The sequence below is a fragment of the Nasonia vitripennis genome, unplaced genomic scaffold, assembly GCF_009193385.2.
Source record: "Nasonia vitripennis strain AsymCx unplaced genomic scaffold, Nvit_psr_1.1 unplaced0248, whole genome shotgun sequence".
In the NCBI taxonomy this organism is placed as follows: Eukaryota; Metazoa; Arthropoda; class Insecta; order Hymenoptera; family Pteromalidae; genus Nasonia; species Nasonia vitripennis.
In genome coordinates, this window is record NW_022280027.1 from 875 (window position 1) to 145,053 (window position 144,179).

The 144,179-nt window shown below is 35.4% G+C and overlaps 8 protein-coding genes, 1 long non-coding RNA gene and 2 pseudogenes across 11 annotated transcripts; 6 read left to right on the forward strand and 5 right to left on the reverse strand.

The window, feature by feature from the left end:
* The first annotated feature begins 33,199 nt into the window (after positions 1 to 33,199).
* On the forward strand, positions 33,200 to 35,470 carry LOC116738705. The gene is made up of 2 exons (XM_032602247.1): positions 33,200 to 33,618; positions 33,682 to 35,470. Exon 2 carries the CDS (start codon positions 34,029 to 34,031, stop codon positions 34,638 to 34,640), a length of 612 nt encoding a protein of 203 aa, XP_032458138.1. The 5' UTR covers positions 33,200 to 33,618; positions 33,682 to 34,028; the 3' UTR covers positions 34,641 to 35,470.
* A 7,669-nt stretch (positions 35,471 to 43,139) lies between these two features.
* LOC100115097 lies at positions 43,140 to 85,007 on the reverse strand. 2 transcript variants are annotated; one of them, XR_004228361.2, is made up of 5 exons: positions 84,796 to 85,007; positions 84,292 to 84,507; positions 83,776 to 83,958; positions 82,881 to 83,120; positions 43,140 to 43,721 (listed from the first exon to the last, which is right to left on the reverse strand). XR_004228361.2 is itself a non-coding variant. In XM_001599077.6 (4 exons), exons 2-4 carry the CDS (start codon positions 84,394 to 84,396, stop codon positions 83,031 to 83,033), a joined length of 378 nt encoding a protein of 125 aa, XP_001599127.1. In that variant the 5' UTR covers positions 84,397 to 84,507; positions 84,796 to 85,005; the 3' UTR covers positions 80,971 to 83,030. The 2 variants fall into 2 exon arrangements, 1 of the variants encoding a protein (XP_001599127.1); XM_001599077.6 differs by lacking the exon at positions 43,140 to 43,721 and having other exon boundaries at positions 80,971 to 83,120; positions 84,796 to 85,005.
* Positions 44,522 to 48,646, forward strand: LOC100115808 (N-alpha-acetyltransferase daf-31). The gene is made up of 3 exons (XM_031933430.2): positions 44,522 to 44,615; positions 44,700 to 44,930; positions 47,980 to 48,646. Exons 2-3 carry the CDS (start codon positions 44,888 to 44,890, stop codon positions 48,552 to 48,554), a joined length of 618 nt encoding a protein of 205 aa, XP_031789290.1. The 5' UTR covers positions 44,522 to 44,615; positions 44,700 to 44,887; the 3' UTR covers positions 48,555 to 48,646.
* Positions 85,008 to 85,050: 43 nt separating the features above from the next.
* On the forward strand, positions 85,051 to 87,849 carry LOC116418346 (annotated as a pseudogene).
* Positions 87,850 to 90,991: 3,142 nt separating this feature from the next.
* Positions 90,992 to 94,461, reverse strand: LOC116418350. The gene is made up of 7 exons (XM_031933435.1): positions 94,277 to 94,461; positions 93,345 to 93,473; positions 92,465 to 92,671; positions 92,123 to 92,395; positions 91,830 to 92,032; positions 91,591 to 91,765; positions 90,992 to 91,505 (listed from the first exon to the last, which is right to left on the reverse strand). The coding sequence occupies exons 1-7, from the start codon at positions 94,446 to 94,448 to the stop codon at positions 91,282 to 91,284; spliced, it is 1,383 nt and encodes a 460-aa protein (XP_031789295.1). The 5' UTR covers positions 94,449 to 94,461; the 3' UTR covers positions 90,992 to 91,281.
* Positions 94,462 to 100,960: 6,499 nt separating this feature from the next.
* Positions 100,961 to 104,431, forward strand: LOC116418351. The gene is made up of 8 exons (XM_031933436.1): positions 100,961 to 101,145; positions 101,949 to 102,090; positions 102,639 to 102,655; positions 102,751 to 102,957; positions 103,027 to 103,299; positions 103,390 to 103,592; positions 103,657 to 103,831; positions 103,917 to 104,431. Exons 1-8 carry the CDS (start codon positions 100,974 to 100,976, stop codon positions 104,138 to 104,140), a joined length of 1,413 nt encoding a protein of 470 aa, XP_031789296.1. The 5' UTR covers positions 100,961 to 100,973; the 3' UTR covers positions 104,141 to 104,431.
* A 6,511-nt stretch (positions 104,432 to 110,942) lies between these two features.
* LOC116418348 lies at positions 110,943 to 113,698 on the reverse strand. Its single transcript, XM_031933433.2, has 2 exons — positions 113,582 to 113,698; positions 110,943 to 113,386 (listed from the first exon to the last, which is right to left on the reverse strand). The coding sequence occupies exon 2, from the start codon at positions 112,878 to 112,880 to the stop codon at positions 111,438 to 111,440; it is 1,443 nt and encodes a 480-aa protein (XP_031789293.1). The 5' UTR covers positions 112,881 to 113,386; positions 113,582 to 113,698; the 3' UTR covers positions 110,943 to 111,437.
* LOC116418349 lies at positions 113,699 to 116,963 on the forward strand. Its single transcript, XR_004228363.2, has 4 exons — positions 113,699 to 114,122; positions 114,871 to 114,967; positions 115,035 to 115,255; positions 116,437 to 116,963. It is a non-coding gene; the product is annotated as an uncharacterized LOC116418349 (long non-coding RNA).
* A 7,142-nt stretch (positions 116,964 to 124,105) lies between these two features.
* On the reverse strand, positions 124,106 to 126,327 carry LOC116418352 (annotated as a pseudogene).
* A 1,260-nt stretch (positions 126,328 to 127,587) lies between these two features.
* Positions 127,588 to 128,669, reverse strand: LOC100678195. Its single transcript, XM_016986482.1, has 4 exons — positions 128,554 to 128,669; positions 128,223 to 128,476; positions 127,831 to 128,036; positions 127,588 to 127,743 (listed from the first exon to the last, which is right to left on the reverse strand). The coding sequence occupies exons 1-4, from the start codon at positions 128,667 to 128,669 to the stop codon at positions 127,588 to 127,590; spliced, it is 732 nt and encodes a 243-aa protein (XP_016841971.1).
* A 2,364-nt stretch (positions 128,670 to 131,033) lies between these two features.
* Positions 131,034 to 134,952, forward strand: LOC100678163. Of its 2 annotated transcripts, XR_004228362.2 has the most exons (7): positions 131,328 to 131,693; positions 131,776 to 131,912; positions 131,988 to 133,135; positions 133,206 to 133,334; positions 133,878 to 133,927; positions 133,998 to 134,210; positions 134,289 to 134,952. XR_004228362.2 is itself a non-coding variant. In XM_031933432.2 (6 exons), exons 3-6 carry the CDS (start codon positions 132,058 to 132,060, stop codon positions 134,492 to 134,494), a joined length of 1,626 nt encoding a protein of 541 aa, XP_031789292.1. In that variant the 5' UTR covers positions 131,034 to 131,693; positions 131,776 to 131,912; positions 131,988 to 132,057; the 3' UTR covers positions 134,495 to 134,952. The 2 variants fall into 2 exon arrangements, 1 of the variants encoding a protein (XP_031789292.1); XM_031933432.2 differs by lacking the exon at positions 133,878 to 133,927 and having other exon boundaries at positions 131,034 to 131,693.
* The last annotated feature ends 9,227 nt before the right edge of the window (positions 134,953 to 144,179 follow it).

The window sequence follows — 144,179 nt, forward strand, 5'->3', positions numbered from 1 at the left end:
AGCTGGCTTATGGTGTGTGGCTTTATTATTTTGAGAAAAATAAAGCGATTTAACTCGCTGTTCCCGGGGTTAGGCTAGTTAGCCTGCTTGTGGTTTGGTAGGGGTGGTTTCTAGGGGTAAGCGGGTTAGGGGTAGGTATTTAGGTGAATTGTTGGCTTCTGGCGTGTGGCTTAATTATTTTGAGAAAAAATAAAGCGATTTAACTCGCTGTTCCGGGTTAGGCTAGTTAGCCTGCTTGTGGTTTGGTAGGGGTGGTTTCTAGGGGTTAAGCGGGTTAGGGGTAGGTATTTAGGTGACTTGTTGGCTTCTGGCGTGTGGCTTAATTATTTTGAGAAAAATAAAGCGATTTAACTCGCTGTTCCCGGGGTTAGGTTAGTTAGCCTGCTTGTGGTTTGGTAGGGGTGGTTTCTAGGGGTAGGGGGTGAGTGGTTAGGTGATTATGGTGTGTGGCTTTATTATTTTGAGAAAAAATAAAGCGATTTAACTCGCTGTTCCCAGAGTTAGGCTAGTTAGCCTGCTTGTGGTTTGGTAGGGGTGGTTTCTAGGGGTTAAGCGGGTTAGGGGTAGGTATTTAGAGGAATTGTTGGCTTCTGGCGTGTGGCTTAATTATTTTGAGAAAATATAAAGCGATTTAACTCGCTGTTCTCAGAGTTAGGCTAGTTAGCATGCTTGTGGTTTGGTAGGGGTGGTTTCTAGGGGTTAAGCGGGTTAGGGGTAGATATTTAGGTGATTAGTTGGCTTCTGGCATGTGGCTTAATTATTTTGAGAAAAAATAAAGCGATTTAACTCGCTGTTCCCAGAGTTAGGCAAGTTAGCCTGCTTGTGGTTGGTAGGGTGGTTTCTAGGGGTTAAGCGGGTTAGGGGTAGGTATTTACTTGATTTGTTGGCTTCTGGCGTATGGATTAATTATTTTGAGAAAAAATAAAGCGATTTAACCGCTGTTCCCGGGGTTAGGTTAGTTAGCCTGCTTGTGATTTGGTAGGGGTGGTTTCTAGGGGTTAAGCGGGTTAGGCGTAGATATTTAGGTGATTTGTTGGCTTCTGGCATGTGGCTTAATTATTTTGAGAAAAAATAAAGCGATTTAACTCGCTGTTCCCGGGTTAGTTTAGTTAGCCTGCTTGTGGTTTGATAGGGGTGGTTTCTAGAGGTAGGGGGGGAGTGTTTAGGTGATTAGCCGGCTTATGGTGTGTGGCTTAATTATTTTGAGAAAAAATAAAGCGATTTAACTCGCTGTTCCCGGGGTTAGGTTAGTTAGCATGCTTGTGGTTTGGTAGGGGTGGTTTCTAGGGGTTAAGCGGGTTAGGGGTAGGTATTCAGGTGACTTGTTGGCTTCTGGGTGTGGCTTAATTATTTTGAGAATAAATAAAGCGATTTAACTAGCTGTTCCCGGGGTTAGGTTAGTTAGCCTGCTTGTGATTTGGTAGGGGTGGTTTCTAGGGGTAGGGGGGTGAGTGGTTAGGTGATTAGCTGGCTTATGGTGTGTGGCTTTATTATTTTAAGAAAAATTAAAGCGATTTAACTCGCTGTTCCCAAAGTTAGGCAAGTTAGCCTGCTTGTGGTTTGGTAGAGGTGGTTTCTAGGGGTTAAGCGGGTTAGGGGTAGATATTTAGGTGATTTGTTGGCTTCTGGCGTGTGGCTTAATTATTCTGAGAAAAAATAAAGCGATTTAACTCGCTGTTCCCGGGGTTAGGTTAGTTAGCCTGCTTGTGGTTTGATAGGGGTGGTTTCTAGGGTAGGGGGTGAGTGGTTAGGTGATTATCTGGCTTATGGTGTGTGGCTTATTATTTTGAGAAAAAATAAAGCGATTTAACTCGCTGTTCCCAAGTTAGGCTAGTTAGCCTGCTTGTGGTTTGGTAGGGGTGGTTTCTAGGGGTTAAGCGGGTTAGGGGTAGGTATTAGGTGAATTGTTGGCTTCTGGCGTGTGGCTTAATTATTTTGAGAAAAAATAAAGCGATTTAACTCGCTGTTCCAGAGTTAGGCTAGTTAGCATGCTTGTGGTTTGGTAGGGGTGGTTTCTAGGGTTAAGCGGGTTAGGGGTAGGTATTTAGGTGAATTGTTGGCTTCTGGCGTGTGGCTTAATTATTTTGAGAAAAAATAAAGCGATTTAACTCGCTGTTCCCGGGTTAGGCTAGTTAGCCTGCTTGTGGTTTGGTAGGGGTGGTTTCTAGGGGTTAAGCGGGTTAGGGGTAGGTATTTAGGTGATTTGTTGGCTTCTGGCGTGTGGCTTAATTATTTTGAGAAAAATAAAGCGATTTAACTCGCTGTTCCCGGGGTTAGGTTAGTTAGCCTGCTTGTGGTTTGGTAGGGGTGGTTTCTAGGGTAGGGGGGTGAGTGGTTAGGTGATTAGCGGCTTATGGTGTGTGGCTTTATTATTTTGAGAAAAAATAAAGCGATTTAACTCGCTGTTCCCGGTTAGGCTAGTTAGCCTGCTTGTGGTTTGGTAGGGGTGGTTTCTAGGGGTTAAGCGGGTTAGGGGTAGGTATTTAGATGAATTGTTGGCTTCTGGCGTGTGGCTTAATTATTTTGAGAAAAAATAAAGCGATTTAACTCGCTGTTCTCAGAGTTAGGCTAGTTAGCATGCTTGTGGTTTGGTAGGGGTGGTTTCTAGGGGTTAAGCGGGTTAGGGGTAGGTATTTAGGTGATTTGTTGGCTTCTGGCGTGTGGCTTAATTATTTTGAGAATAAATAAAGCGATTTAACTAGCTGTTCCCGGGGTTAGTTAGTTAGCCTGCTTGTGATTTGGTAGGGGTGTTTCTAGGGGTAGGGGGGTGAGTGGTTAGGTGATTAGCGGCTTATGGTGTGTGGCTTTATTATTTTGAGAAAAAATAAAGCGATTTAACTCGCTGTTCCCGGGTTAGGCTAGTTAGCCTGCTTGTGGTTTGGTAGGGGTGGTTTCTAGGGGTTAAGCGGGTTAGGGGTAGGTATTTAGGTGATTGTTGGCTTCTGGCGTGTGGCTTAATTATTTTGAGAAAAAATAAAGCGATTTAACTCGCTGTTCCCAGAGTTAGGCTAGTTAGCATGCTTGTGGTTTGGTAGGGGTGGTTTCTAGGGGTTAAGCGGGTTAGGGGTAGGTATTTAGGTGATTGTTGGCTTCTGGCGTGTGGCTTAATTATTTTGAGAAAAAATAAAGCGATTTAACTCGCTGTTCCCGGGTTAGGCTAGTTAGCCTGCTTGTGGTTTGGTAGGGGTGGTTTCTAGGGTTAAGCGGTTAGGGGTAGGTATTTAGGTGATTGTTGGCTTCTGGCGTGTGGCTTAATTATTTTGAGAATAAATAAAGCGATTTAACTAGCTGTTCCCGGGGTTAGGTTAGTTAGCCTGCTTGTGATTTGGTAGGGGTGTTTCTAGGGGTAGGGGGGTGAGTGGTTAGGTGATTAGCGGCTTATGGTGTGTGGCTTTATTATTTTGAGAAAAAATAAAGTGATTTAACTCGCTGTTCCCGGGGTTAGGCTAGTTAGCCTGCTTGTGGTTTGGTAGGGGTGGTTTCTAGGGGTTAAGCGGGTTAGGGGTAGGTATTTAGGTGATTGTTGGCTTCTGGCGTGTGGCTTAATTATTTTGAGAAAAAATAAAGCGATTTAACTCGCTGTTCCCAGAGTTAGGCTAGTTAGCCTGCTTGTGGTTTGGTAGGGGTGGTTTCTAGGGGTTAAGCGGGTTAGGGGTAGGTATTTAGGTGATTGTTGGCTTCTGGCGTGTGGCTTAATTATTTTGAGAAAAATAAAGCGATTTAACTCGCTGTTCCCGGGGTTAGGTTAGTTAGCCTGCTTGTGGTTTGGTAGGGGTGGTTTCTAGGGGTAGGGGGTGAGTGGTTAGGTGATTAGTGGCTTATGGGTGTGGCTTTATTATTTTGAGAAAAAATAAAGCGATTTAACTCGCTGTTCCCAGAGTTAGGCTAGTTAGCCTGCTTGTGGTTTGGTAGGGGTGGTTTCTAGGGGTTAGGGGGGGTAGTATTTAGGTGATTGTGGCTTCTGGCGTGTGGCTTAATTATTTTGAGAAAAAATAAAGCGATTTAACTCGCTGTTCCCGGGTTAGGCTAGTTAGCCTGCTTGTGGTTTGGTAGGGGTGGTTTCTAGGGGTTAAGCGGGTTAGGGGTAGGTATTTAGGTGATTGTTGGCTTCTGGCGTGTGGCTTAATTATTTTGAGAAAAAATAAAGCGATTTAACTCGCTGTTCCCAGAGTTAGGCTAGTTAGCCTGCTTGTGGTTTGGTAGGGGTGGTTTCTAGGGGTTAAGCGGGTTAGGGGTAGGTATTTAGGTGATTGTTGGCTTCTGGCGTGTGGCTTAATTATTTTGAGAAAAAATAAAGCGATTTAACTCGCTGTTCCCGGGTTAGGCTAGTTAGCCTGCTTGTGGTTTGGTAGGGGTGGTTTCTAGGGGTTAGCGGGTTAGGGGTAGTATTTAGGTGATTGTTGGCTTCTGGCGTGTGGCTTAATTATTTTGAGAAAAAATAAAGCGATTTAACTCGCTGTTCCCGGGTTAGGTTAGTTAGCCTGCTTGTGGTTTGTAGGGGTGGTTTCTAGAGGTAGGGGGGTAGTGTTTAGGTGATTAGCTGGCTTATGGTGTGTGGCTTAATTATTTTGAGAAAAAATAAAGCGATTTAACTCGCTGTTCCCGGGGTTAGGTTAGTTAGCCTGCTTGTGGTTTGGTAGGGGTGGTTTCTAGGGGTTAAGCGGGTTAGGGGTAGGTATTAGGTGATTGTTGGCTTCTGGGTGTGGCTTAATTATTTTGAGAAAAATAAAGCGATTTAACTCGCTGTTCCCGGGTTAGGTAGTTAGCCTGCTTGTGGTTTGGTAGGGGTGGTTTCTAGGGGTTAGCGGGTTAGGGGTAGGTATTAGGTGATTGTTGGCTTCTGGCGTGTGGCTTAATTATTTTGAGAAAAAATAAAGCGATTTAACTCGCTGTTCCCAGAGTTAGGCTAGTTAGCCTGCTTGTGGTTTGGTAGGGGTGGTTTCTAGGGGTTAAGCGGTTAGGGGTAGGTATTAGGTGATTGTTGGCTTCTGGCGTGTGGCTTAATTATTTTGAGAAAAAATAAAGCGATTTAACTCGCTGTTCCCGGGTTAGGTTAGTTAGCCTGCTGTGGTTTGGTAGGGGTGGTTTCTAGGGTAGGGGTGAGTGGTTAGGTGATTAGCTGGCTTATGGTGTGTGGCTTTATTATTTTGAGAAAAATAAAGCGATTTAACTCGCTGTTCCCAGGTTAGGCTAGTTAGCCTGCTTGTGGTTTGGTAGGGGTGGTTTCTAGGGGTAAGCGGGTTAGGGGTAGGTATTTAGGTGATTGTTGGCTTCTGGCGTGTGGCTTAATTATTTTGAGAAAAAATAAAGCGATTTAACTCGCTGTTCCCGGGTTAGGCTAGTTAGCCTGCTTGTGGTTTGGTAGGGGTGGTTTCTAGGGGTTAAGCGGGTTAGGGGTAGGTATTCAGGTGATTGTTGGCTTCTGGCGTGTGGCTTAATTATTTTGAGAAAAAATAAAGCGATTTAACTCGCTGTTCCCGGGTTAGGTTAGTTAGCCTGCTTGTGGTTTGGTAGGGGTGGTTTCTAGGGGTAGGGGGTGAGTGGTTAGGTGATTATGGTGTGTGGCTTTATTATTTTGAGAAAAAATAAAGCGATTTAACTCGCTGTTCCCAGAGTTAGGCTAGTTAGCCTGCTTGTGGTTTGGTAGGGGTGGTTTCTAGGGGTTAAGCGGGTTAGGGGTAGGTATTTAGGTGAATTGTTGGCTTCTGGCGTGTGGCTTAATTATTTTGAGAAAAATAAAGCGATTTAACTCGCTGTTCTCAGAGTTAGGCTAGTTAGCATGCTTGTGGTTTGGTAGGGGTGGTTTCTAGGGGTTAAGCGGGTTAGGGGTAGATATTTAGGTGATTAGTTGGCTTCTGGCATGTGGCTTAATTATTTTGAGAAAAAATAAAGCGATTTAACTCGCTGTTCCCAGAGTTAGGCAGTTAGCCTGCTTGTGGTTTGGTAGGGGTGGTTTCTAGGGGTTAAGCGGGTTAGGGGTAGGTATTTACTTGATTTGTTGGCTTCTGGCGTATGGATTAATTATTTTGAGAAAAAATAAAGCGATTTAACCGCTGTTCCCGGGGTTAGGTTAGTTAGCCTGCTTGTGATTTGGTAGGGGTGGTTTCTAGGGGTTAAGCGGGTTAGGCGTAGATATTTAGGTGATTTGTTGGCTTCTGGCATGTGGCTTAATTATTTTGAGAAAAAATAAAGCGATTTAACTCGCTGTTCCCGGGGTTAGTTTAGTTAGCCTGCTTGTGGTTTGATAGGGGTGGTTTCTAGAGGTAGGGGGGTGAGTGTTTAGGTGATTAGCGGCTTATGGTGTGTGGCTTAATTATTTTGAGAAAAAATAAAGCGATTTAACTCGCTGTTCCCGGGTTAGGTTAGTTAGCATGCTTGTGGTTTGGTAGGGGTGGTTTCTAGGGGTTAAGCGGGTTAGGGGTAGGTATTCAGGTGATTGTTGGCTTCTGGCGTGTGGCTTAATTATTTTGAGAATAAATAAAGCGATTTAACTAGCTGTTCCCGGGGTTAGGTTAGTTAGCCTGCTTGTGATTTGGTAGGGGTGGTTTCTAGGGGTAGGGGGGTGAGTGGTTAGGTGATTAGCTGGCTTATGGTGTGTGGCTTTATTATTTTAGAAAAATTAAAGCGATTTAACTCGCTGTTCCCAAGTTAGGCAAGTTAGCCTGCTTGTGGTTTGGTAGGGTGGTTTCTAGGGGTTAAGCGGGTTAGGGGTAGTATTTAGGTGATTTGTTGGCTTCTGGCGTGTGGCTTAATTATTTTGAGAAAAATAAAGCGATTTAACTCGCTGTTCCCGGGGTTAGGTTAGTTAGCCTGCTTGTGGTTTGTAGGGGTGGTTTCTAGGGTAGGGGGGTGAGTGGTTAGGTGATTATCTGGCTTATGGTGTGTGGCTTTATTATTTTGAGAAAAAATAAAGCGATTTAACTCGCTGTTCCCAAGTTAGGCTAGTTAGCCTGCTTGTGGTTTGGTAGGGGTGGTTTCTAGGGTTAAGCGGGTTAGGGGTAGGTATTTAGGTGAATTGTTGGCTTCTGGCGTGTGGCTTAATTATTTTGAGAAAAAATAAAGCGATTTAACTCGCTGTTCTCAGAGTTAGGCTAGTTAGCATGCTTGTGGTTTGGTAGGGGTGGTTTCTAGGGGTTAAGCGGGTTAGGGGTAGGTATTTAGGTGAATTGTTGGCTTCTGGCGTGTGGCTTAATTATTTTGAGAAAAAATAAAGCGATTTAACTCGCTGTTCCCGGGGTTAGGCTAGTTAGCCTGCTTGTGGTTTGGTAGGGGTGGTTTCTACGGGTTAAGCGGATTAGGGGTAGGTATTTAGGTGATTTGTTGGCTTCTGGCGTGTGGCTTAATTATTTTGAGAATAAATAAAGCGATTTAACTGCTGTTCCCGGGGTTAGTTAGTTAGCCTGCTTGTGTTTGGTAGGGGTGTTTCTAGGGGTAGGGGGTGAGTGGTTAGGTGATTAGCGGCTTATGGTGTGTGCTTTATTATTTTGAGAAAAAATAAAGTGATTTAACTCGCTGTTCCCGGGTTAGGCTAGTTAGCCTGCTTGTGGTTTGGTAGGGGTGGTTTCTAGGGGTTAAGCGGGTTAGGGGTAGGTATTTAGTGAATTGTTGGCTTCTGGCGTGTGGCTTAATTATTTTGAGAAAAAATAAAGCGATTTAACTCGCTGTTCCAGAGTTAGGCTAGTTAGCATGCTTGTGGTTTGGTAGGGGTGGTTTCTAGGGGTTAAGCGGGTTAGGGGTAGGTATTTAGGTGATTTGTTGGCTTCTGGCGTGTGGCTTAATTATTTTGAGAAAAAATAAAGCGATTTAACTCGCTGTTCCCGGGGTTAGGTTAGTTAGCCTGCTGTGGTTTGGTAGGGGTGGTTTCTAGGGTAGGGGGGTGAGTGGTTAGGTGATTACTGGCTTATGGTGTGTGGCTTTATTATTTTAAGAAAAAATAAAGCGATTTAACTCGCTGTTCCAGAGTTAGGCTAGTTAGCCTGCTTGTGGTTTGGTAGGGGTGGTTTCTAGGGGTTAAGCGGGTTAGGGGTAGGTATTAGATGATTGTTGGCTTCTGGCGTGTGGCTTAATTATTTTGAGAAAAAATAAAGCGATTTAACTCGCTGTTCTCAGAGTTAGGCTAGTTAGCATGCTTGTGGTTTGGTAGGGGTGGTTTCTAGGGGTTAAGCGGGTTAGGGGTAGGTATTTAGGTGAATTGTTGGCTTCTGGCGTGTGGCTTAATTATTTTGAGAATAAATAAAGCGATTTAACTAGCTGTTCCCGGGGTTAGTTAGTTAGCCTGCTTGTGATTTGGTAGGGGTGTTTCTAGGGGTAGGGGGGTGAGTGGTTAGGTGATTAGCGGCTTATGGTGTGTGGCTTTATTATTTTGAGAAAAAATAAAGTGATTTAACTCGCTGTTCCCGGGGTTAGGCTAGTTAGCCTGCTTGTGGTTTGGTAGGGGTGGTTTCTAGGGGTTAAGCGGGTTAGGGGTAGGTATTTAGATGAATTGTTGGCTTCTGGCGTGTGGCTTAATTATTTTGAGAAAAAATAAAGCGATTTAACTCGCTGTTCTCAGAGTTAGGCTAGTTAGCATGCTTGTGGTTTGGTAGGGGTGGTTTCTAGGGGTTAAGCGGGTTAGGGGTAGGTATTTAGGTGAATTGTTGGCTTCTGGCGTGTGGCTTATTATTTTGAGAAAAAATAAAGCGATTTAACTCGCTGTTCCCGGGGTTAGGCTAGTTAGCCTGCTTGTGGTTTGGTAGGGGTGGTTTCTACGGGTTAAGCGGTTAGGGGTAGGTATTTAGGTGATTTGTTGGCTTCTGGCGTGTGGCTTAATTATTTTGAGAATAAATAAAGCGATTTAACTAGCTGTTCCCGGGGTTAGATTAGTTAGCCTGCTTGTGATTTGGTAGGGGTCGTTTCTAGGGGTAGGGGGGTGAGTGGTTAGGTGATTAGCCGGCTTATGGTGTGTGGCTTTATTATTTTGAGAAAAAATAAAGTGATTTAACTCGCTGTTCCCGGGGTTAGGCTAGTTAGCCTGCTTGTGGTTTGGTAGGGGTGGTTTCTAGGGGTAAGCGGGTTAGGGGTAGGTATTTAGGTGAATTGTTGGTTTCTGGCGTGTGGCTTAATTATTTTGAGAAAAAATAAAGCGATTTAACTCGCTGTTCCCGGGGTTAGGCTAGTTAGCCTGCTTGTGGTTTGGTAGGGGTGGTTTCTAGGGGTTAAGCGGGTTAGGGGTAGGTATTCAGGTGACTTGTTTCTGGCGTGTGGCTTAATTATTTTGAGAAAAAATAAAGCGATTTAACTCGCTGTTCCCGGGGTTAGGTTAGTTAGCCTGCTTGTGGTTTGGTAGGGGTGGTTTCTAGGGGTAGGAGGGTGAGTGGTTAGGTGATTATGGTGTGTGGCTTTATTATTTTGAGAAAAAATAAAGCGATTTAACTCGCTGTTCCCAGAGTTAGGCTAGTTAGCCTGCTTGTGGTTTGGTAGGGGTGGTTTCTAGGGGTTAAGCGGGTTAGGGGTAGGTATTTAGAGGAATTGTTGGCTTCTGGCGTGTGGCTTAATTATTTGAGAAAATATAAAGCGATTTAACTCGCTGTTCTCAGAGTTAGGCTAGTTAGCATGCTTGTGGTTTGGTAGGGGTGGTTTCTAGGGGTTAAGCGGGTTAGGGGTAGATATTTAGGTGATTAGTTGGCTTCTGGCATGTGGCTTAATTATTTTGAGAAAAAATAAAGCGATTTAACTCGCTGTTCCCAGAGTTAGGCAAGTTAGCCTGCTTGTGGTTTGGTAGGGGTGGTTTCTAGGGGTTAAGCGGGTTAGGGGTAGGTATTACTTGATTTGGTGGCTTCTGGCGTATGGATTAATTATTTTGAGAAAAAATAAAGCGATTTAACCGCTGTTCCCGGGGTTAGGTTAGTTAGCCTGCTTGTGATTTGGTAGGGGTGGTTTCTAGGGGTTAAGCGGGTTAGGCGTAGATATTTAGGTGATTTGTTGGCTTCTGGCATGTGGCTTAATTATTTTGAGAAAAAATAAAGCGATTTAACTCGCTGTTCCCGGGGTTAGTTTAGTTAGCCTGCTTGTGGTTTGATAGGGGTGGTTTCTAGAGGTAGGGGGGTGAGTGTTTAGGTGATTAGCCGGCTTATGGTGTGTGGCTTAATTATTTTCAGAAAAAATAAAGCGATTTAACTCGCTGTTCCCGGGGTTAGGTTAGTTAGCATGCTTGTGGTTTGGTAGGGGTGGTTTCTAGGGGTTAAGCGGGTTAGGGGTAGGTATTCAGGTGACTTGTTGGCTTCTGGTGTGTGGCTTAATTATTTTGAGAATAAATAAAGCGATTTAACTAGCTGTTCCCGGGGTTAGGTTAGTTAGCCTGCTTGTGATTTGGTAGGGGTGGTTTCTAGGGGTAGGGGGGTGAGTGGTTAGGTGATTAGCTGGCTTATGGTGTGTGGCTTTATTATTTTAAGAAAAATTAAAGCGATTTAACTTGCTGTTCCCAAAGTTAGGCAAGTTAGCCTGCTTGTGGTTTGGTAGAGGTGGTTTCTAGGGGTTAAGCGGGTTAGGGGTAGATATTTAGGTGATTTGTTGGCTTCTGGCGTGTGGCTTAATTATTCTGAGAAAAAATAAAGCGATTTAACTCGCTGTTCCCGGGGTTAGGTTAGTTAGCCTGCCTGTGGTTTGATAGGGGTGGTTTCTAGAGGTAGGGGGGTGAGTGGTTAGGTGATTATCTGGCTTATGGTGTGTGGCTTTATTATTTTGAGAAAAAATAAAGCGATTTAACTCGCTGTTCCCAAAGTTAGGCTAGTTAGCCTGCTTGTGGTTTGGTAGGGGTGGTTTCTAGGGGTTAAGCGGGTTAGGGGTAGGTATTTAGGTGAATTGTTGGCTTCTGGCGTGTGGCTTAATTATTTTGAGAAAAAATAAAGCGATTTAACTCGCTGTTCTCAGAGTTAGGCTAGTTAGCATGCTTGTGGTTTGGTAGGGGTGGTTTCTAGGGGTTAAGCGGGTTAGGGGTAGGTATTTAGGTGAATTGTTGGCTTCTGGCGTGTGGCTTAATTATTCTGAGAAAAAATAAAGCGATTTAACTCGCTGTTCCCGGGGTTAGGCTAGTTAGCCTGCTTGTGGTTTGGTAGGGGTGGTTTTTACGGGTTAAGCGGATTAGGGGTAGGTATTTAGGTGATTTTTTGGCTTCTGGCGTGTGGCTTAATTATTTTGAGAATAAATAAAGCGATTTAACTAGCTGTTCCCGGGGTTAGATTAGTTAGCCTGCTTGTGATTTGGTAGGGGTCGTTTCTAGGGGTAGGGGGGTGAGTGGTTAGGTGATTAGCCGGCTTATGGTGTGTGCCTTTATTATTTTGAGAAAAAATAAAGTTATTTAACTCGCTGTTCCCGGGGTTAGGCTAGTTAGCCTGCTTGTGGTTTGGTAGGGGTGGTTTCTAGGGGTTAAGCGGGTTAGGGGTAGGTATTTAGATGAATTGTTGGCTTCTGGCGTGTGGCTTAATTATTTTGAGAAAAAATAAAGCGATTTAACTCGCTGTTCTCAGAGTTAGGCTAGTTAGCATGCTTGTGGTTTGGTAGGGGTGGTTTCTAGGGGTTAAGCGGGTTAGGGGTAGGTATTTAGGTGATTTGTTGGCTTCTGGCGTGTGGCTTAATTATTTTGAGAATAAATAAAGCGATTTAACTAGCTGTTCCCGGGGTTAGATTAGTTAGCCTGCTTGTGATTTGGTAGGGGTCGTTTCTAGGGGTAGGGGGGTGAGTGGTTAGGTGATTAGCCGGCTTATGGTGTGTGCCTTTATTATTTTGAGAAAAAATAAAGTTATTTAACTCGCTGTTCCCGGGGTTAGGCTAGTTAGCCTGCTTGTGGTTTGATAGGGGTGGTTTCTAGAGGTAGGGGGGTGAGTGTTTAGGTGATTAGCCGGCTTATGGTGTGTGGCTTAATTATTTTGAGAAAAAATAAAGCGATTTAACTCGCTGTTCCCGGGGTTAGGTTAGTTAGCATGCTTGTGGTTTGGTAGGGGTGGTTTCTAGGGGTTAAGCGGGTTAGGGGTAGGTATTCAGGTGACTTGTTGGCTTCTGGTGTGTGGCTTAATTATTTTGAGAATAAATAAAGCGATTTAACTAGCTGTTCCCGGGGTTAGGTTAGTTAGCCTGCTTGTGATTTGGTAGGGGTGGTTTCTAGGGGTTAAGCGGGTTAGGGGTAGGTATTTAGATGAATTGTTGGCTTCTGGCGTGTGGCTTAATTATTTTGAGAAAAAATAAAGCGATTTAACTCGCTGTTCTCAGAGTTAGGCTAGTTAGCATGCTTGTGGTTTGGTAGGGGTGGTTTCTAGGGGTTAAGCGGGTTAGGGGTAGGTATTTAGGTGAATTCTTGGCTTCTGGCGTGTGGCTTAATTATTTTGAGAAAAAATAAAGCGATTTAATTCGCTGTTCCCGGGGTTAGGTTAGTTAGCCTGCCTGTGGTTTGGTAGGGGTGGTTTCTAGAGTTAGGGGGGAGTGGTTAGGTGATTATCTGGCTTATGGTGTGTGGCTTTATTATTTTAAGAAAAAATAAAGCGATTTAACTCGCTGTTCCCAAAGTTAGGCTAGTTAGCCTGCTTGTGGTTTGGTAGGGGTGGTTTCTAGGGGTTAAGCGGGTTAGGGGTAGGTATTTAGGTGAATTGTTGGCTTCTGGCGTGTGGCTTAATTATTTTGAGAAAAAATAAAGCGATTTAACTCGCTGTTCTCAGAGTTAGGCTAGTTAGGATGCTTGTGGTTTGGTAGGGGTGGTTTCTAGGGGTTAAGCGGGTTAGGGGTAGGTATTTAGGTGAATTGTTGGCTTCTGGCGTGTGGCTTAATTATTTTGAGAAAAAATAAAGCGATTTAACTTGCTGTTCCCGGGGTTAGGCTAGTTAGCCTGCTTGTGGTTTGGTAGGGGTGGTTTTTACGGGTTAAGCGGATTAGGGGTAGGTATTTAGGTGATTTGTTGGCTTCTGGCGTGTGGCTTAATTATTTTGAGAATAAATAAAGCGATTTAACTAGCTGTTCCCGGGGTTAGATTAGTTAGCCTGCTTGTGATTTGGTAGGGGTCGTTTCTAGGGGTAGGGGGGTGAGTGGTTAGGTGATTAGCCGGCTTATGGTGTGTGCCTTTATTATTTTGAGAAAAAATAAAGTGATTTAACTCGCTGTTCCCGGGGTTAGGCTAGTTAGCCTGCTTGTGGTTTGGTAGGGGTGGTTTCTAGGGGTTAAGCGGGTTAGGGGTAGGTATTTAGATGAATTGTTGGCTTCTGGCGTGTGGCTTAATTATTTTGAGAAAAAATAAAGCGATTTAACTCGCTGTTCTCAGAGTTAGGCTAGTTAGCATGCTTGTGGTTTGGTAGGGGTGGTTTCTAGGGGTTAAGCGGGTTAGGGGTAGGTATTTAGGTGAATTCTTGGCTTCTGGCGTGTGGCTTAATTATTTTGAGAAAAAATAAAGCGATTTAACTCGCTGTTCCCGGGGTTAGGTTAGTTAGCCTGCCTGTGGTTTGGTAGGGGTGGTTTCTAGAGTTAGGGGGGAGTGGTTAGGTGATTATCTGGCTTATGGTGTGTGGCTTTATTATTTTAAGAAAAAATAAAGCGATTTAACTCGCTGTTCCCAAAGTTAGGCTAGTTAGCCTTCTTGTGGTTTGGTAGGGGTGGTTTCTAGGGGTTAAGCGGGTTAGGGGTAGGTATTTAGAGGAATTGTTGGCTTCTGGCGTGTGGCTTAATTATTTTGAGAAAATATAAAGCGATTTAACTCGCTGTTCTCAGAGTTAGGCTAGTTAGCATGCTTGTGGTTTGGTAGGGGTGGTTTCTAGGGGTTAAGCGGGTTAGGGGTAGATATTTAGGTGATTTGTTGGCTTCTGGCGTGTGGCTTAATTATTCTGAGAAAAAATAAAGCGATTTAACTCGCTGTTCTCAGAGTTAGGTTAGTTAGCCTGCTTGTGGTTTGGTAGGGGTGGTTTCTACGGGTTAAGCGGATTAGGGGTAGGTATTTAGGTGACTTGCTGACTTCTTGCGTGTGGCTTTATTATTTTAAGAAAAAATAAAGCGATTTAACTCGCTGTTCTCAGAGTTAGGCTAGTAGCATGCTTGTGGTTTGGTAGGGGTGGTTTCTAGGGGTTAAGCGGGTTAGGGGTAGATATTTAGGTGATTTGTTGGCTTCTGGCATGTGGCTTAATTATTTTGAGAAAAAATAAAGCGATTTAACTCGCTGTTCCTGGGGTTAGGTTAGTTAGCCTGCTTGTGATTTGGTAGAGGTGGTTTCTAGGGGTAGGGGGGTGAGTGGTTAGGTGATTAGTCGACATCGTTCGTCGTCGTTTCCGTTTTTCTGTTTTGCTGTTGAGCAACTATATGTTTTTAGAAATTTGCTTTTTAACTATGCTAAAGTCATTTCGGAGCTGAACAGTAAAACACAGAAAAACGGAAACGATGACGAACGATGTCAACAAAACGAATCGGAGCTAGCAACACGAATACAAACATTACATAGATGCGCTTCTCACGTTCACAGTTCGAATTCTCCAATGACCACAGAATCATGTAGATGAAAACTCGATGACAAAGTCGGACGCGGTACGGCTACAGGGTAAGGGGTAGGGAAGTACAATCATGTGGAATCTCCCTGACGCGGCGGAGGAAAAGTGACAAACGGCGACTGTCGAATTTGCGCATCCATACCTCGCGGTAGTTCAACCAACACCAAATAACTATTCGGGCATATTATTGGGCTAAAAATAATGTTTAAACAACAACATAAGTGTACAAAAATTAGAATCTAAAACTTTTGAAAACTTTAATTTTTTAGAGGGATTATGGTTAAACCGACACAAACAAGTTAAGCTTAAGCTTAAAGAAAGCTAAATTAAACTAATAAGCCACCCCATCCTCCCGATAAACATATGCTACTTTCAGTTTTCATATGCCAACGACGATCGTGGCGGCGCGGTCTACGTTGTTGTTTGGTATTCTTATGCACTCGGGTTCGAGTCAAAGTCTCAGCAAATTTTTTTTTTCTACTTGCTGATAAAATATATAGTATACAATAATAACGCAATATGCCATTTGTTAGCTTTTGGATTCAATGAACATGGCGCGACGGCTGATGAACTTCTGGAAATTCTTCATATTCTTTTAATTGAATTAAAGAAAATTACTGCTGACGTTCGATTAATCGTTTGCGATCAAGGTAGCAGCAATCAAAAGTTGTTTAAACTTTTAGATGTCACCCCAGATAGGCCATACTTTTTTTTTGAGGAAAAAAAATATTTTGCAACTTTTTATTGGCCTCACCTTATTAAACGATTACTTTCTCAGTTAAGATCCCATGACAAAATTTTAATCAATGGCAATGTTATTATAAGTTTTAAAGATTTAATCAAGACTTGGGAACTTGACAGGAGTCATGGAACATCAAATTTATTAGGACATCTGAGTGAGAATCACTTCAATCCCAATAATTTTGATGCCATGAAAGTAAAATTAGCTTTTCAATTATTGAGCCAGCGAATGGCAAGTGCAATTAGGTTAGCGGATGAAGATCCAAATGGATTGATGTCATCGGCGACTTGGAAAGCTTCAGCTGATTTTGTTGAAAATCTTAATGCTGTGATAGATGCATGTAATTCTTTGTATTTATATTCAACAAATCCGCTGAAGCGTCCATTGTCAGATAGGAATCCGGAGATTCAGCAGCGTCTTGAAAAATTTGTTGTTTGGTCAAAAGACTGGGTAGTGCCAAGTGGATAAACCGTTTCAAAGCCACCATGCTTTTCTGGAATTCCTTTGACTGTAAATGCTTTGGTTTCTCTTTACACAGATTTAAAATCAGATTTTCCAGACTACGAGTTAGCAACGGGTCTTTGCAATCAAGATTCAGTAGAACATGAGCATGCCAAATTACGTGGTAGAGGTGGATATAATTCAAATTCAACCTGTAGAATGTATCGTTTAGCAGTACGTCATATTGTGTCAACAGATTTTATTCGTAGCAGTAACAGAGGTAACGTCACACGTGAAGATTCGGGATCTTTAATGAACTCAAATAGTGCAGATATATCTATTGCAGAAAATTCAGAAGCTTTAAATAGTGAGAATATTGATTTACTTGAATATGAGTCAAAGGAATTACAGGAAATTAATGAACTTATAGTCGCTGCTGATACTATGGATATGTATATGAACGTATAGATTCTACTGGAATGCCAGAAATGTCTGAAAGAAATACGTTCGAAGCAAATGCGATCACTTTCTTTGCTGGCTATATAGCCAAAAAATGTTTAAATAAATTTTCTTGTGATGAATGCAAAAATGTTTTTATTAAAAGTGTCGATTCTTTAACAACTGATAATGAAAAATATATCCAGTACAGAGAGTATTCGCATAATGAACCAGACACGCCAGATATATTGTACTTGACGAGACCAACCGAATTATTTACGAGTGTAGTAAATTGTCAATTAGAAGCTTTTAACATTTATCATGAAAGTGTGTGGCACCAAAGAAAATTATTGTATCACTTATTAGAAATTGTTGAAACGTACACTCGTGAGAAATTCCCAAATTGGTTCGATCAAGACATTATTTGTTATGAACATGGAATGCACGCTTTAAAGTTTTTGCCTACCGTGAAAATATTTGCTAAAACTCGCGAGCATAATCACATTACAAAACAATCGAATAAGAAAGATATTATTAGTAAAAATCAAAAGTTAAGAAATATAAAAAATGTTTAAATTAATATATTTATATACTGTTGATATTCTTAGTCGATTGTTTCTGTAAATATTTGTGTTAAATATAGATATATTTATTAATTAATTAATTAATTTATTTATTTAACATATTTAACATTTTAAGTAGGAACATATGTCTTTCAGCTTTCAACAATTGGATTGTTTAAATTCTTTAATTATTTTTTGTTGACTCGATTTTCTTATTTCTAACACTTTTAAATTGTTTGTAATTACGATCGCTTTAATATAACTATTCTTATTACTAATTGTCTTTTTTTTTATCGGTACTATAATACTTTTATTTCTGGTAATACTAGTTGAGTTGAGGTATAGGGTTTTAAAATCATTTCAGTATAGCTTTGGCCTTTAGGGTAAACAATTGTTCGAGATTTTGCATGACAAAATACATACATGTATATAATTGTTTAAAAATAATTTAGAGATAATCAATTGAATAAGAAAATATTTGTAGTAGATTAGAAATGTTAATGTTAAAAAAATTTTCTAATTAATTTTTGCATTTGATTAATTGTTTTGTTAAACAATTTTTTACATTGATTTAGATATTTATTTGTAGTCATATTAAATAATAAATGTAAATAGTTTCATATATAGGTAGATAGGAAACTGGAAAATGTTTTATAGGCAAAAATAATCACAATAGTGCATGAGACTATTTCGTATTATTGTATGACATGGTGTAGTAATGCTAAATAGAATCTAAGCATTATTGTGATTATTTTGGTACACTCGTTTGATTAAAATTGAAATGTAATTTTATGAATTTAGATGATGAATTTATCTGAATAAGTATACATGTTTCTAACGGAACATATGCAACTTATATAGATAATTTTTGCAACTAAATGAAAATTAAAGGGATATTTTTTTCAATCGAGTGTACCAGTTGGTGGAGGAAGGAAGTAGGTGGAGTCGATGGAGGTTGGAGGCGACTCCCGTGGTATGTAGGGCTACTGGCGATAGGACCACGGTTATATTTTGAATTAAGTTATGAAAAAATAATGTAATATTATTTAATTCAAACATGTCGTTGAATTATTTGGTATTACTATTTTTTCTCATAAAATAATTCAAAGTATAATAAAAAAAAACCAACGCGCCTGAAACAGTACCTCAACGGTGGTGTGGAAAACTGTACATTTATCGCTAAATTAATAAATATTAGTTTATCCTCCAACCATTTATCATCATAAATGCATTTATGAATGTAAATAATTTTTCACAAATATTCATTTGAAATGTAGAATGCCATTTATAACAAATAATTTATTTGTATAAATATTTATGGAAATGTATTATTATTTATATTTGTTCAAAAATAATCAATGATTTATTGTACACGATATAACATACATATACAATATACTGGTAGATTTGTCGACTTAATAATCGATTGTCGTTTTTATATTCTTTTTATTATATTTTCTTTACTACGTATACATTAGGATATCCGAGATTCCGATAATTACTGAAATTGTACAATGAATCATTATGAAATTTTAAAGAATCGCATATATATGCACTTATATGTATATTATATGAAAATTAAATGACCTTATAAATAAATTATCATAAAAAGGATGCATGCATTTTATTATTTTTCACAGTACCTGAATTTGTAATTAATAATAGTTGAGGGTAAAAATTTTGAATTGATATGTAACGAAAGATAAAATTCTGAGTTCCAAAATATTAGAAAAGTATAATTTTGAAAACTTAAATTTGGGAATTTATAAATATATCCCTTACTTAATATTTTGACCACAAATATCATCTTTCGCAATACTTTCATTCAACATTTTTATTTTATAAATGTTTTCATTTCAGAATCTCAGTTTAAAAATCTTAAATTTATAATCTTCACCGTTTCAAATTTTTATTTTTCAAAATTTGTACCCTCACCCATAAATAAAACACTCATTTGTTGTGAAAAAAATAGAATTTTCTGATATACAGAGAAGAGCACAAGCTGAACATGGACACAGAAGAGGTCGTCTTCATAAATCTAACCCGAAAAAATTAACAAATGTTGTTAAAAATGCGAAATAAATTAAGGTTAAACATAACTGAATTAAACTAACAAGCCATCCTACCCTCTCGATAAACATATGCTATTTTCAATTGAATGACTCCAACAATGTTCGTGATGGTGCGGTCAGTCAGTAAGTCCGATACTTGTCAATTTTTTTTTATCTTTTCTACTTGCTCATAAATTTATATAATATGTAAAAATAAGGAATATATATTATAATGCATTTAATAAAATTCTATAATTAATAATTAATATATATTACTCTGAATTAATAAGTAAAACGATGAAATTTAATAAAACTAGGAATGAAGGCGCGCTTCGCGCGCTCCTTATTCTATCTATGTCTAATAACCCTGGTAGAAAAAACAACATAAGTTTTGGGTACACTAATTTCTGCTAATATTTTTACCATATTACCTACAATATGTTACCATATTCTGTAATACTTTTAATATAAATATATTAACAACGCCCAAAGTCGTTGTCGTTAAGGTCTGAGAAGTGAATTTGAAGAAAAGTTCAGTAAAAGAGTCAGTGAGTATAAGCCTATTATTACAACCCTATTCATTTGCATTGTAAAAAAGCTAGGCAATTGAAATTTTACACAGATACTTGATATGCTACCTATAAAAACATGTAATCCAGATGATTTTAATTTAACTGTTTTCATTCATATTTTCACACCAACGGCAATGTGAATTTTTTAATTTGGCGGGTCACATTTTGCTTATAGGCAATTACGCAGTAAATACTATCTTTAGCACATTGTATTTTTGGTTTTCAGTGTATTTTTACATGAAGAAAGTGATAAATATTTTGCCTTTCTTGTCAAGACATTAATAAGAATTTTAACTCTTAACAGTCGTGAGAGATTTTGAGATCGATGCCTATTTCTCTATTATCAAATTATCTATATAAGTTGCATATGTTCCGTTAGAAACATGTATACTTATTCAGATAAATTCATCATCTAAATTCATAAAATTACATTTCAATTTTAATCAAACGAGTGTACAAAAATAATCACAATAATGCTTAGATTCTATTTAGCATTACTACACCATGTCATACAATAATACGAAATAGTCTCATGCACTATTGTGATTATTTTTGCCTATAAAACATTTTCCAGTTTCCTATCTACCTATATATGAAACTATTTACATTTATTATTTAATATGACTACAAATAAATATCTAAATCAATGTAAAAAATTGTTTAACAAAACAATTAATCAAATGCAAAAATTAATTAGAAAATTTTTTTAACATTAACATTTCTAATCTACTACAAATATTTTCTTATTCAATTGATTATCTCTAAATTATTTTTAAACAATTATATACATGTATGTATTTTGTCATGCAAAATCTCGAACAATTGTTTACCCTAAAGGCCAAAGCTATACTGAAATGATTTTAAAACCCTATACCTCAACTCAACTAGTATTACCAGAAATAAAAGTATTATAGTACCGATAAAAAAAAAGACAATTAGTAATAAGAATAGTTATATTAAAGCGATCGTAATTACAAACAATTTAAAAGTGTTAGAAATAAGAAAATCGAGTCAACAAAAAAAATTAAAGAATTTAAACAATCCAATTGTTGAAAGCTGAAAGACATATGTTCCTACTTAAAATGTTAAATATGTTAAATAAATAAATTAATTAATTAATTAATTAATATATCTATATTTAACACAAATATTTACAGAAACAATCGACTAAGAATATCAACAGTATATAAATATATTAATTTAAACATTTTTTATATTTCTTAACTTTTGATTTTTACTAATAATATCTTTCTTATTCGATTGTTTTGTAATGTGATTATGCTCGCGAGTTTTAGCAAATATTTTCACGGTCAGCAAAAACTTTAAAGCGTGCATTCTATGTTCATAACAAATAATGTCTTGATCGAACCAATTTGGGAATTTCTCACGAGTGTACGTTTCAACAATTTCTAATAAGTGATACAATAATTTTCTTTGGTGCCACACACTTTCATGATAAATGTTAAAAGCTTCTAATTGACAATTTACTACACTCGTAAATAATTCGGTTGGTCTCGTCAAGTACAATATATCTGGCGTGTCTGGTTCATTATGCGAATACTCTCTGTACTGGATATATTTTTCATTATCAGTTGTTAAAGAATCGACACTTTTAATAAAAACATTTTTGCATTCATCACAAGAAAATTTATTTAAACATTTTTTGGCTATATAGCCAGCAAAGAAAGTGATCGCATTTGCTTCGAACGTATTTCTTTCAGACATTTCTGGCATTCCAGTAGAATCTATACGTTCATATACATATCCATAGTATCAGCAGCGACTATAAGTTCATTAATTTCCTGTAATTCCTTTGACTCATATTCAAGTAAATCAATATTCTCACTATTTAAAGCTTCTGAATTTTCTGCAATAGATATATCTGCACTATTTGAGTTCATTAAAGATCCCGAATCTTCACGTGTGACGTTACCTCTGTTACTGCTACGAATAAAATCTGTTGACACAATATGACGTACTGCTAAACGATACATTCTACAGGTTGAATTTGAATTATATCCACCTCTACCACGTAATTTGGCATGCTCATGTTCTACTGAATCTTGATTGCAAAGACCCGTTGCTAACTCGTAGTCTGGAAAATCTGATTTTAAATCTGTGTAAAGAGAAACCAAAGCATTTACAGTCAAAGGAATTCCAGAAAAGCATGGTGGCTTTGAAACGGTTTATCCACTTGGCACTACCCAGTCTTTTGACCAAACAACAAATTTTTCAAGACGCTGCTGAATCTCCGGATTCCTATCTGACAATGGACGCTTCAGCGGATTTGTTGAATATAAATACAAAGAATTACATGCATCTATCACAGCATTAAGATTTTCAACAAAATCAGCTGAAGCTTTCCAAGTCGCCGATGACATCAATCCATTTGGATCTTCATCCGCTAACCTAATTGCACTTGCCATTCGCTGGCTCAATAATTGAAAAGCTAATTTTACTTTCATGGCATCAAAATTATTGGGATTGAAGTGATTCTCACTCAGATGTCCTAATAAATTTGATGTTCCATGACTCCTGTCAAGTTCCCAAGTCTTGATTAAATCTTTAAAACTTATAATAACATTGCCATTGATTAAAATTTTGTCATGGGATCTTAACTGAGAAAGTAATCGTTTAATAAGGTGCGGCCAATAAAAAGTTGCAAAATATTTTTTTTCCTCAAAAAAAAAGTATGGCCTATCTGGGGTGACATCTAAAAGTTTAAACAACTTTTGATTGCTGCTACCTTGATCGCAAACGATTAATCGAACGTCAGCAGTAATTTTCTTTAATTCAATTAAAAGAATATGAAGAATTTCCAGAAGTTCATCAGCCGTCGCGCCATGTTCATTGAATCCAAAAGCTAACATTTGATGCCATGGATTTTTAGCATTGATACTATCTAAACAAAACAATAGTGCATGCCTAGCGACTGCCCTGCTTCTAAAGTTTTTACCCATATCAACTAACCCTTCGATTATGTCGAACTTCTTAGAATATTCTTCATATGCTTTTATAGACATTTCATCAAACTTTAGCGCACATACTCGTTCATCTTCTGGCATGTTTTGCAAATTTTGTCGAAGTTTTTCAAAAATTATTTTATTTACTCCCGGAACAACATCGTATTCGGAAACCCAATTTCTAACCGTAGATTCTGAAGGTAAATGTAATTCCGCCTTTCGCAAACGAGTATAACACGCTGCAGAATAATAATACATCTGTTTCGCTAAATCTTTTTCATCTTTTGCGTAAGGAGTTTTTGCTTTATGCAATTGCAACTTTATCATCGTTTTAGCAGTACTACTAATTTTTTTATTCTCTAGAAAATCATCGACAGTCAAATTTTTATTTCTAATATATTTAACTTTTAATTTCTTACGCAAACGACGATTTTTCATTTTTTCAGCTTTTACAGATTTCTGCAATTGCTTCACTTTCATTGTCAAAGAATCAACTAATTTCTGTTTAGAACGAGCATATAATTTACAACATCTAGAAACTCTTATTTTTCTTTGCAAAGTTTTTGCTTCTGTAAATGCTGTATTTGACGTATATACATCATCAATCTGTAAATAGTCAAGATCAGTATCCTCCTCGTTAAATGTACAAAAAGATTGTTTAGCTGAAGGATAACTGAACTTAGCCATTGACGGATTAAATGAAATCTCATCCTCGCTGGAATTGACACCCATAGCGACATGTTCACCTTCAGCTAGATGCTCCTGCAAAATAATAAATGAATTTACTTGCTGTTCCGGATGATGTATCTCCATTTGCTGGATCCAATCCTGCTGCTGCTGTTGATCGTATGGGTCGAGTGACAGCTGTTGTTGTTGCTATTGGTCCTGGTGCTCGGCATCCTGCTGTTTCTGCTGGTCCTGCTGGTCTACTGACACCCGCTGCTGTTGCTGTTGGTCCTGCAGGTCGACACGCTGTTGTTGCTGTTGGTCCTGCTGGTCGACACGCTGTTGTTGCTGTTGGTCCTGCTGGTCGACATTCTGCTGTTGTTGATGCGCATCCTGCTGCTGATCTTCTTCGAGCACGCCCTGCTGCTGATGTATTTCGTGCACATCCTGATGCTGCTGCTGTTGCATCCTCCAAGGAATCGGATTTCGATTGCGTCGCAACCTGGTTTTACCAACGTCCACGAAATCTTCATCTTGAAAATGTAGATTACAGACACCTGCTGTTCTTATTGACGAGGGAGACCAGTTAGATAGCAGCTGATTCCCTACAAAATTATATTTTAATTGAAAACAAATTATAACATGAAAAAATGTTTTTTTATAATTGATAAATTCAATAAAAATATTTATTCATATGTAATTTGTAAATAAAATTTTTTTTATTGAAATTTAATAAAAAATAATGTAATTTAATATGAATGGATGTAACTACAAAATCATTTTATTATTTTTAAAAAATAATATACAGTAACGTGGGGTGTGTGGTTGCATGGGTTGCGGGATTATAATACAGCATTACCATCATTTTTTTGTTTTTTTGCTATTTTACATAACTTAAAAAAGATAGACGTATTTAAAAAAAATGTTTGATATTAAAATTGATTTCTAATGACATAACGTCGTTTTCAGGAACTAAATATTGATTGAATATAAATATTATATGTGTCTAATGATTATACGTTATATTAAAATATTTATATTATATCATATTTATTCATATATGCATATGATAATATAACTATATAATTCTCTACTTCTTTCAACTATCTGTAAAACCATTTATTTCCAAAAAGACGACAGACATTTTTAGATCAACGTTTTGCTACAAAAATGTTTAAAATAAAACAGAAATGTACATTTTTTAACAGTCGAATGAATGATTATAAACTTTGACGCATTCCTAAATTTTTATTTTAAATTTTAATTTCATTTTTAGCTTTTTTTTTAAATTATCAATTTAAATTTTTTCAAATTCAAATTTAATCATCATAGGCTTTTGAAATATTCGGAATAAACTTAGCCAAAACACCTATAAATTTACCTTTTTCCAAAATTAGATACTTTTATTCTCTTTTAAATGCATGTTAGCTGAATTATTCGTAATAAGACGATACAATAAACGCAAATAATATTTTAGCTAAACAATAAACCACCTTAAAATAAGATTTATCTGGCAGAATCAATAACAACTCTTTTTTTCCTAAATTCACAAACTAGAAAAAAAAAAAAAAAAAAACACGTGATTTGAACTCAAAGGACATCACAATTAATTTCTAACCCGTTTTTTATCAAGTAGAAAATTTTACCATTACAAAGCTTTTTCTAAGAGTATGCAAAAATTAAAATCATTTCATGATATATCATAAAATTAATACCTAATTGGCAAAAATAAATAAAAAAGCGCTGCCAATTCATTGGCACGTAGCTTCCTCCAACTAAATTTATAAGTCCAATAAATCAAATATTGTTTTAATATATCCATATATCTGCTTGCTAATGTATGAGGCGATTTTTGATACACAATTTAATATAAGTTTTAGATAGCCAAAACATAAAATATTAACTTTTTCCCGAAATCTCAAGTGCAATAAGGCCTTTTTGCGTCCGTAATCGAGGCACAAAAAAAATCATTTTTTTCAGTTTTTGATTTATTACTGAAAAAATAAGTAGTCAAATAACTAGAAATTTTAATGGGATATAGTTTGACACGTGATCCATTAACATAATTTTTTTCGCGAGGTTATGATGTTTAGTTTCAGAGATATGAATTTTTGAAAAAAATCACCTTTTTCATCTTAATTTTATTCTCTTTCAAATGCATTATCACACATTATGCATCAATTCACACACACATCCATACGGACATTTTCTAAAAACACTTTATTTGAAATTCTAACACACTAAAAAGTATTTTCTAGAAGTTTTAAAGAAACTCAAAATTTTACTATTACAAAGCTTCCTCTAGGAGGAATCAAAAAATTTCCTAGGCTCGAATATGATTGCAATTAAAAAAAAAACCATTAACCAAAAAAGAAAATTCATTAACAGGTTGAGTGCTAAGCCGCTAATTATGATCTGTAATCGTTTTGAAAATAGCGGTATCGACTTCTTTTGGTCGAAGCAGCATTTAACAATTATACAATAGCAATGTGAAATTAGCATTGATATTTATGAGTCACGTAGCGCTCAACCTCTTAATAAATATGAAATCAACTATACACTTGCCTGAATTTTCAATCCACAATCGCTGTCTTTCTGGGTCCATTGGAAAACGAAATAAGCGACCTGTGAGCTTTCCATTGTTGCAGTGGATGTATTTGCAAAAGTCGTACACTGTTAACTGCTTGGCCATTTTGCACTACTATTGCACTTAATATCACAAAACACACGAATTTGCTAAAAAAACGCAACTACACGTGTTCGATTTCGATGCTCGCGACGGCGATGTAAACACTAACTGACAGATTAAAACAAATGCACATCGTCTCGCGCGCGACGTCGCTAGATTCCGCGAATTAGCTCGCCCCGAGAAGTGTTGTGATTTTCTTAAAATATCGATTGAAAAGTTTTTCCGAAACATTTTACAGAATGTGATTGTTCGCTAATACGCTCGTTACGGTCCGATTATATCATCATATAAAAAGTATTAATCAATAGAACAATCATACATACCTGCATATTTACAAATTTATTAATTAATAAAATCTTAATGATATAAAATAAATTAAATAAATTTTTATTCATAATTTCATACTTGTTTTTAATTTTTTTTATTCATCACGTTTAACAAATATAGAAGTATTTTAGTTTCTAAAATACTTTTACATAAATTGTTCATAAATTTAAACATTGTAAAACATTTTATAAGGAACCTACAAAGAATAATTTTGAACAGTCAATGATCAATATTTTAAACCATATGTAATTGTAATTGTTTCAGAAGTAAAGGACAAAAAGGAGGACTGGATATAAAAGTATTGGTCATATTTACAATTCAATAAATAATTTTATTAATTATAATGCGTCTGCTTCAATACATGAGATCGCGAAAGCTCGAGTTGCCGCCAGCCGCCGGTTCTCATTTCCCCTCCCGCGCGACATGCGTACTACCGCCCCTACCAGAGCCCCTACTACTCTCCTCCGCTCGAGCTAGATGCGTATAGTTCGGGCGAAAATCCGCGAGGCGGCAGTAGCTTACGACTGCATATCGCGCGGCACGCTTTCGCCCATGCTCATCGGCAATCTCTCCTCCTGGTTGCGTACGGCCGCCCCTACTTCTCCTCCGCTGCTTCTAGATGCGTATAGTTCGGAGCGAAAACCGCAGGGCGGCGCTAGCTTACGACTGCATATCGCACGACACGCTTTCGCCCATGCTCATCGGCGATCTCTCCTCTAAACTCTGATACTAGTGTACCATACCTCCATATACTTATGAGGATGCAATGACTAATTTGTTTAAATAAAAAATAAAAATATCAATATCAACATCATTTAGAATAACTAGGTATTAGAAAATGATTTTTTCAAGTAGATTAACTTAATAAATATCTTTAAAAATCTATTTCTACTATAAGAATATATATTTTGATGATATTAAAGTAGATCGTCCAAAAATCGAACCACTATATTTCCAAATAAAACTTTGCAGGCTATTTAAAACATACCTTGTCCAAAAATTTTAGACCTGGTTATTAACTGACATTACGAGAAAAAGTTAGTTGAAAATTCTTATTAAGAAGGCTTATGAGAGTCGTGTGAATAAACAGGTTAATATTTGAATTACTTTACACAAACATTATGAATTAGACTGGAAAATTGGGAAGGGAAAATGTAAAAGAATGAATTTCTGACATCTAATAAACCAAAGATAAGTATGACAAGTCAAACTTATTAAAAAGTTATTTGCTGTGAGAATAAAAAGTGCTACTTTCCCAACCTATAAGTGTGATTCCCAAGTTATGCGATCATTCAAATGTGAATTATATGATGATGAAAATATTAGTTATCATATTATGCCAATATCAAATTACATAAAAGTTAATCAAAAACGTTATAAATGTTATTTAAATACTTTAAACAATATGCTCACAACTCTCTCTCTTTCGCATACTCAGTTGACTAGGAATGTTAACGTTTATAGCATTAATTCTTATTTTGTAATATATTCTCTTAGTTATAGGTGGTTTCCTGCATATAAATCAGTTGCAGTATTTCTACAGGGATATATTTCTTAACATTTAATTTTATGAGATTAATAAGAATAAAAATATCGGTAATAGGAGATAATATAACACAGTATGATAAAATATAAGATGTTGTATAAAAAATTGTTATAAAGTATGACACTTAGTTAAATCTCAGTCTATTTTTACATTTCATTACACTTTTTGTACTTCATTACTTTTTATTATAATTTATTTCAATTTCTTACTTTGATTCTCGTTGATAGTTTGTTGGATTAAGTTTTTTAACATTTTTAACATGTTCTTAAGTTTGATTAGGGGAGATATACCCAGTATGCCCATATGGGCATAACTTTTAATTGATGCGATAAAAATTTTAATCTAAAGTTTGTACTAATTTTTTAATTTATTTTCTACAAGAAAAATAATTACAGCAAGTTAAACCTGTCATTCAAGGTAGACTGCATGCACAAAGTTGTTTTAAATTAATAAATTTAAATTAATAAAATTTATGAAATTCACATAATGAAGGCCAATACGGTTTTACCATCCAGATGATAACACCAAAACACTGGCTGTGAGCTACAAAATTTTTATTTTTTAATATTTAAAAAATTTGTTGTTTAAATCAGATGATAACACCAAAACACTGGCTGTGAGCTACAAAATTTTTATTTTTTAATATTTAAAAAATTTGTTGTTTAAATCAGTTGATTTAAACAACAAATTTTTTAAATATTAAAAAATAAAAATTTTGTAGCTCACAGCCAGTGTTTTGGTGTTATCATCTGGATGGTAAAACCGTATTGGCCTTCATTATGTGAATTTCATAAATTTTATTAATTTAAAACAACTTTGAAAAAATATACTGAAGGTTAAAAAATTGTTGATGATTATCACGTGATAATCAGCTGATTATCATTAGCATTTTATCTCATATAAACGCATATTTGTAACTATCAGCTTAAATAAAAATATTAAGCTGATATCACCTGATAATCAGCTGACGTTTTGACACGATTATCAGCAGATTATTAGCTGATTATCAGCTAATTATCAGCTGATTGTCATCTGCTTTTTTTCAGTAGGGTGCATTGTAAATCTCAATATCATCAGCATAGATAACCATTTTGGAGTGTTTTAATACAAATACAACGTCATTAACAAAAATTGAGAATAATAAGGACCCAGGTGAAAACCCTGCGGAACCCCAGATACAACCTTGATTTCTTTTGAATAAGAGTCTCTAATTTTCACTATTTGCGTTTTATCAGACAAATAAAAATGTATCCACTTTAGTAGGCTGCCCTCAATTCCTAAACATCTAGTCTTGTATAATAAGTAATTCGTGATCCACACAATCAAAGGCTTTCAAAAAATCAAGGTAAATGGAGTCGGCCTGTGCTAGTTCCGTAAAAGCCTGAGTATCAAAATTAGTGTATACGAGTAGGTTAGTCAAAGTAGACCACTTTTTTATAAAACCATGTTGTTCACTAATAATGGTGTTAGGAAGAAAGTTATTTAGCCTACCCGTCACCAATGCGTGAAGTATCTTGGGCATACAACTAATAATCGAAATTGGTCTGTAATTTCTAATATCACATTTATTACCTTCTTTAAAGATAAAGTTGATAAACGATTTTTTTCATATGCTCGGAAACACACCTGAACAAACATAGACATAAGAGAGATAGACTGCGTATGTAGGCTAGCAAAAGTGGCACCCAACGAGAGAAAGACAGAATACCTTCTATCCCATATACCAAGCATTTGATAGAAGGTGTGGTGTCTTAGTCTTACTCACAGGTCAATGGGTGCCACTTTTGCTAACCTTCACACGCAGTCTATCTCTTTTATGTCTATGGGAACAAAGAAAGTGATTGAATAATTTTAGCATTAGTTGCCATAAAACATCAATACATCTTTTTATGAAGTACGCAAGGATACCATCAGGTCCTAGAATAGTAGAATCTTTTAGGTTATGAATAGTAGATAACAACTCGTTTTTAGTAAGAATAATATTGTCTAGAACGTTAATTTTGTTAACTATAGGAGAGAAAAAAGTACGTCAGTCAACGTAGGTTGATCCACAGAAATAAGCGAATTGATTCGCAATGTCTTGATCTGAATTGGCCGTAACATTGTTATAGCTAGTATTGAGATCAAGATCCCGTTTTTCCCTGTTAAAAATAATGACGTCATTTAATGACGTCAGTCAATGATGTTATAAAATAACGTCAGTCAATGATGTTATAAAATAACGTCAGTCAATGATGTTATAAAATAACGTCAGTCAATGATGTTATAAAATAACGTCAGTCAATGATGTTATAAAATAACGTCAGTCAATGATGTTATAAAATAACGTCAGTCAATGATGCCCAAAATGACCTAGGGTTACATTTGATATTGATTTTGACGGACGCAACATATTCGTTGTAGTTAATTCTTGAAAGTTTAATACATTTTGCTCTAAGTTTCTTAAATTTTATGTGATCAGCTATTAGTTTGGTCTGCTTGAAAACAAAGTGGGTCTCTTTTTTCATTTTTATAAGATTAATTCTGCTGTATACCAATGTAGATAGGAAGCAACACGTGTGCTTTTAAGAGGAACATGCTCAGATATGAAATTGTTTACGAAGTCACAAAACTGTGTTGCACATGCATCAGAATTTTTATTTTCAGCCTATCCCAGTCGACTTTGTCTAACTTTGAGTTTATAACATCGTAATTTATTTTGTAATAATTTCTAAAATGTGCTACATTGTTAACCGGTATATTAAAGTTCGTATGAAAGAGACACACTTCATGATGCTGATCGGTGGGAAGTAGTCTCTCTCCGCAAATAACAGATCCAATGAGTATCCTTTTTTTGGTGACGCTGGATAGTGTTGCTCCAGATTAAGGAATGAGAAATCCCGGACCAAACTCCTGGCTCTATTCACTAAGTTGGGGGGTACATATACCATACAGTTGAACTGAAGTAGATCCGCATCCCATTACACGTTGGGCAGGTTGTAATCACCAACAGTGATAATTCGGTGATTATGATACTTTGCACTTAGATCACATACAGTCTTGGAATGGCTTACATAAGATTCAGTGTTTGAGTTGGATTGGATGTATACTGCACATTGTTTAACATTGTTCACTTCTGTTTTTATAATATATGAATTTAACTGTTTCAAGACAGTTATGAGCACACCACCACCTCTACTAGATTTAAGTTCTGACTCATCTGTTAAATCTATATACATTATACTTGGGTAAACCAAGTTCTGCTGTTTGAATGTCTGATCTTAGCCATGTTTCAGTAAAAATAATAATACTTGGTAAAGTAGCAAGCTGATCAATTGAGCACTTTAAGAGACAGTTTGCCAATGACAGATCTAACATTTTGATGGTAAATCGAGATGTCAACCACGAATAGGAAGCTGATACTTCTGTAGATAGTTTTTTGGATCCCTCACTTTATTCTTGGAGTCCAGTAAGTTTGGCACGATGCAAATGAATTTAATATGAAGTGGATCCAGAGGATGTTTGTGATTGTGCTCCATCATAACTTCTCTGAGCTCCTTTAGAGTCCTTTATTGTAGTCTCGACTTGTCACTAGCCACTTTAATGCCATCCGGAAGTAGCTTAGCATTATTTATAATCTTAAAGATGTACATATATCATTACGAGGTGATAAAGTAACACAAATTGGTCTGTTTTTAGTCGGCTCGTACTTTCCAATTCTTCTTACTCGTTCAGGTTTAATGTTAAGATTTTCGAATTTACTGACTGCATGAGCCAATAGTTTGCAGTCATGTTGAAATAGTTGATTAGCATCAGTGGTGTCAGAGTCAACCACACCGTAGAACATTAAATGGTTATTCCTACACTCGATGTTTCTTATTCCATAAGCCAGAGTATTTGTAGTGTTGAGCAGACGAAAGGAGTCAGACAGATAGTTTACGTTGTTGTTTAACTTAAGAGAAGCAATTTCTTCCTTTAGTGACTAGATTTCTTATCTACAATTAATAATATCAGCTTTGTTCTGAACAATTTCGTTACTCATATGCACCATTTCAACTTTTAGGTCATTCTGAATATCCAATCTAAGCATAGACAATTTGGCATCAAGTTTTGAGTCTAGGAGAGTAGAAAGCTGAGAGACCAGTTCTTGTGTAGAGTTATTACAAGCTACACTAGTGTCCATGCTGTTCTCAGCTTGATGTACGGTAGTAGAGAAAAAATTAGACGTTGACTACATACTCAACTGAGTCATATCTGACATGCACTTCCTGCACATGAATGTGATGGTAGGATTCTCAGCATCACCATAGTTTACGAAGCATCCTCTCTGGCAAGAAAATTCACGTGATTTATCACAGGATCTATCACGTGATAGATTACTCGAATTTTCACGTGATTCATCACTTGACTATTTGGCGTGATTTCTCACGTGATGAATCACCTTCAAAATTACGTCAAAAATCACTCATCAAATTAAAGTATTTGTTTTAATTAAAATAAATTAAATTATTTTATTTTTACTAAAAAATTATGAAAAATACATTTGTTGCTAATTCAAATAAATTTACCACAATAAAATCTTATTGCCCAAGCTATTTCTGCTGTTGTAAGCCTTGAAATTCTATGCTACCTTTACCTGAAAATATGTTAGATTTATAACTTTGTACAGTTCATACGTATACTTTAACATAACAATAGAAGAATCGCTACAATTTACAAGGATTAAAACCCAAAAAAACGTATGTTTACTTGATAAATTAATTTTTTTTATTATGTAATAAAATTGTTTTCCTTATTTTATCAAATAACAGCAGATAGTCTATACACGTAAATGATATATTACTATTATTAATTCATATATGATCTGCAAGTTATCATTATTAGGACAAGTAAAAATGACTCAGTGAGTAAGATAATGGATTGTGAAGTTGAGGACCAGGGTTCAAGTCTCAGTTAGGGCAAAGTTTTTGTTCACTATTTTGCGGTCAATTTGTTTGGATTAGCATCAACAAACACGTATTTTTCATAACTGTTTAGTAAAAACAAAATAATTTATTTCAATCAAAACAAATACTTCAATTTTTGAGTGATTTCTGACGTGATTTTTAACGTGATTTATCACTTGAGAAATCACGCCAAATAGTCAAGTGATGGATCACGTGAGAATTTAAGTGATCTATCACGCGATTGATCGTGTGATAAATCACGTAATTTTTCTTGCCAGGGCTGCTTTCGGTGCACAAGTATCATGATACTTGACTCCACACCTCGCGCAACCCGACGATTTCCCAGCCACGTTGGGGCACCTTTTGTAAGCACAATTTATTGTTTGGAGGTTAGGCAGTGTTCGGATGTTATAGCAGCGATGTTCAGGGATAAATTTTGAAGATTAATGTCACAAAAGACGTAGAGTTAGTCAATTAATAGCCTGCTATAGGGTCTTTAAACAATCTTACAATTGATAATTAAGAAAAAGAACAAAATCTCAGTCAGTCAAAGAGCAACCTTGCGTTGCGCCACCCCTACTGAAAAAAATTAGATGACAATCAACTGATAATCAGCCGATAATCATGCCAAAACGTCAGCTGATTATCAGGTTATTTCGGTTCAGTATTTTTAATAAAGCTGATAGTTATAAAAAATCATCATCAACATTTTATCTCACATAAACGCATATTTATAACTATCAGCTTTATTAAAAATACTGAGTTGAAATCACCTGATAATCAGCCGACGTTTTGGCATGATTATCAGCTGATTATCAGTTGATTGTCATCTGATTTTTTTCAGTAGGGACCTGACGACGATAATATGTATGATGATGGTTTAAAGTATTAAAATAATATTCATAACGTTTTTTCATTAACTTTTATGTATTTTGATATTGATATAATATGATAACTAATACTTTTATTATCATATAAATATATGACTTCTGAGTCACACTTATAAGTTAGGAAGAAACACTTTTTTTCATTTTTACAGTATCATTAAACTCCAAAACATAAATAACTGGAGCTTATGGAAATTCCAAGTTAAAGTTATTTTAAATTCAAATAGAGTTTGGGAAATAGTTACAGGTACAAGTACGTGTCCAGGTGCGTCCGCAGTAAGTGCAACTTCCGCTGAAATTGCTGAAAACAACAAAAGTATTGAAAAATGGAAAAGAGGCGATTCTCTTGCACAGAAAATTATCGTTACTACTGTTTCAGAGCAAGCCATGCTACATATACTAAATTGTGATACCGCTAAAAGCATGTGGGATAATTTTATCAACGTATACGAACAAAAATCGTTAGCAACAACACATATGTTGCAGCAAAATAGGTTCACAATTAAAAAGGAACCGTCTGATGACATTGCTACACACATAGCAAAGCTGGAAGATTTAGCTCAGCGTCTAAAACTCATGGGTGAAACCATGAATGACAAGATGATTATGACCAAGATTTTGTTGACCTTACCGCCAAGCTATGACCACTTCATCAGTACATGGAAATCAACACCAGAGACTGAGCGAACCAAAGCAAATTTAATCTCAAGACTAGTTAACTAAGAAATGAGAGATTCCTCACGTGATGAAACTGCACTAGCTTCTCAACAAAATAACAGAAAAGGCAGTTGTGGAAAACAAGCAACTGACAAAGCCAAAAGTAAATGGAAACCTGGTAAATGTCACAATTGGAATAAGCCTAGCCACTGGGCCTATGAATGCCGTAGTAAAAAGTCTAACGATAAAGATGATCATGGAGCAAAATCAACTGAGTCAAAAGGTAAACCGCATGGAGATGCATTAATAATTGATGCTTTTGCGTCAATTCAGAACAGCAATAGCCATACAAATCTATGGTATAAAGATTCAGGAGCCAGTAGTCACATGACACACCACAAGGACTGGTTTTTGAATTATGAACCTTTCAAAAGACTAACTTGGGTACACATTGGAGATGTCAGTTTACTTGAAGCATGTGGATTAGGTGAAATAAATGTACTATCATTCAATGGAAAGAGTTGGAATCTTAGTCATTTATCCAATGTAGTATACGTACCTGACTTAAAGTATAACCTTTTTTCGTTCAATGTCGCTATGGACAAAGGTTTGGAACTCTTTTCAGATAATCGCTCCTGCAAATTTACCAAAGGAGATAAAACCATAGTTATTGGTGAATGAATAGGGAACCTATTTATTATGAAGCTTAAAGTTGAGAACCTATCTGTGATGCCTGTGCCATAGGCAAGACTCATAGATTGTCCTTTCATAATAGTAAATCTGAAACTAGTCAAATTGAAGAAGTAATACATGCTGATTTATGCGGACCTATGTAAGAAGCATCTCTCAAAGGGTCTAAATACTTTTTATTACTTAAAGATGATTTCTCTAAATTTCACACAATATATTTTATAGCAGCAAAGTCAGATAAATACAATTGCATGGAAGAATATGTCAAGAAGGTTGAAAAACATTGTCCTAAAGGAATCAAAATTATTCGAACAGACAATGGATTAGAATTTGTCAACTAAAAGATTTCAAACCTATTGGTCAAGTATGGTATTGAACATCAGAGAACGGTAGCTTACACTCCAGAACAAAATGGATCTGCTGAAAGGGAGAACCATACCCTAATAGAAGCTGTCCGATCCATCCTTGCCGCAAAGAGCTTTGAAAAGAAATTTTGGGCAGAAGACACAAACACTGCTGCTTATGTCTTGAACTGTACAGGTACTAATCGAATACAAAACAAGAGTCCGTATGAGCTTCGGTATAATCAAGAACCAAACATTCAAGATCTACATATATTTGGTGAAAAAGTATACGTACACATTCCTAACGAAAAAAGAAGAAAATTAGATGACAAAGGTAAACCAGGATTATTTATGGGCTATGAACATAATGTAAAAGGATTCAGGATTTTGATTCTGGAAACAAACAAGATTGAAATCGCCAGAGTTGTAGTATTTACTGGTATAGTTGAACCTGTAAATAAAACAAAGAAAAAAGAAGATTTTGAAATAATTTTAAACTTACCAAAGGAATCCGTGGAAACGAATGATGCGAATGATGAACCTGAAAGAGAAGAAGAAGATTTGCACGATGAACCTGCAGGAGAAGAAGAAAATTTCCACGATGAACCTGCAAGAGAAAAAGAAAATTTCCACGTCGAACCAGAAAGAGAAGAAAACTTACCTGATGACCCTGGAAAAAGAAATTTAAGAAAAAGACATGAACGTAGTAAACCTAAAAGATTGGATGACTATGTAGACCCTGATGAGGTAAATATCGAAGACATGTTTATTAATGACATTCAAGATCCACTTACCTATTCAGAAGCCACAAATGGTCCTAATGCTGATGAATGGAAGCGTGCCATGCAGGAAGTAATTAATTCTCTGAACAAAATCAGGTCTGGATTTTAGTCGATACACCTGAAAATAAAACTGTAATGGATAGTCGTTGGATCTTTAAACTAAAAAGAGATGCTTGTGATAATATTTAACGATTCAAGGCTCGTTTAGTAGTTAAAGGTTTTCTACAGAGGAAAGAACTCGACTACAAAGAAACCTTTAGCCCTGTCATCAGATTTGATTCAATCAGATTATTACTTACCGCAGCAGAAAAACAGAAGTTAGTCCTTAAAAAGTTTGACTTTAAAACAGCCTTCCTGTATGGAAATATCGAAGAAACAATATACATGAAGCAGCCACTTGGTTTTTCGGATGGATCCCAAAGAGTATGCAAGTTGCTTCGTAGTTTATATGCTTTAAAACAATCCTCCAGATGTGGGAACCAAAAATTTTCATCTTTTCTAAGTAAGCATGATCTCAAAGCAACAAATGCCGACCATGCCTTTTTGTTTTTACAAATGAGAATATTTAATTTATAAAAGACTTATTCTAGGCATATACATCGATGATGGTCTCATTGCAGCAGAAAGTCAAACCGTAGCAGAGGAACTTCTAGCAGAACTGAAGCTGAAATTTGAAATAACACGTAGTTGTGTAAATATATTTTTAGAGTTGCAAATAGAGTGTCTGAAAGATGGATCGTTCTTTGTCCATCAGTCAAATTACGCTAAGAAAATACTTGAAAAGTTCAATATGAACAATGCAAACAGCGTCACCATACCTGCTGATAATAATAATGAAATTTGAGTCTCTATACACTCTGAAAACCAAACAAAAGTCACCAATGCACCTTATTGTAAAGCTATTGGTAAACTCATGTATCTTTCTACTGGGACCAGACCAGATATCACTTTTGCTGTCAACCGTGCTAGAAGATACATGGAAAACCCAAATATAATACATTGGAATGAAGTTAAAAGGATTTTGAAATATTTAAAAGGAACACAGAACCTAGTGTTATAGTTCATAAATTAGAATACACACACACACATATATATATATATATATATATATATATATATATATATTTAGTTTCACTTAAATCTAAAAGATGGCGCTATAAGAATAGTAGGCATGTTCGTTGCTCTAGGCGTGCTGCTGCGAGAAGAAGAATACGTTTGACTGCCGAGCAGTGTGGACACATGGCGTCGTTAAGTTCGAATCGGGAAAAAGCATAATTCTTGTTTTAGGCAGCTTGCTGCAAACTTATTATTATTATTATATTTAATTTTGGATTATTTTAAAATAAATTTATTATTCTAAAGGTTAATGAAAAGTTGATTAGACTGTGTGTGTGTGTGTGTGTTTATTTATCCTGACAATTATATATATATATATATATATATATATATATATATATATATATATATATATATATATATATATATATATATATATATATATATATATATATATATATATATATATATATATATATATTATATATATATATATATATATATATATATATATATATATATATATATATATATATATATATATATATATATATATATATATATATATATATATATATATATATATATATATATATTAAACATAATTAAAAGTTGAATTATAATACTAGGATGCTGTTTAACACTACTGAAGACGGTCAACTACTTGTATATAGTGATTCTGACTATGCGGGTGAGGTTAAAACTCGAAAGTCCATTTCTAGAAGCCTTATCACTTTAGAAAACAGCCTGATCACATGGAATTCCCGCAAACAACCTACTGTAGCCTTATCTACAAGTGATGCAGAATATTTTGCAGCTTGTGAAACAGCAAGAGACATCATGTGGATCAAGAAACTAGTCAGAGAAGTTTATAGCACAAAGCACGTAAACACAATACTTCACATGCATAACCAAAGTGCTATCAAGTTTCACTATGTAAGAGAAAAATACGAGCAGAAGGAGTTTCAACTGGAATATATCAACACACAAACAACTAGCAGACATCTTTACCAAACCACTGACCAGGATGCAGTTTCAACAACACAGAAGTTTTATGTTATATGATCTAAATACAGTTAAAAATTAGAACAAAAGATATTATAGAAACAGGGGGGATGTTAAAGATAATGTGGGTTTCTATAATATCTGATCTGTCAATGCTATAATTGTTCTCATATACCATATGGTAGTCTGCACTTTGTAGTACTACCAACTTTTGTTATTTTTTTAAAGTTACCGCGCGTGAACTTGAGGTTAGCTTCACGCGCTTCGTTTTTGGTATGTTCGACATCTTTGGTTTTACAAAATATGATGCTCTAGAAAAAGCGAATAAATCTATTCTTTGCTCACACATCCAAGTGTACCGTTTATTTATTTGCCAAATAATTAACAAGAACAAAAACAAAACATCATCCGAGTCTGAAAATTCTGACCCCCCCCCCTTGTTGCTTAATGTACTATTATAGCATGGACTGTTAAAATCCGCAAGTCGCCCCTATTTCTGACTAAAGTAGTCCTTTTTGCGCCGTGAGGTTAGCGCACAAGCGTAGCAAGTGTGATGATAAACACGATTTAAAAAGGACGATTTTAGTCACAGATAGCTGTGACTTAAAAGCAGATTTTAACCACCTGTGCTTTAAAATAACTTTATAGCACTGGATGGCATAAATCCGCATCTATGTCACGTCTATCCTCGCTACGCTCGGGCGCTAACTGCACGGTGCAAAATTGGACTGTTTAAACCACGGATAGGAGTGACAGCGGATTTATGCTAGTCAGTGCTATAAAATAGTATATTAATAAGTTTGACTTGTCATACTCATCTTTGGTTTATTAGATGTCACAAATTGATTCTTGTACATCCTAGTTTTCCAGTTTGATTCCTAATGTTTTTGTAAAGTAGTTTGAATAATAACCTGTTTATTCACACGACTCCCATAAGCCCTCCATTAAATGTGTTTAAATGCAAAAAGTTTTTTTTTAGAAATCTAGTGATTCATTTTTTGTACAATGCACCTTACGAAAGTTAGTTGCACAAATGTAAAACGTTGACTTTACAAATATATAAACAGCTGTGTTCAGTTACCAGTGTATATAATTTTAGGAATGTGTACTGTAAATATATATTTATTTAACCCTGAATGAAAATTTATTTTTTTTTATGTCTAAATTTGTCATATGAAAATGGAAACGTTCTTGTCCAATACATAGATTGGTATTATGGTATATCCTATGGTGTATACTGAATCACACAGAAATATACAAAAATGTACTTGAAAGTAATGCATCAAGTGAAAAACAGGTTTTTCATTAAAAAAAAACTTTAATATTTTAAATATACCAAAAGTTTTAGTAATTTTTTCTAAATTTCTGTATGCTACTCTACATTCTAATACATATAAGGTACATTTTAGTACGTCTTTGTCATTTTTCGTAAAATCTTCCATCTGGGTGAAAAATGGAAAAATGAAATATTTAACATTGATTTGACCCTATAATAATTGTCTAGAATATACAGTCTTACTGAAAAATCTCACATGCGATCTCACCTGATTCAATGTGCTGTGCAATCGTTACTTGTACTTTTATTTATAAAGCAGAAGCAAAGAATAATATTAAAAAATACTTACAAATACTGATAAATACTAACAAGTTATGACAAATAATAAGTGATACTAACGGTTGTTGGAATTGTGACATATTTATTATTCATTATTATTTGTTATTATTTTTTAATATATATCATTTTTATCTGTACTATCAAATATCGATTATTATCGACTATATCGTATGTAGTGCAGCATGCTTATGCGCTTAATAATTTTAAATAAATTGTGCTAAATGTATATTAGACTTTTTAGAAGTAGATCTAAATTATTATCTTCTTAATGATAAAAAATATACAGGATATTTTCATGTAAAAACTTTAAGAATTTTTTTTATCTGAGTTTTGTTTTGTATTCAATTCTTCAAGATTAAGGGTATGTGGGAGCTAAAAACATGTTTATTTCTGGCCCATGAAAACTTTTATATAAAAGCGTATTGAAAAACCCAGACCAGAGTGCAACAGTGTTTAACTCAAAGAATCATTCTACCGAAAGAAATTGTCAATTAAACTCCTAGTTTTTCAATTAGTTTTGAAATATGAAAGAGTGTTTACGCGATTTCAGCACTAACCTTACAATTATGTCGTACCAGTAAACTTTTTATTGTTTGACTTTCCATCAATATAAACAGCATACCGCTATTCTATTTAGTTTATCCCATTAGCACCTGAACGGACCATTTTCGACACCAAAGTTCAGAGATTCACGGTACAATGAATTCGAAAAAAAAATGTTTAAACCACTGTATCCCATGTTTTAAAGGTCGCTCTTTCGAATAGTGATGGTTAGAAATCCTTAAAATGAGTTTTTTTAATGTAAAAATTGCTAATTAAAAAAAAAGTTTTTTTTATTTTTTTTTTAAGAAAATTTGTTCTGCTCATGCATTTTTCTATATACTTAATACCAATAAATAACGCATCCATGGACCCTAAACTAAAAGTTATTGGCTTAAGATTAATAAAAAAAAATTTTATTCGTACAAAATGGCGTTCAAAACAATAAATTTTACTTTTATTCTTCTGCAATTTTTTTCTCAATTTGTATGGACTTTAGAAAAAATTTCCTAAAAATAAAAACGTCCTAAAATTGATCAAAGAACACCCTTACATTTTTTCAGAACCATACAAGAAAATTTTTGATTTTCCGGAAAGTCTATCGAAAAAACACTTCAGCAATTTTATTCTCAATAACTATGGACTTGCGGAAAAATTTTGTAAGAACAAAAAGTCTTAAAGTCAGTGAAAGAATATCATCAAAAATTTTTAGAATGTTTAAATAATTAAAAAAAAATTTATTTTCCAGAAAATCGAAAATTTTCTTTTACGGTTCTGAACAAATTTGAGGGTATTCTTTGATTAATTTTAGGACGTTTTTATTCTTAAGAAATTTTTTCTAAAGTCCATATAAATTGAGAAAAAAATTGCTGCAGATTAAAGATAAAATTTATTGTTTTGAACGCCATTTTGTGTGAATAAGAATTTTTTAATTAATCTTAAGCTAATAACTTTTAATTTAGGGTCCATGGACGCGTTATTTATCGATATTAAGTAGTACTACCCAAAAGTGATTGTCCGTTCAGAATTTGATAAAATTTGGTATGCTGTTAGATATTGATTAGATAAACACTCAGTTAAAATTTGGTAAAGGTTTTGAACCTGTGACAAAAGTTATAAACATTTCTATTTGCGAACATATGCACTTTTCGAGTAATTGCTTGATTTCACAAAACTGACCGTTTAGAATTTACCCAAACTTTACAAATTAGTAGATAAACATGTAACAAATTAGTTGATACCTCAAAAATCTAAACTTGGAACGTGTGAGCGTAGTAATAAACAAATAAAAGTTCAAAAATGTACACTTAACCTCAAAAAAATGAGTCAAATCAGCTTCTGTCTGAAACTTTTTATTGATAATTATGGTAAATAAAATTGTTTGATGAGAATGTTTGATCATTATTTAATGTAACTTAATCTATGCAACTTGTATTATTATGTGTATATCGCAAATAAACAAAATACAAAAAGTGGACTTGTTTTGACTACCACAGTATGGGTACTACCTTAAGGGTGTAGAATAATGCATAAGCAAAAAAAAAATTTCTTAACAAAAATTTAAAAAAAACAGTGTTTTTTTTAATCAGCAATTTTCACATTAAAAAACTAATTTTCGGGATTTCTAAACAGAGTTACCTGTTCGTAGGTCCGGTACGAAACTTAAAATATAGCTTAATACTAAATATAAATTTTGTAGTAGTATAAAATAAAATAAAGTAACAGATCAATTGTGTGAACAGCCTGAATAGATATTCCTATTTCTACTACTAATAATACAATTTGAATTTTAAATTAAAACGCTTATTTACAATAATAATGTCCCCTCATCATAAATATATTAATACTGAATTTGTTAGATTACAATGTACCTTGAGTTTTGGTAGCAGGGTGCTACTAGACCAAGTTTTGTAACCATTTATTGCACTCAATTCTCTCGTTCACCAATATCTAATTAACATTTGTCTCGCTGTAGTGAAGGTTTCGGTAGATGCGTTCATCGTTCTGGCAAAAATTATTCTTTCAGTTTTGCTTAATCTAGCTGGACATGTAAGTCCAGCTGCACATGTCACTCTGTAATGTGGAAACATCTGTCTGTGTTGATATGCTGAGTCGCAATTGCAAGATGAGGTGAAGACTATGTCATCAAGAACTATTAGGTCCTTATGCTAGGGTTGTTTTAGAGGGTACATTGAGATGATAAAAGTCTGCTTACCTTTTACACCTCTATCAAAGTATAGATATGCTTTGTTAGAACCTAAATAGAACCTAGTTTAGATCACCGTATGTCATGCGGTAGTTGTTTTTTTCTGTAGAATCGGTTTGCATGGTGCTTTACTTGCTTCTTTTGAAGCCATCTTGATGTTATTATTTTCAGCGATTTTATCTGTATCATCAAAAACTGTTTTTATAGGTTTATATTTTATACTGTTATTATGTCTTTTCTCAGTTGTATCTGTTATTTTTTTGACGAAGTGCACATGCTTTATTTTTATGCTTTTATTCTTGATTGTAATTTAGTTTGCACTGACCTTTCGCACATATGTATGTGCAAGCATCTATTAGCAATTTTGTAGTAAGTACATCCCCCTGTTGAAAATACTGATTTCATAAATTTTGAAGTATTTGAGAGTATAAGTATTGATAAGTACAACCTCTTGAAAATAATGACGTCATAAAAGGTTTCAATTTGTAGCAACAAATGAGGTCATCTCATGACGCCATTTAACGTAAAAATATTATTTTTTGTTCGGTAAAATTATTAAAAATTATGAATTTCTTGGACATTAGCCCCCATCTTCCGTACTACCATCCGGATGGTAGCACCTATATAGGCAATCGTTTTGTCAATTTTGAAGTATTTAGAAATACAACCTGTTGAAAATAATGGCGTCATAAAAGGTTCCAATTTGTAGCAACAGATGACGACATTATTTTCAACAGAGCCTCATGAACTTGCAGTGTAGGAGGTTCGTTCCTGAAATTGCTGATTTGATGTGTGTGGGAAATTATTTGAGCATTAGCTTTTATTAATAGTGAATAGTATATTTTTTCCAAATTTTGACAATCAAGTTTGTACATATGCCATTCCGCTTTATGGTATATTTGTCGCAATCGAATCTCTTATTATTTTTTTCATATTTTTTGTTTGTATATTATTTATGGTATTTGGTAGTCTATTAAAAAGTTTTATCGCCACGATATAGCTATTCTCATTACTAGTTGTTTTGTAGCATTTTGGAATCTGAATTTTTTTGTCTTGTTCCACTGTCTAAGTTCAAGTATATTAATTTAAGTTTGTGATAAAGGTAGCATAACGCTTCTTTTGCAAATAATTGATTAATATTGAGTGGGTTTTTGTTAGTTATAAAGTGATTTTTATTTAAGTGATTTTCTTTAAAAAACTGATCTAGCGCCGTTCTGGTAAATCGTATCTGATAATTCTGATTTTTTTAAATCATGCGATCTGTATAGTGCAGGCATCTGAAGAGTGCTATTTTTATCAATTTATATGGTATATAAAATTTTTAGCTTTCCAATTTGAATTGTTTCTGTATATTCAGCGATAAGAGTCGAGCAGCTGAGTCATACTGCGATGCATGCACTTCGAATGCATCGTAGACGTTAGCTCAGTGGTTAGAGCACAGGCCTCTGGCTCTCGGGTCCGCGAGTTCGAGTCCCATCGTCTACTTTTTCGCTTTTCCACTCGTCTTCTCTCCGTCTGTAACAACTGCGTTAAATATTTATTTTAATATATATTTATATAAATTTAAATGAAAATGAGTTATATTAATGTGATTTTTAGTATTAGATACAATTAGAACATATTTACGTATATAATTTTAAATATTTTGATATTTCAACACTAAAATATGTATATGTGTGTGTGTGTGTGTGTATATATGTATTCACGTTCAGTGTTTGCTGCTTAAATTCTTGATAATCATTAAATACATGCATGAACTCGCAATCTTCTATGCTTGGTTTATCAGATTTTGTTTTTTGATATGTTACCAGGTACAATTTCATTTCTTCACTACATTCATTATTATGCAGCTTCAAAAAATGTTCAAAATTCAAAATTTGTGAAGCCAATGATACGATTGGATGTTATCTTTTACACCTGTTAAAATGTTTCCCTGCAATGTAACTACTTACTGAACCGTTTGCAAGCATTCGCGAATTGACCATAACATTCGTAAGAGCGGAGTTATCGATTAATTTACCAACAGCTTTAAAGTACGCCATCATGACGTGAAAAGCCCAAAGGTGAATAAATAAATCATCAAAAAGTGGTTTATCGGTGCACTGTATTTGTAGTACAATTTTAGCAATAGCGAGGTCGTATGTAATCTGCATGTATTTTTCACCGCATTCATGGCGATCAGTTGACTCTGCTTCATAGTTTCCAAAACAACTGATTTATCAGTTGGCGAAGCGTTAATTGTTGTTAAATAACTGAGGGTTTGCGTTGGGGCTGTGTCGTCCTATATTAAACTATTAAATCCAATCCACATCGGTGTCTTAGATATTTTAAGGTGATGAGAAACCATGAAAGCGAAATTAAATTCTACCAACAATTCTACAGCCGGATGCAATAAATTTAGTGATACATCTGCTGGCTGTAAGTGTTCATTGATTCTTGGTTTCTTCGTATATGGTATTAAATCATGAGTAACAGCATCAAACGTTCGCCTTCGTTTTGTAGTATTCTGAGAAGGACCTGCTACATTTTCATCGGTACTATGAGTACTATCATCATTATTGTCACTCAGTAGAACTACCCATAGTTTGGAAAATGATTCTGACGGTATCGTGCAAAGTGCCGTGTCCAGATGATGTATCAACGAATCAATCAAAGTTATTGTATGAGGCACCAGTGCATAGGTTTGGCAAATGAGTGATACCTTCAGGACAAATTTTAGAACTCAAACTGGAGGTAAATGGCTTCTGTCTCAATGCCTTCAAGGGTTGTGTAACTGCAGCAATGTCCGTATCTGTTAATAATATTAACTATTTTCTTGCTGTTACTTAAGCTTTTTAAAGTAATGCCAAGACATATATGCTTTGATATTTTCATTTTTCCATTAGACACATCGTATATTACGTCTTCGGAAAAGGATTTCGCTAATCGGGTTTCACTGAGCTTGCGACCACACCTCGGCCCGCCGAGTAAATGTAAATAAAAGAACAGTAAATTATCGGTCAATTCGCATTCTCCTTTCAATAAATCCGCGGATTCAATCTGATCAGGCAACTTATTGTGCTTGAGATTCTGTATCTCCTGCCTCAAAAAGTACGCCGTTCACATTAAGATTTCTTTTTTTTTTCTATTTGTTTAAACTCTTTCTCTACGATTATGCCCTTGTACGGTTTTACAAGTTTTTTATTATTGTGATTGATTATAGCGATTTCTCCTTTGAATTTTGACATGATTTTACTTTCTAAATGATACGGCTTCGTAGTATAAGCATCAGTATCTTCCTTTTGTTTTTCTAAATAATCTTTAAAGATTTCGTTCAAAGATGACAGAGAATACGATTGGTCAGAAGTCAAGCTTACAATTGCATTCTCGCTTTTGACAGAAGCCTCGCCAAAATCTGCATTATCGACTTTAACAGCAACATCATTTTGAATGGCACTGCCGTTTTTTCTGAAAAATAATTACAGTTATTTATACACGATATGAAAATCATCGCGTTCGTCTAGTAGTTACTTTCCAAATTTACGCCTAGTTACTTATGCTTGTTCTGAAGACGAGGATGCTTGCTTTTTCGGATCCTATCCTCTGTATTTAGGCGGCTAAGCAGTGAAACGTGCGTAGCATAAAGAATGATATCCTTGATGATCATTGCTTTCTTTCGGTAGTTCGACATTTGCCCAACTCAAACCATTATCTTTCCTAATTTTCAGCACAGCTGAACACTTGTCAATCATCTTTATATCAAAGCACTTGAGATTTACACTTTTTTGCGACAAAATATACAATAAAATCGAACGTTCGACATTTTTGCAGTAGATCTTGTCTTCTAAAGTATAACGGACACACTGGCTTAGCGTCAGTAGCAATTTCGGAGCACACGATGCGCATGTTCACACAGCTGATCATCTGCAGGTAGTCACCGACGGACCCAGGGACGTTGTGGGGGGTGGATACTTTTCAAACTATTAACCGTTTACAGGTAGATATCGACAGTCCTCTTAGTTAGCTGGGCTACTATTCAATCCCAAAACTTTAATTGTTATGAGCGTGTAGCAGAGACGAGAAGACATACATCTTCGCATATATAAGTGTTTATTATTTATATTATTATCATGTATACATATTCAAAGGTATAATTGAGATAAGCAGTCTAAGAAAGCTAAAACTTCGTAAACTAAGAGTTATCAGTGACAGTTACACGAAAAAAATAGTCAGCTAAAGTTTTCGCAGTGGAAAAGTGCTCAGCTGATGCAGCGAATGATGCCACGCGCCCGCGCGCATAATGATGCGCCGTATCTTTAAGTCGCCAGCTGAGCACTTTTCCACCACGAAAACTTCAGCTGACTATTTTTTTTGTAAAACTAGTATAGTAGACTATCACTTCCTCAAATTTCAACTTTCTTACCATTACTTTACAATGCGCCTATTTTTCGCATGTTTGGGCGCACAGCTGACGTACAACGCATCAGAGCTGGACGTGGAAAGAGCAAATCGCGCTTCACCGCGCTACTTGACAGTTTTCCTTCCATCGATTCGGGGCCCTTCAGATTTCTTCGTGCAAATCCGAATCTTCTGTTTATTTCTCTCCTGTAGCGTCTTCGCTGGTCGCAGCGTCGACTATCATGTCGCGCTGCTTTCTTCTTGCCCCTCTGCGCTTGTGTATGTGCGGGGCATATGCGTATGCCTCGCCACAAGTATTAAAACAGCTATTCCTCCTCAGGACCCAGGTTCCCTACCGCTTAACGCCCCTCACCCACGGCAAGGACACTCAGCTCCCAAAGGGGATAAGAATGTCATACATAAGATACAAAAACGCGACAACAAGACACTTGTTGGTGAGGAAATGGTAAAAATAAAATAGCAATGGAACAAAAATTATAAAAATTATTATGGATCACAATAGCATAATATAAAACAAAAATATAGAATCTTTAAACTTGTGCAATAGTATTTATTTTAATGCTAATTAACAATGCCTCTCTCTCTCTCTCTCTCTCTTTCATTATCACGCATGAGTGCGTGTTAATGTATGTATGTATACCGCCATATTTATGAAACTACACTATCAATGCCAATTAAATTTGAGATATAGTTTTGTTTTAGGATTTCGAATTCGAGAATAAAAGTATTGAATACTGCTTACTACTTTTTGTTTTGTAGCCAGTTTTTGATTTGCTAACATATATTTTGCATTTTTTTAATCATCCTATTATTACGAACAATGCGATAAACGCATTTGACAAAGAATAAAATTATCCATTTTTCTAAGATTGGTTCTCGATATCGACCGCTTAGCTCGCAAGAAAATGCGAAAACGGTGATTTTTCTTCAAATCAATTAAATTTTTATTGGTACATTAGAACCTTTATTCTTCTTTTCATGATCTATTAACAAAAAATATTGTTAATAGATCATGAAAAAATTATTAAATATATACTATCAAAAAGCTACATCCTGTATGAATTTAAAGTAATTTTGACGATTGATTTTTGAGTGATAAATCACAATACAAAATACGATTTGTTTCCTAATCTTACCCATCCAGCCGTCTTCTTAAACTTTTTAGATGACACCCTGCTGTACTTACTAACTAACAGTACTCTTATATTAAGATCGGAAAAAAAGATCTGATGTTGAATGTTCGCGGAGGACATGGCACTTTCTAGCTGCTTGTTTTTGGCATCTCACAAAATACATTAAAAAACCATTCAAATAAATTAGCAGCATTTCTTTTGGATGATACATCTAACTTTATGCTACAATTATTGTTTTTTTTATCTTTCAGATTTTAATACAATACTCATAAAAATGTCAATCAATATCAGATGCGCCAATACTGAGGATTTATTAAATATTCAGCATTGTAATTTGCAGTGCTTGCCAGAAAATTATCAAATGAAATACTATTTATATCATGCTCTGTCATGGCCTCAATTAAGTTATGTAGCTGAAGATGAAAAAAACCGCATAGTTGGATATGTTTTAGCTAAAATGGAAGAAGATTGTGAAGATAATCCGCATGGTCATATTACAAGTTTAGCGGTTAAAAGATCTCATCGAAGATTAGGCATTGCTCAAAAACTAATGAATCAAGCTTCTAGAGCAATGGTTGAATGTTTTGGAGCAAAGTATGTATCCTTGCATGTACGAAGAAGCAATCGTGCTGCCTTAAATTTGTATACAAGTAGTTTACATTTTCAAGTTTCTGAAGTAGAACCAAAGTATTATGCTGATGGTGAAGATGCTTATGCCATGAAAAGAGATTTAACAAACTTTAAGCAAGATTGTCATTCATCAAAGGAAAGCACAAGTGTAGATTTTTATTCATCAAATAAGAAATGTTGCGAGCACAATGAATAAATCAAGTACTTGAGTAATCTGTATTTAAAATGTAATCATCTTATTTTATAATTTTCAGATTTAAATAAACATAATAAAAGTACATAAAACTCGTTCATTGTTTATTTATTTAAATGTTAATCAGAGAAGTATAAAAGTATTTGCGTATTCTTATTAATTGTATGTGCAAGGACCGCACTTAGGACAAGAACGGGCTGCGTGAGATCACAAATATATATTTTATTTATACTGTGTGAAGCAGACTGAGAATACACTTGTACTCGCGGAAGATGATCAGTCCGCTCTTTTGTTTTTATGCTGACGCTAGTATGTCTGCACTTTTATATTTTTGCGGACGTTGGTCTGCCCAATACCTCTGCTGATAATATAGCTGCACTTGCAACTTGTATAATTGCAGTGCTTTGACCTGGTGTTTATTCCAGTTATTTTATTCGGACCGTTTAAACCTACGCGCGCTTGCAAGCAGTCTCGGGCATGATCTCCGAGAGTGACCGCCAGGTTACTCAAAGATCCTGCGCAAAAGGTATCGCGACAATAGTGGTAACCCCACTATCGCCACCAAGGTCAACAAAACCAGAGTGCGCACTGGCGCACAGTGGACGGAAAAGCCGAAAAAGTGATCAAAAGTCTTGATTCACTCAAAATTACGGCTAAAATGCTCTATAAGGGCTCATTTTGTTCATTGTGTAATAGGGTACCAAAAAAAGTGTTTTGCTGAAAAATCTTGGATTTGTGTGTGTGTGTGTGTGTGTGTGTATATATATATATATATATATATATATATATATATATATGCAAATCCGAGCGAACAAATTTTAACTTTGAGGCCACACCTACCAGACCAACTTGTGTCTTAATACGATCAAAGTATCAGAAGAAAGCTTTAATTTGGCGGCTGGTGAGTTAAAAATGGTTGCTCAGGTAAAAAGTTGTCTAGGCTTAAAAGTAGCAAAAAATCATGAAAACTTGGATTTTTTACGAAAATTAGCGTTTTTTCCCATTATTAAAATCTTTATAACTTTTGATCCAAGCCGTTAATTTCAACCATTCAGCCCTCAAATTAAAGCTATTTTCTTTCGCTTTCAAAATTTACTCCCAAACTATATATATATATATATATATATATATATATATATATATGTGTGTGTGTGTGTGTGTGTGTGTGTTGTACATGATTCCCAAAAAGAAATTCAGCGCGATTCCTTCATTTAGCTTCGAGTTCTAGCTGGTCAAAGTTGAGGTTTTAAGCAATTTTTGCATTTTTTGCCTATTTTCAATGATTTGTAGCTCATAAGGGATGCATTTTTAACTAAAACTATCCAGATACTTTTTTTTGGGAAATTTTCTGAATTTTCCAATAAAAATACTTTTAAAGCCCTATATATATATATATATATATATATATATATATATATATATGTTAAGGCTACCTTATTCGCATTTTAAATCTTAAAATATAGAAATCTGAATGTTTGATCCGGACTCCGACAACCACAATACAGTAAAAGATACCTTTTTATAGTAAAAAATTAGCTGTAAAGTTCCACAATGGGCCTGACCTTCTACTAGAAGTTATGTAGAAAACAAACATGATATAATGGCTAATAAGTGGTTTTACATTCAAATTTGACACTTATAACCTAGTAAATTTCATGTCTATCGATACCAACATGTGTTGGTATCGATCGCTCACCCTCTTTATCGAGTTTTCTAAGGGTGATAGGGTGACGCTACCCCGTATCTGACTGCTTGATCCGCAGACTAGACTTCTCTTCGTCGTAGTCATCTCTGTGCAGCTTTTCGCGGACCCACGCCTGAACTCTAAGCGAACCTTGAATCGGTCTCGTTCTTAGTCTTTTGTGACGCGAGCTTGACTTACTTCCCTCTGGTCGTAAGGAGTTTAAACGTCTTGCTTAGGTCTAACGTTGGTATATCTCTCGTTATCTGTAGTTCGCGGAGACGACCGTCCGTGTTGGGTAATGGAGAGGCGTAATAGTCCCAGAAGCACGTTGAATCTCGGACGCTAACGCAGGAATTAACGCTTTTTTCTTCGCGCATTCTTGCGTCCTCATTGTGCTCAAGCGTCATGGTACCACCTTTTTCAGCGCTGGACGCCCGTCCTATACGAACGAAGCTAGCGGATTCAAACTCTTGCACCTCTGACCTTTCTACGGTCTTAATCCGCCTCGCGTCCGAATTGCTCGCGTTGTTCATTGGTAGGTGTAGGGTCTTGTAGGACTATCAGACTGCGGTGCGCCTCCTTCCCTGGACTTGCTTCGCTCAGAGCGCAAGAGCTTCCTCGCGTATGATCTCCCTTGGGGTAAGGAGGTTCCATCCCGCGGTAAACCTGGTAGCTCTACACTAGCTTGCGCCGTCTCAGTGCGTTGAGACAGGCGCGGGAAGGACTTTGAGGTCGAAGCTATCGAGTCTAACTCCTTAGCATTCTCGTAATCATACCTTCTGCACCGTCTAGTGTTCTGCGCCTGTGAAGTTCTCGTTTCACAACCGCTGTCCCCTGCGTTGAGACAGTCGCGCCACCAATGCGTCAATCGTCCACAGGTCCAGCTCTCGAGCCTTTTACGCACTCTTCTGGACATGTGCTTGACTGCATTATCTGGCTCAGAGCAACTTTCCCTTTCATGCGTCCGTGACTTGCATATCCAGTATCTCTTTTCAGTTTCGCATGCATGCTTCGATGCGCCGATGGTCGTCTTGTTCTTCTAATTGACCTTCGCGCTATGCTGGCTTTTCTTCTTATGCGATTGGCCATCTTGCACTCTTTGCGTCTGCTTCTCGTGGGGCAAGTGGCCTTTCTGGACTTCAGGTTTCTGTTCACCCTTGCTCCTTCGCTCGACTCGCTCGACGAAGCGTGGTTCACTAGACGGAGGAACGCTTTCCCTTGCTTTCTCTTTGCTCTGGTCTTTAGGGCGCTTGCGCGGGCTATTGCGTCGTTCGTTCGTTCGTTTCGTTTATTTGCTCTTCTGCGAAGTTCGGGACGCTGACGCTGTCTTCTGCTGTGGCCTCGCCCTTGGCGTGCGTCTTTGCTTCGCGCCGGCAAGTGGACTTCTCGTCTGACAAACCTCTGGCTTCTCGAGACGTTTCACCTTCTCTTCTAACTCTCGCAACTGGTGACGCATTCTCCTCATTTCCTCTAGAAGTCGCGTGTACGTGAGGGTCCTAGACTCTTCCTCGCGTAACTCATTGCATGACGAACAAAGCTCTGACGTTCTCTGTGACTTTGTGTCTGAACTGAGCTTTTCGTTGAGAGTTATTTCGCTGTTCAGCGTTGGTGACGTCTTGCTCGTCATTGAGGTTATGACAGCGTTTTTACTTGGTCTTTTCTTCTCATACGATCATCGGATGATGAGAGTCCTCCCTCCCCCCCAACGCTGTCTATCCTCGACGTAACTGTTGTCACGGAATGGGTGGGTGCTCCCAGAGAGCACTTGGAGGCGCAGAAAAGAAGAAGGCAGAGGTGGAGAACAAGCTCGTGTATTTGTCTCAAAAAGGGAGCTCCGTCCAGTTTGGTGGTCGCCGGTGATCTGCCCGCTCTGTCGTCGATGCGACTCGTCGACTGCGAGCGGTCGCGCGGGTGGAGATGCATACCTTGCATTTCTGCACGCGCGAGTTCTCAGGTGGCGACTCACCTCACTGACGATGCGCCTGCATCGTCGGTGGTACCACCGGATGTGCCGACGGAGAGCCTGGTGCTCGTCCGTGACACGTCCGAGGCCGCGCGGGCTGACGTAGTCGTCGCCCAGAAAAAAAACAGATATCGATTGCCGCACCTGGGAGCGCTTGTGTGAGTTTGTGTTTGTAAGAGTGAGTGTGTGTGATTAAATTTGAAAAAAATTTTTGTCCCGGATGCCAGTGGGGGTGATCCCACATGAGAGAGGTTCACGCATTGCATTCTTCTCCAATTTCCGATTTACTATTGTGCTATTATACATATATATATTTTTTTTAGTGTAAATGTGAATTTCGGTGTGTGTGTACGTATTATGTGTCGCGGATGTTGTGATTAGCAGCCGCTGCTGCTGTACATTTTTCGGGGGGACCAGAGGTCCTACATACAAATATTTCTTAAAATTAGATATACATAATTATTAATTTCATTGACGAAAATTGGTGTAACAATATTTTATATTATGATCATTGTGCTGTAATAAGTATAGCTGAAAAGAAAAATTAATTATATCGCGCTTGGCGTTACTAATGATAATTGATGGGCGCTACTTGCGCTACCTGCGGCTTGGCTGGTATGGCCTAAGCGCAACTTATATCTAAATATTCCCATTTGATTAATATTATGTGTACAAATATATAACAAAGGTTATTCTTCTAATAAGCTTGCTCCTAGAGTTTTGTCCCTCTTTGCATGCAGCTTGGCTTTTGACTCTGATATTTTTGAGCGTGCGAGGGCTTCAATTTTATTGAATCTTTTTATTGAATGTTGATCGCGTTACGACTGCGCGATAGCTAGCGCACTTGGTCCACCATCACTCTCGTTTCTTGCTGCCGGATGAATTTTTCTATGGGGTTACTGGCGCATCTGCTCTTTACGTACCAGCAGGCGCCGCCTAGCGCAATTACTCCTATTAAGATTGCCGACGCGGAGTATCCGAGAATGGTTGTGTTCTCGTGAAGGGCTTGCACCTTACGCGCTGTTGCCTTGCTTTGTGCTTGCTCGCGGGCTTTTGCGGCAATGTCGCGAAGGCCTATCCCCGATTCTAGCGCTTCTAATTTTATACAGTGTAGATTCACGGCCCGCATTTCCGCTTCCGTTTTAATTGCTGATTCGAATTCGGATAAAGTATTGTTTGATTGGTTTAATTCGGCAATGATTGCTGAAAGATCTAAGTGCACGGTATTGAAAGATGAATCTTTCATGCGCGCTTCGAGGGATCGCGACGCTGTTAATTGCGCGTTTGCCGTGTGCGCCGAGTATCCAGGCCGTAGGGATAACATCCCTGCACCCTTTATGGTTGCCGTAATCTGCTCGGCTCTTAGACATTGGATGTATATATTTTCGGCTGAATACGTGGAGAATACCCATGTATTAGCTTTGTGCAGCCGTAGCCAGAATGTGTCCTTGAGCTGACGAATTCTGACGTCGCAGTGCCCAGGGTTGTTCAATGCGCGCCCGGCAGCTATTATAATCTCGCACGCCGCGTTAGCGTGCACCTTCCTTACAGGTTCCGGATTTACGGCTATGAGCAAGTTACCAATTTTCCTGAGTTTTTCTATTTTTTCCTGAGGTAGCTGCATATAGGTACGGTGTGATTCGCTTATTGCGAAGTACTGATGTTCTGACCAAATATATGCTGCTATCTCCAAGCTGTTTAGAATTCGTTGCATCGCCGGTAGTGATGATGCTTTGTATAAATTAAATTTTTGTGTATCGAGAAGAGGGATCGCAATTTGGTAAATTACGTAACCCTCGGCATACAATATTGATAATTTTGAAATTTTCATAATTGGGAGCACCGAAAAGCTGCCCTCTGGTAGTGGGAATCTTGCGTTTGAGATTGCGCTTTCGACTGTTTTCGCTGCGCGATTGATTGTATTAGGAGGTAGGATTCGCGGATGGACTAATCCCTTGGCCGCGAACAGGATTGCGTCAGTGAGGACCTCGGTGTCTAGCTTAAATTGTAGTAGGGTGGTTTTTAGGCTGCTCATCGCGCTGTTCGTTGCTATGTCGTTATTATTTGCCGCAGTTCGATTGGCTAATTCTACAACGTGGTCTTGCAAACGCGCGGTTTTTTGATCTAAGTCGGATAGCGCGCGGTTGACTATTTCGGTCTGATTTGCTAGGAGAGCTGCTGTGAGGCGTGTGTCGCCGTCTATGGCTTGAATTGCGACTTTAATTTCGCGCTCGTCGTTCTCGTTTAAAGTCCCGAATAAGAGTTTATGCACGGTGCCTATAAATGGCAGAAGCGAGCGGTGCTGCCTGTGTAGGTCTTCTCCGCCGCCATGCACTAAAATTAAATCAATCACCCTTTCGGCCTGACGCTTAGCCGCTTTTATTTCTTCGAGGATATTACTTTCTTCACATTTCGGGCCGCACACGTGTATAATTTGTGTCGCGTGCTTCATTAGTATCTCTCCTGCCTTGAAGTATGCGCGCAAGTCCGTTTTCTGGATTATTTTCCAGTCGGTACTGGATGTCGCAAGCGGTGCTATTTTTTCTGTAATTAAGCCTAAGTTTTCTTGAAATCGGTGGATAAATCCGTTGGTACTTTGCTCATTCAACTCGAAGGTGCCCACGGGTTGTGTTCCCACTGCTAATCTGTAAGGGCATGCTCGCGTTAACAAGGATAATTTATTCTTGCGGCGCGCAAGGCTTCTCGGGACCCGAATATTTGCGAAGTATATCTTGAGGTATAGACACTATTTTTGCGCGGCACGTCCGATGCCGCGCAAAAAAAACGACTACCCTCCCGAGTCTACTGTTGACTCTGCCTGTCTGGCTAGTTCGCTAGTTCTTTTTATTTTGTTGACGTGAACAATTTTCGTTGTCTCGTCGTTTTGCAATGTTACATTATTCGTTTTCCTGTTAATTTTAATAATTTCGAACGGCCCCTGGTATTCTACCGCAAATTTGCCCTTTTTTGGTTCTTTCAGTAGGAATACCGGTTCCCCCTCGCGAAAATGCTTGAAGTTAAGTTTTCTATCATAATAATATTTCGACCGATATTTCGATTGTACGAGGTTCATCGCCGCGGTCGATTGTAGCGCTGTTAAATTTGTAGTCATCTCCTCGATATATTGATTATAGGAGATATCGTCGTTTTTTCGCGGAAAGCTCGACGGAGTTCGTGGTTTTATTCTGAACAGCAGCTCGTGCGGCGTGTAACGTGTGCTTTCGTGTTCCGTACAATTATACGCGTGCTGGCATATCGCGGTCCAGTCATCCCAGCGATCGGCTTTTCTCACGTATTTTCGCAAATACTCGGTCAGCGTATAGTTCATGCGTTCGATGGATCCGTTCGCTTGAGGGTGGTAAGATGTTGTGCAAAATTTATGTATGCCGAAAATTTCCGCGAGGTATTCTAAGGTTTTATTCTGGAAATGTGTTCCCTGATCTGTAACTATATCTGTTAGCATAGTTATATACTTTGTTAGCATATCTTGGACTGAAAGAATATATCTGTTGCCACGTTCCGTTGGCTCCAGTGGCCCGTAAAAGTCTAACGCAATTTGCACGAAAGGTAACGATTGTATTGCTAATCAACATAGGTAGTCGCGTTTTTATCCGTATTAGCTTGTTGCTCTGGCACACTGCGCACCGCGCGACAAATTGTTTCACGTCTGGGCGCATGCGTCTCCAATAAAAATCGCTAGATACCTTGTTATAAGTTTTGGATATGCCACTATGAGCTCCCATTGCTGCTTCGTGGTACTCTTTGAGAATTTTAATGCGTTCGCTTACCGGGGGTACCGGTAAGTTATTTTTATATAGGATTGCTGTTACATGCTTGTTCATGAATATGGCGTCGAACAGATCGATGAATTTGGTCCACTCGTCTATCGTCAATATGGCTAGATCTCGAATTATTGCGAAGCTGTTAATTTTGCGCAAGAGTACCACGCTTCTCAATGTTTTTAAACATTTCTGTAAGTCTGCTTTCAATGGGCGGTCGTCGATGTGCCTTTTAACGTAAACCCCTATCAGCTTGATCTCTTTAAATTCCGTAATGTTTATTTCTCCTACATTAAAGCGCCTGCTAACCAGGGCCTCGGCGTCAAGGTAGCCGCGTTCGATCAAGGCTTCCTGAATTTCAGTTGATAAAAAGTTATCCGCTGACATTAAATATACGAGATTTTCTCTGAAGCGAAAAGGGTGTTCTTTGTATGATTGGAGGTGTACGAAGGGAGGGGGCTCCTGGCCTTCTGGGATGGTCCAGGGTGGTTTTTCGCACGGCGGCCTGGCTCCCGCTACCAGGTATCGCTTTAATTTTTCGTCTTTTCGTGCTGCCTCGATCATTGCACCCGTGGTGTCGCCTGTGGGAGCGATGCGCTCGTTATCAGTGCTGACGCCGCTCTCGTCTGTCAGAGCATCGGCCTCGGCTCGCGGTCGAGTTCGCGTTGGCTGATGTGCTGTTGACCCGCTATGAACTTCAGCTGCGGCTATATTTTCTCCCGCTGAGGATGCTACGGTGCTGTTACTTGTATCGGGTGGTATTTATGGACTTATATTAGCGCTTGGAGGGTGGGCGTTGTATGAGCGTTGGAATTTCGTAAATTGCGGGGTTTCGCTTCCTTCAGGGCCCGAGGACTCCGCCGGATTCACGATTATTGAAGGGCTCTTCGAGGTTTCGTGATCGTCGCTTGTCGCTACTTGCATTGGGTGGACGTTTGAACCGCTGCTGGCTGCGATTGGCGCTGGCGCTTCGCTTACGGCGTCTGAATTCTGCGCGATATGACCCTTCGCTTTAAGTCAAATCGTCGTGTGCGCAGTTTTCCGCGTTCTTTTGTTTATCCTGCCGAGGATTGGTGATTTGCGCGCGCTTTGATCGGTGTCGCTTGATGGGGAGCGGTTTCACGGTCTAGCTGCTGCCCTTGCCGCGCAAGTACGGTGTGAAATGCTGGCCGGTTAGATTTAAATGAATATATTTATCGCGGCTATTCACTATTATGTGGCAGAAAATTCGGGTGTCGCCTGGCAAATCATAGTGTATGCAGATGTTTATCCCGTATTCGTGCGCGAATAGAAACGCGCAATCAACCGTGCCGTAGTCCGTATCTGAAACTAGGATTTTCTCTGTTTCGCCTGGCTCGCCACAGTGCTGCAGCATTGACGAAACTCGCAATTGCTGTCGCAGCTCGGTGGTCGAAATATCAAGTTTTGCTATTTTGATTAGTGAGAAAAAGAAGCAGTTTCCTGGCGGAAAACTAGGAATATTGCTTGAACGTCTTAGCTTTGTATACGGTTCGGCACAGCGTTTTTTCGTTATATACGTTTGCACTAATACATTGCCCGTGCTGATTGACGAGTTTCCTTGGGATGCCGCTAAAATCCTCGGCTGGGGGTGGTTTCCATGAGTCTAGTATTACTTTTCCGCTTCTCGAGTCTAATTTCTGTGCGTCTTGCTGAATTCTTTCTGCCTGCGGGCTCGGGTGGCAAATTTGCGCGTTTCTTATGTCTACGTGCGCGTTTTCGGACGGCGCGTGCCGATTCGATTCTGTGGCGATTATTTGCTGCGCGTTTCCTCTTTCCGATCCGTCAGTCGATTTTCTTTCCCATACATTAATTTGTAGCCCCCCTTTACTACCGAATTCTTTTGCTTTTATGTCGACTGCCAGCCTTTTTTTTCAATTTGCTCGGACCACGACCACGATGGATTGGGTCATCGATCGCTCGATTTTCCACGTCTGGTATCATGGACTTGCGGTTTGGCCGTGAATGATTTTCTTTTGGGCTCGTTTCATGCGACAGCGAGGGTACCTTGGGAGCTGGGGATTTGTTTGCGCTCATGCTACTTACGGAGCTAGCGCTATGTGGCAAGAGTATGTTGCGCGGGTTAACTCTTTCTATCGGGAATTTGAACGTTTGCAAGGGCTCCTGGCTCGTTATTTTTCCCGACGGAGGTATTAGGCATTCTGATTCGCTGCTGGACGAGCTGTTCGGGCTGTACACTTTCGGGGTTTTTCGGCTTTTACTGCTTTTTGCGCCACGCGTAGCGCTTGCTGGGCTTACATTTCTAACGTAATTCCACGCTCCGGGCGGCAAAATTACGTCGCAGATGCTATCTGATACTACAGTTTTTACCGTTATCATTGAGTCGTCGGAATCTGACGCCGCGTTCGAGGCCGTTTCGGCTCCCACTTGCGAGATCACTGGCGCTGGGTAGAGTTCAATTGCCTCGTGTAGTATTTTAAATATACGCGCCTTCTCGTTTTTGCTTAGTACGTATCTGTTTCCCATTGTTCTTTTTAGCGTTGTATTAGTTAACACCGTCTCGAATCTTATCGCGTCGCGGTAGTTTAGCGCGTACACGTTCGGTTGATTTTTCGCTTCTGTGAACCAACGTATTTGAATTAGTTCGTACACCCACGTGGTGTACGTCGTGCAGCGTGCGGCACAGGTAAAACTCGTTGAATTCGTTTCTCACTGCGAGCTTTTTCTTTATTTTCCCGGTTTCGCTCAATCGTCGGGGCTCGATGACGATTGTCGTGCTTTCTCTCCTGTCGCCCCTTTGACTGCGCGTGTGCGAAAAATTCTGCCCGGTGGGGCGTTTGCATCTTCGTCCGGATTTTCTTTTATTTGCTTGTCTGCTAGCGCGTATAGTTCGACTCGCGGCAGCTCTGAATTATCCTCGCCTTTGCTTATCACCGGATTTCGTGATAGCGCGTCAGCGTTCGCGTTTTTCTTGCCCGGGTGATATATAATATCGAAATCGTACCCGATCATCGCTGCTTTTAATCGGTTAAATCTTAGGTCCGGTTTCTTGGTTGTATGAAAATGATTAAGCGCCTCGTGGTCTGTACATATTGTGAATTTACGTCCGAATAAGTAGTAGCGGAATTGATCTTTGGCAAATACTATCGCGAGGAGTTCCTTGTCGTACGTCGGATATTTTAATTCGCTGCCTTTCAGGCAGCGCGAAGCGTACGCACAGGGCTGATCCGCTCCCAGCTTGCCTTGACTTAAAATCGCGCGCAGCGCCCAGTCACTCGCATCGGTTGTCACGGTGAATGGTTGGTTTAAATCCGGGGCTTTTAGCACGGGTTCTTTTGACATCATTTCTCCCAACGTATTAAACGCTACTGTTTGCTCCGGGCCCCATATATACTCTGCCTCTTTTTGCAGGAGTTTAAATAGCGGTCGCGCTATCCCCAAGAAATTTTTTATGAATCGCCGATAATAACTGAATAGACCGAGTGCTTGTTTTAGTTTTTTCGGGTCGGTTGGCACTGGATATATTGCCATTGCCCTAGTTTTGGCCGGGTCAGTTTTAATGCTACCGCCTCCGACGATATGTCCGAGAACGTGCGCCTCCTTTTTCAGGAACTGGCATTTCCTCGGTTCAACTGTTAAATTCGCTTCGAGCAGTCTTTTTAACACGCGTCGCAAGGGGACCGTATGTTGGTCTAACGTTTCGCTAAATACCATGAGGTCGTCGAGGTAGATTTCGACTTCCTCCCCCTGCAGACCGGCCATAGCTAGGGACATGGCTCGCGTAAAAGTAATTGTAGCTTCTTTAAGGCCCATCGCCATACGATTAAATTGCAAAGGTTGATTTCCGTAATTACCATCCGTCGCGTAAAATGCTGTGAGATGCGCGGATTCTGGGTGCATCTCGATTTGATGGTACCCTTGTTTAAGGTCCATCACCGTAATGTAATTCGCGGCCGCGAGATTTTCAAGTATGTCGCTAGTAAACGGTAACGGGTGGCAACTTCCTTCCATTTCCTCGTTGAGGGCACGAAAATCTGTCACCAGGCGAAACTTTTTGTTGCCTTCCGCATCGGGTTTTTTCAGGACTATCCAAAGTGATGATGAGTAATTTGAGTTTGACGGTACTACAATGTTCTGCTCGCGGAGCATGTGCTCCTTTAAAGCTGGTGGGAATCTGAATCGCGCGTTTCTTATGACTTAATCAGATTTCAATATTATTTTATGTTGCAGTAAGTGCGTTGCCGGGAGTGGCTCACCTTCGAGGCCGAAAACTCCGGCGTAATCATTGACAACCGCCCAAATTAATTCGATCTCTTCCTCGTTACAGCCTTCCGTGTCTGCTAACTGCAATATTTTTTCGACTCTCTCGCGTCTGGCTTCGTCGTCTGCCATTAGTTTATTATTTAATGCACTTACTTCTTTATATTTTTATTGATGCTTTTCGCAGCTAGACATGCGCCGCAAACTCGCTGTAAAATTCGCGATATTTTCAGCTGAGCCGTCCTCATCGGCTCGGTACAACGTATTATCCGCAATTGTTTCGCAATCAAGTAATTCTATAACGGGGCTAGGTATTGTTATTTCGGACTCGCTTATGTTTATGCATTCCGTGTAGACTCGGCCATTATTATTTTCAGCTACGAAATTGCCGAATAGTAGGTTGGGGTGTAGGTCCGTTAGTGGAACCCACCCGATTTTTGCATTATTATTTCGTACGCGCGCGCTTATAACCATCCTGACTCTAGGGGGAATTGTAGTTTTTTCGTCTGCCTCGAACGGCAAAATTACTTCGCCAAGCCTTAGGCTCTTATTGGCGGCATCTACGCAACCCTTATGTGCGTTTATTATATCCCAGCCGATGATTCTTGATTCGCTTATTGGGAATTCATTCGGCACTACGTGAATGTCACATTGCAGCCCTTGTAGCTGTATGACCGCTTGCCCTTTTATAACTGAAATGTCTGCTCCCGAGTCCGCGTAAAATTAGCCCGTTCTAGCCCTCAACTGGGGGCTCTCTATTTTTACAATCGGCGGTTGCCTACCAGCTGTCAAAAATCTAATCGCGGCTGAGTTTTCGTGCTGTCCGCCCATAGTGTTTTCTTCTCTCTTCTCCCGTGCTTCTTTGCAACGCTCGGCGCTTGAGGAACGCGGCGAGCGTGCTTCTAGTTTAAATTTTGGTTATTAGTTTCGTTATTTGTTTGAACGTTGTCGCGGCTATTATCACGGTTATTATTGTGATTATCATTGTAGTTATCATTGCGATTATAGTTACGGTGATTATAGTGATTGCTATAGCGATTGTTACCGTAATTATTTCGGTTATTTTGGCCGTAATTGCGAGCCGTAATTTTGGTAGTTGTTAAATCGGGAATTACGGTTAAAGTTCGGATTTCTGCCGCGGTATCCGCCGTTGTTGCTATCGCCCCCGTTGTTATAATTCTGGTCGCCGTTTAGTTTACTCGCGGAGCCGTTGCTCGCGTTGCGATTTTCTGGATTTGTGCCATTATTGTTGCCGTTTCCATTATTATCATCATAGCGGAAATTTCTGCCTCTATTTGCAATCGGATTTTGAATTATTTTTTCCGCGGCGTGTCTTATTATTGTGCGGCATTCATCAAGTGGGTGGCCTGACATCTTGCAGTACGTGCAATATGTTTTTTCGGTTTGGCGGTCCGACTGCGCGTTGGATTTTTCCGGTCTTGCGTCTCTACCCGCGGCGGGGCTAGCTTCTTCAGCGGTCACTAGACGTACCTGTGCTGATATCCTTGCAGCGCTGGTTTCGCTGGGTATGGCTGATCTCGCGCTTTGCTTCCCTTCATACCCGATCGCTACCGTGATAGCGGAACCCAGGGATTTTGGCCCTTTACTTCGAACCAAGCACGTCCTCGTCCGCCTGTCGCAGCCGCGCCTCCCTTTCGGCGTTCGATAACTCTGGGGCTGAGTTAAGAATAGTTTTCAACTGGTTATATAATTTGCTGACGCGCAGACCGTAGTCGCCTGCCGTTTCACCTTCGTCTTGCCTTGCCGTGCGTATCTGGGAGTGAATTTGCTCCGCAATGCCTATATTCGTCGAATGTTATGTCTGTTGCGGTTGTGACTAATTCGTATATCGCGCGATCCGGTCGGGTGCCTGGGCTGCTCTCATATTCGCTGTCGTGTGTTTCGCTCGAGTAGTCATCGTATGTGCGCGCTCCGTCTCGTCTTGTCTCCAGCTCGTCGTTTGTTTCTGTCTCTGTATTATGTGCGCGTCTCGGTGTTGCGTGGCCGTTATATCGCATAAATCCCCGGCTAGGCGAGCTGTGCATTTTCTCGGTTCTCTCCGAATTTGCGGCCGCTTCGCGGTACGGTGAGCGTCGGGTGCTATGGGGCTCGTACTTGTTTCTGCAAATTTCTCGCGAGATATTCTGACTACGCGCGTCGTCTCTGATTTTTCTCTGACTGTCGCGTGCAACCTTATCTTTCCCTGTTTCGCGCCTCTCCGATTGCCGCTTTATCGTTTTTCGTTCGCGCGACCTTTCTCGCCTGTCGGGTGTCTTTTCGTCGCGTCTCGGTGTTTTTTTCCGCGTACGTTCTTCCGCGTTGTTTGGTGTTGCCTTCGCGGTCCCGATATCGTCGGCTTGCCTTACCACCGAGTACTGAGCCCTCTTCTTCACTATACTGCCAGATCGACTCTTTAATTATTCTTTGGAGTTGTTCCCTGGACAAGCGAAGCTCTGGCGTGCCCGCCGCGTTTACAATAACTGGTTCCGCGCGTACCATTCCTCCGCCTGTTTCCTTCTGCCCTAAGTTGTCTATCGGTAACACGGGAGGGAGACCTACGAATTGCGTACTATCGGTGGCCGTGGGTAAACCATAGTTCTGAGGCTTGGGACCGTCAGTGATTAGATCGTTATTGCCCCGCACTGTTTTTCATGCCGCACAAATTCGCGATATTTTGCTGACATCTAGCATTTATCGCCAGGCGTTCGGGGGTTTCTAGTGGCTGTCCAATTGGTCCCCACGGGTTATCTACTTGCACGGACTGATCTAAGCGCAATTCCTCCAATCTACTCTCAAGATTTTTCATGTTGATCTGAGTAGATTGAGGGCCCTGCGGTAATCCCGCACATGATAATGCCGAGCTGTTTGCCCTTATATCGATTAATTCACGGCTTTCTTTATCCGTCTGATTGGATTGTACGGTTCTTCGCGGAACCGTGCTGCTATTTTCGAGTAGCTGTTTTTGAGCCGTGTTCCAATTTCGCGTCATTCTTGTGCGGTGTACTTCGTTTTCTGAATCGCTTGACTCTAATACAGCGGAGTTTAACGTACGCGTTACTCCTCTTTGATAATTCGGCGGCATTTTCTGGTGTATTTTAAATATCCGATTTGCCCGGCTTAATTGTTTTCGCGTATTTTGCGGATCGTTCTCTGCACCTGATGTTCTGTCCTTGCTGCGTGCGCCAAGTCGGAGCGCGCTCCTTGCCGCGCTAATTATTTTCGGGGGTGCCATATTATTTTTTTTTTTTTTTTTTGCTTTGATTTATGGTGCGCGGACTTTACACTGTAGCTATTTTGGCGCTCGCGAAAATATGTATGGGTATTTCAATTCGTTCCCGGAAGCCAAGCTGCGTGGATATTTAATAAGAGGGACGTACATTAATCCGGTTGCTTTAACGTGCGGGCTATGCACTAGGCTTCCCCACACGGCCCCCCATGGGGCGCGGGGCCGAGATACGCTCGGTCAACGCGATCAAAGAATGCACGTTTACATTCGATGACCTACCGATGCCTGGTGACATTAAGTGGGAAAGTCAACCTGTCGCTCGGATGAGCGGCGGGATCCATCCAATCCCTCATGACTCTGCAGGTCAATACCCGAGTTGTTCACTGCAACTCACACATCGAAAGTTAAACTTTCTGCCCAGCATGCGGGCTAACCACTGCCACCACGAGTCCTTTACCCTGTCGGGACAGGATTTCTATCCTGCGGCTCCCCGACCCCGTGGTACTGATTTTATCCTCCCCAGTAGAGAGTTCACAAGCGTTTCCACCGGAGTGTACTAAGCAAGCTACCACGTTCTAAACGTCCCACTCGTTTTGGCATTGGCCAACCATACATTACGCCGGAGCGTTCCCAGGGCTAGAGTCCCAAGCAGCTAGTTAGAGCCCGACTAGCTTACAAGGGCCTGGGTATACTAGTTTCGATCTTCGCCAACCGGATTGTCCTTCAATCACTCGACTAGTTACAGCTCGGAACATTACTGATCCTTCCCCCTTCCTCTCGTGGGGGGTATACCGAGGCTACCGAAATCTCAGGGTTCACCCAACTGCCCTGGCAGAAATGCCACCCTCCCGGGGCTCTTCCGTTCGGAAGATAAGAGGGACTTACAGAAAGCTAAACGCGACTGCGATGACCCTGTCCATGCTGGTTGCTGGGGCTGGCTGGTTACTCGCGCGTGTCGGCGGCTGGTCCGCGCCGACAACTATACTGCGTGTGGAGGCTGGTGCTGGCTCCGGTTGTCTGGTTGTAGCGACGGCTGCTGAGCTGCTGGGCTCGTCGGTGGTTTGTCCGCGCCGACGGGTATTGCTGCTTGTGCGTTGGCCCAGATGGACTTTGAGGGCCGAAGATCGACTTTGTGGGCCCAGATGGACTTCTTGAGACAAGATGTGGATTTCTTGAGACTTGCCTTGCAGTCGAGGCCTTCCTTGTTTAATCGGCCGACTGCCTTTTCGATGCTTTGTGTTATTTTTTTAGCTCCGACGGTTGTCGTGAGCCTCGGCGACCTCGTTGATTTTGTCGGCTGAATTCACTATTCTCCTTGACTTTTCGCTGTTGTATTCTGCGGTGGCTATCTTGGTGCCACGTGCTGCTTTCCTCCAATTTCTTTAGAAATTATCTGTGTAATTTTCAGACGGCTGCGGTGGAAAGTTGCCGTAAACTCAGCTGCTGTCTTGGCTGCTGCTGAACTCCACGTAGGGATTCCAGATGTCACGGAATGGGTGGGTGCTCCCAGAGAGCACTTGGAGGCGCAGAAAAGAAAAAGGCAGAGGTGGAGAACAAGCTTGTGTATTAGTCCCAAAAAGGGAGCTCCGTCCAGTTTGGTGGTCGCCCGGGTGGAGATGCATACCTTGCATTTCTGCACGCGCGAGCTCTCAGCTGGCGGCTTACCTCGCTGACGATGCGCCTGCATCGACGGTGGTACCACCGGATGTGCCGACGGAGAGCCTGGTGCTCATCCGTGACACTGTCTCACAGTTCTCGGCTGGTCTTTGCTCTCGGCTGCTTTCCTCAAAGATTTGTGCGCACTCTATGTCGGCACCGTCGAATCCGCTATCTTATGCGATTCGTGCCGCGACTGTTTTGTAGATACTCGGCAACGCGAGTTCTAAAAACGTGAGCAACCTTACGTCTTTCTCGTCTTGAATGACGTACCTGAGGCCTCTTCCGATGTATGCTTGATGAACGCCACGCGCAACCCTTTTCGCTTGGTGCGCGCTTCTCCTGCTGACATACTAAGGGATGGAACAAAATCTGCTGGCACGTACTCGCCTAATAACTATCTATGTAGTAGTCCAGCTTGATCGAAACGTCTGCCGTCCTGACGCAACTCTAACGACTTTAGCGTTATCTTGCGTTCGTCGCTGCTCAGGCTCACGCACCATTGTTCGATGCCTTTCTCTTAATCTGCCGTAATCTTCATTCTTGGCTGTGGAGGATGCTTAACCGTGTTTTTTATCACCGCGTATCTTGTACGCGATATCGCTAACAACGTCGTGGCAGCTTGTGTAACCGTCACACTTCTACACACATACTAGAGATAGCTCCTAGGTTGTATTTTCATTGCTACAACGTAAGATGCGAAATTACAGCCTGTCTACTCGCACACAGCAAGATGTTCTCACGCGAAAGTAACCCAAACTTTCGTTAACACCGAATTAACGTGAGAAAAACGTCAGAGAAGCATGTCTTACTATTGACGCGCGCACACTCTGCACCTTAGTGCTTAAACACTCTGCACTTTAGTGCTACAGGCATATACACACTTACTCTATTTACTTTTACGCCAACCTGAAAAAATAAAATTTTTCGACGTAAAAGTCGCAAAGATCCCGTGAATCGTAGTCGAATCCGTACACGAATACAATTCTTGCGCGTGTCGTCGCGTCTTACTCACACACACGCCCGCCTGTGTAGCTGTGCGCTTTTCTATTTAAATCTTGCTTTTTGAGTCCTTGGACACAAGTTTGAATCCTGGTCGTGCGTTCGATTCTTGGACTCGCGTTCAATTCCTGGTCGTGCGTTCGATTCTTGGACTCGCGTTCAATTCCTGGTCGTGCGTTCGCTTATGGAACGACTTGATCGACCGCGCGTTTACTATTGTGTGCTTAGTTACTTCTCTCGGTTTTTTATGCGTACCGAGTCCCTTCCTGGTACGATGCTGTCATTAAAAAAAAAATTCGCACGACAAAAAAAAATTTCGAACTAATTTGCAGTTTGCTACGTTTATTGTAATTTTACCGAAAAATCAACGCAACTTATCCCAATTAAAGCACATCGAACAAATTCATCCGTCAAAAAAAAAAATCCGAATCGAAGAGCACTTGACAAGCTGGTGTCAGCTCCAACTGCCGCTACTCCGATTCGTTAACTTTAATTTTGTGTGATAGTGTCAGCTAGGGCCTATCTTCCGGCCTGGAGATATGCACTGCTGGCTTTTCACAAAAATTCCAATATTCCTGCGTTATTTAAACTCTCGGTTCGAGTATACACGCATGCGTACTATATACTTTTGGTTCGAGTATAGAATACGCCGTCGAGCTCGCACAGCTCGACTGTGACGTAAATACAGAGTCGTGCTTGTTTACGACGTCAGAGATTAGAGGAGAGATTGCCGATGAGCATGGGCGAAAGCGTGCCGCGCGATATGCAGTCGTAAGCTACTGCCGCCTCGCGGATTTTCGCCCGAACTATACGCATCTAGCTCGAGCGGAGGAGAGTAGTAGGGGCTCTGGTAGGGGCGGTAGTACGCATGTCGCGCGGGAGGGGAAATGAGAACCGGCGGCTGGCGGCAACTCGAGCTTTCGCGATCTCATGCATTGAAGCAGACGCATTATAATTAATAAAATTATTTATTGAATTGTAAATATGACCAATACTTTTATATCCAGTCCTCCTTTTTGTCCTTTACTTCTGAAACAATTACAATTACATATGGTTTAAAATATTGATCATTGACTGTTCAAAATTATTCTTTGTAGTTTCCTTATAAAATGTTTTACAATGTTTAAATTTATGAACAATTTATGTAAAAGTATTTTAGAAACTAAAATACTTCTATATTTGTTAAACGTGATGAATAAAAAAAATTAAAAACAAGTATGAAATTATGAATAAAAATTTATTTAATTTATTTTATATCATTAAGATTTTATTAATTAATAAATTTGTAAATATGCAGGTATGTATGATTGTTCTATTGATTAATACTTTTTATATGGTGATATAATCGGACCGTAACGAGCGTATTAGCGAACAATTACATTCTGTAAAATGTTTCGGAAAAACTTTTCAATCGATATTTTAAGAAAATCACAACACTTCTCGGGGCGAGCTAATTCGCGGAATCTAGCGACGTCGCGCGCGAGACGATGTGCATTTGTTTTAATCTGTCAGTTAGTGTTTACATCGCCGTCGCGAGCATCGAAATCGAACACGTGTAGTTGCGTTTTTTTAGCAAATTCGTGTGTTTTTTTCGTGTGTTTTGTGATATTAAGTGCAATAGTAGTGCAAAATGGCCAAGCAGTTAACAGTGTACGACTTTTGCAAATACATCCACTGCAACAATGGAAAGCTCACAGGTCATCGCTTATTTCGTTTTCCAATGGACCCAGAAAGACAGCGATTGTGGATTGAAAATTCAGGCAAGTGTATAGTTGATTTCATATTTATTAAGAGGTTGAGCGCTACGTAACTCATACATATCAATGCTAATTTCACATTGCTATTGTGTAATTGTTAAATGCTGCTTCGACCAAAAGAAGTCGATACCGCTATTTTCAAAACGATTACAGATCATAATTAGCGGCTTAGCACTCAACCTGTTAATGAATTTTCTGTTTTGATTATTAATGTTGAAGCTCTGACAAAAGTAGATTAAAATAACAAATGGCTTTATGTGTAAGCTATGAAAATATACAACTTTTGATCAGCTGTTGTAGAGTATGTTCGTAGCTCAGTGGTCTAGATGATAGCCTGCTAATCTGCGGATGAGGGTTCGAGTCCACCTAAGGATTTTTTTTTTTTTTAAGTGTTAAAAAAAATATTTATTTTCAGTCAACTTTTTGATCCAAGCAGACTTTTTTAATTGAATTAATTGTATTAATTAATTGAAAATACGTATTATCTAACTGCAGGCTTTAAAAATAGATAGCAGCATATAATTTTTTTTAACAGGTACTGTATGCAGCTGTCAATTCGCTCGCTTTTCAACACCAGCAATCTTATAATAACCAAGTTATGTTTATAGCTTAGACATAGCGCCACTTCTTTGTTTAATCGAACTCGTATATGTGAATTTAGGTTCAACATGGTCAATTAAATAATTTGTTTTGCTATTTTAAAGTTCGATTAAACAAAGAAGTGGCGCTTTGTGTAAGCTATAAACATATGGGACTTTTGGTAATTATCACGCATAACGTGTTTGTAGCTGAATGGACTACAGCATCGCCTATTAACCTGACGGTTCTGGGTTCGAGTCCAACCAACGGTTTTTTTTTTAATTGCAATCATATTCGAGCCTAGGAAATTTTTTGATTCCTCCTAGAGGAAGCTTTGTAATAGTAAAATTTTGAGTTTCTTTAAAACTTCTAGAAAATAGTTTTTAGTGTGTTAGAATTTCAAATAAAGTGTTTTTAGAAAATGTTCGTATGGATGTGTGTGTGTGTGTGTGAGTTGATGCATAATGTGTGATAATGCATTTGAAAGAGAATAAAATTAAGATGAAAAAGGTGATTTTTTTCAAAAATTCATATCTCTGAAACTAAACATCATAACCTCGCGAAAAAAATTATGTTAATGGATCACGTGTCAAACTATATCCCATTAAAATTTCTAGTTATTTGACTACTTATTTTTTCAGTAATAAATCAAAAACTGAAAAAAATGATTTTTTTTGTGCCTCGATTACGGACGCAAAAAGGCCTTATTGCACTTGAGATTTCGGGAAAAAGTTAATATTTTATGTTTTGGCTATCTAAAACTTATATTAAATTGTGTATCAAAAATCGCCTCATACATTAGCAAGCAGATATATGGATATATTAAAACAATATTTGATTTATTGGACTTATAAATTTAGTTGGAGGAAGCTACGTGCCAATGAATTGGCAGCGCTTTTTTATTTATTTTTGCCAATTAGGTATTAATTTTATGATATATCATGAAATGATTTTAATTTTTGCATACTCTTAGAAAAAGCTTTGTAATGGTAAAATTTTCTACTTGATAAAAAACGGGTTAGAAATTAATTGTGATGTCCTTTGAGTTCAAATCACGTGTTTTTTTTTTCTAGTTTGTGAATTTAGGAAAAAAAGAGTTGTTATTGATTCTGCCAAATAAATCTTATTTTAAGGTGGTTTATTGTTTTGCTAAAATATTATTTGCGTTTATTGTATCGTCTTATTACGAATAATTCAGCTAACATGCATTTAAAAGAGAATAAAAGTATCTAATTTTGGAAAAAGGTAAATTTATAGGTGTTTTGGCTAAGTTTATTCCGAATATTTCAAAAGCCTATGATGATTAAATTTGAATTTGAAAAAATTTTGATAATTAAAAAAAAAGCTAAAAATGAAATTAAAATTTAAAATAAAAATTTAGGAATGCGTCAAAGTTTATAATCATTCATTCGACTGTTAAAAAATGTACATTTCTGTTTTATTTTAAACATTTTTGTAGCAAAACGTTGATCTAAAAAATGTCTGTCGTCTTTTTGGAAATAAATGGTTTTACAGATAGTTGAAAGAAGTAGAGAATTATATAGTTATATTATCATATGCATATATGAATAAATATGATATAATATAAATATTTTAATATAACGTATAATCATTAGACACATATAATAATTATATTCAATCAATATTTAGTGAACTACCCTGAAAACGACGTTATGTCATTAGAAATCAATTTTAATATCAAACATTTTTTTTAAATACGTCTATCTTTTTTAAGTTATGTAAAATAGCAAAAAACAAAAAAATGATGGTAATGCTGTATTATAATCCCGCAACCCATGCAACCACACACCCCACGTTACTGTATATTATTTTTTAAAAATAATAAAATGATTTTGTAGTTACATCCATTCATATTAAATTACATTATTTTTTATTAAATTTCAATAAAAAAAATTTTATTTACAAATTACATATGAATAAATATTTTTATTGAATTTATCAATTATAAAAAAACATTTTTTCATGTTATAATTGGTTTTCAATTAAAATATAATTTTGTAGGGAATCAGCTGCTATCTAACTGGTCTCCCTCGTCAATAAGAACAGCAGGTGTCTGTAATCTACATTTTCAAGATGAAGATTTCGTGGACGTTGGTAAAACCAGGTTGCGACGCAATCGAAATCCGATTCCTTGGAGGATGCAACAGCAGCAGCATCAGGATGTGCACGAAATACATCAGCAGCAGGGCGTGCTCGAAGAAGATCAGCAGCAGGATGCGCATCAACAACAGCAGAATGTCGACCAGCAGGACCAACAGCAACAACAGCGTGTCGACCAGCAGGACCAACAGCAACAACAGCGTGTCGACCTGCAGGACCAACAGCAACAGCAGCGGGTGTCAGTAGACCAGCAGGACCAGCAGAAACAGCAGGATGCCGAGCACCAGGACCAACAGCAACAACAGCAGCTGTCACTCGACCCATACGATCAACAGCAGCAGCAGGATTGGATCCAGCAAATGGAGATACATCATCCGGAACAGCAAGTAAATTCATTTATTATTTTGCAGGAGCATCTAGCTGAAGGTGAACATGTCGCTATGGGTGTCAATTCCAGCGAGGATAAGATTTCATTTAATCCGTCAATGGCTAAGTTCAGTTATCCTTCAGCTAAACAATCTTTTTGTACATTTAACGAGGAGGATACTGATCTTGACTATTTACAGATTGATGATGTATATACGTCAAATACAGCATTTACAGAAGCAAAAACTTTGCAAAGAAAAATAAGAGTTTCTAGATGTTGTAAATTATATGCTCGTTCTAAACAGAAATTAGTTGATTCTTTGACAATGAAAGTGAAGCAATTGCAGAAATCTGTAAAAGCTGAAAAAATGAAAAATCGTCGTTTGCGTAAGAAATTAAAAGCTAAATATATTAGAAATAAAAATTTGACTGTCGATGATTTTCTAGAGAATAAAAAAATTAGTAGTACTGCTAAAACGATGATAAAGTTGCAATTGCATAAAGCAAAAACTCCTTACGCAAAAGATGAAAAAGATTTAGCGAAACAGATGTATTATTATTCTGCAGCGTGTTATACTCGTTTGCGAAAGGCGGAATTACATTTACCTTCAGAATCTACGGTTAGAAATTGGGTTTCCGAATACGATGTTGTTCCGGGAGTAAATAAAATAATTTTTGAAAAACTTCGACAAAATTTGCAAAACATGCCAGAAGATGAACGAGTATGTGCGCTAAAGTTTGATGAAATGTCTATAAAAGCATATGAAGAATATTCTAAGAAGTTCGACATAATCGAAGGGTTAGTTGATATGGGTAAAAACTTTAGAAGCAGGGCAGTCGCTAGGCATGCACTATTGTTTTGTTTAGATAGTATCAATGCTAAAAATCCATGGCATCAAATGTTAGCTTTTGGATTCAATGAACATGGCGCGACGGCTGATGAACTTCTGGAAATTCTTCATATTCTTTTAATTGAATTAAAGAAAATTACTGCTGACGTTCGATTAATCGTTTGCGATCAAGGTAGCAGCAATCAAAAGTTGTTTAAACTTTTAGATGTCACCCCAGATAGGCCATACTTTTTTTTTGAGGAAAAAAAATATTTTGCAACTTTTTATTGGCCTCACCTTATTAAACGATTACTTTCTCAGTTAAGATCCCATGACAAAATTGTAATCAATGGCAATGTTATTATAAGTTTTAAAGATTTAATCAAGACTTGGGAACTTGACAGGAGTCATGGAACATCAAATTTATTAGGACATCTGAGTGAGAATCACTTCAATCCCAATAATTTTGATGCCATGAAAGTAAAATTAGCTTTTCAATTATTGAGCCAGCGAATGGCAAGTGCAATTAGGTTAGCGGGTGAAGATCCAAATGGATTGATGTCATCGGCGACTTGGAAAGCTTCAGCTGATTTTGTTGAAAATCTTAATGCTGTGATAGATGCATGTAATTCTTTGTATTTATATTCAACAAATCCGCTGAAGCGTCCATTGTCAGATAGGAATCCGGAGATTCAGCAGCGTCTTGAAAAATTTGTTGTTTGGTCAAAAGACTGGGTAGTGCCAAGTGGAAAAACCGTTTCAAAGCCACCATGCTTTTCTGGAATTCCTTTGACTGTAAATGCTTTGGTTTCTCTTTACACAGATTTAAAATCAGATTTTCCATACTACGAGTTAGCAACGGGTCTTTGCAATCAAGATTCAGTAGAACATGAGCATGCCAAATTACGTGGTAGAGGTGGATATAATTCAAATCCAACCTGTAGAATGTATCGTTTAGCAGTACGTCATATTGTGTCAACAGATTTTATTCGTAGCAGTAACAGAGGTAACGTCACACGTGAAGATTCGGGATCTTTAATGAACTCAAATAGTGCAGATATATCTATTGCAGAAAATTCAGAAGCTTTAAATAGTGAGAATATTGATTTACTTGAATATGAGTCAAAGGAATTACAGGAAATTAATGAACTTATAGTCACTGCTGATACTATGGATATGTATATGAACGTAGATTCTACTGGAATGCCAGAAATGTCTGAAAGAAATACGTTCGAAGCAAATGCGATCACTTTCTTTGCTGGCTATATAGCCAAAAAATGTTTAAATAAATTTTCTTGTGATGAATGCAAAAATGTTTTTATTAAAAGTGTCGATTCTTTTACAACTGATAATGAAAAATATATCCAGTACAGAGAGTATTCGCATAATGAACCAGACACGCCAGATATATTGTACTTGACGAGACCAACCGAATTGTTTACGAGTGTAGTAAATTGTCAATTAGAAGCTTTTAACATTTATCATGAAAGTGTGTGGCACCAAAGAAAATTATTGTATCACTTATTAGAAATTGTTGAAACGTACACTCGTGAGAAATTCCCAAATTGGTTCGATCAAGACATTATTTGTTATGAACATAGAATGCATGCTTTAAAGTTTTTGCTGACCGTGAAAATATTTGCTAAAACTCGCGAGCATAATCACATTACAAAACAATCGAATAAGAAAGATATTATTAGTAAAAATCAAAAGTTAAGAAATATAAAAAATGTTTAAATTAATATATTTATATACTGTTGATATTCTTAGTCGATTGTTTCTGTAAATATTTGTGTTAAATATAGATATATTTATTAATTAATTAATTAATTTATTTATTTAACATATTTAACATTTTAAGTAGGAACATATGTCTTTCAGCTTTCAACAATTGGATTGTTTAAATTCTTTAATTATTTTTTGTTGACTCGATTTTCTTATTTCTAACACTTTTAAATTGTTTGTAATTACGATCGCTTTAATATAACTATTCTTATTACTAATTGTCTTTTTATTTATCGGTACTATAATACTTTTATTTCTGGTAATACTAGTTGAGTTGAGGTATAGGGTTTTAAAATCATTTCAGTATAGCTTTAGCCTTTAGGGTAAACAATTGTTCGAGATTTTGCATGACAAAATACATACATGTATATAATTGTTTAAAAATAATTTAGAGATAATCAATTGAATAAGAAAATATTTGTAGTAGATTAGTAATGTTAATGTTAAAAAAATTTTCTAATTAATTTTTGCATTTGATTAATTGTTTTGTTAAACAATTTTTTACATTGATTTAGATATTTATTTGTAGTCATATTAAATAATAAATGTAAATAGTTTCATATATAGGTAGATAGGAAACTGGAAAATGTTTTATAGGCAAAAATAATCACAATAGTGCATGAGACTATTTCGTATTATTGTATGACATGGTGTAGTAATGCTAAATAGAATCTAAGCATTATTGTGATTATTTTTGTACACTCGTTTGATTAAAATTGAAATGGTATTACTATTTTTTCTCATAAAATAATTCAAAGTATAATAAAAAAAAAACCAACGCGCCTGAAACAGTACCTCAACGGTGGTGTGGAAAACTGTACATTTATCGCTAAATTAATAAATATTAGTTTATCCTCCAAACATTTATCATCATAAATGCATTTATGAATGTAAATAATTTTTCACAAATATTCATTTGAAATGTAGAATGCCATTTATAATAAATAATTTATTTGTATAAATATTTATGGAAATGTATTATTATTTATATTTGTTCAAAAATAATCAATGATTTATTGTACACGATATAACATACATATACAATATACTGGTAGATTTGTCGACTTAATAATCGATTGTCGTTTTTATATTCTTTTTATTATATTTTCTTTACTACGTATACATTAGGATATCCGAGATTCCGATAATTACTGAAATTGTACAATGAATCATTATGAAATTTTAAAGTATCGCATATATATGCACTTATATGTATATTATATGAAAATTAAATGACCTTATAAATAAATTATCATAAAAAGGATGCATGCATTTTATTATTTTTCACAGTACCTGAATTTGTAATTAATAATAGTTGAGGGTAAAAATTTTGAATTGATATGTAACGAAAGATAAAATTCTGAGTTCCAAAATATTAGAAAAGTATAATTTTGAAAACTTAAATTTGGGAATTTATAAATATATCCCTTACTTAATATTTTGACCACAAATATCATCTTTCGCAATACTTTCATTCAACATTTTTATTTTATAAATGTTTTCATTTCAAAATCTCAGTTTAAAAATCTTAAATTTATAATCTTCACCGTTTCAAATTTTTATTTTTCAAAATTTGTACCCTCACCCATAAATAAAACACTCATTTGTTGTGAAAAAAATAGAATTTTCTGATATACAGAGAAGAGCACAAGCTGAACATGGACACAGAAGAGGTCGTCTTCATAAATCTAACCCGAAAAAATTAACAAATGTTGTTAAAAATGCGAAATAAATTAAGGTTAAACATAACTGAATTAAACTAACAAGCCATCCTATCCTCTCGATAAACATATGCTATTTTCAATTGAATGACTCCAACAATGTTCGTGATGGTGCGGTCAGTCAGTAAGTCCGATACTTGTCAATTTTTTTTTATCTTTTCTACTTGCTCATAAATTTATATAATATGTAAAAATAAGGAATATATATTATAATGCATTTAATAAAATTCTATAATTAATAATTAATATATATTACTCTGAATTAATAAGTAAAACGATGAAATTTAATAAAACTAGGAATGAAGGCGCGCTTCGCGCTCTCCTTATTCTATCTATGTCTAATAACCCTGGTAGAAAAAACAACATAAGTTTTGGGTACACTAATTTCTGCTAATATTTTTACCATATTACCTACCATATGTTACCATATTCTGTAATACTTTTAATATAAATATATTAACAACGCCCAAAGTCGTTGTCGTTAAGGTCTGAGAAGTGAATTTGAAGAAAAGTTCAGTAAAAGAGTCAGTGAGTATAAGCCTATTATTACAACCCTATTCATTTGCATTGTAAAAAAGCTAGGCAATTGAAATTTTACACAGATACTTGATATGCTACCTATAAAAACATGTAATCCAGATGATTTTAATTTAACTGTTTTCATTCATATTTTCACACCAACGGCAATGTAAATTTTTTAATTTGGCGGGTCACATTTTGCTTATAGGCAATTACGCAGTAAATACTATCTTTAGCACATTGTATTTTTGGTTTTCAGTGTATTTTTACATGAAGAAAGTGATAAATATTTTGCCTTTCTTGTCAAGACATTAATAAGAATTTTAACTCTTAACAGTCGTGAGAGATTTTGAGATCGATGCCTATTTCTCTATTTTTGCATTTGCTCTCATTCGAAAAATAACGGGTCTAGAGAGCTCATATTTTACATATAGATTTATTTTGTGTCAATGAAACAATATACAAAGTTCAATTAACCTTAACTGAAATACTTTTTATTTCGATTCCGACACTGATGTGAATAACTTATACGACTAAATAATTATCATGGGTGTTGAAGTCGAAATCAAAAGTATTTCAGTTAAGGTCAATTCAACTTTAAATATTTTCACAACCAAAACAGAAATATATATACAAAAAATGAGCTCTCTAGAAATTAGTTTTCAAATGAGAGCAAATGCAATGCAATGGAAAAATCTCAAAATCTCTCACAACTATTAAAAGTAAATATTCTCATTAATGCCTTGACAAAAAAGCCAAAATATTTATCATTTTCTCCAGGTAAAAATACTGGAAACCGGAAATACAATGTGCTAGAGATAGTAGTTACTGCGTGACTGTCTATAAGCAAAATGTGAGCCGCTAAATTAAAAAATTCACATTGCCGTTGGTGTGAAAATATGAATGAAAACAGTTCAATTATCTAGATTACATATTTTAAAATTTAAAGGGCATTGTAGTGATAAACTCAAATTCACTGACTCGGATACTGAACTTTTCTTTAAATTCACTTCTTAAACCTCACCGTTGGCGACTTTGAGCACGGAGACACAATATATCTTTATACTTTTTATTCTTTTAATTGCACTTCTCACTTATATTTACAAAAAACTAAATAACATACACACACATTATTACCTACTTCAAATAGGGTTAGGGTGACACTTTTCAATGCACATGTTTCAATACTACACTTTTGGTAATGATTAATTTATCAAGATTTCTTGTTGGTAATATTGCATATATTTTTTTCTGAATCCGCTATTCAGATTTCATACTATTTAACCTCATTTCATTTTATTTTAAACACCTGAAAAATTTCTACCAGGGTTATGACTGTTATGAGGGTTATGAATTTAAAGCGTGCGGGTTCTCATCTGTTACCTAGGCAACCGACCATAGCAACCAATCAGAATCACGTATTAAAGGCTTCACAACCAAGTCCATCATTTTTTTAAGAGAGGATTACAATGCAATGTCAGAGATTAGTAGAGAGATTGCCGATGCCGTGTTAAAAATGCGTGGCGAATTCGATCATGACGCCACTTGCGGCCTGCGATCGAACTATACGCATCTAGAAAAGGAGCGTAGGGGAAGTATACGCATCCAGCGGCAGTGGAGGAGAAGGGAGAGGTGCTATATATTCTTAGGTCCACCGCACCTGACGCGGCGGAAGAAAAGTGACAAACGGCGACTGTCGAATTTGCGCATCCACACCTCGCGGTAGTTTCAACCAACACCAAATAACTATTCGGGCATATTATTGGACTAAAAAGAATGTTTAAACAACAACATAAGTGTAAAAAAATTAGAATCTAAAACTTTTGAAAACTTTAATTTTTTAAGCTTAAACAAAGCTAAATTAAACTAATAAGCCACCCCAGCCTCCCGATAAACATATGCTACTTTCAGTTTTTCTCCACCAACGATGATTGTGGCGGCGCGGTCTACGTTGTTGCTTGGTATTCTTATGCACTCGGGTTCGAGTCCGAGTCTCAGCAAATCTTTTTTTTTCTACTTGCTGATAAAATATACAGTATACAATAATAACGCAATATGCCATTCTGCTTCTGCAATTATATTTCAATTTAGGTAAGTATACGGTGGCCCTGCAATAAATATAGGTATAATTTACTTCTTAATCGTTTATGAAAAAAAAGTATACAATGAAACTTCTTGAATTTTTGGAATACAAATTAATAATTTTTTTTTTTAATATCAATGTAATTAATAAAACGTTATCGTACTAATAAGATAATTTAAATTTATTTAAAATTGTATTTTTTCTTTACATAAAAAACTATAAATAATGGTAGAATATATAGTATACAATAATAACGCAATATGCCATTCTACTTCTGCAATTATATTTCAATTTAGGTATGTATACGGTACAGAGGGGACCTGCAATGTATAACTACCATTATTTATAGTTTTTTATGTAAAGAAAAAATACAATTTTAAATAAATTTAAATTATCTTATTAGTACGATAACGTTTTATTAATTACATTGATATTAAAAAAAAAATTATTAATTTGTATTCCTAAAATTCAAGAAGTTTCATTGTATACTTTTTTTTCATAAACGATTAAGAAGTAAATTATACCTATATTTATTGCAGGCCCACCGTATACTTACCTAAATTGAAATATAATTGCAGAAGCAGAATGGCATATTGCGTTATTATTGTATACTGTATATTTTATCAGCAAGTAGAAAAAAAAAGATTTGCTGAGACTCGGACTCGAACCCGAGTGCATAAGAATACCAAGCAACAACGTAGACCGCGCCGCCACAATCATCGTTGATGGAGAATAACTGAAAGTAGCATATGTTTATCGGGAGGCTGGGGTGGCTTGTTAGTTTAATTTAGCTTTGTTTAAGCTTAATCTTAACGTGTTTGTGTCGGTTTAATCATAATCCGTCTAAAAAATTAAAGTTTTTAATTATGAGGGTTGATTTCATAAAGACGATCATGGCCACTGGCATTAAGGGCTTAGAGTTTAGTCTGTAATAGAGTTTATCGGTGATTGTTTATAAATATATCATTGTTTATGAATCATATTCACCGCGTAAGCCCGAATCCTTGACAGTTACCGCCGCTTATATTATTTCTCCTCTATGCTCTGCCGCGCCGCGATGTGATTGTGTACTCTCTACTTCCCTCTTCGCCGCTGCTGCTGGTGGGGAAGCTAGTTGCGTACGGCCGCCCCTACTTCTCCTCCGCTGCTTCTAGATGCGTATAGTTCGGAGCGAAAACCGCAGGGCGGCGCTAGCTTACGACTGAATATTGCACGGCACGCTTTCGCCCATGCTCATCGGCAATCTCTCTACTAATCTCTGGCAATGTGACATTTTGCTTCTACAATTATTTTTTGATTTATATAAGTATAGTATGGAAGGGGGGTGAAATAAATATAAGTACGATTGTTAACTTTTTAATTGTTTAGTAGAAAAACAGAAAAAATGAAACTCCTAAATTGTATGAATAAACATTTGATTATTTTTGGTTTTAAATGTATTTATGAAACCGATATCATATGAAAGAGATAATTAAAATGAATAAAATAATAAGATATTCGTTATTATTACACATTGTACATATTTTTTAAGCAAGTAGAAAAAAGAAAAAAAACTTGTCGGGTATCGGACTTGAACCCGGCTGCATAAGAATACGGAGCTACGACGTTGACCGCGCCGCCACGAACGTCGTTGGAGTGAGATTATCGAAAATGGCATATGTTTATCGATAGGGTGGGGTGGCTTGTTAGTTTGATTTATTTTTGTTTAAGCTTAAGCTTAACTTCTTTGTTTAGGTTTAATCATAACTACTTAAAATAATTAAAATTTTGTTTACATTCGTTCATTCTGTTATTTTAACATTCTTATTAGCATAATAATGTGCATGAATAATCAATACTCAGCCTGGTTTATCACCTCATTCTTTTCAACTCATAATAATATTGAAGAGGTCGAAATAAGGATTTATACACACGAAAGTGTAATTTGATAAATTTAATCGTTCGATGAAACCCACAAAAATGTTAAAAAATTATTTTAATCTTTTCCGAACATCGGGCAATTTTTAAAGATTAATATAGGTGCACTTCAATTTTTCATAAATTTCAAAATGTACCTTTTTAACTTTCCACTTTCAGATTTTCAACTTTGGCTTTTAGAGTATTTCATAATAAGAATAAAAATCATCAAACAATATCTATATTGAGGCTACATGTACTTTATTACACTTAATGTAAAATAATATTATGAATAAAAAAAATCCCTGCACAAGATTTGAACCCTAGCTTTGCGCATTATCGGCTCCCGAATAGCTCTTCCCCTCATCTCTTTTTGAACAGCGCGCGAGCTCGGTGGCCCAATCAGCGCGCGAGACTGCAGCTGGTGAGTGCGCAGACGCGAGAGTGGGAGATTTTTGCTAGATGCGTATAGTTCGAGTACGCACCGTATGGTGGTGTCATGATCGAATTCAGCACGCCTTTTTAACACGGCATCGGCAATCTCTCTACTAATCTCTGACGACGTTCGCCGCGGTCTTCTCGTATCTGTGCGATCTACCGTGGCTGTGTACTGTGTACACACTATAGCGACGCTACCGAAATTCTCTCTTCCTCGCGAATATTCTACGGCGTTATACGATTTTCCGCGCGTTCCTTACCGAATCCACACGTTGATAAGCGCCATTGTAATGGCCCTGGCGAAAAAAGTTACGTGATTTCTCATGTGACTTCTCACCCGATTTCTCACGTGATTTCTCACGTGAGAAATCACCTGACCACGTTTTTTTAAATGGCAATTACGGTTGATAAATCATCACCAAAAATGGAAATAAATTTGGAATCTGAATCAAATTATAAAAGTTAGAATTGGATGAAATATTCAATTAATATGAGAATATGATAGTAGTAAACAGAAGTTAATAGTATTGAAAACGATGTTTAGATAGATTGTATATGATTCGCAATCTTACTTGCAAAAATCAATAAACAATGAAGTAGTAATTTAATAACAAAAACTTGTATAAATATTTGTACTATACATTATTATTAACAATATTATTGTTATAAATGATGAAATTGAAAATAAAATCATACACTTTTACGTAAAAAATATTTATTAAAAAATTTATAATATATACAGCTTATGACTAGGTAAAAAAATAACAATTTCCAATTATTTTTGTTTTTAATATTTGAAGTCGACCATCGCTCAATACTTTAGTAAAATTGGTACTGTACACAAGAAGTCAATATCAACTATTTTAATACGAACACAAATTCTGTTGATATTGATAGTAGGAACTATATAATTATGTGGCGAAATACTTAACAATTGTTGTAGTATTTTAAAATGTCTACTGAAATTTGTTGTAACTAGTTCATGACATACAGCAAATTCGCTTTTTGTATATTTATCTACAATAAAATTATCGATCCTTACAAATTTTCCATCATTCAGAACCACAAATGAATTGTCTGACCTTTCATTTTCTTGTAAGTACGAACCATATAAACATCCTTCTCTCACTGCTTTTTTGTATATTTTTGTATGGGTTGGAGACATCTGAGTTGTCTGAAGAATTTCTTTATATTCGTAAATATCTTCACCTTCACCAAAGTATGTCATATTTGTTATTTTTAAAGCATTTTTACTCTGGAGATTAAAGTATGATCACAATAAAGTTTGACAAAGTCATCCATTTTTGGATATACCAATTCTTGTAAAATTATCAAGCTATGATTAAGATTTACAAAACGAACAATTTGTTGTGTTGCTCCTTTAGCACATCTAATGGCTCTTAATAAATTGCGATTTTCTGATTCGAATGGGAAAGTGGAATGAGCCCACAAAGGCCCCCAATCAAGAACACTTTTACTTAAATGTAATAATTGATGAACATTGAAGGTCATCATTTTAATTCCGAACAGTTGTTCTGTCTTGGAAACAAAATTATGCAACATCTCATCGGCACGATCGAGCTCAATGCCAGTAATATTATCTTATAATATTATTTACAAACTTTCAACTAAAAGCATGCAGTGGTCTAAAAATTTCTTGCTTAATTTTGTACTAAAAATTGGAACACTGCTAAACAAAATGAAATTCTCCCATTCTCAAGCACTCCAATCATTTCTTATACTAAGCGGACGAGTTAAACGTGAAACCTGACAAGGATATTTAATTTGTTTTAGTATTTCATCCAAGCCTTTTATTTCTATTTCGGTCATGGAAGACAAATAATGATTTGTGACTTGTTTTCCTACTCCTTCTAAATCGCAGTGCATATAATCAGGTACAAATCCATAAACAATATTGAAGTTTGATAAATTAATAAAAGGAGATGGGTATTTTACCCCAAATATTGGTTTGCCAGGTATAGCTTGAAGCAAATATGTTAGCATACTTTGTGGTTCTCGTGGGTTTGGAATTTGCTCCATAATAGGATATTTAATACTACCGTACATCCACATCCCAGGATGTTCGCACCAATTACATCCATATTTTCCGTTAAATTGTTTAATGCCTTGTACCGGAGCTCGAGCTACTGAGTCTACGCAGCATATTAAAATATACACTTTGATGGAGCGTTCTACAGTGCATATTTTGGTCGTCACTCCATTTGTAGATAAGAGGTTCATTCTATCTACCAATGGATTTAAGAACACACTCATTTCTGGTTTTACTTTATTAATCCATAACCCGCAAGTTATTAAATTTTTTAATCTATCCTGAATGGGTAGTTCATTCAACATTAAATATATCGGCCATATAGAAAATTGCGAAGACTCGAATTTAGGAGCGCCATCGGTATTATCTATCAGATATCGTTTGTGACGGATCAATGATAACAAAATAATTAGAGCTGCATGCTTTTGAAAGATCTATGTCAGAATAACAAACTTGACAAGTGCGAAAAGATTTAACTTCATTGAAATCACCGATATATGATAAGCAATTATGACATACTGCATGGAACTCTACTCAGCCTTGAGGATTCAATAATTTATCGACAATATGTTTTGAATCAGGTAATACAGGTTATGAGAAAATAGTATTAACAAATTTAAACAAATTTATCATACCTTGCATAGATAAACTGTTTTCAATGCTAAAATTTAAAACCATAAAAAATAATTCTCCTACAGTTCTATCTACACGAGCATTCACTTTTTCAAAAAATGCGTCACTATAAATTCTTTTAAATTTGCAGGTATGTTTGATATTGGTATATTTTACTCATACTGGTCCATCAAGAAATTTCTTATATAATTTAAAATCCCTGCATCCTCAGATTCTGATTCTATGTAAGGTAAATCACTGATCTGTAAACAACGAGATTTTGTGCTTATTAAATAATTAATATTTTATAGTACTTTTGAATACTTTTTCATGGTGTATTAAACACAATTTGTTAAAATAAGACGAATAAAATTTAAACTCTAAGCACCCTGGTATAATGTAACGTATAATTTTAGTGCTTGTAACGATAGATTTGGAGCCTGTAACTGTAGTAATACGCAAATGAAAATTAAAAAAGATACATCTAACCTCAAAAAAGTGAGTGAAATGAGCTTCTGTCTAAATCTTTTTATTCATAATTATACTAAATAGGATCGCTTAATGTACCATTTTTAAATAAATATTTTATTTAAAAATAAAAACTAATTAAATCCAATTAAGACTGACTAAATTTTGTAGTGAAATTGCATAGGTTTTATTTGATTAAAGTGGCTTTACTTTGATCACTTCCGATAAAGAAGCACAATTAAAACCTTTCAAAGTGGATTTAATAAGTTACTTTCACCAGGGATATTATTTTAATTTTTTGCAAATTTAAGGTGTACCCATCCCCTCAAAAAAACTAGCCAGCAGCTTTTATACTAAACAATTTCACTATTTCACTAACAAAGTTTTTATACTAAACGCTACTCATCAATTGTACCAGGGAATGTGAAAAAAATAATTAACATTTTTCACCTGTTCTTCTGCAGAAGCTTCGGATCTTGTAATAATGTTCTCTTGCTGGGGTTGATTATGTACAGATCCTACATTTTCGTTGAAATGTTCGTGAACATTAACCTCAACTATTTGTAATGAATCTGGTTCATAATGAGCAATCCTCTCTGGTAAAACTATTTCATTTTCGTTTACAATTTGCATCTACGTAAAATAAAAATCAAGTAATGAGTCAAGTAATGTCTATATACGTCATATAAAACTAAGCAGTTAAGCATCAGTTACAGGGAAATATCGAATTTCAAGAAATAAATTGACTTGCTAATAATAATAAAATTGCTTACTTTACTAATTTAGAAGTACAATATAAGTGCAGTACAACAAATTATAAGAAAAAATAGAAAACAACAGATGACAATAACGTAAAACTTTAATTAATAGAAGTAGCTATATTGTAACGTGGCTAATCTTATACTGAAACTTGCAATAACATCAACATGAAATCTCTAATTTAATATATAAAATTATTACACTCACTGGTTCATTCTGTATATCACCCATCGCATGTCTGAAATGACGTAATGTTGTTGGACATATTGCTTCATCTCCAAGTTTAATATGCATTTTATATTCATCTCCCATTTTAAGATAATGTATTATTCATAAAACATTAAATAAATAATACCATTTATTTTGGAAACGCAAACAGAGTAATTTTCTCCTGATATTCTATTTTTCAATTTCAATTATAACCTGAAAAATAAAAATATTAAAAAATATTTAACATATGCAAAGAAAATATAATGTTTACTATGACTCAAGCAATTTTGCAATATAGTTTATTACAAATTACGATTTTTCATTGTTTAATTGTATATGAAATAGAAAAAAATGTAGTATTTAGCAATACAAATATAATAAAATTTATTAGTTGGATCATACAAATATAATAAAATTTAAAAAACATTTTGCAATTTTACTAACAAAGTTTTGTAGACTTTCTATAGAAATGGTTATTTATATATTGTAAATATAAATTACCTGCAAAAGTCTGTAGCTTGGGTATAGATTATAACTCCTTTTTACTGCCATTGTTTACGACTGTATAACATCTCTACTCATATGTATAATAAATTAAGAAGATTACGAATATGCATTATTTATTTTTGTATACAAAAAATTAGATGACCTAAATTGCAAAACGACGATTGCCAATTCAACAACAATACTTTCTTGTAAGTCATATATACATAATTGCATACATATGTATATATACTTAATACTGTTGCCAGGGATGGCAACCGGAAGTGCAGAAACTTGCACCGAATGGCTAGCTTCAGACCACGGCGCGTAGAAAATAAATTTCTATAGTCCGTAGCGCGAGAGTCGCTCTTCTGCAGTGCGTTCTGCTAGGCGCATGTAAACAGCTGTGCATAAATCCTCGCAGTGCCTGCGTACTTGTTGCTCAAACCCCTTCTCGTGCTGCTAATAGTTGTAATAGTGTAGTGTTGTAAAATGTGCGAACAAAAGCAGGGATTCCAGCAGTTGTGGGTGTACGGGAGATGCTGCTGTTTTGTGAATTGTCAAGTTGTAAAATGTGTGCTGCAGCAGTCGAGCTCATTGCTTCAGATGTTCTGGACCATCGCTGTACTTATTCTCTTATACAGAAGCTATTGCACACTTGAACAAAACTGGCGAGTGAACAGTCTGACTTTCACACAGAGCTCCAAAATCAAGATGTTAGGTTGGAATGGATTTAATATTTGCAACGGTTGAGGTGATGACTGAGAAGAGTTTATCGATTATGTTGTGACTACCAAAGTTTCATTAGACGTGCAACCTGATGCCATCCCTGGTGTCACAGAGACTTCATGCGAGACCAGAATCCAGAAAAAAACAACGTTGGATTAGTCATTCATCAGTCAAGCGTATGATACATGTATAGCTGGATATTTTTCTACTTTGACATAAATTTTGCTTGTTTAATATGAAATATTTATTGCAGTCATGTATGCACCTACCCTATTTGACTCTGTTGAAAAAATTTGGTCTGGAAATCCAATTATTATACGCATAAAATGGTTCACCACTGCCTTGAATTGCTCATTAATGAGATGGGGCATGTGTTGTTTAAAATTCTGGTCACTGTGGTACAATGCAGGAATGGTCTCAACAATTCTACTGTTTCCAATATCGATAGTAGTCATTTTAAAGTGACACTTAACATTTGGCTGTACAATTCAGCATCGCCAAATGAAAAGAAAGAACAAGTATTGGAACTTATGGTAAATTTAATTGTATTTTTATTACCATTCTATTATTAGTGTTCTTGAAAGTTATAAAAATAATTTAATCGTCACCAGGTTCCAGGAGTTGACATTCCTTACAACGAGATGGGATACTACGTGCTCTCATTAATATTATGCAGTGCTATGCATGAGATGGGACATGCTATGGCAGCAGTTAGAGAAGATGTACACTGATTTTTCTTGACAAATGCTGGTGTCTTCATCAAAGATATCTCACTGGTAAGTTGTAATACACTTTAGATCTTCTTGTTATAAACCAGTAATTGCATACTTGAAAATGTATTTCAGTAATCTCCTCTATTAGTACCTTTTGGACTTTTAACAGGAGATGTAGTACACAGAATTTATTACTGTTACGTAAAGAATTCAACAAATTGGAGAACGTGTATTCTGCAAGCAACTCAGGCTACTGTATAACGGATATAAGATGGTGCAGGTATTTTCTTAACTAAGCAAGCTGATCCTTAAAATTAATCGATGCAGATTTTAATAAAGTTTAATTTTTAGGAATTAGATAAATCTTTTCTGGCTCCTGACAAAAACAATGGAGTCCATAACTGCTGTGATCAGCACAATGTAGAAAAGGGATATTTATGTATTGAGCATTTAGAAGGGTTTGACATTCAGGCTCTCAAAGGTGCCATGCACTTTTGCCTTCCTACTCGAGCAATTGTACAAAGCTTCCATAATTTGTGCCAAAACAATGACTTATGTTAAGACCTGTGTTGGACAACAAAGGTAACTTTTTAGTTTGAAAATTTATAAATTTCTTTATTATTATTTTGACTGATAAATATCTCATTTACAGATTGTACAAATTTTCCAGAGGCCTTCATTTTACTCTGCAAGTGAGACTCCCTTAAGAAGCAAGATACAGCATCAGAGTGCACGCTCAATGATTACTTTGGCCATAACAACCACATTTACATTGCTCCTTGGGTTTAATTTGATAAATATGTACCTGCATAAAATGTAGACTATGTGACTTATTATACAGTTATTGTGATGTATAAGCTAGGGCAACTATATAAAAATGTACAGATATTTACTGCTGATGAATTTATAAATATAAAAACAGGAAAATAAATATAAGAGGATATACATACACATAACAAATATTGTGACTCTTAATTACACTTTATTACGTTGATGAAAAAGAATATTAATATGCATAATTAACTTTGTATAATTTTATCTATGTTTATGTATGTATGCTTTATTTATTTATTTATTTATTTATTTATTTTTTTTGCAAAAATTGAAATGATATAAGTATAGATGTAATGGAATTAAAAAAAATGCTGATTGGAACAACAAAATTATACTTTTATATTGTAGTACACAACACGTTCTTATTCAAATGTACAGTAGATATTGTAGTGTAGAGGATAATTGTTACGGTTAATTGTTATTTTGACCTATACATATGTATACCGATGAATCTGAGTAAAATGACCGATGTATGATTATTCCTTTAGTGTAAAATCCTTTTTGTATTGTTTACAAGAGTGTTTCGTATAATATTCCGTACAATACTATTGTTTATTGAAATAAACATCGACCATTTCTTATAAGATTGAAGAGGCATAAGTTCGCGAACAAAATAGCATATATGAATCTAATGTATATAACTCCAAACAATTAGCCTTAATTGCATACCATTCTAGAAAACCGTCTCACTCCCAACCGAATTTCTGGGCTTAACCGGTAATTATCCTTCGTTTAACTTTCACAGTCTCGTGCGCCTAGTTGCCCCGGAGAATAAAAATAAAAAGGTAGAAATCCACGTGCTATGTATGTGTCCTCGAGTATTGTACACTCCTTTATAATTAATTTTATAATTTATAATTTTTTCTCATTGTAGTCCGTCCTTATCTTTGTACAGTATGAGCACACACAAATAAAATTCTTTTTACTGTGTTCGACCTAAATTCTTTTTTCTCGCAGCGATTATTAGGAAGCATTAGAGTCATTGACTAAAATAATATTCATTTAGCCAAATTTATCTTTTCTATAATATTGATTTTACATGAATTATACAATCGTATAATTTGGTGATATTTACAAATAATTTTGAGTATTTCATTGTGGCTGCTTTTTTCAACTTCAATAGGGTTTTAAAATCTGCCAGACTAGCTAATATATTGGAGTATATTTTAAAGATTAAAAAATAAAAATATTTGTACAATTCATTATGGAATATGTTTCGAAGATGTTATTTTGAAAATGTGACTTATTCGCCATTGCATGCAACTAACAGAGGTTTTTACTAAATAATACACTTTGTTTTTTATTATGAATACAATTTATTATTACACATAATAAACATGAAAAATCCACTGTATACTCAATGCTTGTAATAGCGTTGACGGTTTCTTTTTACTTCCCGTGCAGCATCTAAAAAATAAATTTCATTATAATTAACATATTAATGTTCGTACCCTGTTGGAAAAGGACGATTGAAGTCGATTAGATCACTTATCGACTTGAATAGTAATTCTTAGCGCACGAGATAAATCAATATTAATATTTATGAACCTACCCTATCTAAAACGATTCCTCCTTACTTGCGGAAATAATCTCCATAAGAATTTTCACTTGCGGATTTCCCGTTTTCCATTTACCAAGAAAAGAAAATCGCTGATCCAGGTGCGGCGCTAAATTTGTATTTTCCTATAACTATACAAAAAAATCGTTAATATTAATATTTTTGACACGAATCGATTTCTCCTCATTTGCGGATTATGTAGAAATTATCATTATATGGATTACCTGTCAGAATAAATCAAAAATAATGTTATAAATTTTCACTCTTTCCGAGTGTATCTCCGCGGCCGATATCGCGTACGCGAAAGAAAATTTAGCGTGCGTGAAACTTTTGTAGCGTATGCGAAATCAACAAACAAATTTTCTAGAGAGTTATTGCATCGCTACTGATTAACTTTTATACCTGACTATAACTAAAGAAATCATCCATATGTGTCAGCATACTTAAATGGGGATGATTGCTTTAGTTACAGTCACGTAAAAATTCCTTACCACTAAGAGTTAAGCTTACTTTTATTGTGCATACATACATTTTTATACGTAATGATGTTACTTTCGCACACGCTACAAAAGTTTCGCGCACGCTAAATTTTCTTTCATGTACGCGATATCGGCCGCGCAGACACACTCTTTCCCGAGTGCAAATTTAGAACATTATTTTTTAATTATTTTGATGAGTAATCCATATTATGAGAATTTCTACATAATCCGCAAATGAGGAGAAATCGATTCGTGTACAAAATATTAATATTAACGATTGTTTGGTATAGTTATAGGAAAATACAATTTTAGCGCCGTCGTTTTACATATAGGTAGGTTTATAAATAATAATATTTATTTATTTCGGGTGCTAACTTCACAAGTCTTTTGCATTACAACTTGATAAAACGTGATAAAATACGATAAAAATCGATATAAGTCAATAAAACTTGATATGAAAAATTACAATTGAAATCGATAGATCATGATCTTGTAGAAATTTGAAGTTGTATCGACTTATATCGATTTTTATCGTATTTTATCACGTTTTATCAAGTTCTAATGAAAAAAATTGAATTAAGATTCACTATTCAAGCCAATTGAAATCTTATCGAGTTAAATAGTGAATTCTAATCGATTTCTATTCACTTTTTCCAGCGGGATATGTCAAGTATGCGCATAATTGTGCTTCCTATAATACCTCTTTCTTCTTGACGAATGCGTTCCTTTTCAGTTTCATGAAGTCTTCTTGCTGCTTCTTTGTTCAGCCATTGCTCATGCCTTTTGACAGCATAATATTGTCTGCGCCTGACCCACTTTCCACCTCGTTCTGCAATAAATATTAAATAAATACATATTAATCAAAGACTCTAATGCTCGTTATCTTTTTAAAATTATAAAGGATTGAAATAATCACTACGAGCGAGTGTAATTTTTACAGAATTTAATAGCCAACGTTTCGAAGGATTCATCCTTCATCATCAGGGCATCTAATAAAACATTATTTTGCACTAGTCACAATTTCAAAGAAAAACGCACATGTCATACCTATAAAAAAGCACAGAGAAACTTTGTTGTCACATATGAGTCACAAGTATACGTGTCCAAAAGAGTTAGTAAAAATTTAAATAGTCAAGTGTTAGAAAGATGAAAGTTGACCGTCTTTCATTCTATTCATAGTGTTGTCATGATAGTGTATGTGTAGCATTTCTGAAAATTTTAATGTGTCATCTTTCTAACACTTGTCTATTTAAATTTTTAAAATTTACCAATACTTGTATCTACCTAACCATAGTATTCGAATATTTCAGATTCGATATATTTAATTCCATTGATATTTCAACGTTATTTAATTATCGATCGACGGTACTACCTTAACGCGTGTTCCCTATTATACCCACATAGCACAGAACGTATCAGAAACGTTGTAGAAACGTTTCTGTGGAAACGTTAAACGTTTCTCATAAGGGGTTGACAAACGTTGCAGAAACGATTCTGAAACGTTAAAATGTCCCACTTTGTTGCAAATTTAACGTTTGGCAAACGTATGGGAAACGAGTTGCGAAACGTTGCTGCGTCGTTTCTAGCCCTGGGGGAAAAAATTATTTGTAAAAACTGCAACGTTTCAGTTTTGTCGGCGAAACGTTTCAGTTTTGTCGGCGAAACGTTTCAGTTTTGTCGGCGAAACGTTGCTGAACCAATAGCAAAATTTCAAAAATAGGCTTTAAAAAGTTTCAGTTTCGTTGTAAAAACGTTTCTAAATAAATTTTACAAAACTCTCGCGAACGTTTAGGAAACGTTCCTCAGACGTTTTAACTGGCAAATTAAAACATAAAAAAAAAGACGTTTCATTTTAAATTAATTAAAACAAATGTGTTAAATAAATATAACTGGAGGGTGAGTAAATTTTATGTGCAATGTATTTATTACCAATACCGCCTGCGACATTCATTACAAAAAATACTTGTTAATACAAGAATCGTCGATGTTACATTCTAAATTACACTTATATGTGTACGCTCGTTAGTTTACCTAAAAACGATAATGAAGAATTAAGAACAGAACAAAAATAAACTATACTCGATTATAGTTTCATATCCATTAAACATGGCTAAAATACCTAAAAAAAATAGATGTACAGTTGTACATACGTATAAATTTAGAGAAAAACGCAATACAAATCGTAATACAATTATAAATGAAATTCGTCTTCTTTTTCGCTATAAGCTTTTTGGTTTTCTTGAGCTTCTTGTTGGTTTCTTTTTTTGGGTTGTTCGCCTTCATGTTCCTTGTCTTTGTCGTTACGGGTTTTTAATTTCTTTGCTGTTGTTTCCATCCTTTTTTTTGCCTGCTTTAACCACGTTTTACACGTATCATCGGCCTCTTTGGTTTGGTAGGAGAAATCAACAACTTCATCTAGAGATTAATGAATCAATTAGATAACTATAACATACAAAATGAGCATAAAAACATTATTTAAAAAAGGAATATTATTACTTACTATGAATCAAATCCCATATGCGCAATGTACTAAACGGTTTCTTTTTCAACTGTCTATTTGTTCCACAGAAGTTGTAATGAATAGCAACTTTGTCGGTTAAAATACTAGCTAATTTCTCTCTTGTGATATCGTGTTTCGTGAGCCTTCTTCCTCCTATAGTTCTCAAATAGTTTCGCTGTAAAAATATTTCATTTAGTCTTATGTTATATAAAATTTAACATAAAAAAAGTCTTACTCACCACTTGCATGACGTAATTTCCATCACGAAGATCATCGTTGAACTTAATGAAATCTTTTAAAGAGTCAATCGGGAAACGAGATCGAATCGCAGACGATTCAGAAGAACAAATCGAACCGTTACTGGAAGTAGGTATCATTACCTGTCGCCTTTCATTTTGAAGCTTTTCTTCGGCTTGGTTGCGCAAAACTTCGTGTAACATTTCTGGAAGGAATATTAATAAATACAAATGTAGATTACATTGATATTTCTCATTGATTTTTTTGTATATGTTACGTCGATTATAAACGTTACTAGCTACATATACTATTTTATCTTCTTCCTTCAGATTTTTTATTTCTGTTAGCGCCAGTCGCTGACAGGGGCGTAGTTTCAAAAAGTTCTGCGCGTTTGATGGGTCTACATCGAGATTTACACGTTCTTCAGTGACAATTGTTGGTGCTGTTTTTTTTAAATTTTTCCTTTTACCATCGTCGTTCAGGTTTGTTTGACCAGCTGTGCGTTTAATTCCTCTATTTTCTTTTTCCCACGCTCGTTGTTGCTTCATAACGGCTTCATCGAATGAATCTATAGAAACCGTATTGTCAGATAATAAAGTTTATGAAAATGTATTACTTGGTGTCCTAATGTCCTTACCTGCATATCCTAGTATGTCGGTTACTCCTCGTGTGACCCAGTTTTTCGAAGGCTTCACCCTATTTACAATGTCATTCTGAATCACATATTCTGTATTAGTTTGAGGCCAAGCACACTCTTTTCGATCAAAGTTTAGCCAAAATCCTGGGACAACGACAGCTTCAGGCTTCTGTGCTAATTTCACTATGTACCATAATTTTTTGGTTTCTGTAAAAAAAGCAGATATAAATAATTGAATTTCAGTTCATCGAACGAATCATTTATAAAAATATTTGAAAAACATTGAAAAAATTTGCGTTTACTTTCAATTTTTAATATTCTAATCAATCAACATTTGAATTTATGACTTTAATACAAAGACAATTAATTAATTAATGAAATGCCAGTGGACAAAAAAAATACAGCTAATCGAACAGGCCTTTTAACGATTCGCATCGCTTGCAACGGAGCAAGTATTCACAGCTAACTTCACTATTGATTTGAAAAGTTCAGTACTCGACACGGTTGCGAATAAGTACCTAACCTTTTAACGTTTTAAATCGGAGTAATTACATTCTAGTAATTTATTAACCCTTCATACAATTGCAAGAATATAGATACAACGCAGTTAATATAATTATTGTCAGATAAGTATTTTACTCTGCACTTGAATATCTTGTCTCTTTATGTCTAAGATTTCTCTCTTTGTAAAAAGAATTTTCTTTTATTTTACAGATTTTTTAATGAGCAAAGATTCAGGAGTGTGAAGTGTAACATATAGAGTGCAATAATATGAAGAGGCCACACATTAGATTATTTTGGTTACTCGGTTATGGATGTAATTAGAGTAAAACGTGGATTATAAAGCCACTTTGGATATCTATTCACTTTTTCAATTTACCTGAAGAGTAGCAATCAACTGCAGTTTCATCATTTTCAGCATCAGAAAAATTATCTTGGTTTAAGTTTTGGAGACACTGGGTATGAGAGACGGATGGTCCATCGATAATTGGAGAAGCATCTGCTGTATCTAGAAAATATTCAAAATTATAAGTAACTATATAGTTGATATATACCAGTTGCATTATTGGACTTTGCTGTATTTTTGGTTCAAGAATCATATCAATCCTTGGCCTTTTACTTATAAGAATTTTGACTTTTATCTGGTTGCATTGACTTTGAGAGAAATGAAGGCAAAGTTATAATATAATTCTAAAGCTTAAAATACACCAGGAACCAAAAGTGTAATGCACTTTTTTAACAAATTAGTCTACGCAATACTTTTTCACAAATTTTGGAACGCACGTGCTACTTTTTCAATCAAACTTGATGACAGATGCATGCTAGGCTAAAAGCAGTTGCATTTTTGGATTCCACTGTGTTTTTAGGTCTAGAATCATATCAAAACTTGTCCTGTAACATGATAGAGGTTATCATGATTTTGAATTTCATGCATTCTCATTGACTATGTGAGAAAAGAAAGCAAAGCTATGGTATGATTCTGAAGCTTAAAATACACCTGGAACTAAGAATGCAATGCACTTTTTCAATCGATTAGTCTGCACAATTCTTTTTCACAAATTTAAGAACGCGCGTGCCACTTTTTCAATCAAACTTGATGACAGATGGATGCTTTACTGAAACCAGTCCCATTTTTAGATTTGGATGTATTTTTAGTTCATGAATCATGCGTACACTTGGTATATCACATAAATTTTATGTTGATTATAACTTTCAGCTGCCCTCAATGACAGCTGAGTGATAATATTGTATGGAATGTACAAATCTGGTGTACTATCATTGAGTCTGTAAGTATTCGACAACACTCATTACCTGCTGATTGTAAAATATTGCTGACTTTCTCACTACTATCAAGATCTTCCTCAGATTCTATCTCCATGGAATCTTGCGAATTGGAGTCATTCAATTGATCACAATACCCTGATGGCTCTTCGTTGGTGGGAGAAGGGCTGCCAAGCATTTCTATGAATGTAATAATTTTCATATGTAGGTATCAATCGAATACATAATTTCAATTATAGTACACTTTAGTTCTTTAAAATTATATGTAAAATAAAATCTTTAGATTAACTTAAAGAATAAAACTATTCAGCCCTGATTATTGTCAAAAGACTCGTTACCTCTATTTTTTCCAGTGACATTGTCTTCATCTTCAACAGCTAATAATTCCTTGTCTGCGACCACTGATATTTCATTATGTATTGCTGCGAAATTGTTTGATATTGGCTTACAGATTGTAGCAGTTATTTCTGTAAAACAATATTTGGTTAATACGCGAGTCAGTTTGCAATGACAATGAATGAAAACATTAATTTTTTCTAATAACAATGATTATATAGATATATATGTGTACTCGACTGTGATTGGCATGCCATAAAATTATCTACCTGTCAGTCCAGCATTAATGCTGATTTCTTTTGGATCACGGATTCTGCCTCTTTATCAGCGCTTGCTTCTGTTGGCGGCAATTGGTCGTTAACTGCAGAAATAGTGATCGCAGTTTCATCGTTAATTTTTCTTGACGAAGGCCCTGTTGGAAAATCCTGGTAGGTAAGTACGCCCTTCTCGCCGTCAGTGGTCTCCTCGTCCTCGGTGAAATCGCTCTCTTGTACTTTTTTACGCCTCATGCTTCTACTTTCTTTTGTTTGCTGACTAAATTCACGATCGACATCTGATTCATTGAAAGCTACGGGAAGCTTCTCTGCCGCTGCCTCATAAGTCGCTGAGGAAAAAAAAATTGCGTCTGTCTCGAGAAGTTTGCGCAGTTTTTAATAATACTTACTGTTCTTATCCGATAATATTCGACTAACATCGTACATCCTCCAATTCTTTTGCGGATTTTGTCGCTTTCGTGCCGCCTTTGTGTTTTGCGTATCTGTTCTATAAGGTGGCCAGTAAGTTTTTTGCTTATTCTTGCTTAACCAGAAATCCGGGATGACTTCTACGGAATTATCCGTGAATTCGACGATCAACCACGTTTCCGGCATCTTCGACAAGTCTCCTGTCACATCTTCTTTCTGGATCGACATTTTACCACTGATAGCACAAGTTGTCTCTGTTATGGCGTTGAAAAGTACAAAAATTCGTGTGTTCGCCACGAAGACGACGCGATCGGGCACCTACAGGTCGCGCCGGCTATGTGCTTAGAGTCTTAGACCGTCGTTTCTCACTCGCGCTCTTTCTCCATCCCCTCTCTTCTCCATGTTTCTTAGAAGAGCGCGTTCGAACTCACGCTGGCTAATCGCGGATTCTTCTTGTAGATACTTTGCAAATATACACACGTTACTATTAAGCGTATAACAATCTATAATCTAAGCGTAAACTTGGTTGCGATATTTTCCACGATATAATGTAATATAAAAAACAGTAGGTGGGCAGAAACCTTCTAGAAACGTTGCTGAAGCGCTACACTCTCTTTCTTATACCTAATATGTATACAATTATCTTTTCCAAACATTTGTTTATAACTAATTTAATCCTAACGACTTATGGATCTTACAGTATAGAAGGCAATGTGATTATTAAATGAAGACAATTAATTATTTTTCACACAGCGCGTGAAATAAATTAATTTTAGCTGTAATCTGAATGTGAGTGCAATATAGGTATAACCACAAAACTGTCTTCATAGGGAAATTTACAAAACTTGGATGTTATTCTACTTATATTCCACGAAGATATCTGTTCTTCGCTATTGCAAACTATATCTATATTGAAGTCGGTGGACGAGCAAGGTAAATTATAAAAACTTCGTGTCTTATTCATTCTTTTCCCTATAATATGTACTTCACCATTACTGTATTCAATAAAGTTTAATGCATTTATAATATACTTCCCATCCACCTGTAAACAGCTATTCTTAGAATCAAGACAATTGATTTTAAAAGTTTCAAATTGCGCGCATTTATACTGCACAACGTTAGCACAGTCATGCAATAGTGGGCCTTCGTCGTGCTGTTGAGATAATTTAATTTTTTTTTTATCTAGATACTCTGTTTTTTTTCCTACAGCTTCAATCTCAGCGCACCTACGCATAAGCTGTTGCAGAGGTTGATCGCCTTTTCTGATTAAGCGCTTTAATAGTCGTATTGAGTTTTCAAAGCGAAACGCTGAAAATTGCTCTAGATCTCCATATTTTTTTACATCGTTTACAATGTGTTGTATATTGTGTATGTTATATGAAACATATTCTGGACCATACAGTCTTTGAAAGTGTTTAACGAATGTCTTTATTAAATCTTCAGTATATTTTAAATACAATTTATTTTTGCAAAGTAGCGGATCGCTTAAAATTCTTATTGCAACATGAAGAGTCAAAAAATTTATATAGATATCTGATGCTAAAACAGTTTTTAATACAATAAATCCTGTATACAAAAGAAATTGTCTCAATTCAGTAGCTTTAAAACGTTTAACGTATTTTAAGCTTCGTGGCTTTCGTGCGAATTCGTATGGTATATGATTTTTCAAAAATAATAAATTTGATGAAATAGCATCTACTTTGACTTGTGGTAATGTATGCACAATGTTCGCAAATAACCAGATATACAGTAATTTACGTGTACAACCTAAATAAACAAGGTGCATGGGATCAAGTGGGACGCCTGTGACTAATCCCAGCCTAGGTATTTCATTCAAAATGCTTTCAGATTGTTGATAATTTCCTAAATAAGCATTTTGTCGGAATTCTTCGTCAGTTCTTAAGGTCGATATATCGCCAGGAAAACATACGCTTTTAAACATAACTCCTTCTATAGTACATTTCGAGCAACAGTTATATCCACTGTGATATTTAACATTTAGTACGAACGCTTTTGCTGGCGCATCACAAATTATAGCATAAATATTAACAATGTAAGTATCTTCTTCAATTATTAATCCACTGTTTGTTATTTCAACAGAATCTTCAACAAACTTTTTTAAAAATTCATTGGCATCGCTAGGCTTACTTTCACCTGCATACACACCAATTACAAATACATCTTTAATGATTCTATCAGAAGCTAGTATAGGCCATAGACCTTTGTCAGAACTTTCGGCTAAAGGAGCTCCATCAATATTAATTGTCAAATCAATATTCTTATCCTCAATACCACGTGATAGACGAGAATATATTATGTTTTGTATGCATTTCTTTAATCCAAAATGAACATAATGACCATTTCCTATGCTGTCTACTTCTGTATATCTCGGGGTTTTCAGAAGCGTACGAGGATCTAACGGCAAAGTTAGGCAAGGTATGTCCTTTCGTATTGCATGCAGCAAACTTGAAATTGCTGAATGGTTAATATTACATTTGATAGACCATTCAGTGATAACTGTTTTTAAGGCTTCTGAAGTAGATTTAATAAAGGATTCATTTCTTGCGATTTCGTTTTTTTCATAATATACATTATTAAACGTGTTTAGGTCTTGATTTTCATTTTCAGATGTTTCAGAATCAGTATCACTGTATCTATTAATGATATCACCTTCAAAGAATATATCACGTTCATTTGAATTCATACGAACAGATTCTAAAAACATTTCTGACATAACAGGCGCATCTATATTTGTTTTATTGACATGATTAAAAATACTATTAACATTTTCTTTGACATTATCAATGCAATTCGTAGAACTTGATATAAGTTGATCATTACATAACAATAACTTATCATTTTGTTTGCTTATATCACTACTACATGGTTCGCTAATACTTGTGCACTCCTTTGCAGGGATTAGAGAGGAACAAAAATTTTGTTGTATTCGCCTTTCATACCTTTCAGTTTGTTGTTTCACTTTACGTTTCCAGTGCCTATAGCTGTATCCATTTATTTTACGACTTGACTGATCCATACTATGTACTGCAAAATTAGGGTTTAACATAAAATTTGAGATTTGGAATATAAAAAAAAAATTTAGTGTATATTTCTTTATATAAAGAGGAATGGAAACGCATGACATACAATATAACAATATAGCTAAAAGTAACAAATAATTTTTAACATTTACAAACTTTGTAGAAACGTTTCCTAAACGTTTATAAGCAAACATGTGTAAAAATATTGTACTGTAAAATTATGTAAAATAATTACATAATTCTAGCTTTGAATTCAACATTACATTTAAAACTTTATTATAAGAGTAATAAGAGCATAATGGTTAAATCGTAAATCGTCTCCCTAATGAAATAATTTTTTGTAATACAGTAATTATGATTTTTACCTTTGTTAGTTGTAGTAGAATATATGCACAATCACAAATCAGCAACAAACTATTTCATACTTGCTCTGATAATTTCAGATATAAACACCCTTTCCAGCAACTCGTAAGGTCAAGCGTAAATCGTAATGTACTGGTGCGTGGCACTTGAAGTCTGAAGAAAAAACGACCCCGGTGCTGACCCGTCTTCGCAGCAAGGAAAAGAGTAACTGACAATGTTACATATATAAACACCCTATCCAAGAACAGCTACGCAGCACGAGCCCGTAATCCCACACCACGAAACGACGTGTAGTTCCGTGCCGATGATTTTCGGACTCTAGCGGCCCGAAAATCGTACAACAACAAAGCAGATGCGCGGTAGACGCGCCCAAAAAAAATGAGGTGATGTAGCCACCCCTCCTCCCTTCTTTATACCGATTTCTTACGCGCAACGTTATGCGTGTCTACGCGCGCACTGTTTTGCTCTTCGAAGAGTTCTTCTCCCCTCCCCTTGCTTACTAAGCAAAGCGATTTCGGGCCGCTGGTGTCCGAAATTCGTGGCTCCGCTGTATGAAAATAAGAGAGTATAAAAGAAGAGTTGGGATTAGGAAGAAGGTGTTACCAGTAGACCCCGACGTGGAAATATGCAGTTTGATGGTACAGCAACTTCTTCAATAAATCTAGTTTCGTGGTTACATATACCTATATTGCACTCACATTCAGATTACAGCTAAAATTAATTTATTTCACGCGCTGTGTGAAAAATAATTAATTGTCTTCATTTAATAATCACATTGCCTTCTATACTGTAAGATCCATAAGTCGTTAGGATTAAATTAGTTATAAACAAATGTTTGGAAAAGATAATTGTATACATATTAGGTATAAGAAAGAGAGTGTAGCGCTTCAGCAACGTTTCTAGAAGGTTTCTGCCCACCTACTGTTTTTTATATTACATTATATCGTGGAAAATATCGCAACCAAGTTTACGCTTAGATTATAGATTGTTATACGCTTAATAGTAACGTGTGTATATTTGCAAAGTATCTACAAGAAGAATCCGCGATTAGCCAGCGTGAGTTCGAACGCGCTCTTCTAAGAAACATGGAGAAGAGAGGGGATGGAGAAAGAGCGCGAGTGAGAAACGACGGTCTAAGACTCTAAGCACATAGCCGGCGCGACCTGTAGGTGCCCGATCGCGTCGTCTTCGTGGCGAACACACGAATTTTTGTACTTTTCAACGCCATAACAGAGACAACTTGTGCTATCAGTGGTAAAATGTCGATCCAGAAAGAAGATGTGACAGGAGACTTGTCGAAGATGCCGGAAACGTGGTTGATCGTCGAATTCACGGATAATTCCGTAGAAGTCATCCCGGATTTCTGGTTAAGCAAGAATAAGCAAAAAACTTACTGGCCACCTTATAGAACAGATACGCAAAACACAAAGGCGGCACGAAAGCGACAAAATCCGCAAAAGAATTGGAGGATGTACGATGTTAGTCGAATATTATCGGATAAGAACAGTAAGTATTATTAAAAACTGCGCAAACTTCTCGAGACAGACGCAATTTTTTTTTCCTCAGCGACTTATGAGGCAGCGGCAGAGAAGCTTCCCGTAGCTTTCAATGAATCAGATGTCGATCGTGAATTTAGTCAGCAAACAAAAGAAAGTAGAAGCATGAGGCGTAAAAAAGTACAAGAGAGCGATTTCACCGAGGACGAGGAGACCACTGACGGCGAGAAGGGCGTACTTACCTACCAGGATTTTCCAACAGGGCCTTCGTCAAGAAAAATTAACGATGAAACTGCGATCACTATTTCTGCAGTTAACGACCAATTGCCGCCAACAGAAGCAAGCGCTGATAAAGAGGCAGAATCCGTGATCCAAAAGAAATCAGCATTAATGCTGGACTGACAGGTAGATAATTTTATGACATGCCAATCACAGTCGAGTACACATATATATCTATATAATCATTGTTATTAGAAAAAATTAATGTTTTCATTCATTGTCATTGCAAACTGACTCGCGTATTAACCAAATATTGTTTTACAGAAATAACTGCTACAATCTGTAAGCCAATATCAAACAATTTCGCAGCAATACATAATGAAATATCAGTGGTCGCAGACAAGGAATTATTAGCTGTTGAAGATGAAGACAATGTCACTGGAAAAAATAGAGGTAACGAGTCTTTTGACAATAATCAGGGCTGAATAGTTTTATTCTTTAAGTTAATCTAAAGATTTTATTTTACATATAATTTTAAAGAACTAAAGTGTACTATAATTGAAATTATGTATTCGATTGATACCTACATATGAAAATTATTACATTCATAGAAATGCTTGGCAGCCCTTCTCCCACCAACGAAGAGCCATCAGGGTATTGTGATCAATTGAATGACTCCAATTCGCAAGATTCCATGGAGATAGAATCTGAGGAAGATCTTGATAGTAGTGAGAAAGTCAGCAATATTTTACAATCAGCAGGTAATGAGTGTTGTCGAATACTTACAGACTCAATGATAGTACACCAGATTTGTACATTCCATACAATATTATCACTCAGCTGTCATTGAGGGCAGCTGAAAGTTATAATCAACATAAAATTTATGTGATATACCAAGTGTACGCATGATTCATGAACTAAAAATACATCCAAATCTAAAAATGGGACTGGTTTCAGTAAAGCATCCATCTGTCATCAAGTTTGATTGAAAAAGTGGCACGCGCGTTCTTAAATTTGTGAAAAAGAATTGTGCAGACTAATCGATTGAAAAAGTGCATTGCATTCTTAGTTCCAGGTGTATTTTAAGCTTCAGAATCATACCATAGCTTTGCTTTCTTTTCTCACATAGTCAATGAGAATGCATGAAATTCAAAATCATGATAACCTCTATCATGTTACAGGACAAGTTTTGATATGATTCTAGACCTAAAAACACAGTGGAATCCAAAAATGCAACTGCTTTTAGCCTAGCATGCATCTGTCATCAAGTTTGATTGAAAAAGTAGCACGTGCGTTCCAAAATTTGTGAAAAAGTATTGCGTAGACTAATTTGTTAAAAAAGTGCATTACACTTTTGGTTCCTGGTGTATTTTAAGCTTTAGAATTATATTATAACTTTGCCTTCATTTCTCTCAAAGTCAATGCAACCAGATAAAAGTCAAAATTCTTATAAGTAAAAGGCCAAGGATTGATATGATTCTTGAACCAAAAATACAGCAAAGTCCAATAATGCAACTGGTATATATCAACTATATAGTTACTTATAATTTTGAATATTTTCTAGATACAGCAGATGCTTCTCCAATTATCGATGGACCATCCGTCTCTCATACCCAGTGTCTCCAAAACTTAAACCAAGATAATTTTTCTGATGCTGAAAATGATGAAACTGCAGTTGATTGCTACTCTTCAGGTAAATTGGAAAAGTGAATAGATATCCAAAGTGGCTTTATAATCCACGTTTTACTCTAATTACATCCATAACCGAGTAACCAAAATAATCTAATGTGTGGCCTCTTCATATTATTGCACTCTATATGTTACACTTCACACTCCTGAATCTTTGCTCATTAAAAAATCTGTAAAATAAAAGAAAATTCTTTTTACAAAGAGAGAAATCTTAGACATAAAGAGACAAGATATTCAAGTGCAGAGTAAAATACTTATCTGACAATAATTATATTAACTGCGTTGTATCTATATTCTTGCAATTGTATGAAGGGTTAATAAATTACTAGAATGTAATTACTCCGATTTAAAACGTTAAAAGGTTAGGTACTTATTCGCAACCGTGTCGAGTACTGAACTTTTCAAATCAATAGTGAAGTTAGCTGTGAATACTTGCTCCGTTGCAAGCGATGCGAATCGTTAAAAGGCCTGTTCGATTAGCTGTATTTTTTTTGTCCACTGGCATTTCATTAATTAATTAATTGTCTTTGTATTAAAGTCATAAATTCAAATGTTGATTGATTAGAATATTAAAAATTGAAAGTAAACGCAAATTTTTTCAATGTTTTTCAAATATTTTTATAAATGATTCGTTCGATGAACTGAAATTCAATTATTTATATCTGCTTTTTTTACAGAAACCAAAAAATTATGGTACATAGTGAAATTAGCACAGAAGCCTGAAGCTGTCGTTGTCCCAGGATTTTGGCTAAACTTTGATCGAAAAGAGTGTGCTTGGCCTCAAACTAATACAGAATATGTGATTCAGAATGACATTGTAAATAGGGTGAAGCCTTCGAAAAACTGGGTCACACGAGGAGTAACCGACATACTAGGATATGCAGGTAAGGACATTAGGACACCAAGTAATACATTTTCATAAACTTTATTATCTGACAATACGGTTTCTATAGATTCATTCGATGAAGCCGTTATGAAGCAACAACGAGCGTGGGAAAAAGAAAATAGAGGAATTAAACGCACAGCTGGTCAAACAAACCTGAACGACGATGGTAAAAGGAAAAATTTAAAAAAAACAGCACCAACAATTGTCACTGAAGAACGTGTAAATCTCGATGTAGACCCATCAAACGCGCAGAACTTTTTGAAACTACGCCCCTGTCAGCGACTGGCGCTAACAGAAATAAAAAATCTGAAGGAAGAAGATAAAATAGTATATGTAGCTAGTAACGTTTATAATCGACGTAACATATACAAAAAAATCAATGAGAAATATCAATGTAATCTACATTTGTATTTATTAATATTCCTTCCAGAAATGTTACACGAAGTTTTGCGCAACCAAGCCGAAGAAAAGCTTCAAAATGAAAGGCGACAGGTAATGATACCTACTTCCAGTAACGGTTCGATTTGTTCTTCTGAATCGTCTGCGATTCGATCTCGTTTCCCGATTGACTCTTTAAAAGATTTCATTAAGTTCAACGATGATCTTCGTGATGGAAATTACGTCATGCAAGTGGTGAGTAAGACTTTTTTTATGTTAAATTTTATATAACATAAGACTAAATGAAATATTTTTACAGCGAAACTATTTGAGAACTATAGGAGGAAGAAGGCTCACGAAACACGATATCACAAGAGAGAAATTAGCTAGTATTTTAACCGACAAAGTTGCTATTCATTACAACTTCTGTGGAACAAATAGACAGTTGAAAAAGAAACCGTTTAGTACATTGCGCATATGGGATTTGATTCATAGTAAGTAATAATATTCCTTTTTTAAATAATGTTTTTATGCTCATTTTGTATGTTATAGTTATCTAATTGATTCATTAATCTCTAGATGAAGTTGTTGATTTCTCCTACCAAACCAAAGAGGCCGATGATACGTGTAAAACGTGGTTAAAGCAGGCAAAAAAAAGGATGGAAACAACAGCAAAGAAATTAAAAACCCGTAACGACAAAGACAAGGAACATGAAGGCGAACAACCCAAAAAAAGAAACCAACAAGAAGCTCAAGAAAACCAAAAAGCTTATAGCGAAAAAGAAGACGAATTTCATTTATAATTGTATTACGATTTGTATTGCGTTTTTCTCTAAATTTATACGTATGTACAACTGTACATCTATTTTTTTTTAGGTATTTTAGCCATGTTTAATGGATATGAAACTATAATCGAGTATAGTTTATTTTTGTTCTGTTCTTAATTTTTCATTATCGTTTTTAGGTAAACTAACGAGCGTACACATATAAGTGTAATTTAGAATGTAACATCAACGATTCTTGTATTAACAAGTATTTTTTGTAATGAATGTCGCAGGCGGTATTGGTAATAAATACATTGCACATAAAATTTACTCACCCTCGAGTTATATTTATTTGACACATTTGTTTTATTAATTTAAAATGAAACGTCTTTTTTTTATGTTTTAATTTGCCAGTTAAAACGTCTGAGGAACGTTTCCTAAACGTTCGCGAGAGTTTTGTAAAATTTATTTAGAAACGTTTTTACAACGAAACTGAAACTTTTTAAAGCCTATTTTTGAAATTTTGCTATTGGTTCAGCAACGTTTCGCAGACAAAACTGAAACGTTTCGCCGACAAAACTGAAACGTTGTAATTTTTACAAATAGTTTTTTCACCCAGGGCTAGAAACGACGCAGCAACGTTTCGCAACTCGTTTCCCATACGTTTGCCAAACGTTAAATTTGCAACAAAGTGGGACATTTTAACGTTTCAGAATCGTTTCTGCAACGTTTCTCAACCCCTTATGAGAAACGTTTAACGTTTCCACAGAAACGTTTCTACAACGTTTCTGATACGTTCTGTGCTATGTGGGTAATAATATGAACTAAATTAAATGGTATTGACAAGGCATGCAACATTAAATTGTGCTTGTACTTGTGAGCAATTCTATTTATACGCTACAACCTTTAAGTAATAGTGTGTATGTACCATTGTCTAGACAAAAATCCGCCAAAATATACACAATTTTTCTTTTTTAATCACATAAAACAAATGTTATTAATCACGAAAGATGTGCGGCGTTGATCTGATATAGTATTTTGCGTGTACATGTATTCTGTGTCAAAATTACTCTAATACTTCTATTAAGTCCAATTTTTACAAATTCATGCCTTGCAAAACTTAGAAACATGTACACCAACAGCACGGTGCAACCGCCTTTATTATTCAAATTCAAAATGTTTAGCTTTACATCACTTAACATACAGAATTTGTCGAGTGTTAAAATATATGCAACAAATTAATATATTATGTAATGCGGCGTATATTGCGCCGAAATACATTTTCGAATTATTTCTTTTTTTATTTTGTTTGATTTACTTGATATTTGTATTTTAACCGATTTCGTTTTGTGAGCACAATTTACATGCATATGATGTTGCATTGCTCGGAATAACAGCGCGACCCTGATGCATTAAACATCGCACATGTGCAAACCTTAGGCACGATATGCAAAATACAGTTTCAGATCTTCTTTGCGAAAAGCAGTATAGACACGCATTTTTCATACTCTGCGATTCTGTAATCAATAAATTAGCCACTTCTTTCCTGTATAACTGTGGATCAAAATTGTCATCAAACTGTTTTTCGTTTCCTATACAATCCATATAGTACATTACATACACGCCACAGTTATACGCGTCTTTTTGTAATGGCTTCTCAATTGTAAATGCCTCGTAACTCCAATTTATTTGCAAATTATTGGTAGTCATATTTTTTGACATATTTATGTATCTTAGAAAACTTTTGACGCAAAGCATTGCTCGTCTACTCTTTTTATTTTTATTTTCATTTTGCAAGGGGTCAATGTGAAGTAACACACGTTTATCAACATCAACTACAAATAAGCACCAATGCTCCTGGGTTTCATAAGGCATTAATATTTTTCTTTTAAATTCGCCTTGCAAATGAAACATAAACCAGTCAGGATCAATTTCTTTCTCTGAAATTTCTTTCAGCACAATTTTTGTATGTTGAGTAGGAACCGATACACAATTTTTCCATTGCTTTTCTTTTATCATACTAAAAGCATCTACTACATCGCCATCAATATATAAATCTTTGGCGTTTCCAGTTTCCATTCTCAAAGACTTATATTCATTAATGAAGAGCAGTACTTCATGATCTTTCGTGCAGATAACTGGCTTTCTATTATTATTATCGAAATCTCTGTAATCTCTGATTGGATGATCGATTATTCCTCTGTATTTTCCTAGTGTACGGTTTTCATTTGAAGCCATGTAATAACTCATGTCGTCAATTAAACCATTAGGTAACATCATTTCCAGTCTCAATAACGCAACTTTCTTACACAGGGTTGAAGATACATGTACCATGGTATCTGCTGAAATGTTTTTTTCTTTAATGTTTTGTGTGTCTACGTTAAAAACATTCTCAGTAACTGTATAATTCGTCTCCTCATTGTTCTCTTCAAAGTTTTCTGATTTGACTTGTAACTGATCATAATTATTATTATTTTCGATTGCATTTGAAAATATATCATATTTGTTTTCATGTTCCACCTTCACCTCATATTTTCCTTATTTACAGTCTGGCATTTCATCATTGTCCATTTCTACTTTAGTAGCTACTGGAACGTGTTCTCTTTTACAGTTTTTCGTTTCTTCATCACAAAGCAATTGATCAATTATCGTATTTTTTGTAATGTCATCGCATTCATCGAATTTCATCTGTAACTTATCATAATGATTGTTGTCATATTAATCAAAAAATGCATCATCCTCCTCGTTGACCACAAATTTGCCTTCATTTATTGGCAACATTTCATCCTCAAAATCTGTAAAAAAATCTTCATCCTCATCAAAAAGGCTCATATTGCAAATATCGTTAGAGTCTGACATATCAGAGTATTTTTTTTTTAAACATTAGTTCTTCGTTGATACATGTTTCTTTTAATTTCATAGATAAATAAACGCTATCGTATTCACTTTGTTCTAAATTATTTGATTTACTTGATTTTCTTCTTCCGATACGCAAACTTTTCATGGATTCTATCATATCATCCGTGGGTACAAATTTTAACACACCTCCTATGTCATTTACATACTGTCCTGCTAATAAAATAGCTCTTAAAACTTCAAAAGATAATTTGTTACGTAATTTTGTCTTAATTAATCCTTGCACACTCCATAATCTTTCAGGTGCGGCATTTGCATTTGGAATGCAAAGAACACTCAGCGCAAAGTGAGATACATTCTCAAACAATTTTGTACCATTTTCGTCAGCGCAATCACTGAGGATAAACCAAAATTCATCAGTTCGTTCAGCAGTTTTCAATTTCTATAAAATTTCATCTGAAAATTTACATTCTGTGATCAAACGCCATTCCTCATTAATTTTTAATCTTGAATTAGAGTCCTTAGTTACTCTGAATTGCGCAAATGCTTTGAAAGCAACTTCAAGATTGTAATGCTCCTTCCTAAAATTGATATCTAAAGCATTTTTTTCATTGAACAAAAATTTCTTATCTTCTAAATTGCATTTTATTTTCATTTTCTGGCAACATTTCATCAACATAAGTTGACATGTTTTTCTGAAATTGAGCTCATCAACATAAGTTGACATGTTTTTCTGAAATTGAGCTCATCAACATAAGTTGACATGTTTTTCTGAAATTGAGCTCCATTTCTTTAATGTCGGTATTCCGCGTGCCTTCTACTTTGTTTTTATGCTGGTCAAAATATTCAACAGTCTTTTTGCCGATATAAACATCGGACAAGTTTAAAAATTGACTTTCTTCTCCTGGATTTACATCTTCTATTTTAGTGTTGTTGACATATTCTTCTCTCATATACATTCTCAAAAAGTCATCGTAAACTGTTGTCATTTCTGTTAACGTCTCCGTTATAATTGGCTTCTCACTTTGTAATGTTTCATTCGCGCTTACTAATCTGGAGAGCGTGGCTTCTAAAAAAAGTAATGAGGCATGAATGAGGGGATCTCTCAGTTGCTTATAAATATTTGAAGCTTCATCGGATTTCTTATTGTTCATAATAACTTCATTTTTAAAAAATGTAATCAAACATGTTTTCCTTCGTAATATTCGCAATATACCTAAATATAGCGATGACCATCTAAGAGGATTGTATTTCAAAACCTTTAACAAAGGAACGTTTATGTTCATTTGGCATGTGTACCAGTTCGTAACTCGGTTTGAACTGCTCATAATATAATTGTGAAGGCTCAACACAAGCTCCGCAATCTCCGGTGCAAAAAATGGACTGCCTCTTCAACAATCAAATTTTGAATATGGCAATCGCACTTCACAATACTAATGTTTGGTGACAATTCCTTAAATCTTGTAGCTACCGAATTCTTTTCACCCATCATCAAATTGCAAGTGTCCGAACAAAAAGCAATTATGTTTTCTAAAGACACATCAGCTTCTTTGAAGCTTTGTATGATTTTATCAAATACGTGCCCAGCATCCATTTTAATCTTTTTCCCTTTCTCATAAGCAGGAATCACATCCCATAATGAATCATGAATTTTTGTATTTACTTCATCTATATACCTAATCATGATGCATATTGAAGAATGAATCGAAATGTCTGTTGATTCATCGATGCATACAGAAAATTCTGTATGCTGCAGAATATCTCTTAAGCGTTCTTTATGTGTCGGAGAAATAATTTGTTCTACTATAGCACGAGCTTTTTTTCTTCCTACATTCATATTCTTAAGAGTATCCGAGTCAGGTGCGATACTTTTCAAATCGCGAAGAATATTCTCAGCTTGTAAGAAGGATAGGTGATTTTCTAGCATTGTACCGGCATACCTGATTTCTGCAGCTGCAACGTCTACTTTGAAAGGATCGGGAATAACACCAGTTTTAATCAAATGATTGGAAGTTCTGAAATGATTTTCGATGATGTTGTTTCTGGCACGTAAAACTGCTTTGCAAGGGATACAAGTAACTTTATCCTCCTTTATTCTACTCAAATCAATATTTTTTTTGTAATCCTCGTCCTTGTTCCACTTTACGATTACTGCCTTTGTATAATCGTATCCCATTTGTCCTTCAACTGGTTCTTCATCCACCATGTCGTTCCTAGTAGACTGATATTCATCGAGTACCTCGCTATTTAAATCTTGACATGATGATGATTCCTTAGATTCCTGGAAAACTTCCTTCTCCTTGATGTTGTTGTTGTTCTTCTTCTTCTTTGACCTCGCATCATCTTCAATCAGTAATTGCGGGTGTGCACGACTAGCATGCCTTTTAATAGCAAATTTTTTGTCTGACATTTCAACCCCGCAAAGCTTACATCGGACTACATTGTCCGGAAGCTTGTCGACCCAAGAAAAATTTGTAGCCATGTTGCTGTGTAGGTCAATAAATTTTATGACTCGACGAAAAAAGGCATAATACATACGCTTATACAAATAATATAATTGGTTCGACATGTGCACAAAAAACGAATGGAAAAAGCTAGTTTCGCAAAGAGAGAGAGCCCTGCTGAAAACAGGGGATTCATAGGAGATTCAAAAAGATTTGCTGAATCCGGTGACTTGACATGAATCCAAAGTTGTGAATCCGTTCTAATGAGTAATGAGTCCGAATCGAAATGAATGCTTTTATTTAGGATTTATGTCAGTTCATTTGAATCTATTTCAATATCAAGATTATATATAGCAATTCGATGTGTGATTATATACGTGATAATCGGATTAACGCGAATCCTTTTTAAATTAATTTAAATACGTTTACTGGAAATTATCTTTAATGCTTCTTTTTCAAAATCTTTATGAATACGCACAAATTCCATTTTTTTTGTATAGAAGGATGCACACGATTATATTCGCGATATTCGGATTTACATAAATCTTTTTGAATTAATACTTAATACGATATAGGCTCGTTTGCTTTAATACTTTTATAAATTATACACTATTATTTACTATGAATCCGCACGAATCCCATTTTTTGTATTGAAGGATACACTTTATTCGACCACACTATTAATTGGATTCACATGAATCTTTCTGAATATGATTTGAATACTATATAGGTTCATTCGTTCTAATACTTTTCTATATAATTTATTACTATTTACTATGAATCCTCTTGAATTCCATTTTTTGTATTTAAGAGTATAATACTATCGATTTTATTTGCGTTAATCGGATTCATATAAATTTCGTTCAATAAGGTTTCAATCAGTGTTGAAAAAGTTGTTAATTATCCATTTTTAATTAATAATTAAAACATTTAATTATTAATTATAGGTTCATCATCATAAAATATTTGCAATCCGTTATTTGAAAATTGTAGGTATGTTTCAGTACTTTTCAATCCTTATTTTTAACGTTTGGTGAATTTCATTAATCTTGTTTGTATATTTATTGTCGTGGATATTATATCAATTTAGTATTTATTATTAGTTTTGAGCATAAATTAGTTGTTTTCCAATGGGTAAAATATTGTGGCGTGGAATTTGAATTTTTAATTGACTTTGAGACCCTCTTGATGTATCAATTTATATTTGGTATTGTGATGTATCAGTATTGTGCATAAATTATTTTAAATTGCGATTTCAATAATTTCTTAATTAAAATTTTGGATTCAAACATATTGAAACGGAACTAAAATGCTTACAAAACGGATCTGAAAAATATTTTATCATAATCACATTCTGATCAGTTTTAATTTGATTACGCCGAATTCATATACAGATTTTTGAAGGATAATAACGGACTGTAGCGGATTAAAAAATTATTGATCGACTTGTTCGTTGCAATCCGTTTCAATCTATAAATTTATTGAGTTATACGTAATAATCCCCATTTGAAGTAAATTAAAAAAATTTATTTTTGATATTACTTATATATACTGTAATATTTTATTATATCTTATTATTTTATTTACATATAATTTATACACATTTTCATTCAAATATTAATGGCATACATTGTAAGGGTTATTACAGCACTTCAAAGTCATTTGGTAGCTGACATAAGTATCTAGATGTTCGAATATTTACCAAAACAATTTTACATTTTACCTGAGTAATTGGAACTACTATAAAATCTTTGAAGTCTTCAGAAAAAATTTTTCTTATATGTGGAACGTTAAAAGGATTTTCCGTAAATGTAGTTATTTTAGATAGTTTCAAGTGACATTGATTTCCAATTTTCATAATATCTATTATTTGACCAAAATCGTTTGAATGTAGTTGAACTGTTGAATCGTTGGTCTTAGTCACATTCGTATAGTTTATACTATGTAAAACTTTTCCTCTGAATATACATTTCTTGTACACTTTACAATATGTTTCATTGACTTTTTTGAAACGTTTTTTTCCAATAAAAATAACATCATCTTCTCCAAAAACCATAATGTGTTGAAAGAGTTTTGTATTTATATAAATTAGAACAATAATTTCTTATTTCATCAGAAGAATAATCTACGGTATCAGTTTTGAAATGCAATCTTTGTAAATGTTTCCTTATCATTTGTTTATCCATTCCGTTCGGACCATTAAGTAATTGTTTCAATTGGAAGATGTTACTTTCAAAAGGGAATGTTGAATTGGACCAAAGAGGACCACTTTTTTTCACGGAGTCAACAACATATAGTAAAGTGTGTATGTTAAAGGTCATATTTTCAATGCCGTAATATATCTCATATTTCCCAACAAATTCCAGTAAGTCACTTTCACATTGATCCAATTCTTCTTTAGTAATATTATTGTTTAGCAATACGTATAAACTTTTTACTAACAAAGAATAGTGTTTTAAAGCTGTATCATCAAGTATGCCTTGTAAACATGGCAAGCTGTAAATTAAGCACCAAGACTTAATTTCAGCACTTTTCCAATTTCCTTTTTCTTTTAATGAGCGTGGTTGCCTGTGGATGTCTTGCGTTGGTTGAATGGATAATAATCGTTGATTGATTACTTTTATTTCTTGATTAGTCAATTTAAAGTTGGATATTGATTTTGAATCTGTCCATTTTTTAAAAATTTGTTGCTCTACACCAGCAAGAAGACCATGCATATAGTCATATGAAAATGACCAAACCATGTCTATGTGTGGTAATTTTGTTATAGAAGTAATGTCGCCTTTAACCCCTCTTTCACTTATTATTTTAGTCAAATTTAAATTCTTAGAATTTATGATTTTTATATCCTTCAAATGACTGGCGTGACTTCTAATTTCTGGATCGATTTCTAATAAACCATATCTTATTCCTGATACATCTTTTATATATTCTCCTCGGTGGTAACACCAACTGCATCCGAAATAACCGTTGAATTTAATACGATTCTGTACAATTGGTCGACATACAGAATCTACGGGAATTGCTAGTGGACAGAATTTAATAATAATTTTTTGTTCGTTCAAATCAGTCACTGAAATACCTTCATTATACAAAAGTGCTGCTTGCTCCTTAAAATTGTTGAAGTACAGATTTGCTAAATCGCTATTGGGTTCTTCAGTACATGTTAACATTCCACAAATAAGAGAATATTTAAACCTACTTTTTGGAGGTAAACAGTTGAGAATTATTTGAAGAGGCCAGAAACCTCTTTTGCCACTTTTAGTCAAAGGCGCCCCATCAGTACTAAGGTTATAAGTTATGTACTTCATATTTGTATCACTATTTATTTTTTTATACAATTCACTATCATAAATATCTCTAATAGCGATCTCATCATTGTTTCTATTATCCATCTTATTAATAAAATCAAATATTTCTTTTTTAATTTCTACGGAATCAAACATCATTTTCAGTTGATACTTCAAATCGACAGACATGAAATAATTCTTCGATTTCGTTGTTATTTCACATTGAGCGTTACATATAGCACATGTTTTTTTTGTTTCCTAAATCGCTCTTTTAAGTTGATATAGTATAGAATTTGTTGCTTACAACTCATACAGTAATAATGAATCATACTTGTTTCATTTGGTGGATCAAATTTTTGTTGAAATCTATACTTAGAAATATTTATATCATTAACTTGTGGCCCAGCAAATAATTTAATCATATTTATTAATTCCGATCTTCCTACGTCTGATATCTTGAATCTTATTGAAAAAGCCATAACTAACGTCATTACATCACTTATAGTCAATTTCGAAGTTTCAAACATTATTTTACGATCGTCGAACTGCTGATCTTCATAATCGAATTCATTTGCCTCACTATCGTCAGTATCAGTAGTTCGAAATGATAAATCATCAGTATCTCGGATATCATTTGAAAATAAATTCAATGTCATAAGTTGATTCATTTTCCATGTCATTGTTTCTAACTGCATCTAGGTAAATAAATAAATAAACTAGATTAATTATTACAATTTATATTTAAAAATTAAAAATAGTATTACACTAGCTGTCTTTTCGGATTAAAACGAATTTATGAAATATTACAACGAACTGGATCGGATTAAAATGGTTAGCATTCTATTCAGTCCGTTTTAATACGAAATTTAACAATACGATACATATTTTACCTGTATTTTTAATATCATTAGGATATATTTGATTCTGTTCTTCACAAATATTTGCACTTTCAGTCAAAGCTGATTCAATTCTCTGACTTATTGATTGCTCTACATTTTCATTAGTTTCATTTCCACTTACTACAGCTGAAGAGTAGCTGGTGCTGCTATTAGCTAAGAAAATAATAATAATCACTATAATTCATATGAAATAAGCAATTTTATTTTTAACGCGTTTACAAGAAAAAGCTAAAAACAGTTCATATTACAAAAATGACCCATGATGACTATTTATAAGTTAAGTATTTATAAGTAAGACTATATACAGTTATTAAATAATAAAGAAAATGGGAATGAAAGCATTGGATTCAAATCTGTTTTTACTCAGTTTATAGAAAAACAGAAGACTAATGATAACGAGACTGAATTTGTAAAAAATAAAATTAGTAGAAAAGAAACGGAGTATAAATTAGAGATACAAACGGATGGTGAACAAAGTAAAGAAAAGAAAATTCAAGTTGTTCAAACGAAAAGTGATAAAATTAAACCAAAGGTATGTATTATAAAGTGACTTAAATATAATAAAAGGTATAGAAATTTTTTCTTTTGTCATTTTAACCCTGTTAAAAAGAAATACGTATTTTTGTTACGTATTTTTTGTATGTGATATTTCTACATATAATATAATTATGTACCTCTGCATGTACTAATTTGGGACTGCAGTTGCATACAAAAGTATGTGATAAAGGTACATAGTACGAATACATACCAAAATTACATATTGATTTTAAGCCTTTTTAAATTAAAATAATTAAAAATATAAATTTAATTTTTCAGATTCCTGGTGCGCAATAATCGAAGTACCATGCGAATAGTTAACACTAAAAATAGGTTGTATGTCTATATTATCTGACGTTTTACTTTAATTTGTTTATAAAATTTAAATTAATATGACATTTAACATAGACATATTACCTATTTTTGGCGTTATACTATTCGCATGGTACTTCGATTATTGCGCATCAGATGTATAAAAAGTTAAATTTATTAAAACTTTTTAATTATTTTTATTTGAAAATGCTTAAAATCGATAAGTAATTTTGGTATTTTTATTCTGTACCTTATTTATCACATACTTTTGTATGCAACTGCGCTCCCAAATTAGTACATGCAGAGGTACATAATTTTATTGTGCACAAAAATCACATACAAAAAATACGTATTTCTTTTGAAAAGGGAAGTAGTAGCACAATCACAAAAATAGTTTATACTAATTCATATTATACTTATGATTCAAACAGATGAGATTAGAAAAATTAGCCAATGGTAAAGAGAGTACCAATGATGGCTACGACAGTAATTTTCCATCTTTTCTGAGAACCAGAACTACTGACAATTGTATTGATATAGGTTTGAAATATTTATAAATTACTAGAAGTTGTACATTTCAACAATTGTTTTATAGGTTCATATTGGTAATGATGAGTGGATACCAGAAATAGCATATAACAGAATAAATACCAAATCAGCAACTGCTCGTCAATTAGCTGGTAATATTCTAATTGCCGTTTTCGATGAAGAAATTCTTCTCATAAGTACCATTACGGGAAATGAGAGTAACAAAAAAGGAAAAGGCAACAGAAACTCTGTTAAAAAATTGGACGAAAAAAATCAACGCATGTGAAAGTAAGGGTCATTAATATCTCCCAAAAAAACTTTTTTCAAAAGTGAAAACCTTGGCAAGAAAAAGACTAATAAACGTAGTGAAATCTCTAAATATTAAAATGTCAAGTAAATGTTTTTTGCTATACGCATTAAGATATCATTTTTTGGGAAAACTAATTTTAACTTTAATTTTATATCTTAATGCGTATAGCAAAAAACATTTACTTGACATTTTAATATTTAGAGATTTCACTACGTTTATTAGTCTTTTTCTTGCCAAGGTTTTCACTTTTGAAAAAAGTTTTTTTGGGAGATTCCACATCTTTTACAAAGCATATGCCCCTTGCTATTGCACTTCATGAAATCTTGATCTATTCGATAAACAATAAGCTACTATTGCTTTAGACATTGATCGCATCGCGCATATAATCTTATAGCATTATTATATGCATAGAATCGCGTGTGTCGCCGAGTAGCGGACGAATGTCGGTAAAGTAGATGAACCACTTTAACCACTGGTGTATAATACCTAACCTCACCGGAAGTCACGTGACCGGAGGAGACGAAAAAAATCGGGAGAGGATGGAAACTCTGAACGAAAAGAAATATACCGAGCAAATTTTCAACTTGCAATATTAAGTTAATAACTTAATATTTTTGGATGAATCTTTTTAATCATGAAAGATTAGGTTAATATATTCAAGTAGATACCAACAGATTGCGCATACGCGCAATAGTAATGACATTTAAATGCTCTCGCGATTTTTTTAAGGTTAAGAAAACCCAATTTCAAAGTATATAGGGTTGCGCTGTCGACAAATCGTACTTTTTCTTGCCAGCGCGGCGCTGTCGCGCCCCTTGATAAATATACTTTAATAATATAAATAATCTTGATATATAATACAACCTTCTTATTTATTTTGATCAAAACAGAATAAAATATACAATTTTTTACACATACTGTTCTAAAATTATAAACAAAATATATCCCTATTCAAAATTTCATATTGGATCGAATTAAAAAAAAATTTATTTCAATCCGGTTTCTTTATCAAGTTTGTTCAAATCCATTGCAAATCTATTTCAATTTGTAAAATATATTCTTTAGATATATAGTCGGATTGAAACGGATTATAAATAATAGTATCTTGAAATATTTCAAATCGTAATATTGTAAATTATTTTTTATTTTTTATTTATAGAGTTATATGAACATTTACAAGAAAAGCTTTTTTCAAAGTTTAAGACTTTGCGCAAAAAAAAATTGCTGACTTAAAAACCGTCAAGGAAGAGTCAACAAGTGGAACCAAAAGAAAGAGGGATGACCATAAAGAAATTACGGCTAAAAGGGTTAAAAAAATGTTGAAGAGGATTCCAATGAAATTATTGATGACAAATTAAATGGTGCACCAGTTTCACAAGAAATCGATAAAGATGCACAAGTTCCAGAAGAAATAGTAGATAAGGACGAATTAAATAATAAACAGGTTTCACAAGGTGCAGATAAGGGGACATTGAATTTATCTGATCATGAAGATGAATTGTTTGATTGGTCTCCTAAATCTCAGGATCAGTCGGAAGATGCAACACCTGCTGCTAGTTCAGATGAAGAATCATAAAAATCTTATAATTATTATTCTGACCTGATGTACAAAAAGTCTGATCTTCCGAAGATTTTAAGATATGCTCCGCTATTTAATATAAAACGTTTTCGTAAACATTATTATAAGTAGGGTTGCATATTAATTATCTGAAGCATTAATTACTATATTTAATTTCAAAAATAATTTACATATATATATATATATATATATATATATCTTCCTATATTATATAGTCATTTTGGCAAGACTCCCCCCCACCACCCCCCCACTACCCCCCCCCACCACCCCCCACCACCCCTCCACCACCCCCCACCTTGGCCCCCCCACCAAAACACGTAAAATTCTTTCATTTTTCTGTTATTTTCGAAAATCTCAAAAACCCCCCCACCACCCCCCCACCACCCCCCCATCGCCCCTCCACCACCCCCCCGCCTGGCCCCCCCACCACCCCCCCACCAAATAACATGACTGCTCTCTGCGTTATCGGGCTTGAGACCGTCATACTTTCACAACGCTATTGCGTAGTAAAATAAGGCCGCATTAACAGTCCAATTAAATACAAATTTATAACATATTATGATAGATTTAAATTGGATAATATTAAATAGAATTAAGGTTTAGGTTAAGGTAAGAAGTATCAGTTCCAAGAGAACCAGATATTGAAGATCTCTAATTTTATTTAAGTTATAAGATTAAAGTTAATTATTAATAACGTGTAAATAAGTTAGGGAATAATTGAGTTCAAAGAACTCAAAGAACCATCAGAAAGTATAATCATTATAGATGATTCACTGATTGAATAAACAACAAAATGGACAAGATAAGCGAGATCAAAGACCTCGATGAATTTTCAGGTAATATGAGTAGTCAGACAGAACTAGAGAGACAGAATAAAGAGACAGTTTTCCAAATAATTTAATTTTCAGGATCACCTCACGTCTCCCAATGGCGCGCAACTCGAAAAGTCTATCATTTTATAGATGCCTTTTGCGGCACAAAGATTTAAACATTAAGAACATTAAAAAAAATTAAAATTAATTTAAAAAAAAATATATATATAAATTCAAATGATGAATTTCAAGCGTCAGAAAACTTCAAAAACTAGCTAAAACTATTTTAAATGCCATTAATAGTAGAAGTTCAATGTTAAACAATACTTTTACTTCCAGTAACAGGTTTTCTTATACAATAAGATCGATCATTTTCAACCATCCAGAACATAATTATCAGTTCATGAAAATAAAATTTTGAAGATAAAATCACACAGAAACTACAATAGGGGGTTGGCGAGCGAAGCGAGCAGGGGGGCGGAGCCCCACTAGTATATATATATATATATATATACCATGAATCCATATATACTGAAACATCTTATATTAAACAATGGAGCTATCTTAAAAAATACGTACTTAAGTAATTTGCATGAAAATGGCAAATTCAAAAACATTTTTTGTAATTTAATGAAAGATTTTGTTTACATTATTTATGTAATATGTTCAAAAGCGCATCTTATTAGTTTTCTGTTTTTTTTTTTATTTTAGTTACAAGACAACTAAGTCTGAATTACTAATATTAAGTCACAATAGCTTTTGTATTAGTTAAAAGATTAATAAGTCTACTGTGAACTGAGTATTAACTCACAATAGTTTATAAAGTTATATTTTATAGTTACGTTGTTTAAAATAATATAGCTTTAAACAATGTGCCAAAGAATCATTGCAAAAAAAGGCAAATGAAAAGTAAATTATTTGTGATTTAACATTTCTCATTTAATTATGATATATCTTTAAAGCGTTTCTTATTAATTTTCTAGTTTACTTTTGTATTTTCTTTTTTTTTATAAAAAGACTGAAAATGAGTCTGTGAATCGGTGATATGAATATTCACATAAGTCTGTAAAGTGTGAAATTTACAATGTATTTAGATTGAACAACAGTTTATACTTCAACCAATGTTGAATTTTTATTTTCATAATAAAATATTTAAATTATAATATTAATTTTATTTATGCATGCTCCATTTTATATTAATAATTTATAGTTTTACAAAATTTCAGTTATATTTTTTAATAGGTTATTAGATACTAATTCAAACGGATTTAATCTAATTAAAATAAAAAAAATTGATTTAATTGTATAAAAAAATCTGAAAAAACGGGGTTGAAACGGATTAATCCAACGTTAAATAAAATAAATATATAAGAATAGAAGACCTATTAAAATGAATTCAATTGGATTTAGATAAATATAAATTGCGGAAGAACATATTCAAAAGTATTAGGAAGGCTGAAAGAATAGGATCGAAATGGATTGAAATACAACAATCAAATAAAAAAAAAGAAGAATTAAATATACATTAGAACGGATTGCATTGGATATAAATAAAATTAAAATCAGTTTATCACTGATTCATATGTATTCAAAATAATTGAACGTAAGTTAAAAAACAAAAATTCGAATTAAAAAAAGGTACTAAAACTACCTCGTTAAAAAAAAGGATCGAAACATATTGAAACGTACCTAAAATGTTCAAAAAACGGATTGAAAATATTTTATGATCTATCCATTTCAATCAGTTTCAATCCAACTACGTTGAAAAAATATATTTTACGGATTGAAACGGATTAATAAGGATAAGAATGGACTTAAATGGATTCAAAAAACGGATTGAAACGTATTGGTTTTTCTTAATCCGTTTCAATCCTTTTTTTTAACGAGGACTAGGCAGAAGAATTAAAATTATGCAAATACGTTTTACAAAATACTTGATAAAATATTTGATCGGATTAAACCAGATTTAATCATATCAATCTCTTCTGAACTAGTATTAATACTTGCGAATTACGAAAAATCGGAGCAAGAATCCGGATCCAAAAAGGATTAAGTTGGACTTTATATACTTTTAATCCGACTCAATCCTTCGTTTTCAGCAGGGAGAGAGAGAGAGAGAGGCAAAGTACTTATTCATCCGTTGCTTAAATTTTTTGAAATTGTTAATTAATGAAGAAATAAGTTTGAGCTTTAATAGGTTATACTGAACCAAGCCTTAATTACAGCAGAAAGCACCCAAAATTGCAATAAATCGTGAAAAATGAAACTTAATGAAACAAACTGTGAGGCTTAAACTAAATAAATAGTTTTAATGGCTTTAGTTATTTGATATTAATAGAGTAAATAATACAGTTTTAAGATATAGTGCGTGTGCCACATTACAAATACCTAGTATGTTAATGTACGCATCGCAATTTTTTAAAACTTTCTCTCAAGAAGCGCGATAGCGCCGCGCTGGCGAGTAAAATTACGAAGTATACGACGCGATGACGGCGCGAGTCACGTCCCTATTATACTTTGATAGTGGGATCTCTAACGCCAAAAATTCTCAAAACATGTTCCTACGAAGTTTTAGCGAAACTGAAAATTTTACTATTACAAAGAAACAATGATTTTTGGTTATACAGGGTGTACAGGGTGAGAGAAAAAATTTGATCCTTAATATCTTTTAAAATAATCGGTTTCATAAGCTGCAAAAAGAACTTAGCCGAGGTAGTCAAAAGATATATTTTTGTAACACATGCACGATTTGCGCGTCTTTTTGACCCAAAATTAGGGACTGAATTAGTCGTTTTCCGACCGGCGGGCGAAAAAATGCAGCAGCGGGCGTAAAAGTATTTTTACGCCCGCTACTGAATTCATTGGCAAATCTTCTAAAAATCAGTACATGCGTTACAAAAAATATGGTGTGCACCAAGGGCTAAGCGGGCTTTTTGGCCTCGTGTGGTTGCAGTACTCGTATGCGGCTCGTAAACGCCCTCGCCTCCGGGTCGGGCTAACTCGCCTTGACTCGTACTGCAAACTCCACACTCGGCCTAAAAAAGCCCACTTTACGCCCTTGGTACACAATATACTATTCTTCTTTTTTTTAGTTTTCAATATCTAGCTCAAAAACTAGTCGTCAAAATGGCTTAAAATTTTTACAGCAAATGTATATTACTTTTTTTTTACTGACACATTGTAACATTTGACAATTTAGTCTTGGAGATACAAATGTTAAAAAAAACAGCTTACTCATCATAACAATTGAACGGAACGGTCAATATAGAAAATCTTGCGGGAAAAAGTAGGCAATTTTATGCTCTTTCAGGAAGACTACTGCAGATTTTATAGTACCAATTATAACATTTCAAATAAAGCAAAACTATTTCTTCAAAAATCGAAAAATGGCCAAAATATGACCATAAAATAGATTACATTTTTTTCCCGAATTCAGAATCAGGAAACACACACACACACGCACACACACACACATGCATGTATGTGTATATATATAACGCATAGTCCGAATAACTTTCAATCATCGTGTTTTTTTTTCTAAAGGTTAGAACTTAGTTTTCGAGTTAAAACGGTTTCAAAAAATTGCGCTTTATGGTGTGTAATAAAAGAACGACGGACGATAATATAAATTTTCCGCGGTAAAATAGTATATTGTGTACCAAGGGCGTAAAGTGGGCTTTTTTAGTCCGAGTGTGGATTTTGCAGTACGAGTCAAGGCGAGTTAGCCCGAGCCGAAGGCGAGGGCGTTTACGAGCCGCAGACGAGTCTTGTTCAAACATTATATAAAATAAATAAATAATGCAATTATTGCCCGCTAATTCATTTTAGTGGGCAATAAAGGCCATTATTGCCCGCTGTTTGAATATGCGGGCAATAAAGGTTTTTATTGCCCGCTAAAATAACTTATTTGCTCGCCGGTCAAAAAAGAGTCACTTTATTCCCTATTAATAGGTACGAAAAACGCGAAAAACGTTCGCGTGTTACATAAATAAATAAATGAATATATATATATATATATAATTTTCCGAAAAATTTTAGCAGTAGCGTTTTTATTTTTTTTCGCCCGGCGGGCGTTTTGAAAAAAAATAGAAAATAGCCAAAAAAAAAATAGAAAACGCCTGCTTCTCGAAGCAGCGGGCGTTAAAGAGTCACTTTAATCCCGTTAAATAGGTACGAAAAAAGCGAAAATCGTTCGTGTGTTACAAAACCAATTTTGCATTGAAGCTTTGCTTCTTGATTAGCTGTATATAGTACAAAAAATATGGTTTAGATGGGGCGTTCTTCAAGTTGCCAAGATAGAGCGTTCTCGAAGCAGCAGCCGAGATAGGGCGTTCTTGAAGCCGCCGCCGAGATACGGAATATACTACGGAAATACTTATGTCATCCATACTCGGGAAAATGAAAAAACAAATTTCTCGCTCGAATTTCGTGTATAATGATTGCTAAAAGTTCTACCACGTCCCAATCGATTCGGGAAGATATACATAGGGAAGAAAGGGATGAGCCTTCCCTGCTAAAAATGACCAATAAAAATACGAAATTGTGATCCGGAATTACAGAATGAAAACCGATTTTTTCGATTTAAACGATTATAAAACTTAATCGGTTTTAATTGTATTGAATTTATAATTTTTGATCAAATAACAGCTTAAACCAACTCGATTTGTTGCCCAAGAATTATGAGAATAAGAAGGCTTGATTCGTATAACATTTTTGGAAATGGTGGATTGTTTCATGTTTTTTTTTCAAACCTCCGTGATTTACGAGATATCGATAAATTAATTTTTTTTCAATTTCATTCCATCCAGCTTTTAGATAAACTATAATTGAACTCCCGAATAGTGCAAAAGTTGAGATCTCGACTGTATACGCGCAAACACTTCCGTAGGCGCGAACGCATATTCGTAGAAAACTTTGCTAGTAACTAGCAACTGTAAAGGCGCTACGCCCGTTCTATGTTTTCTCCGTTCCGTTCATCATTTTCATTTGTTTGTTCATCAAACGGGAAAAACGAGTTTTCTTTGTCCAACGTTTACGAGAGTAAAAAGAATAAAATTCATCTACAATTTTTTTTGTTTAAAACTGACAGTTAGATAAGGAATAGATTGATTACCATGTATTTTTAGAATAAAAAAATTAGAATAGAATGAGCCACAAATGTTACGAATTGTAAGGAATTTTAAATTGCTTCTTCGTAGAGGAAGCTTTGTAATAGTAAAATTTTTAGTTTCGCTAAAACCATGCACATACACACGCTGAAATGCAAGCACGCCTAACAGAAGAAACGAGGCGAGAGGAGGAGAGGGGCTCGCAGGGGAAAATCACCGATTTGTTTTTTCCCGATCGCGCAGTTCCGAGAAATGAGCATGTCGACTGTTTGGAAAGGACAACAAATGCAGCAGCTTGAAAAAAGATGCCATAGCTTGGGCTCTATTGGGGTTTCGGAATTATTTCATCCGACATTATTTCTGCCGGCAGAAATCACTTTTGTCTGTTTATGAGACAACTACAACACAATTTTGATGCTAAGTAACGACGATATCGCGCTATTATACGTGCTATGAACCGAAGCATGTTCAAAGGACAGCACATCAGAAGCACGCAGGGAATATTTATTACACATGTCTAAATATATATACATATATATATATATATATATATATATATATATATATATATATATATATATATATATATATATGTATAATTTGAAATGAATCGCTTACTTTTCACGCAGTCAATCCTTAACAGCTCGAGCAAATGTATCCTCCAAATCCTTCAGCTTACGATGTGACAGCACGTACAAACGTATGCTGCAAGTCCTGACTGCAGTCCGGGTGTGATGTATCTGCGCTTACGATCCACCAGCTCGTATAGAAACGTATCCTCCAAGTCCTTACTCCTGATCTATACTTAGCTTATCTCACAAAATACAAGTTTTTTGCAATGTACTAGCGGCGAAGCCCAAATGACAACTGAGCTGTTTGAGATACAATGCACCGAGGTTGTTAGCGATCGCGATTCGCGTTTCCTGATTGGCCAATCTGTACCCAGCATTAGTGAAAAAAATGATGGCGGGTAATTCGCAGTGGTTTCAAATTTCAAAAACCCCATTGAAGTTGAAAAAAGCAGCCACAATGGAATACTCAAAATTATTTGTAAATATCACCAAATTATACGATTGTATAATTCATGTAAAATCAATATTATAGAAAAGATAAATTTGGCTAAATGAATATTATTTTAGTCAATGACTCTAATGCTTCCTAATAATCGCTGCGAGAAAAAAGAATTTAGGTCGAACACAGTAAAAAGAATTTTATTTGTGTGTGCTCATAATGTACAAAGATAAGGACGGACTACAATGAGAAAAAATTATAAATTATAAAATTAATTATAAAGGAGTGTACAATACTCGAGGACACATGCATAGCACGTGGATTTCTACCTTTTTATTTTTATTCTCCGGGGCAACTAGGCGCACGAGACTGTGAAAGTTAAACGAAGGATAATTACCGGTTAAGCCCAGAAATTCGGTTGGGAGTGAGACGGTTTTCTAGAATGGTATGCAATTAAAGCTAATTGTTTGGAGTTATATACATTAGATTCATATATGCTATTTTGTTCGCGAACTTATGCCTCTTCAATCTTATAAGAAATGGTCGATGTTTATTTCAATAAACAATAGTATTGTACGGAATATTATACGAAACACTCTTGTAAACAATACAAAAAGGATTTTACACTAAAGGAATAATCATACATCGGTCATTTTACTCAGATTCATCGGTATACATATGTATAGGTCAAAATAACAATTAACCGTAACAATTATCCTCTACACTACAATATCTACTGTACATTTGAATAAGAACGTGTTGTGTACTACAATATAAAAGTATAATTTTGTTGTTCGAATCAGCATTTTTTTTAATTCCATTACATCTATACTTATATCATTTCAATTTTTGCAAAAAAAATAAATAAATAAATAAATAAATAAATAAAGCATACATACATAAACATAGATAAAATTATACAAAGTTAATTATGCATATTAATATTCTTTTTCATCAACGTAATAAAGTGTAATTAAGAGTCACAATATTTGTTATGTGTATGTATATCCTCTTATATTTATTTTCCTGTTTTTATATTTATAAATTCATCAGCAGTAAATATCTGTACATTTTTATATAGTTGCCCTAGCTTATACATCACAATAACTGTATAATAAGTCACATAGTCTACATTTTATGCAGGTACATATTTATCAAATTAAACCCAAGGAGCAATGTAAATGTGGTTGTTATGGCCAAAGTAATCATTGAGCGTGCACTCTGATGCTGTATCTTGCTTCTTAAGGGAGTCTCACTTGCAGAGTAAAATGAAGGCCTCTGGAAAATTTGTACAATCTGTAAATGAGATATTTATCAGTCAAAATAATAATAAAGAAATTTATAAATTTTCAAACTAAAAAGTTACCTTTGTTGTTCAACACAGGTCTTAACATAAGGCATTGTTTTGACACAAATTATGGAAGCTTTGTACAATTGCTCGAGTAGGAAGGCAAAAGTGTATGGCACCTTTGAGAGCCTGAATGTCAAACCCTTCTAAATGCTCAATACATAAATATCCCTTTTCTACATTGTGCTGATCACAGCAGTTATGGACTCCATTGTTTTTGTCAGGAGCCAGAAAAGATTTATCTAATTCCTAAAAATTAAACTTTATTAAAATCTGCATCGATTAATTTTAAGGATCAGCTTGCTTAGTTAAGAAAATACCTGCACCATCTTATCCGTTACACAGTAGCCCGAGTTGCTTGCAGAATACACGTTCTCCAATTTGTTGAATTCTTTACGTAACAGTAATAAATTCTGTGTACTACATCTCCTGTTAAAAGTCCAGAAGGTACTAATAGAGGAGATTACTGAAATACATTTTCAAGTATGCAATTACTGGTTTATAACAAGAAGATCTAAAGTGTATTACAACTTACCAGTGAGATATCTTTGATGAAGACACCAGCATTTGTCAAGAAAAATCAGCGTACATCTTCTCTAACTGCTACCATAGCACGTCCCATCTCATGCACAGCACTGCATAATATTAATGAGAGCACGTAGTATCCCATCTCGTTGTAAGGAATGTCAACTCCTGGAACCTGGTGACGATTAAATTATTTTTATAACTTTCAAGAACACTAATAATAGAATGGTAATAAAAATACAATTAAATTTACCATAAGTTCCAATACTTGTTCTTTCTTTTCATTTGGCGATGCTGAATTGTACAGCCAAATGTTAAGTGTCACTTTAAAATGACTACTATCGATATTGGAAATAGTAGAATTGTTGAGACCATTCCTGCATTGTACCACAGTGACCAGAATTTTGAACAACACATGCCCCATCTCATTAATGAGCAATTCAAGGCAGTGGTGAACCATTTTATGCGTATAATAATTGGATTTCCAGACCAAATTTTTTCAACAGAGTCAAATAGGGTAGGTGCATACATGACTGCAATAAATATTTCATATTAAACAAGCAAAATTTATGTCAAAGTAGAAAAATATCCAGCTATACATTTATCATACGCTTGACTGATGAATGACTAATCCAACGTTGTTTTTTTCTGGATTCTGGTCTCGCATGAAGTCTCTGTGACACCAGGGAAGGCATCAGGTTGCACGTCTAATGAAACTTTGGCAGTCACAACATAATCGATAAACTCTTCTCAGTCATCACCTCAACCGTTGCAAATATTAAATCCATCCCAACCTAACATCTTGATTTTAGAGCTCTGTGTGAAAGGCAGACTGTTCACTCGCCAGTTTTGTTCAAGTGTGCAATAGCTTCTGTATAAGAGAATAAGTACAGCGATGGTCCAGAACATCTGAAGCAATGAGCTCGACTGCTGCAGCACACATTTTACAACTTGACAATTCACAAAACAGCAGCATCTCCCGTACACCCACAACTGCTGGAATCCCTGCTTTTGTTCGCACATTTTACAACACTACACTATTACAACTATTAGCAGCACGAGAAGGGGTTTGAGCAACAAGTACGCGTACACTGCGAGGATTTATGCACAGCTGTTTACATGCGCCTAGCAGAACGCACTGCAGAAGAGCGACTCTCGCGCTACGGACTATAGAAATTTATTTTCTACGCGCCGTGGTCTGAAGCTAGCCATTCGGTGCAACTTTCTGCACTTCCGGTTGCCATCCCTGACTGTTGCGTCTGCGTCATAGAACGCACTTTACATTTCGTCAATTAGGGACTTTCCACATTGAGTGCGTTGCGACTGTGTTGTGTCTGTTCCGTGTGATGTGGTGGCGCTACATGTCCGCAACATAACTACTGTGGGGTTCACGATCTACCAAAGTCCGATACTTCGATGCCTAATTAGTTCATTTAAAGATCAAAATTAGATAAATTGTAATCCTTGTTCATTTCATACTATACTTGTAATTATACTTAACACAACATTATCATTATTATTTAACATCTATCATTATTATTTATTGTTCAATATTTCCAAAACTAGTATTTTATTTGTAAACAAATAACTGTATCAATAGTGACAAAAATGTATCAATAGATGTATGTTTCAAGCACATAAAAGTAATTTTTTTATTTTTCAACAAGTCCTTTTACAAAATTCTTTACAAAATTTATTGCTATAACACCCTTACAATATTATCTATCGCTCACCTATCTAACTATAAACAATAAATAGTATTTGAAAGTTTTCGTTAATTTTGTTCTTTTGTTGGTTGTTCAGCAAATCACCACGAGCTTCTAGTAACATTCAAACCACTTTAAATATAGTCTAATTGCCAATCAACTGAGCCAGCATCTGAAGAGAAATAGGCTGTTAATAGCTGTCTTTGTTGTACAGGTGTCAATCACAGATTCTGATTCTCTTCGTTCTGATTATTACCTTCTACAACTTCTTCATTTACATCATCCATATTGTACTCTGCACTTGTAATCAGGAAATTATGCAAACATATGATTGCAGCGACTATAAAATGACTAGTTGTTAAATCAAATTTTAATTTCTGTTGCAAAATTTGATACTTTTTTACTATCATTCCAAAAGCACATTCTATACATAATCTGGCTCTTTTCAATCTGTAATTAAAAACCTTTTCTTCTACTCTCAATTCTCCAGATTTACTAAAAGACTTCATAAGATGTTTGCTCAATGCAAAAATTTCATCGGCTATAAACATGAAAGGCATTTCTATATCTGTGTTCGGTAGTGGCCTTGATGGAGGAATATCTAACTCGTCATTTGCTAATTGAGAAGCAAAATCTGTATCAGAGAATACACTGGCATCATTTAGAGAACCTACAATTATATTTAATTAGAATATAATAATAAAATGGATTATCTTATTTTGGATCAATTTAATAATGTATATAAATATAATATCTTACCAAAGTCTCCTATACTGTACCAAACAAAACTTTTTTTGCATCAGCAATAGCCATTAGTATAAAAGTATGTTTCTTCTTATACAACCAAAAAAAAAACTGCCAGCTGATGCAGGTTGTTCAATGTCGATATGCTTGCCATCTAAAGCTCCAATACAATTGGGAAAATTCAACAATTGTTCGTATAAATTAGCTATCTCAATCCATTTTGCTCTAGTTGGCTTTGGAACATACAGTGGATTTAAAACATGAACCAAATTGACGCAAATATCTTTAAGTAATTGGTACGCAGTAGAAGTTCCAATGTGAAACATTAATGCAGCCTGCTTTACGTTCCCTCCATGTCCAAGAAACCTTTAAATGTACACATATAAGAGTCATGTAATGTTAACTATACGTAAAATCAATCAATAATTCTTTATTAATCTTACCATAAAACAAATGCTAATTTTAATTCTGGATCAAGCGGTTCTCGAAAATTTATTGTTTGCTTTCTCAACCTTTGTTCCATCAAGTCATACAGAGTTGAAAATGCATCAGTGTTCATGTGCATAAATTCAATGAACTCTTCATGATTACAAAGTTTGAAATATATAAAAACTGTATGATATGCTCCAAATTGAGAACGAATCTCGTTTCTCAAATGTGGTTTTACCCACCATCTTCTAGTCTTTTTATATTTTTTTTTTGACAATCCTCAAAAGTAGCATCAAATTTAACATATTGGCATAATTTTTTTTTATAATTCGTTCTTCTTTATAACTAGGCATTTTACTTCTGTTTGTCTTGTGCAGCGCTGCACAAGACAAACAGAAGTTGGTAGATCGTGAACTCCACAGTAGCAGAGATTAGAGGAGAGATTGCCGATGCCGTGTTAAAAATGCGTGGCGAATTGGATCATGACGCCACTTGCGGCCTGCGATCGAACTATACGCATCTAGAAAAAGAGCGTAGGGGAAGTATACTCATCCAGCGGTAGTGGAGGAGAAGGGAGAGACGATATATATTCTTAGGTCCACCGCGCCTGACGCGGCGGAGGAAAAGTGACAAACGGCGACTGTCGAATTTGCGCATCCATACCTCGCGGTAGTTCAACCAACACCAAATAACTATTCGGGCATATTATTGGACTAAAAATAATGTTTAAACAACAACATAAGTATACAAAAATTAGAATCTAAAACTTTTGAAAACTTTAATTTTTTAGACGGATTATGGTTAAACCGACACAAACACGTTAAGCTTAAGCTTAAACAAAGCTAAATTAAACTAACAAGCCACCCTAGCCTCCCGATAAACATATGCTACTTTCAGTTTTTCTCCATCAACGATGATTGTGGCGGCGCGATCTACGTTGTTGCTTGGTATTCTTATGCACTCGGGTTCGAGTCCGAGTCTCAGCAAATCTTTTTTTTTTCTACTTGCTGATAAAATATACAGTATACAATAATAACGCAATATGCCATTCATATTGTTGATAATTAATTTCGGGTGCCAACTTCTAGGTGCTATTCTGCTTCTGCAATTATATTTCAATTTAGGTAAGTATACGGTGGGCCTGCAATAAATATAGGTATAATTTACTTCTTAATCGTTTATGAAAAAAAAGTATATAATGAAACTTCTTGAATTTTAGGAATACAACTTAATAATTTTTTTTTTTTAATATCAATGTAATTAATAAAACGTTATCGTACTAATAAGATAATTTAAATGTATTTAAAATTGTATTTTTTCTTTACATAAAACACTATAAATAATGGTAGTTATACATTGCAGGTCCCCTCTGTACCGTATACATACCTAAATTGGAATATAATTGCAGAAGTAGAATGGCATATTGCGTTATTATTGTATACTATATATTTTATCAGCAAGTAGAAAAAAAAAATTTGCTGAGACTTGGACTCGAACCCGAGTGCATAAGAATACCAAACAACAACGTAGACCGCGCCGCCACGATCGTCGTTGGCATATGAAAACTGAAAGTAGCATATGTTTATCGGGAGGATGGGGTGGCTTATTAGTTTAATTTAGCTTTGTTTAAGCTTAAGCTTAACTTGTTTGTGTCGGTTTAACCATAATCCCTCTAAAAAATTAAAGTTTTCAAAAGTTTTAGATTCTAATTTTTGTATACTTATGTTGTTGTTTAAACATTATTTTTAGTCCAATAATATGCCCGAATAGTTATTTGGTGTTGGTTGAACTACCGCGAGGTATGGATGCGCAAATTCGACAGTCGCCGTTTGTCACTTTTCCTCCGCCGCGTCAGGCGCGGTGGACCTAAGAATATATATCGTCTCTCCCTTCTCCTCCACTGCCGCTGGATGAGTATACTTCCCCTACGCTCTTTTTCTAGATGCGTATAGTTCGATCGCAGGCCGCAAGTGGCGTCATGATCCAATTCGCCACGCATTTTTAACACGGCATCGGCAATCTCTCCTCTAATCTCTGCTTCTAGATGCGTATAGTTCGGAGCGAAAACCGCAGGGCGGCGCTAGCTTACGACTGCATATCGCACGGCACGCTTTCGACCATGCTCATCGGCGATCTCTCCTCTAATCTCTGACAGTAGTTATGTTGTGGACACGTAGCGCCGCCACATCACACGGAACAGACACAACACAGTCGCAACGCACTCAATGTGGAAAGTCCCTTAGGAATGATAGCATGGAAGCTCGGCCGACAGGGCGTCTTGGTTCCCAGCCCCAAACCCGTGTTAAATGTCCCTATATAAAAAAGTCATGACCGGATGAAGTGAAGCCAAGAATGCGTCAATATGATTGGCTCATGTAGTGCGCATGCGTCAAAAGTATCGTTAGAATTTTTTGATTTGTTTTTGATTTCTAAAATTGATTCTAATATTAAAAATGTAATATAATACTATAATACATATCAAATTATAATTTGTGTATTTATAATATTCTAGAGACATTCTACTCTCGAGACATAACCTTAAAATTTTAAAAGGAAGTTGGCGACGAACCCGCGGCAATTTTGAAATTTATATGAGCGCGAAATGAATCATATATTGTAAAGTTTGATATATTTCCGTGATAGAAAACAAATATTAAAAATATCAATCAAGTATTTATATTCCATTTAGTAAGTTAATGAAATTATAGTCTACTACAGTGTGCGCAGCGCATCCGTGGGCATATATATATAGATATACATTTAACACGGGTTTGGGGCTGGGAACCAAGACGCCCTCTGGGCCGAGCTTCCATGCTAGCATTCCTAATTCGCTCCAGTTTTGGAATAAAGGAACAAGATCAACAACCTTATTGACAAAAGTTTAAAAAATATCAAAAGCATTGTATTTTCATAATTATATTAAACATGAAAGCCGGAATGCGTTTTATACATGAAAAACTGAAAAATCAGTTTATACCAATTGAAGAAATATTAAATTATCGCAATGACACTAACCATATTAAACCAAAGGATTACAATGATTTTAATCCTAAAAAACTTTACTATGTGTATTACTCTTATTATCAAGGCAGTGAATGCACTGGCACAGGAAGATTGTGTAAATATTATAAAGGATTTATTTTTGGTTTGGGAGGTAATTATCGATTTAATGTTATTATTATAATATTTCTATTTATTACATTAATTATTATTCTTAAAAATAATGTTTACACTAGAAAACGATGAAGAAATTTTGGAAAAATATGAGAAATCTGGTAGCAGAATATTATTTCCAAATCATAAAGATTGGTTGGATTCTGATGATGACGATGATGTAGATTCTCAGTCGTCCAAGTATCAAAAATCACAGCGGGTGAGTTTTAAGTATGATTCACAATTGGAATTTCGATTATTGATTCAATTATTATCAACGCATTTTTCGTTTCAGAGAGCTGCCAAAACTCTATCTCTAAAAGTTATTACACAGAATTCAGAAAGAACGAAAGCAAAGTTTAAACATGAATTTTCTGAAGAATCGAGAAAAATTAGCTATTGATAGCACTAGCAATCACAGTAAAAAAGCTGTTGACAACACTTATAATAATGTTTCAGTCGTAATAAGTAAATTGCCTAATGAAGTAAATAATATGAAAAGGCCATCAGACTTATTTGATTCGAAGAAAGATTGTGCGTCTCAAGAAAATGAGGATTTCTCAGAACAAAATTCACTGTTGCAACAGCGCACAGAGTCATCTTTGAAAGGAATTGAAACTAGTGTTATAATCATGAAACCGAATAATTCCAAAAAGGTTATACGAGCATTATTTACTGAGAATACATTAGCATCTCCAAAAAATGCTGCTTTGAAAAATAAGAATACAGAATTTGAAACTGATGATGATTTATTAAATGAAGAACTAAATTTATCGCCTTCCATAATTAGTAGATGTTCTTCATCAGCCATTAAACGTAAGAAGATTAACCAAAAACAAAGTGTTACATCTCCAGAAAATACTGGTTCAAGAAAAAAGAATACAGTATCGCAAAGTGATAGTTCAGATTCTGATTTATCGCCTTCTATGATTGGTGGACGTTCTTCATCAGCCATGAAACTTAAGAAGGTTATGAACAGTACTATAATTGCCAATGAAAAGAATAATGAAAGTGAGACAAGTTTTATTTCAAGTGATCGTGAGAACAATCTAAATAAGTTAGATAAAGTTGCTGATAACCATAAAAAATCTAATGAAAATGTGAATGAAAATACGCATGATGGTACTTTTGGTGACGAAGGACATAATGGAAATGGTGATGTTGGTGTAATAACTGTATTAATAATGGAAATAGTAATCTTGGTGGCGACGGATCTGATGCAAATCATAATCTTGCTGCTGAAAATAATAGTGACGGTACTTTTGATGATGAAGGACATAATGGAAATGGTGATTTTGGTGCTATTTATGATGGCAATGGTAACTATGTTGATGGAAGACGTATGCAGAACAAATGTAAATAATAACCGAAACAATGATCTTGTTGGGGAACTTGGATTGGATAATCTAGCGGATCCTGCGCCTGATAATACTAGTGATTCAGGTAATTTTTAATTAATTCATTTGTGAATATAAAAATTTTTTTGTTTATACTTACCAGCAAACACTTGTAGATATTAGTTCTGAAGATGAAGGTTACACATTTGACGAAATGCAGAATGACCCTGAATGGGGTTATATCAGGATGTACAAATATAAATTATTTAAATATTTGAGAAAACAACCAGCAAGGTCTGCAGATGGTAAAGTTATATTCTTAAATTAGCTTTGAAATGAAACTGCTTTTAGTCTACGCTAAGTAAGAAAAAAAAATTTCCTTTTATAACAATTTTGTTACGTGCAACATTTGAGGATATTGTATGGGTATTTAAATGTTGTTTCAGATATAAGATAATAGTTTTCATATTTTTGTAGTCTTTTAAATAACTGAGTGTATTATATATTTTTTTCATAATTTTGTGGACACGTTACCTAACCGATAAAACTTCCTTCAGATTTAGCTGTAGTACAAAAGTTGCCTTTACTAAAATAATAATAAATATTTTTTTGGTTGAATCATATGTTTAATATACTACAATTTTAATCGTTTATCTATACGTAAATAATCATTAAAAATATTCTGACATACAAAAAATTGATTTCGTTTTTTGAGGTTAAATTTAATTGCATTTTTTACTTCATTTTTTACTTTATACTAATAATTCATAATTTTTTTCGTAAAACACTTCTGAAATGAATGAAAATTCTTTTTTTTTGGAATAATGCATGCACAAATCTCATTTCAGAAGCGCCATTAGACAATGAACCAGAGATATATAGCGAGGAAAACAACATGGTTAATAATTTTTCTAATACCAATAATTTTTTTCCCTAACTTATTGACAATATTGAATATAACTTTTTAGGTATATTTAGGCAAAATATAAGAGTAGGCTCATTGTCATGGAAAATGTTTAAAAATCAAAAGGATGATTTGTTCTTGAGAGCTATGGGGTTGACGATATGGACAAAAAGAGAGCTTTCAAACAGATGCTTAGAATTAGGAAAAGTATCGAATACATTTCCTGCGCGTTCTCCTGTTAAAACAGTCACTCTGAGGAACCTAAATCATGTTTTAAGTAAGATATATATTGAAATAGTACCTTCAGTTTATGTATTATCAGCAATTATTTATTTATAATAATATATTTACCTAGGAATTTACATAGATCATCTTAGTAGAAATTACGAAGAGGACAGGATTCGATTCTACATGAAAAAGTCTACAAGGACATTATCGTACCATATACGTGACCTACGTAGAAAATGTATTAAAAGAGCTCGACAGCAAGCTCGAAGAGCAGCTAGAGAAGCTCGAAGAGCAGTTAGAAGTAGAGAAAATCAAAGAGAAAATGCCAATTAAAATTATGATTTTAAGTTAAATATTTGACTATTTTTATAAAATGTTAATACGTATTTAAAAAAAGTTAGTAATTTTGGTTACGTAAACCTAAAGTACAAATATTAGCTAGAAATCTGAAGTACAAAATGTTTAAACAATTATAGTAAAATTTTTAAGAATTTAAAAAATTGTGATCAATGTACTAAAAACCAGTATTTTTATTTTTAATTTTTGACAAAATGAGTGGTTTTGTTAATTATATTCAAAGTAAGCATAGCTAAAGCAAAAGTACAAACTATTGAAATAATTAAATTAAGTTATTTTTTCTAACAACATTAAAACAAATTCAATTTTATAAAAAAATAGTAGTTTTAATTGTAGTTGGAGCTTAAGCAAAAACTGAAGCTAAATCAAAAGTAAGAAGTATATGCGAAATTACATACTCAAAAAAGTAAACCATAAGAAAGATCATAACAAAATAAAAAAAAGTTGCGTCCATTATAAACTGTGCATGTAAAATAATGTATCAACAAATATATCTATGAATAAATTTTGTTATAACAATTTCTTGCATTATTTTTATTATTTTTGTAGCTTTCATACAGAATAAACATTTTATATGATATTTATACTAGAATATTGTAAAATAATTAACAATTTTCAATTTTAAAAATTATAAATAAAATTGTTCACAGAATTTACTCAGGTGATTTCTCACGTGAGAAATCACGTGAGAAATCGGGTGAGAAGTCACATGAGAAATCACGTGACTTTTTTCGCCTGGGTTAATACCATTTTTTACATTAGAACTTGATAAAACGCGATAACATCGATATAAGTCGATGAAATTCTATATGAAAAATCACAATTAAAAGTTATAGACTCAATCTTAAATTTCCATTGATTTCTATTGAATTTTTTCATATAGAATTTCATCGACTTATATCGATGTTATCGCGTTTTATCAAGTTCTAATGTAAAAAATGGTATTAAAAGTTGGACTTAAAGTAGATAAAAATCCTATTGATTTCTATCAACTTCTATTAACTTTTTTTAGCAGGGAAACTTAGTAATATTCGACTGGATCACAATCCCTCAGTGCGGTGGAGAACTCTCTCAACGCCTGTGATTAACCCGCGTTGCCATAGGTTATATATACAGTTTTATTTACATTTAACGATAGTTTATTTAACATCAGCCATTTGGCAACCTTGCTAAGATAAAAATTCATCTTATCCTGTGCTGCCAACCATGAGTCATGACTCAAGATGATGACTGTGCATAAGACATTATAGAGTCTTTTAGCATATCTATCAGTAGATCATTTACATATAGGATAAAAAATAAAGGACCTAAAATGGTTCCTTGCGGAGCACCTATGGAAATATTTTTGTATTCACTTTTGAAATTATTAATCTTAACGCATTTTTTCTTACCTGATAGATAGCTAGTTAATAGTTTTAAGGCACATCCTCTTACTCCATATCTTTCCATCTTATCCAATAATATTCTATGATCAACAGTATCAAAAGCTTTGGCTAGATCTAGAAATGTCGTTATTATTGGTTTACTTTTGTATATAATATCCGCAAGACAATCAAGTGCATCTGTTGCTCCTTTGCCTCTGACGAAACCAAACTGTCTCTCTGATATTATCTTATGCTTCATTATAAAATTGAAAAGTCTGTTGTATATAATTTTTTCAAATATTTTAGCTATGTTAGAAATCAGTGATATTGGGCGATAGTTTGCAATACATGTACTATCTCCAGACTTGTGAATTGGTACTATATCAGCTCGTTTTAGCGCATTTGGTCTAATCGATTGCTGTATACTTATGTTAAAAATATGTTCCAAGGGCTTTGCCAGGAACATAGCAATGCACTTGATTGTACTTGCATTGATGTTATTCACCCTACTAGCTTTTTTCTTCATTTCGCTTATTATTCTATGAATTTCACAAATATTGGTTGGTTGTATAAATATGGATTGGCTATATTTCTTGCTGGCAGTCTTATTTGATCATCGCACTCATTATTTATTTGATTACTTAAGTCTATTCCAATTTGACTAAAATAATTATTCATTTTATTCGCTATATTTGTTTTGTTCACTATTTTTAGGTTATTTACCACTATACGATCAGGCGATTTCATTTGTGTGTTGCTTTTGCCCATTTTACTGTTTATGATACACCATAGCTATCTTGGATTATCGCCACTTCTTCTTATCTCATTATTTTCAAACTTATATTTAGCATCTTTCATTGTTTTATTCAAAATTTTTTCATAGTTTTTATATGCATGCTTTAGAGTTATATTTGTAGGATTTTTTTTTCCATACGTTATATACATTTTCTTTATTTTTACACGATACTAATATTGCTTTAGTTATCCATTTTTTCTAGGTAATTGACTATTTTTAGTTTTTTGTTACAAGTGGCTTTTCCAACACAGCTATGTATCATTTTTATTAGTTCATCCAAAGCAAGATTTGGATCCTGCAAATGCAAAAATGAATTACATTCTATTTTCTTTGCATATTCCTTTAACTTTCTATAATTAACACAATTTTCTATTTTTTCTTGCGCATTCTGCACTTTAAGCTGATCGATACTTATTACAAGCGGATAGTAGTCGTTAAACGGAGTACATAGTTTAAAAGATTCAATTTTAACGTCTGTAGTCTTTGCAAAACAATTATCGATACAAGAACCCGATTCGTTATCTAGAGAGTGGCTTGTTACACCTCTATAGTACGGAATAAATTCTTGTTCAAAAAAATTATTTAAGAATTCCTGACTTATTGATATTGCACCTATATTATTATTTTGTACATTATTTTCTATTATATCTATATTGAAATCTCCTATCACACAGTGGTTTTTAGTTCTAATGTGCTTTGATATAATTTTTTTTACACTATTTAGAAATTCTGTTTTGGGAACATCATGGCACCTGTATATAGCCGAAACTCTTAATGATTCACCTGATTGAAGCTTCAGATTTGAGCTAACCACACTCAATCTATCTGTTCAGTTCGTTTTATTCGTTCAAGTAGTGTAGGTGTAAATTTAGGCTTCTTGAATTTCGCGCCGCTGCTCGCTCTCCGTTGCGACGTTGAGAGCGCGCGCGCATGCGTCGAGTTGTGGGATGGATTTGGTCCGGCTGGACCTGGGTAGAGGCCCACTTCCTCTAGGAGATGATTGGAGAGGATAATGATGTAGCCAGGACTTCTACAAGAAGAACGTTTATTAGAATAAGCGTCGAACGTACATCCGTTCGACTCGAGAGCCAACGACTTTCTGGCCGCGCGCAGGCGGCGAATTCTCCTCGCCAACATGGCGGCTTACCCCCACTCGGCGGAAGAGGGGTGAATCCCTACACACTCCCCCCCGAGTGTTAACGCAAATGATTCTTTATTTAAATAATAAGTTTTAACATTTTTTTTTTATTGGCTGGGAGGCAGCCTTAAACGGAGAACAACAACAAAATGTATTTCTTGAAAACTAAAGAGAACTGACGCAAACTAAGAAGCAAAAGATACTTTTTTGCGCGCATAAGTTTTTAAAGCTGGACGACTAGTATTAGAAGGATTGCAACTAGGCTTATCACTAGGATTAGATAGTGGCTGATTGCCATTAGTACTATCTGACGGGACTAGTTCGTCGAGATCATCTGGAATATAATAAGCTGGTTTTAACAACTCAACCGTAACGCTTTTCGTGGTACCGTCTACATCTATGTCGAAGACGCGATCGGAAACTCGCTTAACAATCTTGAATGGTCCTGAATAAGGCCTTTCTAACGATTTTTTAGCCATGTTACGCATGAACACATGGGTACATTTGTAAAGGTCCTTAAAATAAAACGCGCGCTTCTTATAATTATGAGCGACAGGTATAGGTCGGATTTGACGCATGTATTCCCGATATTCTTCTAAGAAGAAATTGGGATCCGGTGTCTGATCTTCGGGTATGAAAAATTCGCCCGGAAGGCGTAGGGTAGTGCCAAACATGAATTCCGCAGGGGAAGCGTTGGTATCAGCCCGAAGATGACAACGTAGTCCGAGAAGGACTGTGGAAAGAGTACGAGGCCAATCTGTGTCGTTGTGGCACATGATTGCAGCCTTCATACAGCGGTGCCAACGCTCTATCATGCCGTTAGCGGCGGGATGATAGGCGGTGGTGCGAATCCGTTCGCATCCTATGAGCGAGAGAAGAGCAGAAAAAAGCTGAGACTCAAATTGTGAACCCTGATCGGAAGTGATGACCTTGGGCGCGCCATACCTCGCAACCCAAGTATCGAAGAAAGCTCGTGCGACCGTTTGAGCCGAGGTTTCGGGGAGAGGAACAGTCTCGATCCACTTGGAAAACCTGTCAATCATGGTCAAAACGTACTGCAAGCCATCCTTGATTGGTAACGGACCAACAATGTCAATATGCACGTGGTCAAATCGACCATCTGGTGCTACAAATTGACTGGGAGTGAGCTTGACATGTCGTGAGATTTTTGATTGCTGACAGTCGAGGCAAAGCTTGCACCAGTTAGCAATGTCGCGATGCATCGCTGGCCAGACGTACCTCTGCCTGATCAGACGATCAGTGACCTTGGGCTCAGGATGAGCTGGTTTGTGAAAGAACGCAAAGACGGATTCTCGCATGGAAACTGGTACAAAAGGTCGAAGAGTTTCACCTGTTAAATCACAACATATCGTTGTGTGATTCGGACCGAATTGAATGCGCTTCAAGGATAGTGAGTGCTCAGGTGACTCGCGTATCTCCTGAAGCTGTTTATCAGCCTCTTGCGCCGCTGCAAGTTCCTCAAGATCGAATTCCAGAGGGAAACGCACTGATTCGATTCTCGAAAGAGAATCAGCTACGGTGTTATCGATACCTCTAACGTGTTCTATGCGCGTAGTGAATTGCGATATGTAGTTTAATTGTCGCACACGACGAGGTGGAGCCTTGTCAGTTTTTTGCAGGAATGCGTAAATAAGTGGTTTGTGATCTGTAAGCACAGAGAAGTCACAACCTTCCACGATGTGTGCAAAATATTTGATGGCTTCGTAAACAGCGGTGAGCTCGCGATCATACGCGTTGTAACGCTGTTGCGAAGGGGATAGCTTCTGAGAAAAGAAAGCTAAAGGTTCCCAGACACCATCGAGCGATTTCTCCTCAAGAACCGCGCCTACCGCAAAATCTGAAGCATCAGATACGATGCGAAGGTCTGCACCTGAGCGAGGATGCACAAGGAGTGCAGCTTCTGCAAATTCAGATCTGACTTTCTCGAAGGCTTCGTCAGCTTCAGGGGTCCATTGAATCAAACGCTTGTCATTTTTGCGAGAGTCGCGAAAGAAAGCGTTGAGAGGAGCCTGAGAGGTGGCTGCGTGCGGAAGATTTCGGTGATACAAATTCACCATCCCTAAGAAACGACGAAGTTCTACAATCGTGCGAGGTTTGGGAAAATTCAAGACGGCATCGATTTTGGCTCGAGTAGGCCTGATTCCCTGAGAGTTGATGAGGTAACCAAGAAACTCGAGTTCCTCTACCATAAAGACGCTTTTGTCAACGTTGAGCCGAAGATGGAATTTCTTCAGGCGCTCGAAAACGGTGCGCAGATGCTTCTGATGTTGCTCACGAGAGTGAGAAGCGATGAGGATATCGTCAATATATATGTAGACGAAGTCTAAATCCCCCAAAGCACGATTGATATAGCGCTGAAACGTTTGGCTCGCATTGCGGAGACCAAACGGCATGAATAAAAATTCAAATAAGCCGAAGGGCGTTATAATAGCCGTCTTTTCGATGTCCTCAGGCGCAATCGGAATTTGATTGAATGCCTTGTGAAGATCGAGCGCGGAAAAAATCTTTTTGCCGTGAAGATTGTTGTTGCAATCATAAAGATGCGAAGTTGGATATTTGTCCGGAATAGTAATGGCATTAAGACCCGTGTAATCACCGCAGGGTCTGGGTGAACCATCCTTTTTTTGCGCCATGTGCAAAGGGCTGGCCCAGGGACCGCTACCAGGTCTGCAGATACCTGCTTCTTGCCACGCACGGAACTCGGCCTTAGCGGCTCTGAGCTTGTCGGGATGAAGCCGACGCGGGCGTTGAGAGACAGGAGGACCCGAGGTGTAGATGTGATGATACACATCAGCTTTGCCACTGAGGCCAGCTCTAGCGGGACCAGTGATCTCTGGAAACTCCGCTAGCAGCTGAGCATGTTCGCTATTAGGCGAGATAGTAGAGATAGCAACGAGGGGTGCTGCTCTGAGAGTCGCAGCCGAAGAAATGTTCGTCTGGGTGTCAACCAGTCGCCGGCTAGCCAGGTCGACTGTGAGACTATGGTGTGACAGAAAGTCAGCACCAATTATAGCGGACGGAACCTCGGCGATACAGAAATTCCACGCAAATGGACGGCGAAGACCGAGATCTAGCGTGCGATAAGATTCGCCATACGTATTAATTTTGGTGCCATTGGCCGCAAATAACTTAAGACTATCGGGCTTACAACTAATATTATTTACAGCAGGAAGCAGAGAGATGTCTGCTCCTGTATCGATTAGAAAGAATTGACCTGAAATAAGGTCTTGGATATGGAGACGCTTAGAGGAATGACCTTGACAGACGGCCTCCAAGTCCGCAGGTCTTACTGGTTTTTTGCTTTCCATTCTGCGTTCTTACTACACCAATCCCTGCAGGAGGTAGGATTGTCTGGATATTTAGAGTGCGCAAAACACAACCCTGAAGCACTCTTGCGGGACTTACAAGGAAAGGTACCCAACCCGAACTCACCGATTTTGATGATTTTCATATATGTTGTAGAACATAAAAAAATAAGAGACACGTATTTTTTTTTATCGGCTAATTTTCACTTTTAAGGGGTAAAAACCTCCCCTAAAGTTAACCCCCAAAAAGCGTTTTTTTTAAATATCTCGGCTTAAAATTAATATTTTTCAATGAAACAAATTGGAGGTTATTTCTTACAAAAAGAGCAAGTATTTCATGGTGATTTGAAGAGTAAGGGTAGCATCCCCTATTTTTTAGGGGTTGAAAACATATATTTTTTGGCATAATTTAATAATAAAAATGTTTAAACCGACTAAAAAAAATTGGAAAAAATGTTTAAACATCCTTAATAACAAAATTTAGTTGACGTCTTTCGGTGTTTTCATAAATATTACCCCTAAGGGGGTAAACCACCCCTAACACAAAATAACTGTAAATATGTAATTCAATACATAATATTTCGTAGAAAGTTTGTATATAGAGGTTTTCGAGGTCGCTGATTACAAATCTGTTATCAGATTTTGAAAATTCAAAATGGCGGATCCAATATGGCGGACGGAAATATCGAAAAAAAATTTTAACTTTCAAAAAAACTTGTTTACAAATGTGTGATCTTTGTAGCCTGTACATGTGAACTAAAGAGCCTTAAACCCTAAACCCCTAAAGAACAAATAGGCTAAATGGTTGTGCATTTTAACCAAACGACTCCAAACCCCTAACCTCCAGACAAGCCGAAGGCCTATGCTTTACCGTAGACACGAGTATAGACATATTACCGATATTTTATTCTATCATTTTGTATGTAACAAATAATGTCTCGTTTTATGTTTCAATCAAAGATTATTTATTTTTCTGCTTTTATAAATTAGCATAATTTCAAAAGTAATTTCATAAATTATAAAGTATTTCATAAATTGCATAATTATATAATTTTATAAATTCAAAAAGTCCACACTTTTTTGCAAATGAAAAAACATAGGTTAATAAAATTAGTTTATCAAACTGTTTTGCGTTTTGTAATAAAATTTAATGTTGTCAAACCTGGGAGTTTTTCATTGTTACAATTATTTCGTAAGCCAAACGTTTTTTAGATGAATTCTCGAAGTAATGATTATTGTATCTATAGTAAAATATTTACAGTCTGGAATTCCATAATAATACTATTTGATACAATTTAAGGAATTTATCAAAAAATCTAAATTTAATAATAAATATTATTCTAATTATTATTATTATTTTTCATTATCATTGCTATTATCAGTATTACTGTTATTATTGCTATTGCAATTATGCTTATTCTTCTTCTTATTATTATTATTATTATATTACTATGATAATTTTTGTTATTGGTAAAAATACATAAAAGAATATTAATACTCGAACTTCATTTGCAATTAAAGAACACGTTGTTATTGAAAGGGAATTTTATATGCATTCATTAGTTTAATGAATGTTATCGTACATTCAATGTTAATTCCACAGATAAATGTCTTTCACTCATAAAACTTGTTGACAATATGTGCGAATCAGTATGTTCTTTTTTTAGATTGTTTTCATCGAGTGTTTACCTCAGCTGCCTGTGTTATTTTTTAGGCAGTGAGTGAGTTTTGTGGGTATTCTAGTTCGATGCCGGAAAGTACGAATAGTACGTCTTTTTGTTTGTCAGTGGTATCATACAGTTGTAGAAAATTTTCTTTAGTGATTTTATATAGATTTACATTATTCAATTTCAAAGTGAATAAAAGTTGAATAAAACCAAAAATAGAGTTTTCCGAACATCACAAAGTGGAACGAGAATTCTTCTCCAATGCATAAATTAATGATTTGATTCAATTTACATTCACTCGTTTTATTCTGGTAGAAATGTAGCAGTCGTGCCTTACATGCAAAAACACAGCTTGTATAAATTTTACCGCTTGTTTTCATTTTAGATTGAAAAATGAAAATTAATCCGTTAAACGTTCTAAACTTATTATTAGCATACTTTCAAGCGTTAAACATACCAGATAGTGTCACGAATTATCACGAAACAGAGTTGGCCGAAAAAATAAAAGAAATTTTAATAGATGCAACACATGATTTCAACGATGTAGAAATGATTACTGATGACTCTTTGGATTTTCAAGAAGAGTATAAAGACCATAATGTGGAAATAATTGAAGATGAAGTGCAACATCATTTTCCTGATCCGGATATAGCACCAACAAATCAATGTACAGCAGATAATGAAGAACTAGATTTTGAATACAAAAAAAGAGCTGTAGAATTTTGGAGAAGTAGCAAAACGAAGCAAAATTTAAGTCTCAAAACAGTGCAAAACAGATTCAAAAAAGTATCATCTATTAGTCAGCTACGTCGTTGGGCTCATTCAATTAATAAAGGTGGCACGTATAGAGAAAAAGTAGCACAAATTTGTCAGTATACCCTGGATAATTTTCAAGCAGCTCTCGACAGTGGTTCAATTATCCATGATGAAGATATAATTCGATGGGCCTTACAAGCTAAAAAAGAAATTGGTTTTGATGATATTAGATTCAAAGCTTCTAAACATTGGTTACTCAAATTTAAGCAAGCACACCGAATAGTTTCTAGTAAAATAAATAAGTTCATAACAAGAAAAACACTAGAAAGTAGTGCAGAACTTACGGCTAAAGCTGAAGCATTTATCGATGACGTTAAATCGTGTATACCAAGGATTGGACTCGAAAATTTGTATAATACAGATCAGAGCGGATTTCAGCTAGAAATGCATTCTGGAAGAACATTAGCAGTAGAAGGAGAAAAGCAAGTGCAATGTCTGGTACAGTCAATTTCAGCAACAACGCATAGTTATACTATACAGCCACTAATATCAGCTACTGGACAACTGTTGTCACCGCTATTTCTTGTTTTAAAGGAACCAAGTGGCAAGTTTGG

Bases quoted from the DNA above. Each gene is read 5' to 3' on its own strand.
- LOC100115097 (XM_001599077.6), bottom strand. From the start codon at position 84,396: ATGGGAGATGAATATAAAATGCATATTAAACTTGGAGATGAAGCAATA. The intron at 83,959-84,291 runs GTGAGTGTAATA...TATTTTACGTAG, and splicing joins GTGATATACAGAATGAACCA to ATGCAAATTGTAAACGAAAA. The intron at 83,121-83,775 runs GTGAAAAATGTT...CGTTGTTTACAG, and splicing joins AAGCTTCTGCAGAAGAACAG to ATCAGTGATTTACCTTACAT.
- LOC116418350 (XM_031933435.1), bottom strand. From the start codon at position 94,448: ATGAAAATTATTACATTCATAGAAATGCTTGGCAGCCCTTCTCCCACC. The intron at 92,672-93,344 runs GTAAATTGAAAA...CTTTTTTTACAG, and splicing joins AGTTGATTGCTACTCTTCAG to AAACCAAAAAATTATGGTAC. The intron at 92,396-92,464 runs GTAAGGACATTA...CGGTTTCTATAG, and splicing joins CGACATACTAGGATATGCAG to ATTCATTCGATGAAGCCGTT.
- LOC100115808 (XM_031933430.2), top strand. From the start codon at position 44,888: ATGAGTGATACCTTCAGGACAAATTTTAGAACTCAAACTGGAG. The intron at 44,931-47,979 runs GTAAATGGCTTC...TTTATCTTTCAG, and splicing joins TTTTAGAACTCAAACTGGAG to ATTTTAATACAATACTCATA.
- LOC116738705 (XM_032602247.1), top strand. From the start codon at position 34,029: ATGAGAGATTCCTCACGTGATGAAACTGCACTAGCTTCTCAACAAAAT.
- LOC116418348 (XM_031933433.2), bottom strand. From the start codon at position 112,880: ATGTCTGTCGATTTGAAGTATCAACTGAAAATGATGTTTGATTCCGTA.
- LOC116418351 (XM_031933436.1), top strand. From the start codon at position 100,974: ATGAAAATTATTACATTCATAGAAATGCTTGGCAGCCCTTCTCCCACC. The intron at 101,146-101,948 runs GTAATGAGTGTT...AATATTTTCTAG, and splicing joins CAATATTTTACAATCAGCAG to ATACAGCAGATGCTTCTCCA. The intron at 103,300-103,389 runs GTAACGTTTATA...TATTCCTTCCAG, and splicing joins TAAAATAGTATATGTAGCTA to AAATGTTACACGAAGTTTTG.
- LOC100678195 (XM_016986482.1), bottom strand. From the start codon at position 128,669: ATGAACACTGATGCATTTTCAACTCTGTATGACTTGATGGAACAAAGG. The intron at 128,477-128,553 runs GTAAGATTAATA...GTACATTTAAAG, and splicing joins AAATTAGCATTTGTTTTATG to GTTTCTTGGACATGGAGGGA. The intron at 128,037-128,222 runs GTTTTTTTTTTG...ATATAATTGTAG, and splicing joins ACAACCTGCATCAGCTGGCA to GTTCTCTAAATGATGCCAGT.
- LOC100678163 (XM_031933432.2), top strand. From the start codon at position 132,058: ATGAATTTTCTGAAGAATCGAGAAAAATTAGCTATTGATAGCACTAGC. The intron at 133,335-133,997 runs GTAAAGTTATAT...ATAACTTTTTAG, and splicing joins ACCAGCAAGGTCTGCAGATG to GTATATTTAGGCAAAATATA. The intron at 134,211-134,288 runs GTAAGATATATA...ATATTTACCTAG, and splicing joins GAACCTAAATCATGTTTTAA to GAATTTACATAGATCATCTT.